Source organism: Amyelois transitella, chromosome 16, assembly GCF_032362555.1.
Source record: "Amyelois transitella isolate CPQ chromosome 16, ilAmyTran1.1, whole genome shotgun sequence".
Classification (NCBI taxonomy): Eukaryota; Metazoa; Arthropoda; class Insecta; order Lepidoptera; family Pyralidae; genus Amyelois; species Amyelois transitella.
Window position 1 is genome coordinate 9838684 of NC_083519.1, and position 144179 is coordinate 9982862.

The 144179-nt window shown below is 37.0% G+C and overlaps 8 protein-coding genes and 1 non-coding gene across 11 annotated transcripts in view; 5 read left to right on the forward strand and 4 right to left on the reverse strand.

The window, feature by feature from the left end:
* Nucleotides 1-921, reverse strand: part of LOC106129077 (ribose-phosphate pyrophosphokinase 2) — a 1399-nt gene extending 478 nt beyond the window's left edge. The window contains exon 1 of the mRNA XM_013327521.2: nucleotides 1-921. This exon is cut by the window's left edge and continues 478 nt beyond it. Coding sequence (XP_013182975.1) covers nucleotides 1-652 — 652 coding nt within the window. The 5' untranslated portion in view covers nucleotides 653-921.
* A 333-nt stretch (nucleotides 922-1254) lies between these two features.
* On the reverse strand, nucleotides 1255-12068 carry LOC106129100 (lysosomal alpha-glucosidase-like). Of its 2 annotated transcripts, none has more exons than XM_060948499.1 (7): nucleotides 11868-12068; nucleotides 11477-11615; nucleotides 9914-10847; nucleotides 9040-9247; nucleotides 6077-6427; nucleotides 2439-3206; nucleotides 1255-1733 (listed from the first exon to the last, which is right to left on the reverse strand). In XM_060948499.1, exons 2-7 carry the CDS (start codon nucleotides 11547-11549, stop codon nucleotides 1347-1349), a joined length of 2721 nt encoding a protein of 906 aa, XP_060804482.1. In that variant the 5' UTR covers nucleotides 11550-11615; nucleotides 11868-12068; the 3' UTR covers nucleotides 1255-1346. The 2 variants fall into 2 exon arrangements, with proteins under 2 accessions (XP_060804482.1, XP_013183020.1); XM_013327566.2 differs by having other exon boundaries at nucleotides 11837-12068.
* LOC132902690 (U1 spliceosomal RNA) lies at nucleotides 5199-5360 on the reverse strand. The gene has a single exon (XR_009657210.1). It is a non-coding gene; the product is annotated as a U1 spliceosomal RNA (small nuclear RNA).
* A 7496-nt stretch (nucleotides 12069-19564) lies between the features above and the next one.
* Nucleotides 19565-50421, forward strand: LOC106129065 (adipokinetic hormone/corazonin-related peptide receptor variant I-like). Its single transcript, XM_060948650.1, has 8 exons — nucleotides 19565-19825; nucleotides 27990-28111; nucleotides 29470-29575; nucleotides 32687-32891; nucleotides 35276-35429; nucleotides 39126-39313; nucleotides 47560-47624; nucleotides 50239-50421. The coding sequence occupies exons 1-8, from the start codon at nucleotides 19565-19567 to the stop codon at nucleotides 50419-50421; spliced, it is 1284 nt and encodes a 427-aa protein (XP_060804633.1).
* A 4789-nt stretch (nucleotides 50422-55210) lies between these two features.
* LOC106129072 (omega-amidase NIT2-A) lies at nucleotides 55211-60239 on the forward strand. 2 transcript variants are annotated; one of them, XM_013327513.2, is made up of 6 exons: nucleotides 55211-55366; nucleotides 56629-56775; nucleotides 57060-57244; nucleotides 57634-57802; nucleotides 58165-58398; nucleotides 59098-60239. In XM_013327513.2, exons 1-6 carry the CDS (start codon nucleotides 55261-55263, stop codon nucleotides 59184-59186), a joined length of 930 nt encoding a protein of 309 aa, XP_013182967.2. In that variant the 5' UTR covers nucleotides 55211-55260; the 3' UTR covers nucleotides 59187-60239. The 2 variants fall into 2 exon arrangements, with proteins under 2 accessions (XP_013182967.2, XP_013182966.1); XM_013327512.2 differs by having other exon boundaries at nucleotides 55360-55499.
* Nucleotides 60240-61038: 799 nt separating this feature from the next.
* LOC106129098 (tubulin-specific chaperone A) lies at nucleotides 61039-61988 on the forward strand. Its single transcript, XM_013327564.2, has 2 exons — nucleotides 61039-61299; nucleotides 61848-61988. The coding sequence occupies exons 1-2, from the start codon at nucleotides 61091-61093 to the stop codon at nucleotides 61978-61980; spliced, it is 342 nt and encodes a 113-aa protein (XP_013183018.1). The 5' UTR covers nucleotides 61039-61090; the 3' UTR covers nucleotides 61981-61988.
* Nucleotides 61989-62033: 45 nt separating this feature from the next.
* Nucleotides 62034-66551, forward strand: LOC106129097 (uncharacterized). The gene is made up of 4 exons (XM_013327563.2): nucleotides 62034-62591; nucleotides 62851-63037; nucleotides 63368-63593; nucleotides 64695-66551. Exons 1-4 carry the CDS (start codon nucleotides 62034-62036, stop codon nucleotides 64771-64773), a joined length of 1050 nt encoding a protein of 349 aa, XP_013183017.1. The 3' UTR covers nucleotides 64774-66551.
* Nucleotides 66552-67089: 538 nt separating this feature from the next.
* On the reverse strand, nucleotides 67090-83319 carry LOC106129096 (DDB1- and CUL4-associated factor 12 homolog). The gene is made up of 10 exons (XM_013327562.2): nucleotides 82924-83319; nucleotides 81302-81458; nucleotides 80598-80750; nucleotides 79643-79764; nucleotides 75974-76073; nucleotides 74391-74526; nucleotides 73272-73429; nucleotides 72531-72687; nucleotides 71541-71638; nucleotides 67090-69358 (listed from the first exon to the last, which is right to left on the reverse strand). Exons 1-10 carry the CDS (start codon nucleotides 83019-83021, stop codon nucleotides 69206-69208), a joined length of 1332 nt encoding a protein of 443 aa, XP_013183016.1. The 5' UTR covers nucleotides 83022-83319; the 3' UTR covers nucleotides 67090-69205.
* Nucleotides 83320-117730: 34411 nt separating this feature from the next.
* LOC106129064 (microtubule-associated protein futsch) overlaps nucleotides 117731-144179 on the forward strand; it is a 156344-nt gene continuing 129895 nt past the window's right edge. The window contains exon 1 of the mRNA XM_060948651.1: nucleotides 117731-117958. Within this exon, the coding sequence (XP_060804634.1) occupies nucleotides 117802-117958 (157 nt within the window). The 5' untranslated portion in view covers nucleotides 117731-117801. The remainder of the gene's footprint in view (nucleotides 117959-144179) is intronic.

Consider the following 144179-nt stretch of genomic DNA (forward strand, 5'->3'; position numbering starts at 1 on the left):
CTTTGTGGATAATTGCAAAATCAATGTCAAGTCTATCAGCGATTCCTGTCATTCTTTTCACACCGCCAGCGTCTGGTGAAACCATGACACTGCTCCTCCATTCAGGTATGTTTTCTTTGATCCATTTCGTGATGGCTGGTTCGGCGTATAAATTATCAACAGGAATGTTGAAGAAACCTTGAATTTGCGATGAGTGCAGATCTATAGTGATGACATGATCAGCACCTGCTACCGACGTTAAATTTGCGAGCAGTTTAGCCGTGATTGGAGCTCGGCTTTTATCTTTTTTGTCTTGCCTGGAGTAGGGGAAACATGGGATGACTGCTGTCACTCTTGACGCTGATGCAATTTTGCAAGCGTTGATCATAATGAATAACTCCATTAGATTGTCATTTATTTCTCCACAGCCGCTTTGGACGATGTAGACGTCTTCACCTCTGACAGATTCGCCTATTTCGACGTTAGTCTCTTTGTTGCTGAACTTCTTGGTGATGGCTTTGCCGAGGTGAAGGTTGAGTCTGGATGCGATTTTTTGTGCGATATCGGGATGGGAGCTCCCGGTGAAGACTTTGATGTTCGGCATTCTCGGGCTCGGGTGATTGAAGCTCTTCTTGCGGTTTTCTTGTCCCTCTCCGTTTTCCTCGGTCTTCATCAGGTTGTGGTGTGTTTTAGTCAGCTGTCGGCAGCTGAGTGGTTGTTGTTTGTTCTGATTTATCTCGGTTCAAGACGGGGTCAGGTTGGCCGCCGTAATCAGTGTCCCCCGCGACAATAACGCTCATTGTCCTATCATTCGAATAAATATTTGTTAGGAAATTTATATTTAGTGTTTGCTTATTTGAGTGAAATAAAATTATTCCTAACGCTATCAATTATCTATATTTTTCCTATTAAGGAATGATTGAGTTGCCATGTCGGACGATGTTCCTTACCTTTATATCAAAGATTCTAATCAATAGTTCAAGTACTGCTTACGCCATTTCACTCAAACTGTCAGCAGTTCCATAAGTTAACTATATAAATTCTTATAATTTATTGCACAAAGAGTAGGTGTAATAGGATACATACATGTAATCACGTCTTCAAACTTGCCTTACTAAGCCAATAATTTCGAAAAAACTGGAAGGCCACATCCTTGGCTGTATGGGTTAGTATTGAGTTTTTTTAGTATATTCGGCATTCAGATTAGTAGACACAAATGAAGAAGGAATGTTTTGTATTTGTTTAAAAATTTATTATGTAAATATATCAACATCAATTCTTATAAAAAAAAAAATCATTCTTGGTAAAACTAATTTGTATAAATTAAGAAATAAATTATCAGTTTTATTTCAAATATGTATATTATTTTAAGTATAAACAAACGTAATCTCCGGCTGCGTTTGTAAATTACACAAAATAATTACAGACGAAATCAGTCTGTAATTATCGTAATTATTCCTTTCGGAGGGTAGTCCGAAAATCTTTAGTTCCGTTACGAAACGGTTGGACACCGCTGTCAAACCACACAATGGATCGAAATCATCGCCAAGAGATGTCGCTAGTAGTCTTTCTTCGTTAGCTTCGAAGGATATAGTCAGGTTTTCTGTTATATACAATTTTCCTGATGCCTGATATGAGTCTATTGATGTAGTGATGTTTTCGTGATCTGTTTCATTGAGGATTTGGTGGTCGAGTGCAATCGTCAGTGATATGAAGGCTTGTTGCCGAGTCAATTCCGCTGTCACACTTGGATTCTGAAAATGATTATTTTTATTAATATTTGGTCAATCTTTAAAATTTTAGTTCCCAGCGTCTTACGAAAGACATCTTGGAAATGTTAATTAACCTATCATTCCCAAAAAAAAAAACATACTTAGATTACAACCACTACCTACACTCTCTTCTAGTAAATTAGCTTAGTTATTAGGAAATTAAGTTCAACTATTATAAGAATTCTAAATATAGAACCGTACTGAAAATAGATGGTCTAAAAATAATTAATTTTAGGTAAAGATAATAAAGCACTTAATTAAACAGTATGTTTGAAGAAACTTATAATGAATTCTTATAATATTTTTGTAGTATTTTCCGCTTCCGTCCTCCCTGGGTAAGTGCCCCGAGTCCGTCTATGGTCATCCAAAATCCTGGAATTACTTCCGTCTGACATCTGGGACCCTTTTAATAGGGAAACCTTACTTTGCTTATACTTAAATCATAGATATTGCACTAGATGAGTGTGCTCATTCCCTTATCACCTTTACGAATATCATCACCGCCGTAGCATTTACCCCGTTTGCGTCCTTCCTGTTGAGAATCCGTAGGCTTAGTCACCTTCTACGATACCGACAAGAAAGAGATGGAGTGGTCCTGTTTCAAAATTGTCTCCCAGGTGAACTAAACAAGTCACGGCACCAAATTTTAAGTAGGTACTTAATAATCATTACAAATTGCACACTTACTTTTTGCATTACAATTATCGAACCAGCTCTGATGAAAGTCAAAATATCCCGTGTCGTGTCGGTCATGGTGACCGCTTCACCTTCTTCTCCGACCAGCTGTGACCCGCCCCAGAGTTCGAACCAGGTCCCTGGTGGAACTCTTACGTGCACGTGACCTTGATTCGGCAGCAAATTTGGAACCATCAGTAAATCTTCACCCACACTGTACTGACTTGTAAGAATCGCTAGTCGCTCCGATTTGGGGAATTGGTAAAACATTGGCCTTAATAACGGACCTTCTTGGAGTACCGTGAAGAAATACGGCATCAAAGTCAGTCTGTTTCTCAAAGAATTTATAGCTACTGTCCTCTCGATCCCCTCGAAAGATAACGGGTGTCTTTCCACGCCTTTCGAGTGAATTTTGATCATAGGCATGAAAGTTGAGGCTAAATACCATTTTAAGCAGAGCTCCCTTTGCGTTGTACTATTATAGTTGAAAGTGTCTCCGCAAATTGGCGATGACCAAAGCCAATGGCCTGATATTCCTCCCAACGCGGCTTGAATCAGTTCTTTATTCAAATTCGACCAAGAGGTCTCGACGTTTTGTCTATGGATCATGACGTCGCCGTTCTGCCATTGGCTGGCGGTCCAAGTGGGGATGCCGTCTGAAGCTAACTTCACGGCGTCTACGAAGTGATTGGAGAATGCGTTGTGTTCGTGGAAGTACATGGTACCGTCGGGCAGAGAAGTGTTCCAGAGTAGCGTTTTGTCGAATGCTGTTTCGAAGTGCTGGAATAAGTAATTATAATTTTAAGTCATTATCATTTTCTACTCATCTTAGCTTGTTCCTGGAGGGGTAGGCAGAGACCACATGTTTGCACTTGCTACACCGGTTTCCCAGTTGCACCCTCTGTAAGTATTAGCTCTGAGAGCTTAGTGGAGGAGGATGCAACAGGGTGCAACTGGGAACACGCAAAGACAAAAGAGAGAAAGAGATTTATGTACCTACCTATGTATTCTGAGGTGTAGACAAAGCTTTATATAGTTAGACAGAGGAAAAATAAGTATAATTAAAAAAATATATGATTTTCTTAAATGACCTCTGTAGCGCAGTGGTTACATTCTCACACCAGAACCACAAGTAGCGAGTTCGATTCTTGTTCAAATCCAAATACAAAATATTTTTACTTTAGCATCCAGTCCGAACGCTTATAACGAAAAGTCCCTTGAAAATTGCTGAAGATTATATCTTACATGTCCTTCACTCCCAAAAGTAAACCCCGAATCGAATTGTATTTTTTACGGGTTTTTGATACGAATCCTTTACGGGAAGACAGAGCTAATAATTTTATAGATTCGAAGGCCACGTTCTTGATAATTTTATACATACATACATATGGTCACGTTTATAGCCCTTGCGGGGTTGACAGTGCCAACAGTCTTGAAAAAACTAAATGGCACGTTCTGCTATTTGGCTTAATGATAGAATTGAGATTCAAATAGTGCCCATCGCCTAAAAAGGAATCCCAAGTTTGTAAGCCTATCCCTTAGTCGCCTTTTACGACATCCACGGGAAAGAGATGGAGTGGTCCTATTCATTTTTTGTATTGGTGCCGGGAGCCACACGGCATTTATATAATTTTATAGTTTGCTAAGGATCCCAACCAAGTTAATATGAACAGATTATCGCAAGTAAATTTCCAATAAGTACCTAATTGACTTTAAAAATCTAGGAGGGAAGAGAAGAATATGTTCTTCGCTACTAGACTAGCATAAAATCAGATTGATTAATTTTAAAAATATGTAATATTATTTTAACTACAAAAAATAAAACAAGTTCAAAACTAAAACATGAAACTGAAATATTTTGAGTTCTATATTAAATCTAACCCTGAGTGTTAACTAAATGAAAGAAAAATATCCGGGTTATTTTCTACATACAATTTTTTTTTGTTCCCAGTACAAGGTTTTTGTAAAATACAATACAGTTAGATGAGCAACTTTTATTGTTCCAAATTATTTGTAACATTGACGATTTTTTATATAGGTATTTATTCTATTCAGTAAAGTGTATCTTGATTCTGGGAACCACTTATATTTTTCCTTATCCACTTATCTTTTTTTTTGCCTTAGTCGTCTAAGATACTGTTGATAAGCGGTTTGCAGAGCAGTCAATATTGTAAACATTCAGGTAGAGCACCGATTATTCCACTATTTCTTTGAATTTTATCTGTCTTAATTTTATTCGTGTTACATACATATAATCACTTCCAAATCCCTTGCGAGGTGGACAGAGCCAACAGCCTTGAAAAGACTGAAAGGGCACGTTCAGCTGTTTGGTAATGATAGAATAGAGATTCAAATTCATCGTTTAAAAATAAAAATTTCGAGTTTATAAGCCCATCCCATAGTCGCCTTTTACAGTATCAGTGGGAAAGAAATGGAGTAATCCTACCAATTCTGTTTTCGATTGGTGCCGAGAACCACACGGCGCATTATTCTTGTTAATGATAAAGAACTTTGAAGATTAACAATTAAGTTATAACATTAATTAAAAGGAAAAAATACGAATAAGTTGCTAAATAAAATGATTTTTGAGAACTGTTTTTGAGTTTAGGTTTTAGGTAGTTCGACAATGATATGAAATGAATAAATTCGACTGAGCGAGCGCTGAGGCGGTTAAATTTTATTAATTCATATAACTATATATGCTATTCGTTACCAAACGAGCATTTGTTAAGCACTCTATGCTTCATACTTCCTTTTTTATTTCAATTAAGGGGGGGACAGCGCGTACGCAGTCCCCACTACCAAAAATTACGCATCCGAGTTATCCACATTAGGGATAATCGCAGGGGTCAACCCATCCGCAGTGCAATGGATAGGCCTCGCCCTGGGGGAACCGCCTTCTTGATCACGGTATCCCCTATGCCAGGTAAGTATGATTTCTTGTTATTTGGTCGGGAGGGTCTTTAAAAGTGAATGAACAACCATAGCGCGTTTTAAGTTCCATTTGTTTACAAGTGGCGCCATCTGTTGGCGTGTTCAGAAAGTGCGTAAGTGTAGTGCGCATGTCAAGTCAATGTCAAACAAGTCAGTCGCCATTTCTTTTTTGGTGTGAATGATGATATACCTGAATCGAAAGAAAACTAATAATATATATCATAAGTATAAATAATAAAAATAAGATAATTTCACTACTATAGTATTTAGCTACGGATTTAACTGAAACTTATTGGCATTGTTGTTCCTTGCATGTTACAGTGCAAGCAGATAATAGGTAGATATAATTTGTATAAAAAAATTATTACTAACATGCAGAGGTAGTACTAATTTATAGCGTCTATATTAATTACGGGATAAATAGAGCCAACAGTCTCAAAAAGATTAAAATGCCGAGTTTAGTTGTCAATTTTTTTACCTAGGTACCTACTTGCATATATTTTTACAAGTATCTTTCATTCGATTCAGATTCCGACAATACAAGATTTTTTTTTTTTATTATTACATCCCACATTAAAAGGTTAACATTATTTTATAGAGTTACTTTATAATTTTTTCGATGTAAGTGTTTTTTTTTTCACCTTTTTTTTAAGAGAAAGGATCTGGGTTTTATAAAAATGTATATAGTTTTGATAAAAAAAATTAATAAATAATACCTGATTGTAATATGGCAGAGCCGAATAAGCATAACTATGATTTTTGACAGCTTCATCCAAAGGCCAAGTGTTTTCCAAAAATATTCCATCCAGGGTCTCATTATACTGCCACCAATTCTTTATAAACTCATGACTAACATTTCTGTAAGTCGGGTAAATAACGCTATGTTTCTCAACCATTCCTTTATAGATTTTCCCGGCATGATTTCGGATCATGTATTCTTCGAAATCTACGGCTAGATCTGCACATTCTTCATCTTCTTCACCAGGTAATGTGGTTTCTTCAATCCGTGATTCAGTCGTTTCTGTAGTGGTCTCTGAATTGGATGTATTTTCTTCAGTATAACGTATCTGTAATGAACAAAATATTAAATGAATTTTTTTTGATTACGTGCGTATATTGAACTGCACTAGCACCTAGGTCATAACTGAAAATCAGCGTATTGCTCTATAGCAATAAATTCGTTGAGTTGTGACCTTTTTGTATTGCTACACCCTACTTAATTTGTATTCCATATGAAATTGTAAATTGTGTGAAGCAAATCAAATTAATGAATTATCTATCTATCTAATATTATATGAACAGCTCTTACCAGGGTTTTTGCCTACTGTGAGAATTTTCGGAAAAAAAAATTTGATCTCGTTTAATTTTAACTCATACAAAAATTTATTAAAATAGGTCCAGTAGTTTGAAAGTGTAACAAACAGACTTTCGTAATTATAATATAAACATATTTACAACAATTCCTCACCACTCCGGAGAGGAGCTCGGGGTATGCCTTTGACCATGGATCCTGGATTAGGTGTGTCAGGATTTTACACCAAGCGACTCCTATCTGACATCCGCAACCTTTGCAGTTAAACCTAACCCGTATTGGATTACCTGTATCAAACAGCAGGTGCCCATCGGCGCGACTTTTGTCTACAATAAATTTTGAAAACCCAATCTTGAAAGAATATTGCCAACATAATGCTTAAGTATTTAAAAAAAACCCCCGTATTGGATAGCCTGCGGGTTTAATTTCTATCAAATGGAAAGCAACTCAGAAGGCTAGAGAAGATTTCCAAAAACCACATGCGGAAAAAACCTTTAATTAAACAAATAAAATAATAATACATACATACATACATACATATCATCACGTCTATATCCCTTACGGGGTAGACAGAGCCAACAGTCTTGAAAAGACTGAAAGGCCACGTTCAGCTATTTGGCTTAATGATAGAATTGAGATTCAAATAGTGACAGGTTGCTAGCCTGTCGCCTAGAAAAGAATCCCAAGTTTGTAAGCCTATCCCTTAGTCGCCTTTTACGACATCCATGGGAGAGAGATGGAGTAGTCCTATTCTTTTTGTATTGGTGCCGGGAACCACACGGCACTAAAAATAATAATAATAAAAACAAAAACAGATTGGACTGATCATGGTTACACATCCAGTTGTCTGAATGTGCAAGTTTCCTCACGATGTGTTCCCTCGCCGTAAAAGCATCGGTTAGTTATTAGTATTCTAACTGGTATAATAATAATTGTTGTCATTGTATTACTTAATTTGTTTTACTGGGCATCGCCCCGAGTCCTACGCAGTGTTTCCAACCCCAATATTAAAATCAGTGTCAGATAATTGGTAAAAAAAAACTGTAGAAATCTGTTAAAGTGTTCCTGAAAACTTTGAAAAGGTCAGGTTAAGATTACCCTAAACCGACGAGCATGCAAGAAGAGAGTAATTTAGCGCCACTTACAACATACATACATACGTCCATATTCCTTGCGGGGTAGATAAAGCCAACAGAGCCAACAGTCTTCTAAAGACTGATTGGCCACGTTCAGCTGTTTGGCTTAATGATAGAATTGAGAACCACTTACAACATACAAAATACAGAATTCAGGTTCTTCGCAAATCAGACTTTATTTACGCGAAATTTCAAGAATATTGGTTCAGTTAACTTACTTTCGTAATTATATAGATTATCATTTGTGATTAGGATTAAGTTAGGATTCTTTTATGTGCGTTTGGTTATTCATGAAATACATCATCGAATGATCTGATTTTAATATAATTTTACAAAAAAAAATGTACATTTAATTGTACATCTCAATTCTATCATAAAGCTAAAACTGTAGAAATCTACAATTGAAATTGAGGTGTTGGCAACACTGGTCTTTCGAAGTATCAAAGGAGAATATCTGAGAGTTATTATTAACACTACAATATACTATATCTAGTCTAATTAAAGGCAAACAGACTACAATGAACTTAGGCCATGAATATTTTGATTCTAGACATTGTTACATGATTCATCAAAATAAGTTTGGTTAATGGAACACTCCCAGAACGGTGTAGGTTAAATAAATATACGAGAGTATAAAACAATGACATAATTATTGTTTTCACTGCAAAGGAATATTCTCATCAGCATTAGTTTTGATGTCTGCTTCTATTATACAACTAGCTGTGCCCGCGACTTCGTCCGCGTGAAATAGTTATATTGGGCATAATTGAAGCCCTCAAAGATGAACTGTTTCCCCCGTTTTTTCCACATTTTCCATTATTTCTTCGCTCCTAATAGTTGCAGTGTGATGTTATATAGCTTAAAGCCTTCCTCGATAAATGGTCCATTCAACACAAAAATATTTTTTCAATTCGAACCAGTAGTACCTGAGATTAGCGCGTTCAAACAAACAAACTCTTCAGCTTTATAATATTAGTATAGATACTATACATACATATAATCACGTCTTTATCCCTTGCGGAGTATACAAAGCCAACGTAGAAAGGCCACGTTCAGCTGTTTGTCTTAATAATAGAGACATTTAAATAGTAACAGGTTGCTAGTCCATCGCTTAAAAGAAGAATCCCAAGTTTATAAGCCTATCGCCTTTTGTCCCCTTTTTAGAGACAGTTAGCTCTGTCTACCCCGCAAGGGATATAGACGTAACTATATGTATGTATGAGATACTTACGTAAGGTGACAAATGCGGTGTAAATCTTTTATTGGCGTTCTTCACTAATCTACCGCCTTCGTCTATGTATGTCTGTGCACCGCATTTGTTCTCCAAAACAATGGGGGAAGTCCCGCAGTGGCTGTCGTATGGAACTTGCGCCTGAGTGGCTGCGGCTGTGAAGTTCGTTAGGTGTTGGAAGGCTTCGGATGGTGATGATTCTATTTCACTGAAAATTTAATTGGAACTGTTGTTTTTAATGTTAAAAATGATCTATATTAGTCATTTTTTGTATACGCACGAAACGAAGGAATGCGGAGTCGAAACATTTGAAAATGATTTCAATGATCGAATTTTAATAAATAATTCATAATATTAAAAATAAAGAATAGAACTATATTTTTATTATTATGTTCACTCCATCTCGTTCCCATGGATGTCGTAAAAGGTTTTTAAACTTGGGTTTCTTCTTTCAATTATATCATTAAGCCAAACAGCTGAACGTGTCACTAGAGCGACGGGCTAGCAACCTGTCACTATTTGAATCTCAATTCTATTATTGAGCCAAATAGCTCAATGTGGCCTATCAGTCTTTTCAAGACTTTTGGCTCTGTCTACCCCGCAAGGGATATAGACGTGATGATATGTATGTATGAAATATTACTTAATATTTTCTTTAAATTTTGCAATATTTCGGTTATTCTACTTCTTAATCTACTAACCAAATTGAATAAATATTACATTTATTCGGCAACTAGAATATTATAGCTTCCTTAAATGAATATATGTATTTAAGGAAGCTATAGTATCAAGTTTGCCTCATATTCTATACCTACTGCACAGATCTATAATAACAAAAATATCATTAAATTTAATCAAAATGCCTACAACTCACTTGCAAACATGCGCTCCAAGCATCCAATATTCCAACTGCGAATTCGACCCTAATAATTTCCTCACATCCTTCATTACATCGGAAGGTTCAGGGCCCACAAACAAGTGAAATTTCAGGCCTCGGCTTGTTAAACTCCTTAAGAGCATCTGATTTTCCCCTCCAACGATCATTTCCGATGGCTCTTTTACATCGACCAGCAAACCGTGGTAGGAGCCGTTAGATTTCGCAAAGATCAATGGTACAGAACTCAATCCACCGTCATAATTATATATAACTTTAGATGTCCCTTCAAGTAATGGTATTTCCCCAAGACCGTACATCGTTTCGTTTGTCAATCTAAAAGCGATCTCCCAAATTCCGTCGGATGCTATTAATGGCCCTCTCGCTGTGCTAAATATTATCCCTTGATCGCTGTTCACGGTGACACTCAATTCTTGAGCTGACAGTGTATAATCGTAACTTTTGTTTTCTAATTTAGAACCTGTCAAATCCATTATAGTCTGATCGTAAAAAGTGAAAGAGAGATGGGTGGAAGATATTTCGTCTACAGCAATTTTAATTCCAGGTATACTAGGTAAGTTCTTGAATGGAACGGTAGGGATTCTGGGTACAAGTATGGTGTTCTCACTCCACTGATGATTGAGGATGTAAGAGAACCTTGACGGGAATCTATGGAAGCAGAAATTCGTGTTAAGGTCATAACAGCATTGGGAATGGCAGTTGCTTTGTTCCATGGACCCGTTTCCGCATGGAATTCTTGCGAATCTGTTCAGAAGACAAGTGCCAGTGGAATACCCATCCAGGGGAGGCCAGTCTCCGCTGCTGACGTACACGAACTGGTACAGAAGTATAGGAACTAAGATTCCTAACAAAATGACCGCCAGGATCACCTTTATCGGCCGGTTCAGCAATATGTAGTAATACCATTTTACTTCTGAAATGTGAAAAGAAATTTGTGATTAATAAATTATCTTATGGATTTGTTCTGCTTCTTTCTTCTTTAGGAGGAGCTCTGGATCTTGCTATTATAACAAGTGGGTCATTAAGAAGGGTGTGTATGAAGCGTTTCTCCTTATGACCTTATTGAATTGCTACAGTGCACACCTTAGTTTCTTTTTTATGTTATGTGTTTAAGAATCTTGTGTACGTTGAGTTGTTCAAATAAATCTTTGATTCATTCATTCATTATCCTTTGATCTTTGTTATCTATATCTTGAATCAAAGTTGCCGCGTTGGGTAAAAATGCTTATTCTTCGAGACATGGACAGTTTGGAGTGGCGCTTTTGTGCCTTTCGGGACCCATTGGGCATCTATTGATGTCACCCGCTAGAACACTGTCGGCCCGAACGACAGAATTGACATCATATGATGTCAATGATGTCAAAAGTTCATGCATGTTGAAGCCTTTTTTTATTATTCGGTCTATTTGGCTACTATTACTGAAAGAGGACTTTCTAAAATTCCTATTGGAACGAAAAAAAATTGACAAGTTTACTGGGAATTCCTTTGGGAACTAGATGATTGGGAATTTTAACTTTTAAATTATAAGGATGATTTTCTTACTTTTAGCTTGGTCATACGAGTAAGGCTCCTCTTCCACTAGTTCCTGTTTGTCGATGTTCGCGTGTGATAACATCTTTCCTTATCTTTTCCACGGAATTTTATCGAAAAATGTGCATCCGATAACAGTTCATTATGGGTCCTGCAATAGAAAATATACATTACATAAAGCGTCTTTATCATTTACGGAGTAATCAGAGCCAATAATTTTAAAACCCCGTCACTATTTGAAATTCATTTCCAAACACATATAGCTGAAGGTAGTCTTTCAGTCTTCACGAGTTTATTTCGAAAGAAATGGAGACGTGATTAAATATATGTATGTAAATGTGAGTCGGTTAAGCTAAAAAATAACAGACATACCCATTACACATCAACACACATCAAAATTTACTTGCGTTTTTCAACCGATACAAAATATTTATCGAAGTCACTTTTTATTCGTTACGCACTTTGTTTTAGTCACTTTTAAGGTCCAATTCTTTAAAAAAATAAGAAAGAAAGCTTTTATTCTATATAATTTTGTTTAAATAATACGATATTCTTGTTTTTTCACATGTAAAACATGCACATTACACACTAATAGATTTATTAACACAATAATTAATGATTATCAATCGAAAAGTAACGTCATAAGAATTACTAATCGGTATTCTTGATAATATTCAGATAAGATAGCGCTCCTTTTGTTACACGATTGTATTGTAATTAAGAACGGTGATTTTTTTACCCGATTGTGGTGGAAGATGAGTTATGATGTTCGATTGTATTTAAATTTCTGACCAAAAAACAATTTGTACCTCTTTCTCTATAGTTGTATGGAATTTTTAGAGCAAAAGAAGTCTTTGTTATTCCTAAAGGTTTTATCTGTCTCTGTGCCAAATATCATCAAAATTAGCTCAGTCTTGTGTGAAAACATTCACAAATATTAACATAGGTACTCTTTTTCAGTTTAACGGAATTACAGCAAAAAAAGTATGGGATCGATTTTGATGCAGGTTTTTAGAGCGGAAAGTTTTTTTTTGGAAATTTAATTCTCAAGATAGGTAAAGCCCAGGATTCTTGGCTGGCCTCTTAGACCCTAACCCTACGACGGTCGCTGAAAGTGGAAAATAGGTATTCTATCATGATAATGTATTATTTAATTTTGAACACCTACAAAAAAGATGGATCCTCCCAATTTACCCCGTATTATCCCGATAAGACCTTTCTATTGTAGATAAGTTCGGTCACATTTGAAAGGAATCACATTAAGTATGCGGGGTTTAAAAAATATGTTTTTTTTTACTGTGTGTGTCATTGTGCCGTGTGGTTCCCGGCAGAAATAGAAAAATAATAAAACCACTTCATCTCTTTCACATGGATCTCGTAAAAGGAGACTAAGGCTTGTAAACTTGGGATTCTTCTTCTTTTTTTTTGGTGCCGGGAACCACACGGCACTCATTCAAACACAGCTTTAGCATAATTGGTTTCTGAGATACAAACGGATTAACAAATAGATAGAATTTAAAGGTAAAAACATGGCGATTCTTTTCACCCTCTTTTCATCCCGTTTGGACCCTACGACCCGACTTGAATGAGATTGAATGGAATCGCACATGCGGGCTTGATTGCCTTCAGTGTGACCCGACCCTAATTCCGGGACAATTGTGTCTGTTAACCTTGACCGTCGGATCTCGGGAACAGCTGTGATAAGTACGTGTGTAGACTGCGTTAATAATTTAGTATGAGGTGGTAACGTTTTCGAATTTATTGAAAGTGATTCTGCGTTTGGTCTTCGTTAATGTATTTAGTTATGTACATACATAAATATATTTTTTTTTTTTTATTTATATAATTACTAGCTAACGTTGTTTTGCCATGTAAATAAATAATAAGTAATTTTTAGTTTTAAAAAAATGTTAAGGGTGGAAAACCCTTACCACTAAGTGATCAGTACCCTTCAATATCAGTATGAAAAATAGATGTTGGCCGATTCTCAGACCTACTCAACAACAAAATTTCATGAGATGAGAATCGGTCTAGCCGTTTCGGAGTTTTATCTGCTTAAAGAAATTTCTTCCAGTATCCCACAATAAGAAAATATAAAGACTTGTGTTATGATATACTAACTCGACGATGATATATTTTATAATAAATACTTATATAGATCCAATTAATTATATAGATCCAAGACCCAGGCCAATCAGAAAAAGATCTTTTCCCATCATGCCCTGGCCGGGATTCGAAGCCAGGACCTCCTATGTCACAGACAAGCGTACTACCGCTGCGCCACAGAGGCCGTCACAGAGAGATTCTTCTTATAAGCGATAGGCCAGCAACCTGTTCCTGTTACTATCTCAATTCTATCATATAGCTGAACTTGGCCTTTCACTATTTACGAGACTGATGGCTCTATATACTCCGTAAGCGGCAAAGACGTGATTATATGTAAAATGTAAAAGCTTGTGAGTATGTATGCTTTCTTGGATACAAAGTACCCAAGTTAAGGTGAAATTAACTTTTATGGGTACTACCTAATAGCAATAATTTTTCCAATTTTCCTCGTTACAACAAAGAAATCCGATTTGTTGTATACCTACAATCCAATTACAAATTCATTAGAAATTTATTACGAATTTGTCCGACATTCTCCAACTGGGATTCTTTGGGCGGAAATATTACAAATACCTTTTGTTTAATCCAACACGTGTAAATGACAATCACAACTAATATTATGAATGTGAAAGTAAGTTTATTTGTTTGTTTATTGTCTCTTATATACTGAAACATATGATATATCATCACATATATGACATCTTATATACAGAAAGAGATGGAGTGGTCCTATTCTTTTTTGAAATTAATTGTGCCGGGTGGGGCACAATTAATTTCTACTATTAAACTTTCGTTGTAGTTTAAAATTTAGTGCACGTGTTAATTCTGTAACTTGGAATAACATTATATGTATTTGTCTCGTTCTTTCCCCGGGAACATGGCCCTGGGGCGTAGCTAGTAATAAATAAATAAATTAATATTATTTATGTCTAGCTGTGCCCGCGAATTCGTCCGCGTGGAAAAGTTATTTTGGGCATCATTGAAACCTTCAAGGATGAATAATTTTCCCCGATTTTTTTCACATTTTCCATTATTGCTTCGCTCCTAATAGTTGCAGCGTGATGTTATACAGCCTAAAGCCTGTCTCGATAAATGGTCTATTCAACACAAAGATAATTTTCCAATTCGAACCGGTAGTTCCTGAGATTAGCGCGTTGAAACAAACAAACAAACAAACTCCTCAGCCTTATAATATTAGTATAGATATGTTTTTAATTTTGTAAACAAGATGACTTGCGTTGGAAAATGTAATTTAAGAGAAACTGCCATTGACAAGATTTCGCCATTAAGTAGATAACTTTGAGATAAGTAGATTATAGTCATGACGTTAAAATTCCCGAGAAATTTATTTTACAAAGCTTCGTGTTTTGAAGAAATTTAACCCACTTCAAAAAAGGAGGATATCGATTGGAGCCGGTTCTCCGTTTACAAAAGTTATTCTGTGAGAGCCGAATAACAATATATAAAAATTAAATCAGGACATAATTGAAAAGCAATAAACGCATAGCTTCTTAAACAAAATTTTAATAAAATCTATTTGAACAGGAAGGTAACCTCAATCTTGGTTTATTTTCAATTTCCCGCCAAAAAAATATGACAGGAGGCTAAGTAGGTCTATTAAATCACTGCTGCTTCTAAATGAATATTTTTTCAGAGATCGTTAACATAATTTACCAGATTTATGTTAATTCGATTATTTACATACCTACCTATTATTAAAGTCGTGTTAGTGGTCGAAAATGTTAAGATTTTTATTCTTTTTTTTATTCAAACGCTGTTTTAAATCTACACATATTTTTAAAAATTGTTTTTAATTACTTGAAATATATAAGAAGTATGCAAAGATTGTGGCAGGTGGAAAGATGTTGACTGCCTACCCCTCATCCCTTGCGGGGTAGACAGAGCCAACATTCTTGAAAAGACTGATAGACTTTCAGGTTGTTTCAGGGTTAATGATAGAATTGACATTCAAATAGTGACAGGTTGCTAGACCATCGCCTAAATCAAGAATTCCAAGTGATTTATAATTAGAGACAATATAATTGCTCGTATTTGCGAAATTACTGGGAAATCTGTTAAGTGGTATTCGGATTTACGTTGACAGACTATCGGCCGAATACTGAAACGTTACTCAAATCTTATACTCAGTTAAAGGGCTCTTAAATTTAAGCATATCTCAGATTAAAGTAGTATACTCAAAGGCTACTCACATGATTTCAAGGCATACTCAGCTAAGCAGCCATCAAATAATTTAAATCATGGTAACATTCACGATGTCTCGTTCTAAGCAACATTTTTGAATGAAGAATATTTACAATGCTACTTAAATGAGTTAAAACAATTAAAGTTTTATTCGGTACACAAATAAAATAAAATTTCGGTTCGGTTTAAAATCATTATTACTAAATGTTCTGGTATTATTATAAAAAATATCACGAAAGTAAACGTAAACAATTACGACCAAATTGTCGTAGAATGAAACGTTCTAGCCTAATGACATGATACGTGATGGTGATACTAGAGTGAGCGCGGTATTATTTTTGAAAAGTTTTTATTATTTACTCTTTACTTATATTATGGAAGAAAAAAGTGAGTATAAACAATAAAATATTAACTGTAAACAAACTACTGTTTCGTTCAATTACAAATAAGATTATTGGATGTTTAACTTTATTGTATGCTTTTAGATACCAGAATATCATTGAAAATAAGGAAACGAATGCCAGCATGATTTTAAAGAAGCGTGAAGCTTGGGATTCTGTTTGCCAGCAGTACAATGCTGTTGCTGCAAGCGGCTTCAGAAGTTGGCAACAACTCCTCTCGTTATGAGAACCTCAAACAGAGGTCTAAAAAGAATATTGCCAAAGTGAATGTAATGTCTCCAATAATGAATAATAAGTGAATGTAATGTGATGTAAGAGGTAGAAAATTATACTATTTAATGAAGGTTTTATAAAAAAACACCATGTTTAATTAGAAAAATATGTATTGATTATTGTTGTCCTTACAAGAAAATTTTGATTGCCACTTGGCCCTATAGGTTGCGCTATAAGCTCATCTTCAATATTTGGTAATATAGGTTCTTCTGTCTCTTTGGAAACACGGAACCGGGCACGAAACTCCACATCATCGTATTTTTCAAATGCATTTAGCTTTTCTACATTTCGGCAACTCACTGTAGGTCTTTCATGATCAGAAAGAGACGATAGCGATGATAAAGACATTTTTTAATGTTTAAGTTTCAATTTACAAATAAAAGTACAGATTTAGGAGACCTTTCGACCACTCTCAGATCTAGAGACGCTCAAATCAATTTGACAGTTCGTTTGACAGTTAACTACCCTTGAGTAGCGTTTCAGTATACCAATTTTACACTGAGTGGCGTTTGATCGCAACTTAATTATGGGGTCATTTAAATTTAACACATGCTTATAATTTACGTTTGAGAATACGAATTTTGTGTTTAAGAGCTACTCAAACATTTAAGTAGCCGTTAAATATTTGAGTAACGTTTCAGTATTCGGGCGTATGAGTCAGTCACCTTTTGAGAGATCACTCTTGACATGTCAAGACATGTCAAGTGTTATAGCGTCAAAGACCACATTCGTTAACATAAGTAGGTATAATACACTAGCTTTTGTCCTCGGCTACGGTCATGTTATACATGCATACATATAGTCACGTCTATATCCCTTACGGGATAGACAGAGCCAACAGTCCCGAAAAGACTGAATGGCGACGTTCAGCTGCTTGGCTTAATGATGGAATTGAGATCCAAATAGTGACAGGTTGCAAGCACATCGCCTAAAAAAAGGATCGCAATTTTATAAGCCTATCCCATTAGTCGCCTTTTACGACATCCATGGGAAAGAGATGGAGTGGTCCTATTCTTTTTTTGTATTGGTGCCGGGAACCCCACGGCACTTATTACTTACATAATAGGATATTCTTATTTTACCTGCTACAATAGCCCTGGTAATATCCTCATATCTTCTCTATGGGGAGAAGCCCTAAGGCGCCTTTGACTATGATACTGGATGGGATGAGTCAGGTTTGACACGAAGCGAGAAGTCGCTTCGTGTCTGCCTGACCTACGAAACCGTAAAAAAAATTGGATACAAGGTAACACTTATTGACGTCACATCACTTAAATCTAATTATAACTACTACCGCTTACAAAGCGCATGCGTACAAGAAGCGGCGGAACAAACTACACTGCATCATTTTCACCGGACGTCAATTTACAAATATAGATATCTCTTAAATCTGAAAAATATGGTTACACACCTGTCACTATTTGAATTTCAATTCCATCATAAAGCCAAACAGCTGAACGTGGCCTATCAGTCTTTTCGAGACTGTTGGCTCTGTCTACCCCGCAAGAGATATAGACGTGATTATATGTATGTATGTATCTACACATTGAATTTACTGTGTGGACAGTTTTCCTTACCATCACGGTAAGAACATCAGTTGTCAGACATATTTGTATGTGGCTACTCAGGATAATATAGCTAGATATTAAATTTCGACAAACAACATAGCGGAAGTAAAGCATAATTAAGAGTCAGGTTCAAGACAAAGTAGTAATTAGGTTATCATGATAATTAATACCACGTAAACTTCCGAGAAGTGGCCTATTCATCTGTCAAAAATATAGAAATCCGAATGCTATAAGAATGTACATATAAATGACATAATGTACTTGAAACTATAGGATTACGAGTAATGTGTCGTCATCTTGCATCACAGAGAAAGCTCAGATTCGAAATGCTTTTTTCAACAAGAAGTCACAACTATTAGTTGCGAAGTCACATCCTTTAGTACTAACCTAATCTACATACATACATATAGTCACGTCTATATCCCTTGCGGGGTAGACAGAGCCAACAGTCCTGAAGAGACTGACAGGCCACGTTCAGCTTTTTTTTGTGATAGATATTTATGATAGAATTGAGATTCAAATAGAGACAGGTTGCTAGCCCATCACCTAAAATTAGTATTCCAAGTTTATAAGCCTATCCCTTAGTCGCCTCTTACTACATCCACGGGAAATGAGATGGAGTGGCCCTATTCTTTTTTATATTTTCGGGAACCACACGGCACCTAATCTACATTTTATTATTATCCCTAATTGTATGATCGAAACATCTATAAACGCTGCTGAACGGATTTTGTATTCAAGAATTTGTGGAAATTCCCATTGAACGATACTCTCGACAAAAAACTAGTATAAAATATAGTTTTTATTACAATTATTTTATTTCAAATACACCTACCTACATATTTGATGTTTCTCTGAATTGCACTGACGCGCGTCAAATGGCTCTACGGCGCTACGGGGTTCAGCCGTCTCGTAGCCGCTACGAAGTTCCGCTACGATCCTCTACGAGAATTCGTAGAACGCGCGTATTGTGGTATAATATTGTTAGTTATTTTAAGAATTGATAAAATTTGATTTCTTATTTTTATATTATAAAAATTTTAATATATTTTTTTTAAGTGCAGTACTATGTTGAACATATGTTACCGGAAAAACTTATTGTGAAACTTTAAAAATTAGAAGTATTAAAGCCGTAAAAGTGAGATTATTTAAAGATAGTGATGTTTAAATAAGTTTAGTTGTTCATCGTGTCGTGTGTCGGAATAAAAAGGCATTAATATCAATTTTCGTGGTACTAAAATAAGTAAATGTAAAAATCAGTGTCGAAAGTTTTCTGAAAGTGTAAAATTTACTTATTTACTAAGTTAAATAAAATGAGGACGATAAAACATATTTTTAATTCACTTAAAATTAAAATACACGATGTGCACATTAGACTTTCATCATTAAATTGTTTCTTGTATTTCAAATTCCCAAACGTTTTTAGTGTACATGATTTCTTAAAAAATAACATAAACAAATTGTAAAAAAAATATGAACAAAAAGATATAGTCTGGCGGAAAAATGTCAGTTGAGTGTTGAACAATGAACTAACCAAAAAAAAAGAAGTCATGCTTCGAAATGCGAGTCAAAACGACGAATGGGACGTCAATTCTGTCAAAACCATGAACAGCACAGCCGACGTCATCCCCCCCACCGACGCGGTGGTGACGGCGGTGTACAGCGGACTGCTGGTGGTGGGGGCCGCGGGGAACATCGGCGTGTTCGCGTCGCTGATGCGCTCGCGCAGACGGAAGTCGCGGGTCAATCTGCTCATGACGCATCTCGTTGTCGCTGATATGATGGTCACTTTCATTGTTATTCCTATGGAGGTTGGTTTACTAAGATTTTATACATTTATACTAATATAGTAAAGCTGAAGAGTTTGTTTGTTTGTTTGAACACGATAATCTCAGGAACTACGGGTTCGAATTAAAAAAATCATTTTGAGTTGAACCATTTATCGAGGAAGGCTTTAGGCTATACGATAATGATACTATAAAATAATGGACAATGTGAATAAAACTGGGAAAATAATTCATCCTTGAGGGCTTCAATGATGCCCAAAATAACTATTCCACGCGGATGATGTCGCGGCCACAGCTAGTACATACATATAATCACGTCCACGTCCTTGCGGGGTAGACAGAGCCAACAGTCTTTAAAAGACTGATAGGCCACGTTTATCCGTTTAACTTAATCATAGAATTGAGATTCAAACAGTGACAGGTTGCTAGTCTGTCGCCTAAAAGAGGAACCCCAAGTTTCTAAGCCTATCCCTTAGTCGCCTTTTACGACATCCATGGGAAAGAAATGGAGTGGTCCTATTCTTTCTTTTCTAATGGTGGCGGAAACCACACACCTGATCTTGATATTTGAAAAAAGAACTGTATTATATTGTAGGTGGTACCTACTTAATACGCGCGGACGAAGCTGCGGTTATAAGCTAGTAATTTTATGAATTCTAAAATTCCTATCCCAAACAATGAAATTCCATTAACTGAAATTAACAATAGGGTTGCAACAAATATTTTCATTGAAATTGTCGACATTGTGCGTTTCATTCAACTGTTATAATATGACTGTTATTTATTGATCAATTTATTTGCAAAATTAAACTGTGCCGCAAAAGTGCCGTGTGGTTCCTGGCACGAATACAAAAAAGAATAGAACCACTCCATCTCTTTCCCATGGATGTCGTAAAAGGCGACTAAGGGATAGGCTTACAAACTTGGGATTCTTTTTTAGGCGATGGGCCAGCAACCTGTCACTATTTGAGTCTTTATTCTATCATTAAGCTAAATAGCTGAACGTGGCCATTCAGTCTTTTCAAGACTGTTGGCTCTGTCTACCCCGCAAGAGATATAGACGTGACCATATGTATGTATGTATGTTCAATTTACAAAATCGGGGAGCGGTGAGGTATATGAATCACTAATAAGGGTATTAGAGACCGTACTATACATAAGCAATGTTATTAATTACGTGATTAACATTAACATTCGTTAATTTATCATACACAAACCAAATAAATGACCCTATTTATTATTAAAATTAATAAATAAACGTCCTCCATAATTCGTGTGACGAATGGGTTGAGAAATTAGTTGACATTCGTTTCGGGGTATATTTTGTAACCGCGCGTCTTTCTCACATCTCACTCGAGTGTTGAGACATCAATGTGCATATTGCGTTGGACATTCGAAGCTTATATCAATTGTAGCTACTACAATAGTCTTTTAGACTAAGAGGTAGGCTTATAAACTTGAGATTCTTCATTTAGGCGATGGGCTAGCAACCTGTCACTATTTGAATCTCAATTCTATCATTAAGCCTAACAGCTGAACGTGGCCTGTCAGTCTGTCAAGACTGCTGGCTCTGTATACCACGCAAGGTATATGGACGTGCTTATATGAATGAATGAATGAACAATAATTTCTGTCTTATCAACGAATGTGGATACAGTAGAACTCTGTCATTGCAAAATACTTAGGATAACAGTATGACAATTTTTTTTCGATATTTTAACCTATTTAACACTTTATTGATAAAACACACAAATGATTTCTCTATTTTCATGAACATAATAAAAATATGTTTGTTTCTTTTAAGTCAAAGATATATTATTATACCTATTTAACTTGTTTTGCCGATTCGCAATATGTTATTTATCACGAAGGCATCTAGAAAAATCAGATTTTTAGAAATTCCCGTTAAAGCTAAGCCCCTGGGAATAGTTTCATTATTTATTTATTAGGTTTTTTCTGCACCTCGGCTTGTGGTACACTAAAATTCTCATTCCACTGTTCTCTTGAGAGTTATGAGAAAAAAGTGGCTTATTGTCGGACTTCGGATTAATAAATCGGACACGCGATTAATCCGGGAGAGCGTAACTTTTCCGTATTTTAATAAATAAATATACCGGACAAATAACACAAATTGAGTTAGCCTCGAAGTAATTTCGAAACTTGTGTTATGAGATACTATCTCAACGATACTATATTTATAATAAATACTTATATAGATAAACATCCAAGACCCAGACCAATCAGTGAAAGTTCTTTTCTTATCATGCCCTGGCCAGAATTCGAACCCGGGACCTCCGGTGTCACAGACAAGCGTACTACCGCTGCGCCACAGAGGCCGTTAATAAATATGTGTTTTACATTCATTATCACAGGTTTAAATTGAAACGCCAGTTTAAAAATAGCCCCCGATCGAATTTCTAATTAACGTATCCGTCATGTGACTCAATGTGTTCCTGTTGGAGACTATTGGAATTTACACTAATGTAAATTACACTTAAATCTGTTACACCCGTGTCACAGATTTCAGTGAACTTGAGCTGAATGAGCACTCTGTGTATTGTATTATATATGGGTAACTTTACACCGCAGACATAGATGCAGTTAGATACGCCTAGTATCCAATTTATATGAAAACAAAACACATTTCGCTTTGTCAAGTTTTTATCAAATTTAAGACTTGAATCCAAATTAAAAAAAAGTGATTTTTATATATCATCATATATCAGGGTTACCATGATATTAAATACAATCATGTTTCTAAAGGGGGATATTTGCAATATTAGTTACCTCTATATCCCTTGCGGGGTAGACAGAGCCAACAACTTTGAAAAGACTGATAGGCCACGTTCAGCTTTTTGGCTTGATGATAGAATTGAGTTGAAAGATTTTATTTTTCTCCTTACTGTAAAGTCAGCGACTAGTTTACAGTAAGCTGAAACCAGCTCAATTCTTGCTTCTTTTCAAAACAAGGGAAAGGCTTCTACCTCGGTCTTCCTTTGCTAGCTCATCGCCTAAAATGGGCGACGAGCTATCACTATCTCTGAACTAGACTGACAGGTCACGTGTCTGCTGTTATGCTTGATGATAGAATTGAAATTCAAATAGAGACAGGTTGCTAGCTCATCGCCTAAAAGGAGAATTCCAAGTTTATAAGCCTTTCCCTGAGCTGCCTTTCACGACATCCATGAAAAAAGAGGTGGAGTGGTCCTATTCTTTTTTATCTCTGAAGGCTATCAAAAATAAATTTATTTAGCTTAACATTAGCTGTCGAGTCGTATCTTTTCTGCCCTTACATGATTAAAATGAAACTAAACATGTGATTTTTGGGTGTACTTATATGATTCGTAGTTCAACTAATGGTAACATGGATTTTTCTGCTTCAGCTAAATTTGGCACTACGATACATTCTTATTCCAATCAAAGACACCCAACTGATATAAAACGAAACGCATTCAAAAAGAGTTCCGTTGGACTCTTTATTTTCCCACGCGATTTTATCACACGCTAGGGCTAGTCTACCTTAATACATGTCTATGTTCAACACATTTTCCTTACTCTATTGTCTACAGTCCAGTCACACATATAACGTTACAGTTGGAGTATATTATTTCACATGACATTTTACATTATTATAGGCAATTTTCCTGCGACATCGTGCTCAACAAATCTTATTGTTCCCGTTTCAGTGTTTTCCAGAAATATACATACGAGTACATGTCAACAACTGTAGCATACAAGCGACCTGTCACTATTTGGATCTCAATTCCATCATTAAGCCGAGCAGCTGAACGTGGCCATTCAGCCTTTTCGAGACTATTGGCTCTGTCTACCCCGTAAGGGATATAGACGTGACTATATGTATGTATGTACTTCTTTACGGCGTAGGGCTAGCAACGTAGCACTATTCGAATCTCAATTCCACCATCTAGCCAGACAGCTGTACGTGGCTTATCAGTCTTTAAAGATAGTTGGCTCTGTCTACCCCGCAAGGGATATAGACGTGACTTTATGTATATAAGCATGAAATATCACCATGACAATATGGCAAAAGAGAGTCTATTGATTACGAAATGTCACATTTTAAGACAAAAGATTAGTATCAAACAAAGGATTTATAATCAGAAAAGTCACTTCGTTAGGTAAATTTAAGATACCTAAGGGTTATCAAAATTCACGGTTCGTAAAACAACTATTGTGAACACCGCAAAATGCGATGTCTGGAGATTAACATGCAAATAAGAGTTTATAAAATTGATAGCTCTAAGCTGGCTTTAAAGTTCCAATCAAATTTGAATACAATAATGTATTAGTGACAAATAAATAGTCAATTCACTATTTCTTCATAGATAGATGGAAATTGTACCCTTGTGCCGTTGAAAGGACGTCCTGGTAAAGGGTCAGGTCAAGAGTACCCGAAACCGCCGAGCTTTCATGAAGACAGTTATGAATGTGGATGAAGCGAAGGAAGTATGCAGAGATCGTGGCAAGTGGAAAGAGGTAGTCTTTGCCTACCCCTCCGGGAAAGAGGCGTGATTTTATGTATGTATGTATGTGTCGTTTAAAATACCAAATAGTCGAATTAAACGTATCGATAGTTCCTTTTTGATTCGACTGACTATGGTGTGGAATGAACTTCCTGCGTCTATATTCCCAGACAAGAACTGTCAGCGAACATTCAAAATTAGAATACATTGGTTTCTCTTGGATATTCATGTAATATCTCCGTCTTCATCGTCACTTACCGTCAGGTGAGACGGAAGATAAATGCCTAATCCAATATTTAATACATACATACATATGGTTACGTCTATATCCCTTGTGGGGTAGACAGAGCCAACAGTCTTGTAAGTCTTGTAAGCCAAAAGACTGATAGGCCACGCTCAGCTATTTAATTTAATGATAGAATTGAGATTCAAATAGTGACAGGTTGCTAGCCCGTCGCCTAAAAGAAGAATCCCAAGTTTATAAACCTATCCCTTAGTCGCCTTTTACGACATCCATGGGAAAGAGATGGAGTGGTCCTATTCTTTTTTGTATTGGTGCCGGGAACCACACGGCACTATTAAATTATATATATATAATGGATTGCCAATTTTAAAAACGATTTATGTACAGAGTGTACTGAGAGAATAGAATTTGATTAAAAAAAAGAGATTTGAAGAAGTTTGGAAAACGAGTAGTGTTTGTGAAATACATACATATAGACAAACATACAGGTCGAACTGAGAACAAACCTGTTTTTATGAAGGCGGTTCAAAATTTATTTTCTATCTAGCGTGATTGTCCCGGCAAGTAGACATGACTTGTTCTATCAGCAGTTACTAATAGAACGAGAGATGTCTCTTTAAATTTCCATAAGTATTTGCATATTTTTTCAACGACAAGTAAATGTAAACAAAAGGCTATTGAACTGTATTGATTAATTAAAACCTACAAAGTGTATGTAAACTTGGAATAAATCTTTTTAGGCGATGGGCTAGCAACCTGCCACTATTTGAATCTCAATTCTAACATTAAACTTAATAGCTGAGCGTGGCCTATCAGTCTTTTCAAGACTGTCGGCTCTGTCTACCCCGCAAGGGATATAGACGTGACCATATGTATGTATGTATGTAACTAATAAATAAATAAGACTTACATGGAACTAGTTATAACTAGATATACATACATATCCTGCAGGTTTGATGAACCGAAAGGGAATCGCAAGCCATCGCCCTCGTTAGTTCGTTCAGGCATAAACAACATTATGTCATCTTAACAGCAGTTTCCTGGAAACCTTTGATGTTACATCTCCGTAACATCATACATACACACACACACATACATACATACAATAACATTGCGATGTAGACAAAGCCTACAGTCTTGAAAACACTGATAGGCCACGTTCAGCTGTTTGGTTTGATAATAGAATTGAGATTCAAATAGTGAAAGGTTGCTAGCCCATCGCCTAAAGAGGAATCCCAAATTTATAAGCACTTAATCCCCTTTTACGACATCCATGGGAACGAGATGGAGTGATCTTATTCTTTTTTTTATTGGTGCCGGGAACCACACTACTAAATGTTTCTAATAGTATTTACTAGCTGTGCCCGCGACTTCGTCCGCGTGGAATAGTCATTTTGGGCATCATTGAAGCCCTGAAGGATGAATAATTTTCCCCGTTTTTTTTTTCACATTTTACATTATTTATTTGCTCCTTATAGTTGCAGCGTGATGTTGTATAGTCTAAAGCTTTACTCGATAATTCAACACAAAAAGATTTTTGAATAACAACCAATAGTGCCTGAGATAAGCGCGTTCAAACAAACAAACTCTTTACGCTTTATAATATTAGTATAGATTTAACTTTTAACGCGAAAGAGCCAGTAGATAAAGCCTTATTTGGAATAACCTTCACCACTCACATACACACCATTATTCAACAACATTCCCAAATTAGATTTCCCGTGATAATTACGTTTCGTGTTTTGGTAAATATTTCTATATTACGTTTATTTCTACTTGGTCCTCACAAGGCCTGCAAATAAGAACATTTAACATACAAATATCACGTCTTGGTTAATTACGGGAGAGATAGAGGCAAGTGTCGAAAAGACTTGAATGCCACTTTCAGGTGGATGATTAAATTATGATACAGAGGTTAATATAGTGACAGTATAGTTTTGAAAACACGATCCTTTGCCTAAAACGGAATCATTTCATATTATTTTAAAATTGCGGTGCCTAACAGGGTTCATATTGTTTGACGGCCTCTGTGGCGCAGCGGTAGTACGCTTGTCTGTCACACCAGAGGTCTTGGGTTTGAATCCTGGCCAGGGCATGATGAGAAAAGAACTTTTTCCTGATTGGCCTGGTTCTTGGATGTTTATCTATATAAGTATTTATTATAAAATATAGTATCGTTGAGTTAGTATCGCGTAACACAAGTCTCGAACATACTTTGAACCTAACTCAATTTCTGTAATTTGTCCCGTATATATTTATTTATTTTATACTTCTCTTACTAGTAACTACTACGTGAACATTCATACATATTTACATACATACCTATAATTACTTCTTATAGTCTTTTTCCCTTAAAGACATTCATTATAAATGTTTTTATGCAAACTCGTGAAAATTCTGATGAATCATCAGAATTTTCAAATCACGGTGAATAACATAATAATTAGACATAATTTTTTAAATACATTTACAAAATTAGCTCCATCGCTTTGCCATATGAGTAAATTAAAAAAAAATAATTAAAAATACCTAAATACAGCAAAATTTTAACTCCGCTCTCTGACATTTTAAAAATAGAATGTAATCCTTCCTCAGCAAAATGGTAACCAAATAAACATGGACATATTTTTTACATTTGTTGAATTCTCATAATTGTTACGTACAACATTCCGGGGGTACAGACTTACAGAGCAGTGAATTAATGCCCTGAATGAGTTATGTTCTTTGTTCTGTGTTAGGTATCCTTTGAAACTCTTTACCATTATTGACTTATGTAAACTCTGGCTTAGACCTTTATAGGCGTAGCATTTGACTTCATTTGGAAGAGTCCGGGGTCAGCCTGTGACCACGCTTTCACGACCACCCAGAGGAGTGGGTTATACAAGTTATACAAAGCAACTCCAATAAATACATATGTACGTACACATATAGCTGAACGTGGCCAACGTTTATCAGTCATTTCAAGACTGCTGGCTCTGTCTACCCCGCAAGGGATATAGACGTGACTATATGTATGTATGTATGTACACATATAATCACGTAAAGTCTCGCCTCTTTCCCGGCGGGATAGGCAGAGACATCTTACACATATAATCACGTAAAGTCACGCCTCTTTCCCGGCGGGATAGGCAGAGACATCTTAAACATATAATCACGTAAAGTCACGCCTCTTTCCCGTAGGGTTAGGCAGAGACATCTTTCCACTTGCCACGTTCTTTGCATACTACTCGAGCATTCAACCATACCTTTTTTTTGTGTTATCGAAGGGGAAATCCTTTTTACGGACAACCCCCCGGGATTTCACCCGGGAGAGTGTGGGACTCCTGGTACCTAGTATACCAGTCTACCCACTAAAACCCCTCCGTGCGCCCTTCTTGCCATTTTGAGGGCATCATGGGATCGCAGGCATTTCACCACGAAGGGTTTCAAGCCATGAAATGTTACAATTTTTTTATTTCAGATCGGTTGGCGAACAACTAACGCGTGGTTGGCTGGGAACCTAGCTTGCAAGTTCTTCTTGGTGCTTAGAGCTTTTGGACTTTATTTATCATCGAATGTTCTAGTCTGCATATCACTTGATAGGTGAGTTGTATTTATTGTTCTTTTTGCATTACAATTGTTATTGTTATAATTTTTAATCTAAGACGTAAAAAAAATAATAATAGGACCACTTCATCTCGTTCCCATGGATGTCGTAAAAGGCGACTAAGGCTTATGAACTTGGGATTCGTCTTTTAGGCGATGGGCTAGCAACCTGTTACTATTTGAATCTCATTTCTATCATTAAGCCAAACAGCTCAACGTGGCTTTTCAGTCTTTTCAAGACTGTCAGCTCAGTCTACCCCGCAAGGGTTATAGATGTGATTATATTTATGTATTATATGTACCTACGTAAATTAAAAATGACACTATTACGCGACGGCTGATGAAAGACCTACTAACAAACCCATTAAAATAAACCCAGTATTTGAGATGTGCTATCTTAAATCAGTCAATCATTCAGTACCCTTTTTTAAATTGTCTTTTTGTCTGTATATATGTATGACATGTCCATAATCAGGCCGATAAACCATTTTTGTTGAAACACAGTCAGAAATTAGAACTTGGAAAGGGACTAGAAGATATCTTTTATCCTAAAAACGTTTCATACGGATTGAAATTGAGGACGAAAGTTTGTTACAACTACTTACTTATAGTGGATACGAAGTAATAAATATGTATATATGACATAAAACGTACGAGTTACTGTTACTAAGTTAGCCTTTTACTTAGGGGCCGAGGCTTATTTTACATACATACATATAGTCACGTCTATATCCCTGTTGGAGTAAACAGAGTTAACAGTCTTAAAACACTGTAACACGTTCAGCTGTATGGCTAAATGATAGAAGATATAGGATATAGAGCTAGATTCAAATAGTGACAGGTTTCTAGGCCATCGCCTATAAGAATCCCAAGTTTATTAGTCGTTTCCCTTAGTCGCCCATTAACACATCCACGGGAAAGATATGGAGTTTTCCTTCCTAGTAAGTTCCCGGAACCACACGGCTTTCTAGAGACTTACATACATACATAAAATCACGCCTCTTTCCCATAGGGGTAGGCAGAGACTACCTCTTTCCACTTGCCACGATCTCTGCGTACTTCCTTCGCTTCATCCACATTCATCACTCTCTTCATGCAAGCTCGGCGGTTTCGGTTTTTATTGACCTGACCCTTTATCTTTCCTTTGTTCCTTATCCGGTCACTCAATTTCAAACCCATTACTCCTTAACGCTCTCATTTCCACTGCATTTATTCTGCTTTCGTGCTTCTTTTGCCATACCCAACTTACACTCCCATACATTAATGTCGGGACCAACACACACTTACATAGCAGGCTCTTAACTCCTTTAGATAAGAACTAAGAGGTTTTTTTTTAATTCTTCTTCTTGTTACAGATTCTTTGCCATACTTTACCCTCTACGCTTGGCCATAGCAAGAAAACGAAGCAAAATGATGCTCTACTTGGCGTGGCTGATCGCCTTGCTGTGCAGTTTACCACAGGTAATATATGTACATACACATACATATATATGGTCACGTCTATATACCTTGCGGGGTAGACAGAGCCAAGAGTCTTTAAAAGACTGAATGGCTATGTGCAGCTATTTGGCTTAATGATAAAATTGAGATTCAAATAGTGACAGGTTGCTAACCCATCGCCTAAAAAAGAATCCCAAGTTTGTAAGCCTATCCCTTGGTCACCTTTTACCTTTTTGGATGTCTCCGTGGAAAAGGGATGTAGTGGTCCTATACAAACTTTCGCATTTATAATATTAGTAGGATTCTCTTTATTAAATTTACAATCTGCACGAAAGATAAACAGCTGGTGAGTACCAGCTGTTTGTCTGTCGATATGGGTTTATATTTGTCGAATTTCATTCGTATTCGGAGAACTGTAAAAACTCGATAAAATTTTTGGAATACATTATTTTCTCTCATTAATGTAAGCAAACCCGCAGGAAGCAGGTATTCAAGGTGTCATCGAATTTTATTCGATATTTCAATTTCAATTTCAAATTTCAAATTCTTTATTGCATATCATAAAGTACATCAGTTAAATTACAATTCTGCTTATAAATAGGTACAATATGAACCCTGTTGGGCATCGCAATTACAAAATAATATGGAACGGCGGGCAGGCTTATGTCGACTAATGTGTTGAATATATCTAACAATAAAAAAGTGTCGTATTATATTTGGAGAGAACATTAATAAGTAATTCAAAATGAATATAATTTATAACATATATTTAATTGATAAAAGTATATGTATGTATATAATAATGAAAAATAATTTAAATGTCAATATTTCTATCGTTTAAACACTCGTCCAGTGTATAGTAGCATTTATCGGTCAAAAGTAATTTTAAGTTTTTAATAAATAAGTTCATATTTTCTTCTTTTCTTATCTTATGCAGGTAGAGCATTATAGATTTTTGTAGTCATCGCTAATGGGCCAGAATTTGAGATTACCAGTTTATAGCTAGGTGTAACTAATTTATTTTTCTGTCTTGTGGGATAACGCCGCGGTAAATTATCTTTTTTATTGTAGAATTCTGGGTGTTTTCTCACGAATTTACATGCCTCCAAAATGTATATTGAGGGTAAAGTCAAAATTTTTAGGTTTTGAAAGTGAGGTTTGCAGGTATCCGTCCCTTGAACATTATTTATTATCCGAATACATTTTTTTTGTAGGATAAAAAGTTTATCTGCGTCGGTGCTATTTCCCCAGAGAACAATTCCGTATATTAGCCACGAGAATGCATATGCATAATAGGCTGTTAAGGCAGTGTTTTTGTTTGTCGTTTTGTTAAGTTCTCGGAGTGTGTAAATGAATTTAGATAATTTTGTTGCTATTTTGTTAATATGGGCTTTCCAATTTATATTTGTGTCCAACACCAGCCCGAGTAGTTGGAAACTACTAACGCATTCTAGTTTTATGCCATTATAGGTGAAGTCTATATTTATAGGGGGTTTTTGATAGGGTCGAAATTCCATTATTTTTGTTTTAATAAAATCAAGATTGTGGTCGGATAGCCATGATATTACGCAGTCAATAATTTGTGTAAGTATTTGATTTACATCGTCCGTTTTTAAGTATGGCGTTAAAATAGATACGTCGTCCGCGAATAATATGCAAGTCTGAGTCAACATTTTTGGTAAGTCATTTATATATATAAGAAATAATAAGCATCCGACAACACTACCTTGGGGAATAGAACACTGTATGTGAGCGGTTTCTGACCTGACTGGTACAATCGTTCCCGAATCATAGTCAAAATACTCTATTTCAACATATTGCTCCCTATTTTGCAAATACGATCTAAACCAGTTAAGAGCAACTCCCCTTATGCCTACTCCCTGTAATTTATCAAATAATATATTGTACTGGACCCTGTCATATGCCTGTGTCATATCCAGCAGTATTCCGATACCATATTTTTTATCGTTTAATAAGTTTAGTATTTCTTGTTTATATTTAAAAGTCGCAAGTGTAGTGGATTTATTTTTTCGGAAACCATTTTGGCAATCGTCAAGAATGTCAAAAAAAATTTCAAATTTAATTTGATTTGAAATTTCAATACACACAATACAAAATTCTGGAAATCCAAACAATATGTGCAGATTCTCAAATTTCATTCAAATTTTAACAATGAAAGTTTATTATTGTATTCAGTAGATATTAAAAAGTTTACTCATTGCAATTCAATACTTACGTTTTGAAGCAAATTTTTTTTAGCTATTTGGCTTTAAGATAGAATTGAGATTCAAATAGTGACAGGTTGCTAGCCCATCGCCTAAAATAAGAATCTCAAGTTTATAAGCCTACCCCTTAGTCGCCTTTTACGACATCCATGGGAAAGAGATGGAGTGGTCCTATTCTTTTTTCTATTAGTGCCGGGAACCACACGGCAATACTTACTTTAAATTTTACTTAACTTTAAATTAAACTCCGAATATACTAAAGTCATTACAAAATTGAAATTAACGTTATTTGTTTAACCAATATAATACAACTGCCTTTACAATACAACCACAGCAGTACCTACATTTTATATCAAAAAACATCGGGAATTATCCACGAAATGGCGAGGTCAGTACAATAATGGATACACGTCATAACGTCGGCGTTTCGTTTGAGAAACAAAAGGCACAGACAGTTATTGGTTTGCGGTTTTTTTTCCTATCCAATTTTTTACAGGTTATTTTTTTGGGTGAAAATTGAACGTACAAAGAGATTAATTGACATTCGTGTTGATTCGCTGAACGAAAGAAAGTTACTCTTATTACATACATATAAACACGTCTATATAATTTGCGGGGTAGACAGAGCCAACGGTCTTGTAAAGACGGATAGGCCACGTTCAGCTATTTGCCTTTAAGATAGAATTGAGATTCAAATAGTGACAGGTTGCTAGCCCATCGCCTAAAATAATAATCCCAAGTTAGTTTTACAGACATTACTTTTGCTCACAAAATAAAACCTAATCTTTTCGAGTTCAACCTGCCTGAGAAAAGTGTCTTGATACCAGTAGGAGAAGAAGAATATCTCACTTCCGAGGTCCCTTAAAACAAAAGTTTATACTCCAAAAATGTATTCTGTTTCCCCCAGAGCCTGGTCTTCCGCGTGATGCAGCACCCAAGAGTCGCAGACTTCGAACAGTGCGTGTCCTTCGAAGCGTTTCCAAGCCCACACCAGGAGCTGGCCTACAACGTCTTCTGCCTCTGTGCTATGTACTTCTTGCCTCTGATGATTATCACCGTGTGTTACGCTTGTATCTTCTACGAGATCTCCAAGAATTCTAAGGAGAATTCAGGTTTGTATATTTATATTTATACACTTGTAGGTATATAACATGCCGTGTGGTTCCCGGCACCAATACAAAAAGAATAGGACCACTCCATCTCTTTCCCATGGATGTCTTAAAAGGCGACTAGGGTATAGGCTTACAAACTTGGGCTTCTTTTTTAGGTGATGGGCTAGCAATCTGTCACTATTTGAATCTTAATTCTATTATTAAGCCAAATAGCGGACCGTGGCCATTCAGTCTTTTCAAGGCTGTTGGCTCTGTCTACCCCTCAAGGGTAATAGACGTGACGTATATGTAATATGTATGTATGTTATATACATAGACAGATAGACAGACAGATATATATAGATAGATAGACAGAGCCAACAGTCTAGAAAAGACTGATAGGCCACTCTAAACAGAACAGCAAAAAATTTTTTTTTTTTTGCTTCAATGTTTCATAATGATACAGGGATTTATTCCAATTTTCTCGTAACAAGAACGTCATTGAACGATCACAATGCGAATATTGTTTCTGATTGCATCGATATGTAAATATGATGTAAATTTTATGTAAATCGTGTAAATCAGTGGAACAATGCAGAGATAGGTTTATTTAGTTTCAATCAAATATAACAGTGGGTTGACAAATATAAATAATTTACATATTAAATTATGTAACCTAAAATTATATGTTGGTCTCTATGTCATTGTGATTTGTTTGCGCACATACACATTTAATCACATTTATTTTTGGGGTAGACAAATACAACAGTCTTTTCAAGACTGTTGGAAAATGCTGTAGTTTGTTCCGTCGCTTCTTCTACACATGCGCTTTGGAAGCGGTAGTAGTTTTAATTATAGTGATGTGACGTCAATAAGTAATACCTTGTATCCAATTTTGAAAATAAATCTATTCTATTTTAACACAGACAGATACTTCTACATAATATATTTAACATCAAATATGTCCGTAGTGCGACAGGTTTTAAAACCTTTTGATCATCAAAAACGCGCCATTTAGGCGACGAAGCTAAGTTGGCTGTAATTTTACAAACACCGGGTGAATTTTTCAAACACACAGCAAAATTATCTGAACAAGTTTTACTTCAGAAATTTGTATCAAAGAAATTTATAGCGATGAATGAAATATATTTTTCAAACAATTATACAATATGATTGATTAGTCAAGATTTTGTGAAATCAGAATTTTAAATTTCAGCCCTCGTAGAATGGAACGGGCGACGCCATTTTATCGTGTCACAACCAATAAAAAAAAGAATAGGACCACTCCATCTCGTTCCCATGGATGCCGTAAAAGGCGACTAAGGGATAGGCTTATAAACTTGGGATTCTTCTTTTAGGCGATGGGCTAGCAACCTGTCACTATTTGAATCTCAATTCCATCATAAAGCCGAACGTGGCCTTTCAGTTTTTTCAAGTCTGTTGGCTCTGTCTACCCCGCAAGGGATATAGACGTGATTATATGTATGTATAAAAAGCGAAACAGCGATAGTTTTTCGCGCAATAAAGGAAGGCGTCGCGCGTGCCATCCTATTTATAATGACGTAGGAACCCACTAAAGATACACGGATATTCTTGCAAAGAGATCTAGTTTGACAATGATTGTATTGACTAATACTCGGAAAGGTGTATTTAATGTGAATTCAGCTTTTAACTTCGCAGACCAGTGCAAATAGCACTCTCCTAAACAAACATGTCTACTTTTGTTAGAAAACCCAAGTTAGGTACCTGTCTCTTGAAAGTAACATGAGAAATAAGCAATTACTTATGTCACATGCTCTGACTTCAAGTAAAATTTTATTAAAGTATTTTTTTAATTTTTTCTTGATTTCTATTTAAAACTTTATAAAACATTAGAAACCACCTTTGTTTTAATTTTAGGGGTCCGTGACCAAATTAAAAATAAATTGTTGTATTTTTCTTCAAGTCGTTCTGGAGTTGATTTTTTAGAAAACAGTAAGTAAATTTTTACGCTAAGAACTAACCGTTTTTATTGGTGCCGTGTGGTTCCCGGTGAGAGATTACATATACGCACCATTTCAAGAATATTGGTTCACTAGGTAACGCTTGAAGAGACAACAAACAAACAAACTTATTTTCGCATTTATAATTGTACCCGGTTGACCGAGCTTTGCTCGGTCTACCAGAGATGGCGCTGATATAGTTTCTTAAAACGCGGTTTTTAAAATGTTTATAAATTGATAAATCGATTCCTTGAGCCGAAAAGCCCCTAATCTGTAACTTTCATGAAAATCGTTGGAGCCGTTTCCGAGATCCTGATTATATACATATATACAAGAATTGCTCGTTAAAATATATTACATAGATGGATAAATAAGTTTGGATTGGAATGATGAAATTCATTTTAACGTTACTTTTTATCACAGAAAAGCACCATCACACTGACCACAGCCGCGTGATGCTGAGACGCTCAGACCAGCGCCCCCTGGCGCGTGCCAGAAGAAGAACCCTCCGGATGACTGTCACCATCGTGTCAGTCTTCGCTTGCTGTTGGCTGCCTTATGCTACCATGACTCTGTGGTAAGTCACAGTTGCGGAGTTACGGAGATTTCTCCGTCTGTCTGTATGTATGTCGGAGAAATCTCCGAATGACTGTTATTGCATACATACATACATATAATCACGTCTATTTTTCCCTTGCGGGGTAGACAGAGCCAACGGTCTTGAAAAGACTGATAGGCCACGTTCAGCTGTTTGGCTTAATGATAGAATTGAGATTCAAATAGTGACAGGTGGCTAGCCCATCGCCTCGAGGGATCCCAAGTATATAAAAGCCTATCTCTCAGTCGCCTTGTACGAAATCCATGGGAAAGATTTGGAGTGGTCCTATTCTTTTTTCTATTGGTGCCGGGAACCACACGGCACTGCCGTTGTTGGTTTATTAAAGCAAGATAAATCTACCTCCGACTGTACTTACATTAATTAAAAGCTTACAAATGCCGTCAGTTTTGTCTGCCACTGACTGTACAATTAAAGCCTATTACATCAAAGTTCAATACCCGCAACAAGATGTCTGAAATCCAATCCTGTTTCTATCCCTATTCACGCGGGTAACGTCTCCCCTTTTCCGGGGTAATTCGTTACTTAATGGAATTTGATACTGAGTTTGTTTTCTTACCGATATAATGTTAAGAGCTCTTTGACATAAGCTCCTTAGGTTATGGCAGAAGTCTTTAATTATTTCTCTTTTGATGTACTTATTTTTTTTCGGGTTTTCGGCTGAGTGAGAAAAGGGTTAATTCATGATTATTAACAAGATATCACGCACGACACGCGCGAGAAACTATCGCTGTTCCGTTTCATTACATACATATGGTCACGTCTATATCCCTTGCGGGTTAGACAGAGCCAGAGACAGTCTTGAAAAGACTGAATGGCCACGTTTAGCTATTTGGCTTAATAATAGAATTGAGATTCAAATAGTGACAAGTTGCTAGCCCATCGCCTAAAAAAAGAATCCCAAGTTTGTAAGCCTATTCCTTAGTCGCCTTTCACGACATCCATGGGAAAGATATGAAGTGATCATTGTTTACAGTGCCGAAAACCACACGGCGCTGTTTGTATATACATACAATACACACACATGTCCCGAAATCTTAAAGCCTGTTTCACAGAGCATAGTTTACTGCGCCCTCTTTTCCTTTGCAGTTGAGTGATACGGCCTCTATGGCATCCTTAATCAATATTTCTTCAGTAGCCCAAAACTTTGCCTAATTAAGGACGCGTTGATTTGATTTATTGACCAAAGTTGTGGGCACATTGTCTTCCTGGGCACATAGAAAGGAAAGGCACTTAAGAATGGTGTAGTTGGACTACTACGTATATACTCTAAGCTTAACAAAGCTAAATAAACAACAACATTCACTTATCCTGGTTCTGGTCTTGTCTTTGGGTTGCGGAGGTCAGACGAATCGCTTTGCTTGAAAGTCATTCTTCTTCCTCCTGGCTTTAGTCCCGGTTGCATCCTCACCAATCTGGAGAGGAGCCCGGGGTATGCCTTTGACCATGGATCCTGGATTGGGTGAGTCAGGTTTTTAAACAAAGCGACTCCTATCTGACCTCCGCAACTTATGAAGGTAAACATAACCCGTATTGGATCGATCATGGTTACACGTCCAGTTGCCTGAATGTGTAGGTTTCCTCAAGATGTTTTCCTTCACCGTAAAAGAATCGGTTAGTATTCAAACTAATGTACATAAATTTGGAATAACTTGAAAATCAACATCTCAAACGGGTATTTATAATTTTATTTTTTGAGTTAAAGTTAAGTATAAAAATAAACATAAAATGAATCATTTTACCTAACTAAGATTAAGAATTGAATTTGGCAATTTTAGTTATAATACAAAATAAAGTTGAAAGCGTCTCAAAATGTTTACTTGACAGCTAGACTTGACGAGAGTAAAAAAAAATATATATATTTTATTTTTGATAATGCATTTCTTACTTTGAAACTAAACAATAGAATTTATTTTAGAACCAACTCAATCGAACAGCTGCTTGAGATCATCAAAAGACGTGATTGTGAATTAACAATATTACAGTCAAGATAATTCAGAGGCTGGAACTTATTTTAATAAACTTTGTATTGGATTTAGAAATTGGATTATATAACTTTACATCTAGATTTTTATTTGTATTATCAAACCATGAAAACATATCTGAGATCTAATCGCATTACTTTCAACGCAATAGTTCTTGTGTAATGCGAGTGAAAACATACAGACAGACATATAGAAATACTTAAAAATCACATTTTTAGCTACTCTTGGTCGATCGCCCATAATGTCCATATCGATTTTTTGATTATGTCTTTAATGGACAGACATCAGTCAGTTTCAATTGTATTATCCGTATAGACGGATGTATGAGTTAAAAAACAAAACCCCTCTTCTACCTCCAGGGTTAATTCATTATCATGAACAAGATCATTGACCTGACAGGAGTTTGATCTAAGTGCCCTTGCGTGATGTTGAACGCAATTCGGTAGGTATACTTGATTCGTGTAGCCAACACTTCCGCTTTGACAGTGAATTTAAATAATTAAAAAGTTAATTTGGCAATGTGGATATGAGAAATAAAAAAAAAAACAAAAAGAAACAGTAATAATAAAACCATTTAAAATATTCTTAAACTTACAATTTGGTTTACAGTTTTTTCGATGCAAAATCAGATATTAGTTTTTCTAATTGTACAGGTTAAGAGTACTATTTGTAATCTTGCTAAAAAAGTCTAAGTTAATGAAGAATTTTGACCAAAAAAAATAATACTCATTCCGTGAAGGAAATCACTAAAATGATCACTTAGCTCTCAAAAATCGTTGGGACAGTCTTCAGAGGAGAGGAATGGAGCATTTAAAGGGGGAAGGAAAAGGGCTAGACGAACATAAATACATATAGTCACATCTATATCTCTTGGGGGGGAAATAGAGCCGAAAATCTTGAAAAGCTTGAAAGGCCTCTTTGTTTTAATTATTTCTTTGCAATGTTATAAATCTTCTCTGATAATATATGTTAAATGATAACTTGTAACATATAATCCCGTCTGTATCCCTTGCGGTGTAGACAGAGCCAACAAACAAAAAAAAACCGAAAGGCCACGTTCAGCTGTATGGCTAAATGATAGAATCGAAATTCAAATAGTGACAGGTTTCTGTGAAAGATGAAGTCTCTGAGAATGTGGCGTGATTTTTTTAATGTATATTTATGTGATACAGTTATAGTCTATAACCAGCCGAAGTCAATAGTTGGCAACACTGGTAATTACAGCGATGGCGTCTGATTTATTCAGCGACACCAAGGCCCGCCATCACGGGACACCCCCTAATTTCATCCCTAAGACTGTTGACCTCGAAATCAGGGATTTTTTGGGTCACAAACATAGACATAGATGTTGTTAGATACCGCGTCAGATAGATATGTGCGGAAATCAAGAGGGTAGAGATTTATTCGCTTTTCCCTTTATATTCGCGGATTTTTATTTGTAAAGTGAAAAGAAGTGTAGAATTAAGAAGAAGAAGAATACATACATACTCGTATACATGAAGAGAGTTATGAATGTGGATGAAGCGAAGGAAGTATGCATAGATCGTGGCAAGTGGAAAGATGTAGTCTCTGCCTACCACTCCGGGAAAAAGGCGTGATTTTATGTATGTAGTTATAAATTTTTTTGTTGGATTTATGCAATATTTACTTAACATATAATGAAATCGTCCAGGTATATGTTGGACTGGCAGTCGGCTGCCCACGTCTCGGCGAGGGTCCAAGATCTGTTTTTCATCATGGCCGTCTCCAACTCCTGCATGGACCCGCTGGTCTACGGCTCCTACACCTTGGATCCACGGACCTTCACGAGGACAGCTAGGAAGATCTTCTGCATACACGCCAGCCCTTCGGAAATTCCAGGTGAGCAGAATAAAAAAAAATAAAAAATTAATAAAATGTTTTTATTTCAGATTTGCATCCAGAGTGTTAGTAACCATTGAAGAAATACATATAATCACGTCTATATTCCTTGCAAAGGACTGTCGTTTCCATCAGAAGTAGTTAAATTAATACGTTATAGGGTTGATTTATATGTAAAAAATATGTGAATCATGCAAATAAATTATTCTATTCTATACCGAAAATCTATTCTTCTCATATGCCGTGTGGTTCCCGGCACCAGAATAGAAAATAGAATAAGATCACTCTATCTTTTTCCCATGCATGTCGTAAAAGGCGACTAAGGGGTATGCTTATAAACTTAAGATTCTTCTTTAAGGCGACCGCCTAGCAACCTGTCACTTATATGAATCTCAATTCTATCAGTAAACCAAACAGCTGAACGTGGCCTATCAGTATTTTCAAGATTGTTGGCTCTGTCTGCTCCGCAAGGGATATAGACGTCACTATATGTATGTACGTATGCACAGGTACAAAATTCAGTGTGCAATTCAGAATAGGACAACTCCATCTTTTTTGTATTGATGCCGTAAAAAGCGACTAAGGGAATAGGCATTATGTAACCAAGATCCAATAATAGTAGGTAAGGTTTCCCCTGCAAAGGTTGCGGAGGTCAGGCGGGAGTCGCTTCGTGTAAAACCCTGACTAACCTGAATATACATATATGAACTAATATTCAATATATCGCAACGCATAATTCATTTCCGATACAAGAACTTGTTATGATAACGTAGGCATCCACTAACGATGTATTTATGGAAATTCTCACAAACTTTCGCGCAAGAATTATATCCTTACACTAGCTGTGCCCGCGACTTCGTCCGCGTGGATTTGTTATTTCGGGCATCATTGAACCGGATGAATAATTTTCCCCGTTTTTTTTCATATTTTCCATTATTTCTTCTTTCCTTACAGTTTCAGCGTGGTGTTATATAGCCAAAAGAATTCCTTGATAAATGATTTATTCAACACAAAAATAATTTTTCAATTCGAACCAGTATTTCCTGAGATTAGCGCGTTCAAACAAACAAACTCTTCAGCTTTATAATATTAGTATAGATACACACATAACATAAAATCACGCCTCTTTCCCAGAGTGGTAGGCAGAGACTACATCTTTCTACTTGCCACGATCCCTGCACGCTTCTTTCTCTAATAATAATAAATAAAAAAATAAAAATAAATTTATTGATAGTTTCTTAAACTACTTACGCTAAAGTACATGGTTAATGTAAACAGCGCCAAATCCGCATGCTCCACAAATCAGCAACCCGCGATTGAGCTAGGAACTAACCTGTGATTACAATTCACGTGAGGCGTCATGAGGGGCCTACGGAAGTGGCTTATTAAAGAAACAATTGAAAAGAATACAGATATGTTTGATTCAGTAATTCCCAAACTAGAAATTTTCTGTATTTTGGGAATTTGTAGAAATTAGTCTGTTGACACCATATTTTGTATTTTAGAAAATAAGAATAAAAATCTTATTTCTACATAAATATATGCTCTCTACCGTCATTAAAAGGAAAATAAAAGAAAAAGAAAATGTCACAAGTGCCCATTTACAACTCAATATATTCGCATGCATGTATTGTATATGTATATTTATTTATATTTATTTTTGAAGTTTATTTTTGAAATAGCTCATAAGTTAGATAAGGTCTTCTGTTTTGGTATAATCTAGTGTTAATAACCATTGTTTAATTTTCTCTTTAATTATTCTTTTAGAATTGGGATATATATTTAATATCTTATTAACTTTATTATATATGCAGCATCCAAACACTTTAAAGTGCCGAGATGCAAAAACTGTTCTGTGGATGGGGGTAGCGCACACGAGATCCGATCTGCGTCTCCGCTCATATATAGTCGGGTCATATGGCAATTGTGTGTGTTTCCTTTGAAGGGTCATCATAATATAGATCTGTCTTACTGTTAGCACTGATGTATCGGCATAAAGTTTTGTAGAGGGATACCGATAAGGTTTTCTTGTCATAACCTTAAGAACGGCTCTTTGAGCTCTTTCCAACGGCATAATCGTGGTCTTGGCTGCACCACCCCATGCAGTAATACAGTATGCTAATAAGGACTTACAAAGTGCATTATAAACTAGCTTTAGTGTATCCAGGTCTGCGCATTTATTTAGGTTTTTAAAAATGTATATGAGTTTTCTTATTTTTGGGACTAAAGCTTTAATATGCTGTTTCCATGTTAAGAAATTATCGATTTGAACCCCCAAATACCTAACAGTACACGATCTAGTTAAAGGCAGACAGGTACAGTTTGAGAAATTATCCCCACAAGTATGCGCTTTGATACTGTATTCGTTTTCTGGAGGCAAAGTGGACGAGTTTATCGCAAAGGTTATATAATTTGTTTTGGTTGAATTTAGGGTTAGTAAGTTTGAGTCTAGCCAAGATATGATCTGGGATAATGATTTTTCAGCACGCTCAAAAGCTGTCGGCCAATTTGGAGCTTTAACGATCATAGCAGTGTCGTCTGCGTAAACGAAAATCTGGCAATGAGGGATGTGAAGCTTACATAGATCATTTATGTATATGAGAAACAAGGTTGGGCCAAGAATAGATCCCTGCGGGACACCAAATACAAGTCTTCGCTCATCACTTACCACCCCATCTATCTTTACACATTGAGTGCGATTTTGTAGGTAGTCCTCGAAAATTGAGAGGGGAAGACCGCGAATACCAATGCTTTCTAATTTTGTTACAAGCAAGGGAATCGAAACGGTGTCAAAGGCTTTGGATAGATCCAAGAACATACCAATACATCGGTGTTTACCATCCAATGCCTCAACAATCGTTTCGAGTAATGAATTGACTGCATCTTCTGTACTAATACCCCTCCTAAAACCAAACTGATTTTTTGCTAGAATATTTTTTGACTCCAAATAGTTTATCAGCCTATTGTTTAAAATCCTTTCTAAAATTTTAGAGAGAGCAGTTAGAACCGATATGGGTCTATAATTGGACACATCATCTTTATTTCCAGACTTATAGATTGGATGCACTAAAGCTTTCTTAAAAGCATCAGGAAATTTGCCAGTAGATATCGCTAATTGACAAATGTGGGTAAGCAAGGGAACAAAAACTAGTTTCGATGTCTGCAAAATACGTGCAGATATACCATCCCAGCCAATAGCGCAGTCACTGCGGAGACTTGTTATTATCGCATCTATTTCGTGTTCATCGACATCATAGAAAACCATTGAGCTTGGCTCAGGATGAGACTTCACCGTTGGGCTGTTGGGGGGCTGTCGGTTTTGTATAGCACACGCCAAGGATTTACCAACGTCCACAAAAAACTCATTGACCAGATTTACCGATGTTTTTTGATTAGGATGCAGATTTAAAAGGGATTTTGCATCGGATATCGAAGGTTTTACATTAGCTATTGTCTTTATAACACTCCAGGTAGATTTTGAATTATTTTTAGCATTATTTAATAATTGTTTATGATATGTGCGTTTAATATTTTGAAGAAGCTTGTTTATAAAATTCCTATATCGTGTGTATGTTGTTTTGAGTATAAGATTATCGGGATCTCGCTGTAACTTCCGGTGCATTTTATCGCGGTTTCGGATACAACGAAGGAGGCCAGGGGTTATCCAAGGCTTTATATTTATTTTGCTGCGTGGAACTTTCACTGTACATGTATTATTTTTTATTATATCTGATGTAGTAGAAATTAAATTATTTACCGCCAAATTTACATCCTGTGTCGAGTAAATATGAGAAAAATCCGTGTTTATTATAGTACGATGGATATTTTCGTAATCTATTTTAGTTTTTGTATTTAATGAGCCTACAGGTTTTTTCTTGAGATTCGCTATTAGGAACGTAGGTTTGTGATCCGTTATATGCGTGTCAAGAACCAAAGTCGTAGAGAGCAACTTGGATTTCAGCATCACATGATCGTAACATTTATCACCTCTTGTCACAAACGTGTGAGTTGGTAGGAGACCATGAGTTGCATTTAAATCCAGATATTCATTTGCATACGAATCCTCGTTATCCAATTTTATATCTATATTTAAGTCTCCCACCATACTTAAAACTTGAAAATTTGGTAAGGACATGAACAAGTAATTAAGACTATTCAAGAAGGTGTCGATATTTTGATAAGATGGTGAACGGTACACAGCTACCAATGCAAAGGACTTTCCAATCTCACATACCAAACAATCAGCTTCTTTTATGCAATTTGGCTCATATACTTTGCAATTAATATTATTTTTAACAAATATTACTACGCCACTGTTTTGATTGGCATTTTTAAGAGTGTTATGGCTGTTATATCCAGGAATCTGTGGCAAGAAAGGAGCCTTAGATAACCAACATTCACTGAGAACGAGAATGTCATCTCTTCATCCACATTCATAATTATATCCGTGCTAACTTTCACCCATAACTTCACCTGTGGGAATTTAAACACCATTCACAAAAAGCGACAAATTAAGCGCCAGCTATAAAATAATACAGTTTTTGCAAATCCCAATGGCAAGTATAGTTTTTACCTGAATGAAAGGTACTCTTTGTTCTTATTCAGACTCATAATTATATAGACGTTATATTTACATACATATGTATATACATACATAAATCACGCCTCTGTCCCGGAAGGCAGAGACAACATCTTTCCACTTGCTACGATCTCTGCAAACTTCTTTCGTTTCATCCACATTCATAACTCTCTTCATGCAAGCTCGTCGGTTTCGGTGATATTTCAAGAAAATTACTTCAGTAGACAGCTCGAGAAGTGGTAACAAACAAACAAATAAACTCACTTTCGCATTTATTATATTAGTTTGGAATACGCAACTATTGTAACTAGCTTTGGCCTGCAGCTTCTCCGCCGTTATTTAAGTTGACGCCGTGTTAAACTAACTAACAAGATCACTAACTAACTAGGTACTTACAATGATGCCGTTTCGTATGCGCCAATAATTTTGGTGGTCCAATTTAAAAATTTAATTCAAACAATTATCTAATTAACAAATTATTTATAATGCCGTCTGGTTCCCGGCACCAATAAAAAAAAAGAATAAGACGACTCCATCCCGTTCCCATGGATGTCGTAAAAGTCGACTAAGGGATAGGCTCTTGGGATTCTTCTTTTAGGCGATGGGCTAGCAACCTGTCATTATTTGAATCACAATTCTATCATCAAGCCAAAAAGCTGAAGGTGGCCTATCAGTATTTTGAAGACCGTGGGCTCTGTCTACCCCACAAGGGATATAGACGTGAATATATGTATGTATGTATTTATAGTATGAATTACTATTGTCATTATTAATTCTTTAGTACTTGCTTTATTTAAGAAATGTATTTTTCAACAAAAGGACTTGTCAGGATTGGTAACTTTTATTTTAGTTACTTCAGTAATCGGACTATACTTTCATATTCTATTTATACTTATTTAATTAAGAAAACGTGTAAATAACACATAATTTTAAGAACAACGAAAGATTATTATTTTTTTTAAAGTTTAGTATTATTTGTCTGTTTGTGATTGTCTTCTCGGAATGTATATAGGTAATGAATTCATCTCCTAAAAATATCACGTATAACGTAAACTTAGCACGTACTCTGTAGAAGGACATAGTATCTTTCATCCCGGTAAAAGCAATAGTTCTCGTGGGATTTGCGCAACACCTGTATTCTTTTGGGGGTGGCGTTTGATTCTTTGCTTTTTGTACCTTAATATCATAACGTAAATATCCCTTGTGGGGTAGACAGAGCCAACAGTCTTGAAAAGACAGATAGGCCACGTTCAACTGTATGGCTCAATCATCATGGCCAGCCCATCGCCTAAAAAAGAATCCCAAGTTTGTAAGCCGATCCCTTAGTCGCTTTTTACGACATCCATGGGAAAGAGATGGAGTGGTCCTATTCTTTTTTGTTTTGGTGCCGGGAACCACACGGCACCTTTTTGCTTTTTGTTGGTTTTTGTAGATGGCGTTAAATCCGAAGCTGCAAATAAAAGCTAGTACTTCATACAAAATAATAGAGTACCGAGCATTCGGGTATCTAAATAACTTCAAACAAAGTTCTTAAAGACTTAGCCGAAACAAAATGCCAACTTTATTGTATGTGACATCTTCCAAATAAGTTGGAAGTTATCACTCAGCTATTTTTGTTTGTGATATTTTTACCACCGTCAGAAAAAATGGTTCTCAAATCGATTTTTGTTTAACCTAAACTGAAATAGAAAAGGTTCATTGGACAGAATACGAAACAAGATTTTGTAATGGCGCCGTGTAGGTTCCGTCACTTTTGAGTAAAGACAATCCATCTCGTTGCTGTGGGAGATGACTAAGGGGACGAACTTTTTTAATTTACGCAATAATTACATCGCGAGGAGACCGTTACTGAACTAACTCCATGCATCACCGTTATTCAGTTAGGTTTTAGACGGACGTCGTTTCGTTCGAAACCTGACTTACCCTATCCAGGATCCATGGTTAAAGGCTCCCGGGCTCCTGTCTAAAGTGGTGAGGATGCAACCGCGGGACTAAAGCCAGGAGGAAGAAAAGGATATATAATATCACGCCTCTCACCCGGACGGGTAGGCAGAGACTACGTCTTTCCACTAGTCACGATCCCTGCATACTTCAATTTTGATCGTAAATCCAGATATTTCTATTGAGCAAAAAAAAATACGAATAGTGCGCCCTAACCAAAGACAATTTCTTTCTTGTTTTACTCTATGGTTTTTATAGACCCATCCATCACTGTAAGAATAAGGATATATTGAAAATACTTTATCTCTATTTAGAATACATCAATTTCCAATATGGACGCCATTTGTTTCTCTTCTTTTGTGTTTCGTTTAAGTGAAATGACCTTTTTGATTTATACTATCGAAAAATGGCAAAAAATATGGCGGGTCGGTAACATACAAATTACAGGGGTTGGCTGAATAATTGTCTGCTGGTTCGATTCAAATAAAAAATAAATAATTCTATTTTTAAACTTGAATTGGGTTTTAGTGTATTTTTTACTGTACTTTTTTTTAAATGACTTTATATTCTAACAACTTTTTTAAAAAGACAAAACTATAATCGTGGTACCTATTTCATTGTTAAAGAAAAATGTTACAAACTCTAATGACCAGACAAGTTTTAAATAAATGACGAACTGAATAAATTCAAATAAATACCTATGTATGTTTTTTATAAAGTTGATCATTCATAGTTTAATTTCTATAAAATACAATTCGCGAGCAAACAAATCTGCAACCATTACATTATTTTTATTGCACATTACTAGCACGTTATGCAGTGAATGTGTTGGGCATTATCCCAAATCATGGCTTACACATCCATTTGAAAAGAAGTGGGTTTATTTTCACAACCGTTCGAGAGCAGAATTTTAATGGCATAAAGCGTTCGCCACGAATGGAATGGAATAATTTATTTTCAAAACTGGATACAAGGTTTCACTTATTGACGTCACATCATTTAAATCTAATTATAACTACTAGGTACCGCATCCAAAGCGCATGTGCAGAAGAAGCGGCGGAACAAACTACACTGCAGCATTTTCATCGAACGTCAATTTACAAATATGTATAGATCTCTTAAATCGTGGACGGATGCACATTGTCTACATAAAAAAAAAGAATGAATGTAGAACTAATTACATCAAAACGATGCAGTTATTCACATTTTTTTTGTGTGTGAGAATAGTAATTTCGTAATAAGAATCCGACTTGTTACAAATTAACTTCCCTGAATGTGTAATGTTGTAACTTGGACAAAGACGCGCGTAGAAATAAGTAATTAAACACGAGTATTGTACGGTGGATTCGGAAGATAGATGAGCTACGTCGCTTTGATTGGTGCGTGAAGTCGCACAGGTATCTTCTGAGCCGTGTGTACTATCTATACTAATACTAATCTATACTAATATTATAAAGCTGAAGAGTTTGTTTGTTTGAACGCGCTAATCTCAGGAAGTACTGGTTGGAATTGAAAAATTCTTTTTGCGTTGAATAGACCATTTATCGAGGAATGCTTTAGGCTATATAACATCACGCTGCAACTATAAGGAGCAAAGAAATAATGGAATATGTGAAAAAACGGGGAAAATTATTCATCTTTGAGAGCTTCAATGACGCCCAAAATAACTATTCCACGCGGATGAATTCGCGGGCACAGCTAGTTTAAAATAAACTTTATTCCACAGGTATATCAGGTCCGCACATGTCAAAAACTAGACCTCCAGTCTCGGACACTATCCTTCGGGATCAGGTGAGTTTATAAATAAATGTGTTTTTTTAAAGGTGTAAATATTTAGTAGGTTCTTTTTATAACTCATCTATACTAATATTATAAAGCTGAAGAGTTTGTTCGTTTGTTTGAACGGGCTAATCTCAGGAACGACTGGTTCGAATTGAAAAATTCTTTTTGTTTATCGAGGAAGGCTATGTAACATCACGCTGCAACTTTTAGGAGCGAAGAAATAATTGAATATGTGAAAAAAACAACGGGGTACATTATTCATCCGTGAGGGCTTCAATGATTCCCAAAATAACCATTCCACGCGGACGAAGTCGCGGGCACAGCTAATTTTGTATAGGTACATTAACTCCCGTTAGAATTTGTATCTACATTATCCCTTTTTGTAAAGAAAATTCCCGTTACAATTTATATATCTAAAACAACGGCTCATTTTGTACAGACAAACTCTTGTTGCAATTTATTATACGTATATTGTTCATGCATGGTAGGTTTTGACCTTTTGCATATTTTATTACATTTCATCCCGATTTATATCTATTCGTTTCGGGAATAAAAAACGGGTATCTTTGTACATTGACGATACAGGAGGAAGGATTCTTTCTGTTTAAGTGAGCTTTGATTTTTTTTTTAATAAAATTACGTCTTTATCCACAACAGGGTAAACAGGGCCAACAGTCTCGCAAAGACTGGAATATTGAAAAATTCTTTACAAGCAAAATAGCAATAGATTTTGCGTTTTCACTGTACAAATAGAAGAACAGATTATTTAATTACTACATTCTGACCGTAACTTTCGTCTCTCGTTAATTATAACATAAAAAAACCATACGGTGTAGCTGTCTACACCGTAATGCCAACTGGCCTACAATACTGGCCAACAGTAGATCAAACTCAAGACCTTCTAAAATCAGAGGCAAACATTTTAAGCACTAAGTCACAGGGGTCTCCACTTGAAAATACAGGGGGGCGTCAATAAACACGTGGAATTATTGTTGTCCAAATTTGTATTGAAATATTTACACAATTGTGAAAAGTTTGGATGGAATTATTTCTATTTCGGCATCTTATTGCTTTAGGAGTTTTCGCAAAAATATTATTTTACTCGATTGCCTCATAAAAGGAGGGTTCAGACGTGATGTATTTCAAAATTAAGTAAATAAATAAAAATACATACATACCCTTATATCCCGATATCCCTTGTGGGGTAGACAGAACCAACAGTCTTGAAAAGACTGATAGGCCACGCTCAGCTATTTAGCTTAATGATATTTACGGTTTAATCCTGTTCCTGAGATTGACTTACATACATACATATACGTATAATCACATCTTTATCCCTTGCGGGTTAGACAAAGCTAACAGTCTTGAAAAGACTGAAAAGCCACGTTCAGTTGTATGGCTTGATGATGGAATTGAAGTTCAAATAGAGACAGGTTGATAGTCCATCGCCAACAAGCAGAATCCCAATTTTATTAGCCATTCCCTTAGTCGCCTTTTACGTCATCCATGCGAAAGTTACGGAGTGGTCCTATTCTTAAATGCCGGATACCACACGGCACTTGATTGAGCAAGATCTTGAGTGAGTTTGAGACTTGTAGTATGGAATATTAGCTCAACGATACTTACTATATTTAGATTGCTAGAATCAGCGTGGTTTATGGAATTTTCGTAGCAATGTCGTAGCATTCATTGTAGCACTGTCGTAGCATCGTCTATACTAATATTATAAAGCTGAAGAGTTTGTTTGTTTGTTTGAACGCGCTTATCTCAGGAACTACTAGTTCGAATAGAAAAATTATTTTGGCGTTGAATAGACCATTTATAGAGGAAGGCTTTAGGCTATATAACATCACGCTGCAACTATAAGGAGTAAATAAATAATGGAAAATGTGAAAATAAAAACGGGGAAATTATTCATCCTTGAGGGCTTTACTGATGCCCAAAATTACTATTCTACGCTAACGAAGTTGCGGGCACAGCTAGTTAATAAAATTTTCAAAGCAATGAGTACGAAACGGGAATTCTATGAATAATTGAATGAATTGTATGTAATTGTACCTCTGGTGTTGACAGACCACAGGCAAGCGTGCTACCGCTGTGCCACAGAGGCCGACTAAGGGAACCTTCTAAAACTAAGGAGACCTTTTCAAAGGGAAGGAATATATGGGCATCTATTGGGAAATCTCTAATAGTATGTCATAATAAAAAACTAACGTATTCTTATAAGCATGGGTAGTTATATTAGTTGTTGAGTTAATATCCCTTACCACAATTATCGAGTTTTTAGAGTTTTTGTTTAGAAATAGTTGGAAAAGACAATGAGCATCATTGTCTTTTCCAATTATTTCTAAATTCCAAATTTTTTTTTTTAGATAGAAAGAAAAAGGGCTTTTTTTGTAAAATTTTACCCCGACAAAATTATTTACAGTGGTATTTTAAACTAGGGTTTACTATTACAGGCGATAGGTTAGCAACCTATCACTATTTGAATCTCAATTCTATCATCAAGCCAAGTCAAACGTGGCCTATCAGTCTTCAAGACTGTTGGCTCAGTCTACCGCGCAAGAGATACAGACATGACTTTATGAATGTATGTATGTATATTTATTAATTTCTTTCACAGGTACGTCGCAGTTCGAGACGGTACCCTGTACGTTTTGAAGAGACGACCACAACTGTCGCTCGGCCGAGCGCGAATTCTGAACCGGTGTGTTACATCAGCGAACATTCGTCTGACGAACGGCTCGTCAAGACGCACAGCTGTGAAGTGTTTGTCGTTCATGATCCGAGGATGACATTTTATTAAGTAAAAATAGACAATGTATTTAATGTTTTCTCTGTTGACTGTAAAAATATTTTTAGTGTTGTAGCGGGAGCGATGATTCGGCTCGACCGCCACCAACCGCTAGTTGTTATGGCTGGGGAACCGCACGACAGACGAATTTGTGCCGGATCTTGTATATATGCTCCAATTCGTGAAATTTTTGCTTGTTGTACATTTATAATCGTGAAGCCGTATTGACTGAAAACAAACATTGACACATTTAACAAGGATCATCCTATTTAATTAACTTGCCCCTGTGAAAGCTTTGCCAGCGTGTGTTATATTTTTTTCGTTTTCATGTCAAGGCTTGTGTCTTTTATAGACGAACATTATTCTGACAAGCAAAGTAAACAGGGCATTATTATATTATTCTGACAAAAAAACGTACTGGCGGTCTTTTTACTTAAAATTTCATAAGTATATACGAGTACATACCTACCATAGCATACCTAGTAACATTCTCACTGTCTAAACTTCTTTATCACTATATTCATATCCAACTAGAGGCGGCCCGCGACTTCGTCCGCGTAGAACCTTTATCATAACATAACAATCAATCCCGCGAGAACTCCGGGATGAAAAGTAGCCTATACGTTACTTACGTCTTCGCATTTATAATATTAGTAGGATCTCTATATCCCATGTCTCAGACATATAGACATACTAGCATTAACTCGTAGCTTCGTCCGCACGAATTTAGCTCCACCTACACGCGCTAATTTAACGCCACTTGCAAAAAATAACAGATTTTTCCCAAATCCCACGAGAATCAGTTATTACCGGTACAGAAATATATAAATAATAATATTATAATAAAAATATTATACCTACGCAGAATTTCAAGAAGATTAGTTCAGTTAATAAATTTACTTAGACGTACTAAATAATACTATAATGCGAAAGAAAGTTTTCTGTTTGTATGTTTTTTTGTTTGTTACCTCTTCGCGGATTATCTTCTGAGTTAATCTTCTTGAAATATCACATATGGTTTCATATTTTTAAACTGGTCACATATCTTTTACCTCTACCCTTTCCGGGTCGAACAGGGTTTTGTTACATAGTTCTTGTATTTTATGAAATGAACTCCGATTTAAGCTAAATAGAAATAAATCCTTTTTCGTGGAACACACGCAAAGGTTTGCTATAAATGTTCTACAGATAAATGAGAGCGTTAAGGAGTATGATGGGTGTGAAATTGAGTGACAGGATAAGGAACAGCGTGATAAGGGAATGTTGTGATGTGAAAGAAGATGTACTTAGTTACAGGAATAGAAAAGGGTATGATAAGATGGTTCGGTCATGTGGAGAGGATGAATGAAAGCAGGTTGACTAAGCAGATATACAAAGAGTGTGGATAGAAAGGTCGGAGTGGGAAGACCTAGACGAACGTATCTTGATCAAATTAAGGACGTCCTGGTAAAGGGTCAGGTCAAGAGTACCCGAAACCGCCGAGCTTGTATGAAGAGAGTTATGAATGTGGATGAAGTGAAGGAAGTATGCAGAGATCGTGATAAGTGGAAAGAGGTAGTCTCTGCCTACCCCTCCGGGAAAGAGGCGTGATTTTATGTATGTATGTATGTTCTATAGATAGTACCCGGACGAGCAGTGAAAACGTTTATCGACGTAGTATAAAGGCATTAGGTAATGTTTCAAGTTCTGAAACATATTATTAGATGCTAGCTATTGTCCCCAACTCTGCCCACGTTAAAATAAAATTCCTATTTTCCTGAAAATTTCCAGGAAAAATACCTTTGATAATTTACACGTTGACTATTTATCATAAGCCCTAGGTATATCTGAACGTGGCAGAACAGCTGAATGTATGTTAACATTTTCCATATTCATAGATACAAAATTTCATCAGAACATTAATATGAAAGAGATTATAATTGTGTGAGAAAGAAGACTATTATTACTCCTTACTGTACAGTCTAAGAGATGTAAATCTGATCTATGAGTGTATATGGACAGATAGCCAGGTTAATCTGCCTCCGACTGTACCAAAACACCAAAGAGAACATTCCATTAAGTGTTTTCTAAAAGTTAAAGGGCTTTCAAAGTTGAAAGCTGGTACGAAGTGTCTCTTCAAAGTTAAATAGTCTTTGTACTTATTCAATATTTCACAGCAAATATTGCCTAATTTTTGCCCGAATTATATATATCGGGTTTTATTAAGTATACTTACTACCTTTTTTGTCATGACGTCTGTTTATGACATCATACTCCGAATACTCGTACTGAAAACATTATTTATGGAAATTCTATACTTATGTACCTATTGAAAGATTCAATAATAATAAGAAAATGTCATTGAAATCTAGGACCCTATTGAAATTCTGTTTTATTTATTTGAAAACTTTTTGAACCTAAAAGCTAACAAATGATCTTATTTACACATAGACGTCAACTTATTTTCCTTGTTTTGTTAATACTAAGATACCTCATTAAAATAAATCTAATTAATATTGTAAATTAATAACTGTATGACTACGACTAGGTATTGTGTAAAAGATGTACTCTGTCTGTCTTACTAAGTGTAAGTGTGATTTTAACATTAACGTTTAAATGTACTTACAAAATGACATACATTACGTTTGTGGTGTAAGACCATTTTTTTTTAATTGCCGTCAACAAAATGTTTGATAAATAAATATCATGATTAAGGACTTTAAATTAAGGATGATAAAGATATCTTAAAGTCAAAGTGAAGGAAATTGTCGGTATAAGGAAATAATGTGAGATTGTATGTAAGTTATGTATCTATCTATTTTTATCTTAATGAAAACATTAATTAGATCTGTAAATATATTTTCTTATGGTTGTATGTATGAAAATTATAATGTGAATAAACTTTGTAATATAGTAACTACTTAAAGTAATCATGATTATTTTTTTTAACCCCAAAAAGATTTTTTGACAAATCACAGATAGTAAGTACTATCCTCAAAGTAAGTTCAAGACTTAGTATAAATCCATCGCCGTATTTTTTTGATTCACTTAGGTACTTTGTAAACATTATAACCCTTCATAAAAAAATTTGCCAACAACACACAATAGAGCGGGAAATAAAAACTAACAAGTAATTAACTGTGAGCCTGGGCAATAAACGTTGCTTGTCAGTAAATATAAAAGATAACATATCTAATTTAGTCACGTACCTTTTTCCCACTAGGAAGCCTTATGTGTTCCATACAGAAAAACCTCACTATTATCTGCGTAATAGGAAGAGTAAAATAGTTTATCGGGCATGTCAGGGCCGAGCGAAGTACTTCGTGGAAGGGCTTTTGTGCCTATATTGAATTATTGTGGCCTATTTTTTATTACCCACCTATTTTTGACCAACTTCACGAAAGGTGGTATAATTATTTATGATTGCATGATCTCGCCTTCGTAAAAAGTACTTACTTAAAATTGGGTTGTTTTTGATTGCTCATTAGATATCTTCAGAATGTTCTTTTTTGCGTTTATGCACCTAATATTTAATAATATCTTTATCCCTTACGGGGTAAATAGAGCCAAAAGTTTTTAAAAGGACTGTAAGGCTGCGGCTCCACTGAGGCGGAGACGAGCGGAGCGGAGTGGAGACGTGTGGGGATCGATCAATCATATTACCTACATGAAATCCAAATCTCGTCTCCGCTCCGCTTCAATGGAAATAGTCAAGCGGAGACGAGCGGCGAAGTGACGTGGTAGAAATCGACAGCTCTGCTGCTCCTGCCGTCTCCGCCTCAGTGGAATCACGTACCTCTTTTCACAGCTCAGCTCCGCTCGCCTCCACCTCAGTGGAGCCGCAACCTAAGGCCACGTTTAGCTGTATGGCTTAATCATGGAATTGAGAATTAAATAGTTACTCAACGTCTTCCAGAGTTCACTAGCTACTTCATTCTACAATTTGCACGCGAAGATAAGTAGATTGCACCCACTATGTTTTCTTTTCAATACCAGACTAGTATGGAAGTTAACACTAGATGAATGTATGTTGCTATTCCCATATTTGGTTAAGTTAACCCCGATGTTTCCCGTTAAATTCCTCACCCCTGAAAGGGTCAGGTTTTTACACAAAGCGACTCCCATCTGTCTTCTTTAAACTTTGCAGGGGAGCCTAACCTATATTGAATAAGTAAGATAAAAACTGCACCAGAGGAATATGCCTATTCCCTAGTTCTACCATGAACTTACGAGTATAAGGGTTAGATTTCCCTGCAAAGGTTGCGGAGGTCAGTGTGGGAGTCGCTTTGTGTAACAAACCTAACTAACCTAATCTAGGTATATGATTCTTAAAAGATGCATACCTACCAATTTAAATCTAAAGAGAGGTAAATATGTTTTGGGGATTATTTAAAGTTAGGAAAGAAAGGTTATATTTCTGAACTGAGAGCGATATTTACGGCTTGTCGCCACCAAAGGGAAGACCTTCCGCCAGGCTAGGTGTAATACCCGGGGAACGTTGGCTCCGACAATGTTGAGTCGAAATTTGTATTTATGCTCCAATCCATGAAATCTTTGTAATCGCGATTTAGACTCTTCGCTGCTATTGTTTGAGCGCATTATTTTCTTCGCTATGATTGACAGTTGGCGTGTCACCTAGGTATCTAAGTGATGTCACCACACTACCATAGTTAAATAAAATAAAAAGTGAGTGATAACATCATGAGGAAATCGGCACACCCAATCCAGGATTATGGTCGTAAAGGCGCACTCCGGGCTCCTTTCCTCATGTTCGGGACTTACGCCAGGAGGAAAAAGTTAAATAAAAAAAATGTAACTGTCAAGATAGTTAAGTCAATGTCAATGAGCTGGAAGAGGGACAGCGACAGATAAATGTTGTTATTTTTTAATTTATGTCAGACAAGGTTATCACGTCAAGATTGTTTTGAAGATAATTCAACTATTTTACCAATAGGAAGTGAAAAAATGCTAAAAAGAGGTAAATAATACAAGATAGAATATTAATAGCCTCAATTATATTCATATCATTCGGGTTTTAAACATGTCTGAGAGTTCTATTGATGCGGTTCATCCTCGATTTGGCAAAATCAGAAAGCCCTGTTTGACCGGTGGTACAGTATTCATTATTTACTTTTAAACATGATAAATTCGCATTTTCTACATATAGGTACAAAGCTGATGATAAGTTTGCATCATCCTCTCTTTCCCATGTGACTTGCTGATGAAAAACGATTTATTTGAAATGAAAGTAAGTTAGTGAACTAAGTTTCATTTCAAATAACTTTGTTTTAACCAAAGGGCAATGAGAAAACGATATGGGAAAAAATAAAGGGAAAATATCGACAAAAATGTAGCCTGTCTTCACACAAGCATAATTTTTAAAAATAATTTCATGCAAGTAATATTATTATTTGTTTAAACAGTGATTGTGGGGAACATGTGATATACAAAAGAGATAAGCAAATAATATCTCAAGTATGTATTTGTTCATTGACTGATAACAATATTACAGTGAATGAATAGTCATTGAACAACTGACTACTGAAACTATGTATAAAACAGTTAATCATATTATGTAACTCTGTATGTTTGTTACACTTTATAGCAAAAAATCTGAACTTATTGAGATTACATTTTGAATGAATTTAGGCACTTAATAATCTGGGTTACTAAATTTTTTCCTGGAACAAGAGTGCCTTATTTGATTGTTTAATTTGTGTGTAGCATACATACATAAAATCACTCCTCTTTCCTGGAGGGGTAGGCAGAGACTACCTCTTTCCACTTGCCACGATCTCTGCACACTTCCTTCGCTTCATCCACATTTATAACCCTCTTCATGTGTGTAGCATAGCAGAAAAAAAATATTTTACACTTCTGATTTCTTAAAAAAGTTGATCTATAATGACCTTACCCATTGGCTGGTTGTAAAGCCAGCCAATATAACTTTAATACCTCCTGCACCATTAAAAATATCAGACAACTTGTGGACAGGGATTTCTATCAGTACTTAGTCAATATCCCCATCCTTCACATCTTGGGATTGCCTCTCTTCCCCAATACATACAACTTGGGGATTTTGAAGGCAAGAGTAAATAGGCATTATTTGAGCTTGCGTTCACCACCTTAGGCCTCATCTTGCTTATCACCAGGCAAATTCAAATCAAATGCACTAGAATAATTATTTAAACAAAACCTATAAGACTGCATATCTTAGAAATCAAGAAAACATTTTTCCAGGCCTGAAAATAGCTCTTGTCCAGTTATCAGTGGGCCCGGACAAAGCCAACAACGTGTCCCAAGCAGTCAGCGAAATACACAAAGCTAAGGAGAAAGGTGCGCAGGTGGTCGCTCTGCCAGAATGTTTCAACTCTCCTTATGGGACCAGTAAGTTTATATTTATATGACAAAACTGAAAAATAAATGCTGTTAACATACATATATACAAAGACATTCTGTAATATATTTTGGTATCAGCTTTGCACCCATGCATAATCTGTGGTCATGAACCATGGTAAAGAAATTGAAATAAGCATGTAGATTGTGGTATATTCTGTTTGCTACAAGAGATCGAGGGTAGTCTTTTAGTATTTAGGAGATTTAATAAGCAGTTTATTCGATGCTTGAAGAGACAAATATAACCTAACTTTTTAATTTACTTTCCTGCATAGAATTCTTTGAAGAATATGCGGAGGAAGTGCCAGCGGGTGAGACCTGCCGGGCGTTGTCCCGGGCAGCTGCGGAGGCCGGAGTGTGTGTGGTGGGGGGGACAGTGCCTGAACGGTGTGGGGACAAACTGTACAACTCTTGTACCGTCTGGGATGCCCGTGGGAAGCTCCTAGCACATCATAGGAAGGTAAGAATAAAATTTTTATAAATCAGATCTTGCTCCGCACAACCTATTTATATTAACACTAGAAGCCGCCCGCGATTTCGTCCGCATGGAAACTCTATCTATCCCATGGGAACTCCAGGATGAAAAGTAGCCTATATGTTATTCTGGGTCTTCAGCTACCTACATACCAAATTTCATCGTAATCGGTTCAGTAGTTTTTGCGTGAAAGAGCTACCTACATACCAAATTTCATCGTAATCGGTTCAGTAGTTTTTGCGTGAAAGAGTAACAAACATCCATACTGAATAAGTACTCACAAACTTTCGCATTTATAATATTAGTAGGATTAAAAAAGCGTTATGTGCCAGACGTGTGCGTTAGTTACCATCACAAAATCTTCTCAATTCCAGATGCATCTATTCGATATTGACGTCCCAAACAAGATCACATTCAAAGAATCTGATGTACTCTCGGCGGGAGATCAGATTACGACGTTTGACTACGAAGGAGTTAGGATTGGAATTGGGATCTGTTATGATGTGAGGTTTGGGGAGATGGCTCATCTCATGGCTAATAAGGGTGAGTCCATTTTCTACATATCTTCACTTCCCCACTCTGTTTCTTTCTTAGAGCAGCATGAGCCATTTTCCTGATATCAAGGTCAGGCAGATAAGACGAAATTTTTTTTTTCTGTATTTAGCTAATGGCCAACGCCCAGGTTTAAAAAAAAGTTATTGTTTGTCAATGTCATTGTCAACGATCGGGATCACGACGGAATCATGCCGCGGAATTTTTTGGCGAATGAAAAAATACAAAACGATTAGAAATGAGATTTAAATAGATTAAGATTAATCAAAGTAGGTACTTACTTTGTTTGTTCGTTATTATTGTTACCATATTCAAGGAATAAATGATTATTATTGCCTAATATTTGTATCCAGGCTGTTCTCTTCTTATCTACCCTGGCGCTTTCAACATGACGACTGGTCCCCGTCACTGGGAGCTCCTGGGGCGGGCGCGGGCCAATGATCAGCAGCTGTGGGTGGCGCTGGTGAGCCCGGCGCGCGACCCCGCCGCCGGCTACGTGGCCTGGGGCCACTCCATGGTGGTGGACCCCTGGGCGGAGGTCGTGGGGAAGCTGGATGAGAAGCCGGGGACGCTGGTTGTGGATATTGGTAAGGGAATATTCTTTGAGCATAACAATCGTTTTTGAGACTTATCGTTAAATAGAGCAACAGAATACTGTAGATAACATTCTATAATAATGTCCCCTACAAAGTTGCGAAGGACAGACAGTTGTTGCTTTGTGTAAAAACCTGACTTTCATAGACAGAACCTGGACTCCTCTCTAAAGAGGTGAGGACACAATCAGTTTAACGCCTAGAAGATGATATAAAAGAGCTATATTCAGCCTGAGGGAATTAAATACATACATATAATTACGTATATCCCTTTGTAGTAGACAGAGCAACCCCCTTGTGGAGTAGAAAGAGTCAACACAATCTTGAAAAGACTGAAAAGCCACATTCAGCTGCGTGGCTCAGTGATAATGATGGAGTTGAGATTCAAATAGTGACATGTTGCTAGCCCATGGCCTACAAAAAGAATCCCAAGTTTATTACCCTAACCCTTAGTCGCCTTTTACGACATTCCTGGGAAAAAGATGGAGGGGGTCTTATTTTCAAATGCCAGTAACTCATGAGAGTATTCCCAGAAAAAATATAGCCTTTTTACTCCTGAAAGTTGGACTGTTAAACCAACAACCAACCAATTTATTTTGTAAATTGGTTCAAGAATTGTGTGTAAATATTATTGTATGTGTATGTATTTGGCTCAATTGAAATATTCAATATTTTTTAATGTTTTTATTCTAGACTTCACCAAAGTGGAAGAAGTCCGCAGCCAGATACCAATCAGGTCCCAAAGAAGAACTGATGTTTATGACACAATAGAAAAAAAGTAGCATTTATTAAATGTACTACTATATTTTCTAATAGTTGTATATTTTGTTATTACGAATGGTGAATATAAAAATAGGTATACTACTTAGTTTAAAAAGAGGAAGAATTTATAATATATGCTAAGTAGGTACATACATTTATTTACATAATTCAATCATTTGTAGAAAAAAATGCCAAAGAAAAATATCTTTCAAACATTGGTTTTATAGGTGTATGTTATGTACCTATGTACGTTGGTTGGCATATTTTTGAGAAAGTAAACAAATAACACGTGATTTTATAGTTGTTTAGTTTTGTTGGATAGTATTTATCATTTTCTGTATAACTGTGTGTATATCAGAAGATAGCCGCTCTTTGGTATTTACTTATCTAAACATATATATCAAATTTCTATCCTTGACGTGGTAGACGGAGCCAATAGTTCCAAAGGCTATACATATAGTCACATCTATAATCCATGCGGGGGAGACAGAACCAACATTGGTGATTCTAAAGTGCCGAAAACCACACGGCGAAGGCTTTTATCAGCTGAAATGTTTAATTGGCTAATCGATATTAATATTAGAAAGCTGAAGAGTTTGTTTTTTTTAACGCGTTAATCTCAGGAACCACTGGATTGCGTTGAATAGACCATTTATTGAGAAATGCTTTAGGCTATATACATCATGCTGCAACTATAAGGAGCAAAGAAATAATGGAAAATGTGAAAAAAAAAACGGGGAAATTTATTTATCTTTGAGTTCTTCAGTGATGCCAAAAATAACTTCCACGCGGATGAAGTCGCGGGCACAGCTAGTTACTTATAATTTGTATGTGAGCGTTTAGAGCCACAGTGGTATCACCCTAATAGCGATAATTACCATAAGTGCAGCTATTACCTTCATAATTATGCAATCATGAAACATATTTGGGGCAGACCGCATAAACAAGCAATATTCGATGATTATTATCATGTGATTTAAGTATATTATTGAGATGTTAGACTGTATTTTGTCATTGTTACTTATTTTTGTAAGTATATTGCATACATAATAAAGATTTGAATTATTAAATCATTATTTTGTTTAACTTATATATCAAGCCATATCATATACTTGATCCTAACTAATATTATAAATGCAATTGTTAGTTTCGTTAGTTTATAGAACCACTCTTCTCGAAATGTTTCGTAATTATAAGTATATAATTAAAAGTCTGGTGAAGGTAAAAACTATAGCTCCCATGGGATTTACGAAAAACCTGTACCTATTCCTTTGTAGCTGGCGTTAAATTCACGCGGGCGAAGTTGCGGGTAAAGCTAGTAACAAATAATAATCTAACTTTTCTACTGCCCCAAAAAAATAAAATGTACCCTATGTTCTCGATAAACTCGAAAGGTTCAGTGTTATGACGTGAAAGACAGACAAACACATACTTTTACATACATAAATATAGTCACGTCTATATGCCTTGCGGGGCAGACAGAGCTAAAAATCCCGGTAAGACTAATACGTCACAATCAGTTCAGATAGAATTGAGATGTCAGGTTCGCTTCGCCTAAAAGAAGAATCCTAAGGTTATAAGCCTATCCCTTTGTCGCCTTCTACGACACCAATAGGAAAGAGATGGTGATTCTATTTTTTTCTTTCTTTCAGTGCCGGTAACACTTTCACATTTATAAAATGACTCACTTTTGGATTCCCTTTTGGAAAGAAGTCTTGTAAAACGTAGTAACTAACACTTTGAGACGAATTTACATTAATTACATACTTAAATAAGTGTACAGTGTAAACAAGTAAAGTCCAGTTACTTGCATCGTGTACAAGTACCATCATAACTTTTAAATTATGACAGCTCCTGTCATTATGACTCATTCGTTGACGCTTTGTTTGCTTTGCGTTTGCGAAAACAAAAACGAGCTATCGACATGGCAGATCCCAGGATTCGGCAAATTAAAATAAAAACCGGCGTTGTGAAGCGCATTGCTAAAGAGAAGGTTGTTTATGAGAAGGAAGCTGAGCAGCAGAAGAATAGGATACAAAAGTTGAAAGACGAGGGCCAAGACGAACACAATATACGCAAGCAGGAGGAGGTCTTGCAAGAATCCCTGATGATGGTTCCTGACTGCCAGAGGCGGTAAGAACGATTTTATTTTCTCTTTTCATATAAAGAATTTGTTTGGATAAAGTTATTCCTTTTTTTAATATGTAGCCTGTTGTATTTACTTGTTAATAGAAACAGATGTTTTGAGGTTATACAATACCTATTACAAAATATTTCATAAGCCATAATTTTTTTCGTTTTCGGGATTGGCAGAATTGATATTGGTACGTAGGTACCATGAATTCCTGTGACCTCAGTAATTATTTTTTTATGAAAAACAAGTGCAAAGTCACATCACAATGACTCACAAACTCAGAACCATGACGATGACTAAGGCAACAATTATCTGTTTTAGTGACAAATGATGTTGTACTTTTTCCAACTTTTATCCTGCCAATGGCTGCAAACTGAAAACTAGAAGATGCAAAACCAAGTCCACTAACACCAACACGTTATTGTGTTTATTTTTGTACAAGTTAACTAGGCCATAGCAAATCTTCTATTATCTGAAGGCTACTACAACATAATTGCCCTTTTTAGACAACCCCCACGTAATTGGCATAATAATTTTTTATTTGCAGGTTAGTGAAAGCATTCACGGACTTGAAAAATACATTAGAAACTGAACAAGACCTAAAAGAACACGAAGATTACCTGGCAGCGGAGCAAGTGCTGAAAGACGCAGAGTGCCAGTTGCCAGTCATCACCGCATAATCATCACCGCTTAGATTTATATTATTTTTGCTACTTTTATATTCTTAACAATCATGTCTTACAATCAAAACTATTCTTATTTTCGACCTAATTTTACATTCCACCCTAATGTTCCACCACCAACTTTTGTTCGTCCACCATATTACATACCTTCAGCTCCTGCCCCACAACAAAATGATCAAGATTTTGTTAAAAGTTTTGAAAAAAAAGCACCTGGAAAGGCAGTGAAACAGAAACCAGACATATCAATATTTCATATGCGTGAAAAATTGCGAAATATCTTGATGATGCTTGAAGAAATTAAAGCTAAAGAGAATTATTTGTCTGAAAATATGGCTACAATGTCAGATCAAGACTGGAAGAAGGCTATTGAGTACACCGAAACTAAAAAGAATGAAATAAAAAAGTCTTTACCTAGCATTAACAATTCGCACTTAGATATATTAAGGAAGCTTATAGCGAAAAGGTCAGCTAAGAGATTGCGTTTGAAAAGAGTTCGCTTGGAGCAGAAGAGGGAAAAAGAAGATTTGATAAAGAAATCAGAGGAAAAATCTAGGAAGATTGATGAGAATCTGCAAAAGATAAAAGATGACATCAATAAGATAAAACAGGTAACATTATTTTTTAAGTTTTTGATGAAATTTCATAATTTTATATAGGTATACAAAATTTTGCTACAAATCCCAGTAAGTATGTAGATTTCTTAGAAAACCTGGTATCTTGTTTCTGGAGAGAGGAGTAAGTCTAGATCCATCTGTGACCTCAAGGTCCTAGAGCAGGTGAGTAAGGTATTACATGAAGCAACTTCAAACTTCCGCAACACTGTACACAATTTTAAATAGGTATTAATATAAAACCTAATATTTTCAGGAAGAAGAAGCTAAGCTTCAAGCAGACATGGTGCTGAAAGAGGTTCTACGCAAGAAGACTGATGCCAAGAAGTGTGTAGTGAAGTTAGACGCCCTGCTCAAACTACGGAAAGCGCGGGAAAATACCGCTAGAGGGCGCGGCGAAGCTGTGTCGGGGCGGGAGGCTACTGTGTTTAGCAATAATATTGGTAAGACAAAGTTTTTAAATATTTGAAACTAGCTGTCACCCATGTCTAGCCTGCGTTTGATCAGGATTCTTGAACTACCTTCATACTAAATTTTACAAAAATCGAGTCTGTGGGTATAGCTGTGAAAGCATAAAAGATACATTTATGAATTCATTAAAATATTAGTATGAATTTATATATTTTGCGAATGAAGTCTGATGTAAAAAATGTTTCAGTTAAAGAAAGAATAAGAAGCAGTAGAAGAATGAGTAAAATAAAGCATCTTCTATATTCAATAAAATATTATTTCATTAAATATATCTGACAATCCTTTTGTCCATTTACTTACAGAAAAACTAAAAGCAGTCTGGTCCCAAAGACTATCCGCATACGAGGCAGAGGAAGCTGAACTACGGGACAAGTTGAAACAAGATTTGAGCGAGCCACCCACCCTGGCTGGCCAACAAGAGGAACAACTGTTGGAGAACTTGGGGAAATGGCGGGAGATCCTGTTTGGGAATGACATCTTGCCGCAAGTGGATTTCAAAGGGAACATTGCTGATTTCGTGGCGGTTAGGTTAGTGTCAGACATGTATTTTTTTAGGATTGTAGATTGTAGATTCCAAAAAATACTTTATAGGCTTGAAGAGTTATTTCGGTCTGATTTACCGTAGAGGTCCACTCATAAATTATTACTTCTGTCCACTCTTAAATTTATAAGTCCCGTTGGATCGCTTATCTTATCATTTTAAGTACAGTCAATAGAAAAACATTTGTTGATGGAAAAATAATCAATCAAAATAATAGCAGTATGTAGTAGAATAATATTTCTATTAATATTCACAGGTTAAAAAATGTCCTGTAGTTTTGGTTGATAAGATATCGATTTTCTTTTGTGTATCACTCACCACTATCAGAGATTTTTATTTGCCCGCCTTGGTAATGTCAGACAATTTATGATACTAAAAAAATATTCTGAACCAACATTTTATTACTAACTGTTCTAAAAATATGATCAGAGATGACTGGAATAAAATATTTGTTTCTGGTCTATTTTCGAAGTTATGTACATTAGTTTTAATACTAACCGATGCTCATACGGTGAACATTGTGAGGATACCTGAACATTGTGTAACCATGATCGATCCAATACGGGTTAGGTTTACCTGCAAAGGTTGCGGAGGTCAGACGGGAGTCGCTTCATGTAAATACCTGACTCACTCAATCCCGGCTCCATGGTCAAGAGCTTACCCCGGGCTCCTCTCCAGAGTGGTCAGGATACGACCGGGACTAAAGCCAGGGAGAAGAAGATACGTAAAATTGTGCCTTGCTCCCGGAAAGGTAGGCAGAGCCAACATGTTTTCACTTGTCACTATCCCTGCATACTTCTTGGTCTTTTATATTTTCTCCTCAACCTTTGGCAGATAAAGTAGGAAGTATAGTCGCAAAGTTAGTTATTCACCGCAGAAGACAAAAGGAGAAAAGAGGAGAGAAATAATCAGTTTAAAAGTATTATATTGTTGGACATAAAATATAAATATTTAACAATAAAATACAATCTCTGACATTTTTTCCTTACTAAACCTAACAATGGCGTACATATAGAAGGTTGCCTACAGATTTTATATTAAAAAAATATCATGTAGGTAATTATAAATTATTTAATTTTTAATTTCAGATCAAAATGGGACCGGTTTGTGAGCGCAGATGGATCGCCTCTGCCCGTTGGCTGGGTCCTCCCGTCCAAGAAAACTTAGTTATTTTCTCTCAAAAGTAAATTTTTTTTATTGTACTAATTAAAGTTCACATTTTTAAAAACATGTGTGAGTAGGTGCAGTATGACTACACTCTGACTTTGTATAATGTTATAAAAAATCAAAATTTATTTGATATTATAAAAATAGTTTTTTCAAGTATGTAAAATTTTGGATGTTTTGTATTGAAATTATATGTTGGTTTGCTTTGTACACGATTGAATGCATTTACAGTGCTTGCAAATATAAGTTTCTTTTGTATAAAAATTCTTTTAATTTATATTCTTCATCCTAGATAGATAGAAGTAGTTTCAGACCTAATTGGATTTTTGTAAGATATGTACGTAATGGGTATAGAAATCCAAACTAATAATATAAATCTATAAATAATCATTCTTTAATGTTTTACAAATTTTAATATACCTAGTATCATTAAAAACAAATTAAAATAAACTAAATACATTGACCTCAAAAAACCTTTTTTGAATTTGATTACTCTTCACAAGTTATTTATTTTGAACCAATCTTCTTGAAATGTTGCGTATATGTATACATACATTAGCTCCATCAATTGATGTAGGCTAGGCAGGTACAAGTACCAACCCACTAATCACCTAGGAACGTTGCATTAGTGCAATTTTTATTTATTTTCAGCCTTTTAATGTTATATTTTAAGTCGGTTTAAAAAATTTTTATAATTAAATCTGTAACTTGTAGAAATAAAATAAAAAAGGAGGGTAGTTAATGAAAACAACTTTAGTCGGCATTCAAGTCTTTTATTTGTCACAATGTCCAATCGTCTGGATATCAGTAGAAATTACATGTAAAAACACATCGACACGCCTCGCTTAGCTTTAAGTAGACTTTGAACGCCACGAGTAATGCTAAAACTGTATACCTACGAATATATTCGATAAAAATTATCATTTCTTTTAAAAACAATTTCTCGGTTGAATTATGTACTGTCTGGTTCCCGGTCCACTTCATCTGTGTCGTAATAAGCGACTAAGGGAATAAGCACATTCATCCAGTGCGAGCTTCCAGCTGGTGTGCTTGCGAAAAAAAAATTGTATTCCGCCATACTACATAGGCTCTGTCCATCCTGTAAGAGATATAGACGTGATCTGATGTATGTTACTCGTGGCGTTCAAAACGTATAATCGATTACAATTAGACTAATTTAATGGATCCCAGCTATAGATAAGATTCGTATCACTAAACGTAAGGCTCGTGGTAACATGGCCCAAGTTTATTTAGTTAATTGCAACGTTCCCAAATTAATTTCGTTATAAACATAAATATGAATTCTTCGGAATAACAAAGCAAAATAATACACAATTAAAAAGAAAACACTGCTCAACATACAAAAAATTATATCGTGAAATAAAACGATCGATGGGCATAAGACAATAAATGAATAACCACAAAATTATGAAAACATAAAAAAATAAAAAATATAAATCTACCCGCGCTAGGAATCAAACCCGCCAAAATTACAATTGACACAAAAGGAAATATTCGCATCCATATTAAAAAACACAAAATTGTGAACAACCAAAGGTCATGTTACCAAGATTCACTAAGTTGAAGCGAGAGAGCCTATTACGTCGGCTATCTCGCTCACGCCAAACGATATGAGGTAATACGGCATTGTTACACAAACGAAGTCGCGGGTCTTTAGGAGTGTACTGCAGACAAGACCCTAAACTATAAAAATAGCGTGAGAAATATAATATTTATTGTTGACACATTTTGGTGGGCGGAATGTGTTCCAGTCTCACGTCCCACCAAAAACTTTATTTTGTATTTTTTGTGAAAATAGAAATTATATGATACTCACATTCCATAAATTTATGGGCAACTTGTCTGCAATAAAATCACATGTATTTTTATGTATGTATACGTACATATAATGTGCCAATTTACAACATTACTGTTATTAACATATCAATGTTAAAAAAGAGTGATGTTTACGCCCGAATAATCAAAATCATGCTGTCTCTGTTTCAATTCGACAGCGAGAAAAGGAAAGTACTATTTTGACTATTCGAGTTATCACTTTGACTTAAATAGTGTTGTAAATTGTAACCTTACCTAGTGTTGCCAGAATAAATTCTAAAATATATACTATATCGCCTCAAACTGCACTCAACGCGTGAAGCTAATGTAACGAAATCAAATTGCTAGCAAACTAGCTATTTTTTATATGATTAAAATATTTTTACATACCTACCGCGAATGTTACGGTCATGCAGTATTCAAAACTTTCAATTTGACTTTTAATTTAGTTTATTAACAAATAAATTTATATCGAATTCCCGCAACATAACATCCTTGGTAGTTATAAATGTTTTTTTTAAATCTATATTTACAAATAGATCTACAATTTCTAATCAGTTTTTTTTTATCATAAATAAAAATTTTACTGAAAAAGCCTAATGGCAACCTAATTATTATATTTGTGGCGAAAATAAATCCAATCGTAAGGCACCATAATATCTTTATTACGTGAGATAATTTTTGAGGGGAGAGCGGTCGATATTTCACACTCATTTTATAAAGAGGAAATTATTGTAAGTTTGTATGAAAGGGATAACATTTGAAAATTCAAAACCAATTTCTGCAATATCAGGCAATAATTAAATGCAATATCAGGCCGGCAAAGCCGTAGGCAAATGCTAGTGTGTTATATAGTAAAAACAGACATAAATTTTTCGCACATACAAAGTTGCTCCCAAATTGTCAAAAATCGCCTTACGTAATATATTAATGGCGCGTTCCTCTCATTTATTTTTGTAAGGTACCTACTCGTACAATAGTAAGTCCTAAGGAAATGCAATAAACAAAATTTTGTCGATTAAAACCAAAACTTCTGCACAAGTAAAATCGGGTTATCCTGACCAATTAAAAAGATAATTATCTTAATAGTAATGGTGTTTAATTTATCATCAATCACATGTTTCCGGCTTACTTAACATATGTATGTATATCCAATATTGTATATTATCAATATTACACGAGTTTACGCTTTATAATATATTATATCACGGATTTACAAAACTTCAAACAAGGACACGACAAAATACATCAAACAATTACAAATTTATTTACAAATTATTGCATCGTTATAAATGTGTATTATATTTGTGTTGTTGTATTATACATATATACATATGATCGCGTCTCTATCAGTTTTCCCAAGACTGTTGACTCTGTCTACCCCGCAGGGGATATAGACGTGATTATATGTATATATATATATATATATATATTTAATATAGCCAACGAGAAGAAGTAACAGAAATGTCATTGACTTAAGTTATGAATAACTTATTATAATTAAAATGACATTTCAAAATTGTTTTTTTTTTTATTTAACTAAGTAGGTATCTAAAGAAATGGACTGAGTAGTTTAACATTATGCCTCGGTATTAAAAAATGATCATGGAATTATAGCGTAATTTTTAAAATGGAAAAAATTTCGTCTCCGATTGGGTTATTTTGAAAGAAAAGAAGAATTTTTTTTCGTGGGCCTGCTGAAAGAAATTTCTCTAGAAATAAGTAGTGCCCTTGTACTGAATTTCACTTTATTTTCAGTTTTATTCTTATTTTCCTTGATGTACATAAATATATAAATAAATAAAAGAAAGGTAATTCTAAGTCATTTTATCATTGTGATTTATTTTGAGTTGGTTATGTTGGTGTACCAGGTTGAGTGTATTAAGTCAAGGTCAATTTTAAGGTCACATCTTGCCAAAATGGGATTGGTAACTGGCAAAAGCTTAACAAAATTTAAGTCAGCGCAACTTTTGAAGTCATTTTGGATCAAGGTTATTTCAAGAACATGCTGTATTGAGGGTTTTACATTATCTGAGGTCGCCTTTTAAGTCGTTTAAGGTCTTATTTAGAAATCTTTCAAGGTCATTGTGATTTCGAGAGGTCACTTTTAAGGTCATTTTTCTACTGTCAGTGTAGCGGCGCGAGAAACGGTCCCGAGTCGAGAAAAATATTATTTTTGAGAGATTTTCATTGTCGTCGGTCATTTTTCAATTGGTTTAATTCCCCGATCCAAATTGAGGTCATTGTAAAAGGTGTTATTTTCTTGAAGGTGCCGTGTGGTTTCCGGCACCAAGAGAAAAAAGAATAGGCCCACTCTTTTCCACGTGATTTTATATATATATAATATATATGCATATGCATTTATCTACTAAAACAGCACTGCTTAGTGAACTCAAGATATTACTTTGGGGAAACATTTTATTTTGGGTCAACGTTATTTAATTTAGCGTCTTCAAGGTCAATGCGATTGCGAGAGGTCAACTCTAAGGTCAATCGCCTACTGCCACTTATTTTGGGTCAACGTTATTTCATTAAGAGTGTTCAAGGTCAATGCGATTGCGAGAGGTCACCTCAAAGGTCACCCAAGGTCACTGACCTACTGCCACAGCGCGGCGTAGTTCCCCTGCAGCGGCGCCGGCAGCGGCCCGCCCGCGGTGAACACGCGCGTGCCGGAGTCGTCGTAACAGTGAGTATAGATAGCGGGCACGTATTTCACCTGGTTCAGACCATCCGCTTCCTCGTCCGGGAACTGAAAGGCGGAGATACACACACATATATATATATACTACTCTGTCAAGAAAGTAGCAGGAAAAGATCAATAATACACAAACTGTTTGTTATTCATCCAAATTTATTTTATCACCTTCAAAATATGCTCCTTTAGAAACGATACACTTACGCCAACGAATAATCCAATCATCAAAACATTTTTTAAACGCTGTTTCCGGAATTGAGGTCAGTTCTCGCCGCGAATTCTCTTTTATGTCTTCTACCGATTGAAAATGGGTGCCACGAAGTGGTAATTTGAGTTTAGGAAAAAGAAAAAAGTCGGCTGGAGCCATATCTGGTGAATATGGTGGTTGCTCGATGGTATTTGTTGAGTGTTTGGTTAAAAATTCGTTCACAATGATGGCCTTGTGCGAAGGTGCATTATCATGGTGCAAAATCCAAGAATTTTCTTTCCACAAATCTGGCCTTTTTCGTCGGATTTGCTCTCTTAAACGCCGCATAACACTCAAATAATATTCCTTATTCACCGTTTGACCTTCCGGCAAGAATTCCGAGTGCACAACACCGCGATAGTCAAAGAAAACAGTCAACATGACTTTGACTTTTGAACGACTTTGGCGTGGTTTTTTCGGTTTCGGTTCAGTTGGAAGGCGCCACTCCGAAGCTTGTTGACTAGTTTGCATGTCAAACTCGTAAACCCACGTCTCGTCACCAGTAACAATGCGTTTCATGAATGTTGGGTCGGAATTGACTCGTTCTAGCATGTCCTCAGCGACTCTCATGCGATTGAGTTTTTGAAAAAAATTCAGGTCTTTTGGGACTAGCCGAGCGGCAACATGTTTCATACCCAAATTATTAGTTAAAATGGTACGGATCGACTCGTGAGATACAGAAAGTTCGGTGGCTATCTCTCTCAAATTTGAATGAGGATTTTCAGTCACTATTTCCTTCACTTTTGCGATGTTAACTTCAGTTGCAGACGTTGATGGCCTACCAGAGCGAGGCAAATCTTCCATCACATCTCGACCGCTTTTGAACGCTTTGTACCACTCATAAGCACGAGTTTTTGATAAAGTCGATTCACCGTAAGCCTTCTGTAACATTTTCAGTGACTCCGAACACGATCTTCCATTGGCAATGCAAAATTTAAGACAAACTCTTTGTTCGATGTTTTTATCCATTATGAAATTAGCAATACACACTAGATATGATATAACTAAAAATAGCACTGTATTTAATGTAAACAACAGATGCAACTCAAACTCCGCGCCAAAATGGAAAACAGTTGTGCCAATCTAACAACAACAAAAAAAACAAAAATTTGAATTTGGAACCATAAATAAATAATCCATTCCCGATACTTTTCTGACTGAATGTATATATATATATACGTGTCGTGTGGTTCCCGGCACCAATACAAAAAATAATAGGACTACCCCAAGACCTGTTTCCGTGGCGTGATTGTATGTATGTATGTAAGCAATGTTAGGTTTCAAGTATTTCAGTTAAATAGGTGTAGAAATGATACAGGTATTGAACTAAAGTATAAGTATAGGATTTTATACAAACCTTACGGGATTAGATTTATGCAGAAGCTGCAGGCATAGCTGACCATAGACAATGGAAAAAACAAACTAATACAAAAAAGAATAGGACCACTCCATCTCTTTCTCATGGATGTCGTAAAAGGCGACTAAGGGATAGGCTTACAAACTTGGGATTCTTTTTTTAGGCGATGGGCTAGCAACCTGTCACTGTTTGAATCTCAATTCTATCATTAAGCTAAACAGCTGAACGTAGCCTATAAGTCTTTTTAAGACTTGGCTCTGTCTACCCCGCAAGGAATATGGACGTGTTTATATGTATGTTTACATATGTATATAAAAGTGTCGTAAAAGCGACTAAGGGTTATTGGATTCCTATTAAAGACGATCGGCTAAACAGCAACCTGTCACTTTTTGAATCTCAACAAGACTGTTGGCTCCGTCTACTCCGCAAGGGATATAGACGTATTATCCTGTTTTGAAAATAAACCTATTTCTCTTATAGAGTAAAGTATAAAGTTTATAACTTACATTGTTTCTAAATTATAAGAAGAATAATCAACGGACTAATACTGTACCAAACATGGAAATTCCTTCATTAAAAAATAATTTTATCTGCAATGTACACGGGAACAAAAATGATAGGTAGATACTCACCACATAGCCTTTAGAAGCTCTCAGAGTGACGGTTTTGGTAGAATGGACGCTGCTCTCGAGATATTTGCCAGCTCGCAAATCGTAAAACATTAGTAAGCCTGAAAACAAATTACAAACATATTAATATGTTATTTTTATTTCAATTATTCTACAAATAATCTTTTGGGATTTAATGAAATAACATCATATTGACATTGGAGCCTGAGATAACTCCATCTATTTCCCATGGATATCGTAAAAGGTGTAGCGGGAGCGATGATTCGATGAGGTTGTATATATATATAGCTCCAATCCTTGAAATCTTTGAAATCGCGTCTTAGATTCTTCGCTGCTATTGGTTGAGCGCGTCAATTTCTTCGCGATGATTGACAGTAGTTGTGAGATTGGATGTTGTGACGAGTGGCGTAGAGATGGCGCCACAAAGGCGACTAAGGGATACGCTTACAAACTTGATATTCCTCTTTTAGGCAATGTGCTAGCAACCTGTTACCTATTCGAATCTCAATTCCATCATAAAGCCAATCAGCTGAACGTGGCCATTCAGTCTTTTCAACACTCTATCCACCCCGCAAGGCATACAGACACGACCGTATGTATGTATGAGTCAGTGACCCGTCCACCCCGCAAGGCACACAGACGTGACCGTATCACCCACCGAACCCACATGATCGTATGTATGTATGTATGACTCAGTGACCCGAGGCCCCGTCCACCCCGCAAGGGATATAGACGTGATTATATGTATGTATGTACATATGTATGTATGTATGTATGCATGTACATATGTATGTATGTATGTATGTATGTACATATGTATGTATGTATGTATGTATGTACATATGTATGTATGTATGTATGTATGTATGTACGTACGAACGTATGTATGTATGTATGTACGTATGTTTGTATGTATGTACATATGTACGTATGTACATATGTATGTATGTAATGACAAATGGTGTTGAATATCTGATGACAACATCCACTCACCGAGCCCCGTGCCGATGGTGAGCATGTGCCCGCGGAAGCTGGCGGAGCGGATGCCGCAGCCGTTGTAGCGCGACGTCACCTTCTTCAGCGGCTGCAGCGTGCGGCAGTCCAGCAGCAGCGTGTACGATTTGCAGCCGATTGCGTACACGCCGGACTCCTGAAAACAGATTTAAAAATTAAAAAAAAAAGAAAATTAAAAAAGATTAATTCAGTAGTTAATGTGCCATGAAGAGGCAAAACAAACATACAAACAAACAAACTTAATGTGCCGTGTGGTTCCCGGCACGGTTACAAAAAAAAAGAAAGTAGAACCACTCCATCTCTTTCCCACGGGTGTTGTAAAAGGCGACTAAGGGGTTGGCTTATAAACTTGGCATTCCTCTTTTAGGCGATGGCAACATGTATTAATTCAGTAGTTAATGCCATAAAGTGGCAACAAACAAACTAACTTAATGTGCCGTGTGGTTCCCGGCACCGTTACAAAAAAAAAATAAAGTAGGACCACTCCATCTCTTTCCCACGGATGTCGTAAAAGGCGACTAAGGGGTAGGCTTATAAACTTGGGATTCTTCTTTTAGACGACGGGCTAGCAACCTGTCACTATTTGAATCTCAATTCTATCTTAAAGCCAAATAGCTGAACGTGGCCTATCAGTCTTCACAAGACTGTAGGCTCTGTCTACCTCGCAACGGATATACACGCGATTATATGTATGTATATATGTGTTTATGTATATATTACCTGCGTGGCCAAGCACACGAGATCCTGACACGACGGCAGTTTCCTAGACAGAGTCTGTCTGAATGTCTCCGCGTCGAACACGTGTATGTACCCGTTGAGCGACAGCGCTGCTATTTCCCGCCATCTCTTGTTGAATGTTAACGCGCGCACTTTTTGACCTGCGTCAACAATAATATTTGATACTAGAGGCCGCCCGCGACTTCGTTCGCATGGAATATCTATCAACACCGGGATAAAAAGTAGCCTATATGTTATTCTGGGTCTTCAGCTACATCTACATACCAAATTTCATCGTAATCGGTTCAGTAGTTTTTGCGTGAAAGAGTAACAAACATCTATATTGACATCCTGACATACAAACTTTCGCATTTATAATATTAAGTAGGAATTAAAAAGTTCTAAGTCACGACACAGGGTCCACATTATTATGGAGATTCATATATGGAAAAAAAACATGGGTAATTAAGATGATTTCGTTCAATACGTATACATAAAATAGCCCCACTTTCCCAAACACAACAACAATAAATAAAGCCCATGGCAAGTAGATAAGATGCAGTCTCTGTCTGCCTCATCCGGTGTAGAGACGTGATTATATGTTATATTATGTCATTAATATTTGTGTTTTTTTGCAAATACATACCTAAATATTATCACGTTTATATCCCTTGCGGGGCAGACAGAGCCAACAGTGTCGAAAAGACCAATAATGCCTTCCGCTGTTTGGCTTAATGATAGAATTGAGATTCAAATAGGCTTGTATAGGTACCAGAGATCGGAAAAGGTAGATTGACTTTATGTACTTGCATCATGAATTACCATAGAAAGCATAACATGGATAAGCCTCTTTTCCGGGATTCCATTTCAGTACTTACACTTACAGTAAACTACATTGTCCGCGGGTAACATAGGACTACAATTTACGTGAACGAAGTCGGGGGAAAACAACTACCACTAATAAATTCTTCATCCCACTTGTAAAAATTCCGGAAAAAAATCTACAAATAATTTACAAATCCCGCAATCCCGGACGGAGGCATGTCCATATTAATATATACGTTACAGTTCATTGACCCCAATTCAATCTACCTATTCCATTGATCTCTGATAGGTACACACCGCATTTACACTCCCTGAGGGCCACGGGGGAGATGTAGGCCGCCTTGTTAGCGGTGGGCGCCTTCCACAGCGCCAGCTTCGAATCCCGGGAGCCCGTCACCAGAAACTCGTCGTCCAACCAGCACAAGTCCAGTATCTGTAAGGAAATGTGATTTAGTCATTAACATTGTTCGATGTTCAAATGCATTGTCCAATTGATAGGAGTTGTCATTATGTGAATCAGTTACAAATAAACAATCATCCCGTCTACACGTTGGTTTTCCTTTAAAGAGTAGTACAAACCATAGTAACCCTTATTCAATCGTACAAACATAATTACATATTTATATATTTTTTAAATTTTGTATATTTATATCAAACTAGAGGACGCCCCGATCAAAACAAAGAATCACCAAAATTCCCGTTCTCGCGGGATTTTCGGGAAATCATACTGCTAGTAGACTACATATACAACCTACACACTTTCTAGACCCAGCGGTTTGGGCTGTGCGTAGGTATTATACAGGGTGACTTTTAATTCAACTGTTAAGTGTACTCATCTAAAGGATATTTAAAAACGTTAAAAGAAAAATATCTGTTCATATTTCAGAAAGTACGAAAAAAAATAAAAGTATCAAAATCCACGATCCTAAATACGTCATATCACCCCGGCCGGCGGAAAAGTGACGCGTAAGATTCAGAGGTCAACGACACAATTCTTTCAGCTGAGCGATCTCGACAACTCTGTACTTTACTTGATCTTGATACTAGAAAAATAATTTATTTTTCAGACATTTATTTACATGTTTAGTTTTAATTTCTTTTTGTAGTATTGGTATGTATTAAAGCGTGTGACGTAGTTTTTGTGTACATATATATAGGTACAGTCTATGTTTAAAAGGATGCAGTTGTTTTAAATGTCACCCTGTATATTTATAATAAAGGAACCTGTAGGTTCTTTATGTGGTCTAGGCGTGCACTAAGAGAGGTATTACCGAAATTCCCGCGGGAACGGGGATTACTATATAGTATGGTTGAGGAAGCATCTCGCAACGAGATTCTCGAACTAAGTTAACTCAATCTGTGTAATTTGTCCTGTATACACACATACATACAAACATAAAGTCACGCCTCTTTCCCGGAGGCGAAGGCAGAGACTACCTCTTTCCACTTGCCACGATCTCTGCATACTTCCTTCGCTTCATCCACATTCATAACTCTCTTCATGCAAACTCGGCGGTTTCGGATACTCTTGACCTGACCCTTTGCCAGGACGTCCTTAATTTGATCAAGATACGTTCGTCCTGAATATATAATTATATATTATATATCTAATATATTTAAACGAGCAATTCTTGTATATATATATAATCAGGATCTCGGAAACGGCTCCAACAATTTTCATGAAAGTTACAGATTAGGGGCTTTTCGGCTCAAGGAATCGATTTATCGAGGTCCTAGGTTCGAGAAAAGCTCGGTTCCCAAGATAAATAAACATTTTAAAAACCGCGTTTTAAGAAACTATATCAGCGCCATCTCTGGTAGACTGAGCAAAGCTCGGTCAACCAGGTACTAACTATATTTATGTCTGTTGACCTACTCACCCAATCCTTGTGCGCCTCGCCCACACAAACCGGGTCTAAAGTGGGCAGGCTGTATATAGCTAGCTCGCAGGAATTCCTGGCACCCGTTGCTAACATCGTCCTGTAAAAAAAATTAGAAAAACTTGTAACAGGAGGGTACTCGTGTTCCTGTCTGTGTATATATATAAAAATATATATAAAGCCAACAGTCTCGCAAAGACTGAAATGCCACGTTCAGCTGTATGAATTACAGATAGAATTGAGATTCAAATATTGACAGGTTGCAAGCCCATTGGTTGTTGTTTGTTGTTGGTGCCGTGTGGTTCCCGGCACCAACAGAAAAAAGAATAGGACCACTCCATCTCTCTCCCATGGATGTCGTAAAAGGCGACTAAGGGGCAGGCTTATAAACTTGGGATTCTTCTTTTAGGCGATGGGCTAGCAACCTGTCACTATTTTAACCTAAATTCTATCATTAACCCAAATAGCTGAACGTGGCCTATCAGTTTTTCCCAGACTGTTGGCTCTGTCTACCCCGCAAGGGATATAGACCTGATTATATGATATATGTGCTAGCCCATTGCTTACAAAAAGATGACAAGTTTATCAGCCTTTCCCTTAATCGCCTTTTACGAGATTTATGAGAAAGACACAGAATGGTCCTATTCTTTAGAGTCGAGAATCTTTATTAATAAGTCTATTCATTAGTCGCTTTTTACGATATCCATGGGAGGGAGAAGAGTTTAAGTGGTCGTTTCTTTTTTTTTTGGTATCACTTGAAAAAATCGATATTCAAAGATTTAAGGCAATTTTGAAAAGATTTGTTAGAATGAGTCGTCAGGTTTTGGAGAGTTAGTGGTCGAATTGGTACGGTGCCCGGTAAAAATGTATGTGGCGAAAAACGGCGCAGGTTCGAATCCCACCTCGGCCATGTACCAATGACTACTTCCAAAGTTATATTTTATTAGTTTGAATACTAACTGACGCTCTTGCGATGACGGAAAACATCGCGAGGAAACCTGCAAAATCAGGTAATACCATTGATCCAATAAGGGTTCTCCTGCAAAAGGTTGCGGAGGTCAGACGGGAGTCGCTCCGTGTAAAAGCCTGACTTACCCAATCCAGGGTCCCTGGTCATAGGCACCCCGGGCTCCTGTCCAGAGTGGTGAGGATGCAACCGGAGCTACAGCTAGAAGGAAGGATAAGAGCGTAGTCCTGGAGGGGTTGATCTGCAGCGCGTGGATGCCGGTCTGGTGGTCGGCGCCGGCCCACAGCTGGAGGAGCCAGCAGGAGCATGAGAGCTGTGACACAGACCTGGAGGGGTTGATCTGCAGCGCGTGGATGCCGGTCTGGTGGTCGGCGCCGGCCCACAGCTGGAGGAGCCAGCAGGAGCATGAGAGCTGTGACACAGACCTGGAAGGGTTGATCTGCAGCGCGTGGATGCCGGTCTGGTGGTCGGCGCCGGCCCACAGCTGGAGGAGCCAGCAGGAGCATGAGAGCTGTGACACAGACCTGGAAGGGTTGATCTGCAGCGCGTGGATGCCGGTCTGGTGGTCGGCGCCGGCCCACAGCTGGAGGAGCCAGCAGGAGCATGAGAGCTGTGACACAGACCTGGAGGGGTTGATCTGCAGCGCGTGGATGCCGGTCTGGTGGTCGGCGCCGGCCCACAGCTGGAGGAGCCAGCAGGAGCATGAGAGCTGTGACACAGACCTGGAGGGGTTGATCTGCAGCGCGTGGATGCCGGTCTGGTGGTCGGCGCCGGCCCACAGCTGGAGGAGCCAGCAGGAGCATGAGAGCTGTGACACAGACCTGGAGGGGTTGATCTGCAGCGCGTGGATGCCGGTCTGGTGGTCGGCGCCGGCCCACAGCTGGAGGAGCCAGCAGGAGCATGAGAGCTGTGACACAGACCTGGAGGGGTTGATCTGCAGCGCGTGGATGCCGGTCTGGTGGTCGGCGCCGGCCCACAGCTGGAGGAGCCAGCAGGAGCATGAGAGCTGTGACACAGACCTGGAGGGGTTGATCTGCAGCGCGTGGATGCCGGTCTGGTGGTCGGCGCCGGCCCACAGCTGGAGGAGCCAGCAGGAGCATGAGAGCTGTGACACAGACCTGGAGGGGTTGATCTGCAGCGCGTGGATGCCGGTCTGGTGGTCGGCGCCGGCCCACAGCTGGAGGAGCCAGCAGGAGCATGAGAGCTGTGACACAGACCTGGAGGGGTTGATCTGCAGCGCGTGGATGCCGGTCTGGTGGTCGGCGCCGGCCCACAGCTGGAGGAGCCAGCAGGAGCATGAGAGCTGTGACACAGACCTGGAGGGGTTGATCTGCAGCGCGTGGATGCCGGTCTGGTGGTCGGCGCCGGCCCACAGCTGGAGGAGCCAGCAGGAGCATGAGAGCTGTGACACAGACCTGGAAGGGTTGATCTGCAGCGCGTGGATGCCGGTCTGGTGGTCGGCGCCGGCCCACAGCTGGAGGAGCCAGCAGGAGCATGAGAGCTGTGACACAGACCTGGAGGGGTTGATCTGCAGCGCGTGGATGCCGGTCTGGTGGTCGGCGCCGGCCCACAGCTGGAGGAGCCAGCAGGAGCATGAGAGCTGTGACACAGACCTGGAGGGGTTGATCTGCAGCGCGTGGATGCCGGTCTGGTGGTCGGCGCCGGCCCACAGCTGGAGGAGCCAGCAGGAGCATGAGAGCTGTGACACAGACCTGGAGGGGTTGATCTGCAGCGCGTGGATGCCGGTCTGGTGGTCGGCGCCGGCCCACAGCTGGAGGAGCCAGCAGGAGCATGAGAGCTGTGACACAGACCTGGAGGGGTTGATCTGCAGCGCGTGGATGCCGGTCTGGTGGTCGGCGCCGGCCCACAGCTGGAGGAGCCAGCAGGAGCATGAGAGCTGTGACACAGACCTGGAGGGGTTGATCTGCAGCGCGTGGATGCCGGTCTGGTGGTCGGCGCCGGCCCACAGCTGGAGGAGCCAGCAGGAGCATGAGAGCTGTGACACAGACCTGGAGGGGTTGATCTGCAGCGCGTGGATGCCGGTCTGGTGGTCGGCGCCGGCCCACAGCTGGAGGAGCCAGCAGGAGCATGAGAGCTGTGACACAGACCTGGAGGGGTTGATCTGCAGCGCGTGGATGCCGGTCTGGTGGTCGGCGCCGGCCCACAGCTGGAGGAGCCAGCAGGAGCATGAGAGCTGTGACACAGACCTGGAGGGGTTGATCTGCAGCGCGTGGATGCCGGTCTGGTGGTCGGCGCCGGCCCACAGCTGGAGGAGCCAGCAGGAGCATGAGAGCTGTGACACAGACCTGGAGGGGTTGATCTGCAGCGCGTGGATGCCGGTCTGGTGGTCGGCGCCGGCCCACAGCTGGAGGAGCCAGCAGGAGCATGAGAGCTGTGACACAGACCTGGAGGGGTTGATCTGCAGCGCGTGGATGCCGGTCTGGTGGTCGGCGCCGGCCCACAGCTGGAGGAGCCAGCAGGAGCATGAGAGCTGTGACACAGACCTGGAGGGGTTGATCTGCAGCGCGTGGATGCCGGTCTGGTGGTCGGCGCCGGCCCACAGCTGGAGGAGCCAGCAGGAGCATGAGAGCTGTGACACAGACCTGGAGGGGTTGATCTGCAGCGCGTGGATGCCGGTCTGGTGGTCGGCGCCGGCCCACAGCTGGAGGAGCCAGCAGGAGCATGAGAGCTGTGACACAGACCTGGAGGGGTTGATCTGCAGCGCGTGGATGCCGGTCTGGTGGTCGGCGCCGGCCCAGGCGCCGCGCGGCCGCAGCGTGGGGATGCGGTCCAGCGCGCGCGACCGCACGTCGTACACCAACAGCTGCGGGGGGGGGGGAGATAATACACAGTGGAATAAAATGCTTTCAAAGAAACGAAAAAATATTATTATTTTACTGACATTTTTTGAAACAGATGGAAAAGTAAATAAAAATAAAAGAAGGAAAAACAGGCTTGCCACTTCAAAGAGATAAGAAAATCAATTATACACGCAGCAAAACGGGTGGACGGAGTGTCGCTTCGAAAATAGTGAAGCATCGTAATGTGGCGGCGTTGTACGCGTGTGTGAGTGGCGGAAAACTTGCCACTTCGTGATCTATGACGTAATGGCGGCCGACTGTTACACTATTGGTAAAAATGTGTGCCAGAGGCGTGTATATAGTGGACCGTATATACTATTGGTGCTTCATTTTTCTGCATAGTAAAACTCCGTCCACCTTTTTTCTACGTACGGCCATGTTCAGCTGTTTCCTATCCCCACTAATATTTACAAATGCAAAAGTACCTAAGTTTATTTACTTGTTACCTCTATCATATTATCTTCTGAATTAACATTTGTGTAATACTAGCTGTGCCCGCGACTTCGTCCGCGTCAAATAATTATTTTGGGGATCATTGAAGCCCTCAAGGATAAATAATTTTCACCCTTTTTTTTCAAATTTTCCGTTATTTCTTTGCTCCTTATAGTTGCAGCGTGACGTTATATAGCCTAAAGCCTTCCTCGATAAATGGTCTTTTCAACACAAAAAGAATTTTTCAATTCGAACCACTAGTTCCTGAGATTAGCTCGTTCAAACAAACTCTTCAGCTTTATAATATTAGTATAGATCATGTACTCGTATATGAATGAATGAGCGAGTTGAGATGTGCGCTCACCTTATTGCACTTAGTACCAAACACGACCTGCCTATCGGACAGCCATTGCGAACAGAAAACCTTGTTCATGTTGCCGAGGTTGACCGGCGTCTCGCGAAACATGTCGTGGGTGAGCATGTGGCGAGTGGCGTACGACGGGTCCACCGATCTGGCCTGAAAGTGTAGAGAATTATGTTAATACATACTTATACATTTTTAAAAAATAGTAATTTATTGTCATGTGTTGGCAACACTGATTTTGGCTTTTTGACGTTTGAGTTAGCCGCGTTTTTAGTAAGTTAACAATACATACATACGTACAAGTCTTGATACCTTGTGGGTTAGACTGAGCCAACAGTCTGATACGCTCAGCTATTTGGCTTAATGATAAGAATTGAGATTCAAATAGTGACAGGTTGCCAGCCCATCGCCTAAAAAAAGGATCCTGAGTTGTAAGCCTCTCCCTTAGTCGCATTTTACGACATCCATGGGTAAGAGATGGAGTGGTGCTATTCTTTTTTGTTCTGGTGCTGGGAACCACACTGCAACGCCGGAAACCACTCGCCATTTATATCACGCGAAAATTATGACAGAGCAGAGTCTCTTGGTACAGGCTTGCATGCTTAAAAGGAGACTCAAATCACATCCTTTTTGTATACTTTACTTGGAGAAATAAACAATTAAGATTTTTTTTCTATTCGATTACATAATCCAAAAAAAATTACCTCTCTGGCAAGTATTTCCCGAGAGCGCACATAGTCCACAAAGTTGTATGACGTGCTGAGTATCTGATGTTGTTGTGTGGGAGTTTCTTCTTCGCTGTCGCTGTCCGAATAACAGACAAAGTCTTCGGGCTTATCGGGCTTTCGTTGTTGTTCTAATCTGAAATTATTTTATAAATAAGACATCATAGAAAAACAGAAACAAATTTATCAACAATACAAACAAAGGAACTTTTTTGTTATTGGTGCCGTGTGGTTCCTGACACCAATAAAAAAAAGAATAGGACCACTTCATCTCTTTCCCATGGATGTCGTAAATGGCGACTAAGGGATAGGCTTACAAACTTGGGATTCTGCTTTAGGCGATGGGATAGCAACCTATCACTATTTGAATCTCAATTATATCATTAAGCCAAATAGCTGAACGTTGCCACTCAGTCTTTTCAAGACTGTTGGCTCTGTCTACCCCGCAAGTGATATAGACGTGACCATATGTATCTACAAACAAAAGAAACATCTAGCAACAGAAACATCAATATAGCAACATACAATACTCTGATGTTAAGAACAAATGAAAAAGTGTTAGAACACTTCTGATGTGACTATATGTAAGTATGTGACTCCCATCTGTCTTCTAGTACTTTTACAGAGGAACTTTACCCATATTGAATCATGGTTACACATTCAGTTGGCTAAATGTACAGGGTTCCTCACAATGTTTTCCCTTACCATTTATTCACTAAGTCAAAGTTTATTAATCTTAATTAATTAAACAGCCTCTGTGGCGCAGAGGTAGTGCGCATGTCTGTGGCACCAGAGGTTTCCACCTCGGTTATGATGACAAACAAACTTTCTCTGATGGGCCTGGGTCTTGGATGTTTATCTATTTAAGTATTTTCTTTAAAATATAGCATCGTTGGATTAGTATCTCATAACACAAGTTTCGAACTTACTTCGAGGCTGATTGAATCTGTGTAATTTGTCCCATATATTTATTTATTTAATTGATTTTTACAATTTATTCAGGAATAGAAGCCAGTTGCCAGTTGTGGGTTACCACAACTGGCAAGCACTATGTCCTTTTCCTCTTTACCCTAGATCAGCATGGACATTTGCACTACATGAATGTGCTCCAATAACCTAAGTCTCCTTTTACAACATCATGGGAAAAAGACAGAGTGGAATAAGTAAATAGGAACCAGACAACACATTTTTTAAATTAAATATTTGTTTCCTATTAAAATTTACAATCTGTTTAATGATAATGCAACAAATTACGAAAGTTGATAAAGCTTGTGTGTTCTTATCAACTAAACAATGACCCAAAAAGGTTTTGATGGTAATTATTGGCAATTCTTAATACTTAATTGATTTTAATTTATATTTTGATTATGTTCTACACATATTGTGTTTATAATGCATTGACCTCAATAGTTTTCTTGCTATGAAAAATACAAAGAGTTCTGATAATAGTTGAAAGAAATCCTTTTGTATACATGCTAGATAACAATGCAATAATTAGCATGGCCTACTTGCAAGACCATCAAGTTTATCCCAAAGACCTTCAGAGAACATGCAACCGTGTTAAAAAGACAATAAAGCTATTTCGCCACACGTAAACTTACCTCAATGCCCTGGCTTTTGCCCGTCTCTCTTTAATTCTACTTGGTAAATAACATGAGGGATATCTACCCTCAACAGCGCGCCTGACGGTCTGCGCCATTTTTGAGGCAGAAAAATGTAGGAACTAAAAAATACGTCGAACCACGCTCGGTCAACTAGTCACTTTCGTTTTGTCCTGTTGTATGTTGATCCATAACGCGAAGACATCTTTCATCAAGTTTGAGTCCCCGTGCACATTACTGTTTGAGCACGTCATTAATTAAACACTCATTTCACACGTCCATTAACACTAATTATTTTTAGTAAAACGAATAAATTATGAAATAAAGCTAAATTCTTAAATAATTTACAAAAATATTGCAATGACGGGAAGCTGGCTGTGCGTCTTTGTGACAAGAACACAGATATTAAAAACAAGACAAAGACAATATGACAGATTTGTGTATTGCCCTATTGAAAAATTATTGTTTGTAGTGAAGTTGCAACACACCGCGTTCTTTGCAATGGGAAGCAAACTGAAAACCGATTATTAAAGTTTAATATTATTATAATTATGTTAACAACTACTTAATATTTTGATAAGATTCGAACAAAATTGTAAGACTTAGAGGATGGAAATTGTATTACCTATATGAAGTGAAAGCGAAATTAGATTTGACCAAAGACCAAACGCACTCATGAATAACCCTTATAGCGTAAAAAACTTTATAGGTTTAAGCTGTTGTGTAGGTCAAGTATTTTTGCGTGTAAAATAAAGAACAGTAAAAAAATAAGTAGGTACCCACTTTACTTAGCGCTTTGACGACACTCTTTCAATAATATATTTATATTAGAATATTATATCTGATAGGTACAATAATCAGAGAAGTGCAGTCTGTGTATTAGCATGTGACATTAAGATGGATGTTTCTTTTTCCATAACTGGAAACGGCATTTAGCATCATATTTCCAGAGTTGCCAGAAATAGCTCGGGTCATTTAAAATAACTTATCTCGGAGCTATAAAAATGGAAAAGAGCTCCATCATCCTTTAACAACATCAGGATTTAAAGAGCCGTGAATTAATGTTAAATACCTATGTAGTATGTACAAATGTAGGTAGCTACAAAACCTAGTTTGTTGCGACGTAGTAGGTAATAATAGGTACGTTTATTAAGTAGGTACATAACTTGTATTAATAACTGGGTAGACAAAGCAAAAAATTTATCAGGGATTAAATGGACTAGTGGGATAGACGCTAATAAACTTGAGATTGTTCTTTTTGGCGACGAGCTAGCGACATGTCAAATATGCTTTTCAACTGAACGTGGTCTGTTACCTACTCTTATCTATCTCTCACATCTTTGTGCTCGTTATTTTGGTTTACCTTACTTTATTGACGGAGCAAATATAATCACATCTTTATCCCTTATCATTATAAATTCTAACAAAAAGTTGCTAATGAATTCGGAAGTAAGGAATGTAGAAATAAAACGTTTACTTTAACCACGCTACTTTGTATTAAGTTAGGCCCGTAAATGTTCAAGCCAAAGTAATAAAGCTGATTGCACATTGCAGTCTCCGCCCACCAGGTCAGTGACTTGCTGCTATGCGGTACCTAAGGGTGCTTACAAAAAATGCTTTTATTTCTTTTTAACCGATTTCGAAAAAGGAGAAGGTTGTCAATTAGAACGTATTATTTTATTTTATGTTACCGCATATTTCCGCCATTTTTATATCTATATAATCCAATTTGAAATGTCAAATAAGTGGAGTGTCTGATTGGTCTTATAGAAAATTAATTAAGGTCTGGGCATAAAATAAATGTGGAAGATACCCAAAAATCAACAGAATTAGCTCTACAGTGATGTTTGATAGTGACATTCAAAATAGTAAATATTTCATAAATGCCTTTTTAAAAATAAAACCTAAATCTGAACCAACATAAAGCTCTCGTTACTATGACCCAACATAAATATGTTAATCCCAATACAGTAACTATTTCGTGGAATGTCCCCAATCCTACTCCTAGTACAGTCCATTCGCTAATATAAAGCAACTACATAACCTATATTCTTTTTTCTACTGGTGCCGTGTGGTTCCCGGCACCAGTACAAAAAAGAATAGGACCACTCCATCTCGTTCCCATGGATGTCGTAATAGGCGACTAAGGGATAGGCTTACAAACTGGGGTTTCTTTTTTAGGCGATGGGCTAGCAACCTGTCACTATTTGAATCTCAATTCTATCATTGAGCCATGCAGCTGAACGTGGCCTATCAGTCTTTTCAAGACTGTTGGCTCTGTCTACCCCGTAAGGGATAAAGACGTGATCATATGTATGTATGTATGTATGTACATAACCTAATTTGCAAAACAAAGAGAAGTCGTTCAACATTTTATTGTTACAGTTCAGTTTTCCAGGTTTTTCTAAAGCGTCAATAAGTAAAATAAGACCATTTTAACTGTTTCTTTTTTTATTAACTAGCTATAATTTAAAAATTAAGTTAAAAAACGAATTTATCGAAAAAAGGCCCACAGTGAAGTTTTATTTTTATTTTTTTAATATAACGAATAAACAATGGTATTATATGTCGTTGGTCGAATCTGTAAGGTGCCCGGTTAAAATATTAAATGCGCATAATTATACAGGTTCGAATCCCTACTCGGCCATGTGCCAATGACTATTTTCGAAGTTATGTACATTAGTTTCAGTACTAACCGTGAGGGAAAACGTGAGGAAACCTGCACATTCAGGCAACTGGATGTGTTCCCCTACTAAGGTTGGGGTGGTCAGATGGGAGTCTCTTCGTGTAAAACCCGACTCACCCAATCAAGGATCCATGGTCAAAGCCTTACCCCGGGCTCCTCTCCAGAGTGGTGAGGATGCAACCGGGACTAAAGCCAGGAGGAAGAGGAAGTAATATGAGAAACAAAAGCCAATAAACTTTTTTAATTAGATGTTACAACTATGTTTTAGCGAATGCATTTTACTACTGAATAGAAAAACTAACTTTATTGAATGGCAGAACTGCGCAGGTCAGGCAGACCTGACGCCCGTTTGCCATTGGCTGCCTGAAGTCAATCAAGTCTGGATTCTGGTACAGTCATCGCTAAAATTAGAGTTAGCCAAACAAGGGGAAAGGCTGCTGGGTTGGAACGGAGAACTATGTAAAATGTATTAGATATTACATAAGTAGAATAATTAATATAGATATTGCGTTGCGTTGCATTGCGTTCGCCTGAGTATATAAGTACTTATTTTAATGAATGAATGAATTTAAAATACTTATATACTCAGGCGAACGCAAGTGGATAAAACTATTTTTAAAATATACATTAAATAAATTTTAAAATTAAAATTATTTTCTTTTTTAACAATTATTTACTTTGTACCTTCTTACGCAGTGCATTTCAACTTCTAGTCTTATGCCTTGAACCGTTGTAATTTTAATTAATAATCCAGTCCACAGATGGAGCCACTAGTATTGTGTGCTGAACAAAGACAAGATAAATGGAGAAAATTCCGGGAACACTAGACAAGGTTTAATATAACGTCTATTGAGGCTTGTCATGAGCCTTTCGAGTTATTATTTCAAGATGAAATGAGCTATAAGACTTCTTAGTAAATATTTATATTCTTGTTGTGTAAGGTAGCTCTCTCGCCGTGAATGTAGTAGGAGGTGATTAATAATTATTTTTACATAAAAATATTGGCGAAAGCTGAACATGGCCTATCAGTCTTTTCAAGACCGTTGGCTCTGTCTACCCCGCAAAGGATATAGACGTGATTATATGTATGTATATATATATGTAAATATTAAATATTCATGTAAATATGTGTAATTTCCAATGTTCGTAATTGCCATATTTTCAATGGAACCCTTCGGATGGAACCCTAAATAGGCACCAAAAAGAGCAGTCAGAAGGGCGAAGAGTATCACGCGACGAGCAAGTGGCACTCAACCTGGTTCGTGATAGCTCTTGTTGAAGATAACGTTTTTAAAAGTTTACCATATTTTGCGAAAAATTTTTTTTTTTAATATGGAGCGTTAATGGCCAGTTTTATATGACTTTTTCAGTGTTTAGGCAACTAATTGATGATAAAAATCAAAATTTTATTTAGAAAATAATACTTATTTAATATTTACTCTCTGGGGAAGAACCCTGGTTAAATATAACGATCACCACTTTCATTACTTTTATAAGGTTTTAAAAAAACTTAAAAAAACCCAGCTTTTTTCATTTCCCACGCAGTTTTTTTTAAACTTTATCAAAGTTATGAAAGTGGTGATCGTTATATATTTAACCAGGGTTCTTCCCCAGAGAGTATGAAATGGGGACAAACGCCAGGTGGATCAAGGTGAGTAATAAACGAACACATATCTGTACTTATTCATTCATTCATCACGTTTATTACTCTTATAGGGTAGACAGAGCCAGCAGTCTTGAAAGGCTGATAGTCTACGTTTAGCTGATAAACTTAATTATAGAATTGAGATTCAAATACTGAAAGGTTGCTAGCCCATCGCCTAAAAAGAAAATCCAGACTTTATAAGCCTATTACTTGGTCGGTCGAGTGATCCTATTCTTATTTATAATGGTGCGGGGAACCACACGGCACGCATTTGCATCTGAACGAAAAACTAAATTAATCCACAAGAGACTATATGTATACTAGCTGTGACTGTGGAATAGTTTTTCAGGCATCATTAAAGCCCTCAAGGATGAATAATTTTCCCCGTTTTTTTTCAAATTTTCCATCATTTCTTTGCTCCTTATAGTTGCAGCGTGATGTTATATAGCCTAAAGCCTTCCTCGATAAATGGTCTATTCAACGCTGTTCCTAAAGTTCCTGAGATTAGCGCGTCCAAACAAACAAACAAACTCTACAGCTTTATAATATTATACGTAGATACGTAACCCGACTCCTAAGTAAATGGGAACAATCTCTATGAAAGTGATGAAAATGACAGGCATTACTCTTATATATACTTACTTACATGAATATTGTTCCGTTAGCAAACATTTTTCCGTGACAATAATTGCTTAATGCTGGGTTGTACGTGCCATATCTAAGAATCGGGACACTGCGGCGTCAGAACTTGGCGTCTCGCCAAAAAGGATACAGGACACATACATACATACATATCATCACGTCTATATCCCTTGCGGGGTAGACAGAGCCAACAGCCTCAAAAAGACTGATAGGCCACGTTCAGCTGTTTGGCTTAATTATAGAATTGAGATTCAAATAGTGACAGGTTGCTAGCCTGTCGCCTAAAAGAAGAATCCCAAGTTTATAAGCCTATCCCTTAGTCGCCTTTTACGACATCCATGGGAAAGAGATGGAGTGGTCCTATTCTTTTTCTAATGGTGCCGGGAAGTGCCAATATAAATAAGGATAGGACCACTGCAACTCTCGCCCATGGTTGTCGTAAGAGGCGACTACGGGATAGGCTTATGAACTTGGGATTCTTCTTTTAGGCGATGGGCTAGCAAACACAACACAACCTTAGGCGGTTTTTCAGCGAAACTACAAATCCCCAGCAGCGGTAAAAATATATTGTCTCTGCCCACCTTTCCAGGAAAGAGACGTGTTTTACGTCATTAATACAAAATGTACATACATACATATAGTCACGTCTATAGCCCTTACGGGGTAGACAGAGCCAATAGTCCCGAAAAGACTGAATGGCCACGTTCAGCTGCTCGGCTTAATGATGGAATTGAGATCCAAATAGTGACAAGTTGCTAGCCCATCGCCTAAAAAAAAGAATCACAAGTATGTAAGCCTATCTCTTAGTCGCCTTTTACGACATCCATGGGAAAGAGATGGAGTGGTCCTATTCTTTTTTGTATTGGTGACGGGAACCACACGGCACGGCACAAAATGTATAAACAAAAAAATGTACGGTTATGAACATAATAAAAAACAGGCATTATAAAAATCATCTCACGAGCAACATCAACCCTTACATTAAGGGTAGTTTGTATTCAGAAACGCTACATAACTTCTATATTAGTACGCATGAGAAAATATATGTATGTACTCAATGTGGGGATGTCCTAAAATTTTATGTTTCCGGAAGTGTGGGTAATTTGTTTGTGTAACCACAAAAGGATTCTTCTATTCAGCTAGTGATGTGATAAGATTTTTTTTTTATTGAAGAATATATTGATGTTTGTACTTATAATTCATTTGACGTGGACCAACGTTGTAAAACCAAAATAAATGACAATTATTAACACTAGAAGGGCCATGGCCGTCAATTTGACGGCAAAATAATTTTGATGGCTAATAACTTTTTGTCTGTATTTCAGTTTGTATTCATATTTAATGACTTTTCATAACTTATGATTGTATAAGTTTTAACTTAATAAAAATAAATAAATAATGATTGATATGCGGGGTATGCTTACTCATACCTAATAAGACCGGACGCCGTCAATTTGACGGCACTTGAATACTTTGAAGTGTTATAAACAAAAGTTTTGTTTCTACCTTCTTATCTTACCTATATATTTATATGTTGTGTTTATTGACATGACTTACAGTTTCAACTGATTATTTGAAGAGAATTGTCGTGTGTTTATTTTATAATGAGTTCCAATCGGCGTTCCAAACAGCTCTCGAGTTTAGAAATAGAACGAGAGTTATCGCAACTTTGTAATATTGAAGAAGATGACTCAGGTGATGAAAGTGGCAATGAATTATCAGTAACGCATTGTGATAACGAAGATGAAGACTTTCAGCTAGACCAAGAAAGTTCTACATCTGAGGATTCAGAAGCCGACATTCCAACTGAAAGTCATTTCGACAGTGAAACGCAGGACAGTAATTTACACAGCGAACGTGGTATACGTAGAAGTCGTGGCAGAAGACCTGGATCCAGCGGAAGAGCAGTGCATTCGGGAAGTATAACACGTGGTGGGAGGCAAGTCAGAACGTCATCATTACCCGAAATAGGTATGAGACAAGTGGCTAGTGATGGCACTGAATGGACGTGTATTCCTAGTTTTAGTGGTGGAACGACGGGCCGTCGAAGTCGGCAAAATGTACTGAGAGAAAACCCAGGTCCCACTCCATATGCAAAGCGGTATGTAGAATCCAAAAAAGTTATTACTTCTTGGCGTCTTTTTATTCAAGAATTTATATTACGACGCATAAAGTTGTGCACTGAAACTGAAGCACGTATCAAATGTCAAGATGAATCGTGGGAAATTTCTTTAGATGAATTAGATGCTTTCATTGGACTGATTTATGCACGTGGAGCTTACAACATGAGCCATTTAGACCTAGACATTTTATGGTCCTTAGAATGGGGTCCGCCAGTTTTCAAAAATACTATGAGTAAAAATAGATTCAAAGAAATAATAAAATATTTACGATTTGATTTGAGAAGCACGCGTAATACACGTTTATCTACTGACAAATTTGCAATGATTTCTGATATATGGAATAATTTTATAGAAAATTGCCAAATGTGTTACATTCCTGGTGAAAATATGACTGTTGATGAGCAGTTATTTCCATCGAAAACACGTTGCCCTTTTTTGCAATATATTGCGAACAAGCCTGATAAATTTGGAATAAAGTTTTGGTTATTAGTGGATGTTGAGAGCAAATATCTGTGTGGGGGTTTTCCTTATTTAGGAAAAGATAGTGAGCGCCTAAGTAATATGTCGTTACCAGAACATGTTGTTATGAAATTGTTACAACCTTACCTCAAAAAAGGTCGGAACGTTACAACGGATAATTTTTTCACATCTCTAAAATTGGCAGAAAAGCTTAGATCTGAAAGTACAAGTATTGTTGGAACAATGAGACGGGCAAGACGAGAAGTACCAGCGAATTGTAGAAACATTCGTACAAAGAGATATGAAACCTTTATACTGAAATCGGCAACAAACACAACCCTAACAATTTATCAAGGTAAACCTGGGAAAAATGTCATTGTATTGAGTACATTACACGAAAATATTCATATTGATGCTGAGTCAAAAAAAAAACTACCGGAGACTATACAATTTTATAACGAAACTAAGGTAGGCGTGGATATAATTGACCAAATGGCACGAAAATATACTGTAAGAGCTGGAACACGAAGATGGCCAGTCCACGTCTTCTATAATATTCTAGATTTGGCCGCCATAAATTCATGGATTATTTATCGCCAAGTTACAGGTGAAAACATTTCTCGTCATAATTATATTCTACAACTTGTAAGTGAACTTCGCGCAGAGTACGTGAATAAAAAACAAAGTGCATCAGCTTTTCAACGTTTGGATAACATAACTATTGAAGAAGAACAGCCTTCTACATCACAAAAAAGACGACAATGTCAAATTAATTCAAAATGTAAAAAGAACCGCACTTGTGACGTATGTACTATTTGCCAGAAAGCTGTTTGTGGTCAATGTGTAAAAAAAGTATTTAAAAAAATTATTTGTAATAAATGTTTTATGTAACTAATCAAAGTATTTAATTAAAAGCATTAATTAAAATTCGTAATTTTGTTTTTATGACACACATAGGTACATATTTCAATCATATTTTCTCCGTAATTATCATATACCGTCAATTTGACGGTCGCGGTCTTTGAAGGTATGCAATTTCCCCGACCCTTCTAGTGTTAAGAGATATTGAATAAAAGCTGTTGTTCCTTCGCTCCTAATAGTAGCAGCGTAATGTTATATAGCCTAAAGCCTTCCTTGATAAATGGTCTATTCAACACAAAACAATTTTTCAATTCGAACCAGAAGTTCCTGAGATTAGCGCGTTCAAACAAACCAACAAACAAACTCTTCAGCTTTATAATATTGGTATAGATATAGATTTATGTATTTGTTTATGTATGTCTATAAATAATTGCGTGAAGTATACGCCTGTCACCCTTTCCATCATGTCTCCTATCTCGGGTCTGGTCAGATTTCATTTGTTTCAAAATTGTGTTTATTATTGTCGATGATTGCTGTGTACATAAATTAATAATTAAATTAAATCTCTATCACATGGGACACGAAAAAAAATAGGGGACATTACGTACATACTACATATACAAATCTATACTAATCTATACTAATATTACAAAGCTGAAGAGTTTGTTTGTTTGAACGCGCTAATGTCAGGAACTACTGGTTCGAATTGAAAAATTCTATTTGTGCTGATAAGACTATTTATCGAGGAAGGCTGCAACTGTTAGGAGCGAAGAATTAATGGAAAATATGAAAAAATGGGGAAAATTATTCATCCTTAATGGCTTCAATGATGCCCAAAATAACTATTCCACGCGGACGAAGTCGCAGGCACAGCTTGTCTTAAATAAAGACTAAATTTTTCCAGTCACTTTCCTTTACCGGAAAATATACAAAAAAAAATATTACGATCATTCTCATATTACGAAACAAGCCTCTTTTCTACCAACCCCATAACATCGATCAGCTGACGACCTTGCGGGTCAATGACCCTGGAAGTAGGCCGAAGGGCCGGGGTTAAGGGCTGTGCGAAGGGCGGCTTCTTGTGTGCCTCCGTGCTTATAAGGCAATGTAGCTCATCCCTTCTCCCTGACATACTTTCCTTAGAAATTGACGTTTGAAGAAAATGTTTTGATGTTTTGGTCTAACTTTGGCTTTGATAACTTAGTTTTAAGTACAGTTAGATGTTACATACATATGTAACATCTAATTGTACTTAAAACTATGTATGTATGTACATATAATCACGTCTTTATCCCTTGCGGGGTAGACAGAGCTAACAGTCTTGAAAACACTGAAGGCCACGTTCAGCTATTTTGCTTTAAGATAGAATTGAGATTCAAATAGTGACAGGTTGCTAGCCCATCGCCTAAAAGAAGAATCCCAAGTATATAAGCCTACCCCTTAGTCGCCTTTTTCGACATCCATGGGAGAGAGATGGAGTGGTCCTATTCTTTTTTCTATTAGTGCCGGGAACCACACGGCACTAAACTTAGATGTGATAAAACCTTTTAAGCATTCCCTTTTCTATTCCTGTCACTATATCTATACTAATATTATAAAGCTGAAGAGTTTGTTTGTTTGAACGCGCTAATCTCAGGAACTTATGGTTCAAATTGAATTTTTTTTTTGCGTTTAATAGACCATTTATCTAAGAAGGCTTTAGGCTATATAACATCACGCTTCAACAATAAGGAGCAAAGAAATAATTGAAAATGTGAAAAAAGCCCGGGGAAAATTATTCATCATTGATTCAATGATGCCCAAAATAACTATTCCACGCAGACAAAGTTGCGGGTACAGCTAGTGAGATATATGATATATTTCCTATTCAAAGAGTTTAAAAGAAGATACTGTGATAACTGCAAGGCATTTGGACCGACACGCATTTTTGTTGTAAAACTAAAGAAAAATATAAAGTATCTAAAAAAATAATTGGTTAGCAATTATTTTTTTAGATACTTTATATTTTTCTTAGTCCTCGCCGAGGCTAAAATCCAGTAAATCTTATTCTAAAGTAAACGTTATAGAAACATATAGGTATGTAGGTTTACGAAATATTTAGGTACGACTGATGTAATCTTACTACTATTATAAATGCGAAAGTTTGTATGTCAAGATGTCAGTATGGATGTTTGTTACTCTTTCACGCAAAAACTACATAACCGATTACGACGAAATTTGGTAAGTACGTAGTTGAAGACCCAGAATAACACATAGGCTACTTTTTATCCCGGAGTTCCCGCGGGATTGATTGTTACGTAATGATAGGGTTTCCACGCGGACGAAGTCGCGGGCGGCCTCTGGTCAAATATATAATTAAGGTAAGTGATAGGTAACCGCCCACAATATTATTACTGAAGCGGTGGCGCATACTAGGCACTGTTTTAATATCCATTTTATTAGGGTTCCGTGGTCAATAATACATACATACATACATACATAAAATCACGCCTCTTTCCCGGAGGGGTAGGCAGAGACTACCTCTTTCCACTTGCCACGATCTCTGCATACTTCCTTCGCTTCATCCACATTCATAACTCTCTTCATGCAAGCTCGGTGGTTTCGGGTACTTTTGACCTGACCCTTAACCAGGACGTCCTTAATTTTATCAAGATATGTTCGTCTAGGTCTTCCCACTCCGACCTTTCCCTCCACACTCTCCTTGTATATCTGCTTAGTCAACCTGTTTTCATTCATCCTCTCCACATGACCGAACCATCTCAACATACCCTTTTCTATTCCTGTAACTACATCTTCTTTCACATCACAACATTCCCTTATCACGCTGTTCCTTATCCGGTCACTCAATTTCACACCCATCATACTCCTTAACGCTCTCATTTCCACTGCATTTATTCTGCTTTCGGGCTTCTTTTGCCATACCCAACTTTCACTCCCATACATTAATGTCGGGACCAACACGCCCCTATTCCGTATAGCCAGTCGAGCAATAAAGAAGAATTATACCTACTTACATAGATACTCGTATTATTAAATGAGCGTCGATGGTCAAATCGGTAAGGTGCCCGGCTAAATGTGCCGGTTTCTCATCATGCCCTGACCGGGATTCGAACCCGGGGTTCGCTAGTAACAATATCGTTACAATGTCTAATGTAATGGACACATCTTTATTGCGATTTGCCCGGCACGCTCTTGGCCGGTTTTCACGTAATACCTCACCATATCCAGCCCGAGGGTGGCTGAGGTGTGAATCGATGGCTCCTTTGTTCGTAGCCTCTCCCCCCTCGACCTTTACGAACCTCGCTTACTGGCTATTTTTGGTTTGTCTTTGTAAGGAAAGCAGTTTAAGTGTATTGTCTTAGCGTTTTATTAATATTTAAAAAGTTTAAGTTCTTAAAGAATCGTTCGATTGAATTTTCAAAAAAAAAAAGGAGCTTTAGTTATTCTTGAAGGTTCCTCTATCTTTGTGTCTAATAACAACATCAAAATCGGTAAAGTGGTTTTTGTTAAAATCATACATGAATATGTAACAGTTTTCCGGCAATTTAGAATAGGACTACCCCAGCTCTTTCTCATGGAGGTATTTAAAGGCGACTAAGGGATAGATTATAAACTTGGGGTTCTCCTTTTAGGCGATGGACTATCAATCTGTCACTATTTCAATCTCAATTCCATCAGCTGAACGTGGCCTATCAGTCTTTACAAGATAGTTGGCCCTATCTACCCCGCAAGGGATGTAGACGTGATTATAAGTATGTATGCTATTACAATAAATGTAATAGGTACAAAGAAACTTTACTATTTTCAACTGCAGTCAGTTATAAACTAAGAAGATTACTGGTTTTCTTTCCACAATGCTATCAAGAAAGAATAAAATATTCAATTTGATTGGATTGGTAGTGTACATGCACTTTGAACTGTACTTATAGGTCATGACCCGGGTAATGCACTAGATATTTTTAGGGTTCCTTAAGCAAGCATAAACGGAAAACTTAAGTATTCGAATACAGCCATTTTATTCAGAGACTATCCGTCAAGCCTCCGTAATATCACACGCGCGACGCCGTTTCAATCGCGTCCCGTTTTGTGTCATAACTAGCTGTGCCCGCGACTTCGTCCGCGTGGAATAGATATTTTGGGCATCATTGAACCCCCTTAAGGATGAATAATTTTCCCCGTTTTTTTTTCACATTATTGCAGCGTGATGTTATATAGCCTAAAGCCTTCCTAGATAAATGGTCTATTCAATGCAAAAATAAGTTTTCAATTCGAACCAGTAGTTCCTGTGATTAGCGCGTTCAAACAAACAAACTCTTCATCTTTATAATATTAGTAAAGATAATGGTTGAAATGGTTAAAATTTGGAAGGTGTATTCCTTAAACCGCTTATATTATTTTATTTCTCAAAATTAATGTTTCCTTCTTAAAGTTTAAGGTATGGAAAATTGTGAAATTATCAGAGAATTCAACGAAAACTTTCAAATGAAAATTGGTTTGAATAAAATCGATCAAATAGGTAGTTATTAAGGTATAGGATATAATAATATCGATTAAAATATACCTCATGGTAAAGAACTCTTTATATCCGAGTCGACACGCACTTGACAATTTTTTAGTTTTTCACCGAAACGTTGACCATTCATTTGTATTATGACTGCAGTGGTCGAATTTTTACTTTACTTATGCTATATGATTTAACTTATGCTGGTTAAGTATTAGCATGTTCAAAAATAGTATTTTTTTTAGATTTGTTTTATAATGAGCTTTAGAATTGCTCTAATTGGCAAAACTAAGTACTTGTTTTTTTGGATTATCAAGCAAATGATCACATACCGTATGTGATGGACCAAATTGGATGAACGTGTTAGAATAGAATAGATATTTTCAAAATTGGCTACAAGGTATCACTTATTGACGTCACATCGCTTAAATTTAATTATGACTATTATTAGTTAGTAACCTATCGCTATTTGAATCTCGATTCATAAAGCTGAACGCGGTATTTCAGTCTTTTCAAGATTTCTGGCTCTGTCTACCTCGTAAGGAATAGAGATGTGATTACATGTACATATGTATTTGTAGTAAAACGGTGCAACCCACATTAAGAGTACAATCAACAGAAATTAATTAAAGTTTACGAGACGCCTTTATTTTTTGGTGGAATTTATCAAAAATGATAATGTACTTAAATGCAAGCGGAACCGGAGGCATAATATAGTTTAAAATAAACGAAGCTTACTAAGTTTAAATGTTTTAATAGTTAAACTACTTAAATTCGGGATTAAACTGACTATAAAATCCGATAAGAGTTATACTGTAGAAAATATACCAGAACAAATTATAGAAGAGAGAGATTGGTATGTCTCTATTTTATTGCCAATTGATAATCCGCTATCCATAGCTCAATTACCGACCATACGTATTATAGATACATACTCGTGGTCTATGGTCACGTTTATAACCTTTGTGGGGTAGACAGAGCTAACAGTCTTGAAAAGACTAATAGGCCACGTTCAGCTATTTGGCTTAATTATAGAATTGAGATTTGAACAGGGACAGGTTGCTAGCCCATCGCCTAAAAAAGAACTACTTACATACATAAAATCACGCCTCTTTCCCAAAGGGTTAGGCAGAGACTACCTCTTCCCACTTGCCACGATATCTGCATACTTCCTTCGCTTCATCCACATTCATAACTCTCTTCATGCAAGTTTCATACAACTCGGTGGTTTCGGGTACTCTTGACCTGACCCTTTATCTTTACTTTTTTTAAAAGAACTACTCTTCTAGGTTTGGAGAGATGTACTAATTAAGCAGAGTAGTGGTTTTTGAAATAACGGAGCACTTGGTAGAATAAAAGATATTTTATTTTAAGATATTTATATAGGATGAGAGGCAGAGACATGACATGTACTTATAATAAAACAAAATCTATCAAAAAATAGAATTAAATCAAAGATGAAATTAGAAGAAGAAAAAAACATCTAACACTCTAAAGAGGTTTGTCTCTTCAATACTACTTTTTCTATGTATTTTTTATTTTATGCGATGAACAGATAATTTGGGGTTGACGCCGTCACTAAAATGGTCGTTCATGCGCACACCACTCGCTGACCCATTTGTTTATTGGACAAAACATTCAATTATTCATTCATCCGGTTCCTGATCAATACTCCTGAAAACGTATTGCAGTGCCGTGTGGTTCCCGGCAACAATAAAAAAAAGAATGAGCCCACTCCTTCTCTTTCCCATGGATGTCGTAGAAGGTGACTAAGGGATAAGTGTATACATTTGGGATTATTTATTTAGGCGATAGATATACCTGTCACTTTTTGAATCTGAATTCTATCATCAATCCAAATAGCTGAACGTGACCTATCAGTGTTTTGATGACTGTTGGCTCTGTCTACCCCGCAAGGGATATAGACGTGAGTATATGTATGTATGTACGTATTAATGGTCTTTTTGTAGAGAAGAGGTGGTCAAACGGGTAAGATTATCGAAGTTCGCATTCTTGTAAAGATGCTGTTGAAGATAATGCTGCAGTGCAGTTGGTAACTGCATTGGCGCTTTGGAAGTGATGTCCGAAATGTCACTCAATAATGAAAAAAAAAACATTTTTTTTGATTTTGGCCTACCAGGCTTGGCACAGCCGCTAAGCTAGCTAAAGTATATTAGTCATCTAGAATTATAATGTCATCTAGAATTATAATATATAATTAATTTTATATATTTGTCTTCCCTTTCCCTTTAATCGACCTCTCGCCAAAAAACCGCGTACAAAGACCAATATTAATATAGTTATTCTTCATTAACAACCTATCGTTTAAAATTGCTTAAATTCTAGACTTCATTTAAATTACTGAACCCAGTGCCCGGCCGTAATGAACCCAGAAACAGTCCTAATAGTTATCATGCCAAACTCTTTACTCTGAAAGTGTTCACATTTGGCGATGAAGCGGGTGAAATGAACAGTGAGCGATGTTTTTTGGCGTGTATTTCATATTTTTGTATGTAATAATCCCCTTTCTACCTCTTTTCATACATACATATGGTCACGTCTATATCCCCTGCGGGGTAGACAGAGCCAACAGTCTAGATAATACTGATAGGCCACGTTCAGCTATTTGGCTTAATGATAGAATTGAGATTCAAATAGTGACAGGTTGCTAGGCCATCGCATAAAAAAGAATCCCAAGTTTGTAAGCCTATCCCTTAGTCGCCTTTTACGACATCCATGGGAAAGAGATGGAGTGGTCCTATTCTTTTTTGTATTGGTGCCGGGAACCACACGGCAATACCCCTTAAAGGTTTTTTAGGCGATGGGCTAGCAACCTGTCACAATTTGAATCTCAATTCTATCATTAAGTCAAATAGCTGAGCGTGACCATTCAGTCTTTTCTAGACTATTGGCTCTGTCTACCCCGCAAGGGATATAGACGTGACCATATGTATGTATGTATTTCACTAAATACTTACTCACTTCATGATGAAATTATTTACTTCTGTCCAGTTCGCTAGCACATTGTGAACGAATATGCAGTATAAAGCGAATGTCTAGCATTTTATGACATGCAAAACGAGTTTTTGCATATTAGCCAGTAATTTGGCGTATGATTCAGTGACGTCAGATATTGCCTGTCACTTTTATTGACGGCCTCTGTGGCGCAGCGGTAGTACGCTTGTCTGTGACATCGGAGGACCCGGGTTCGAATCCCGGCCAGGTCACGATGAGAAAAGAACTTTTTCTGATTGGCCTGGGTCTTGGATGTTTATCTATGTAAGTATTTATTATAAAATATAGTATCGTTGAGTTAGTATCTCGTGACACAAGTCTCGAACTTACTTCGAGGCAAACTCAATAAGTGTAATTTGTCCCGTATATATTAATATTAATATTTATGGCGCATTTTTTCTGAGGTATTTTTCCCAATTTACACTTTTTGAATTAAGATGAGTGCTATGTGGCGCTAAAAAATTATGTCGCAATTTTAGATTATATCTGTGGGATCTTTGTGGTACAGGGCAATTTAGAATAGCTACATTTCATCTCTTTTTGATAAGCAGGATTTTCGTAAAAAAAGCCTTATAGATTTTTTTACTACATTAGCTTGAAAATATTTGCTACCGAATCAAATCTTCACCTGTCGAGTTACGCAGTACAAGTAAAGTACTTTTATTTAAACGAAACTTCGTCTATGAAACTTATTTCTTGTTCTCAAAACTGCCTGCTCCGAACTTTTTATGCTAAATTATCAAAAAGCGCTAGATTTAGCGCTGACTGTGACGCTATGCAGGCTACACTGGTTTTTTGTAATGTTTGTATGGCATTATTTATGTGTATTTACATACAATCATGTCTATATCCCTTGCGAGGTAGAGAGAGCTAACAGTCTAGAAAATACTGATAGGCCACGTTCAGCTGTTTGGCTTATAGATTTTGAATTTAGTTAGTTTGAATTGAGATTCATATAAAGTGACCGGTTGCTAGCCCGTCGTCTAAAAGAATGAAATGAATTTATGAGTACTTACTTGGTCAGAAATAGACCTACCTATGTAGGAGAAGTAATTTTTTATTACTATGAAGAATTCGTGATAGCAATTCGAAGTGAATTCCGGAAGGCATAACGAAAACCGCTAATGGTGTTAGGAAGATATTTCAGAATGAAATGGCTTTCTGATGGTCTTGAATTAACGTTTTTATTGAAATCAAATGATAAATTGACCTTGGCTTTTATCAGCGTCCAACTAAAAAAATCTCTCTCTCAGTGATGGTCTTCTGACCTCTGAACCGGTCCAGGGTTCAATAACCGGTCAGTCAAGATGAAAAATGAACGTGTGGTTCCCGGCGCCAAAAGAAAAAAGAATAGGACTACTCCATTTCCATTTCCCACGGATGTCGTAAAAGGCGACCAAGGGATAAGCTTATAAACTTGGGATTCTTATTTTAGGCGATGGGCTATTAACCTGTCACTATTTGAATCTCAATTCTATCATTAAGCCAAATATTTGAACGTAGCCATTCAGTCTTTTCAAGACTGACGGCTCTGTTTAGGATATAGACGTGATGATATGTATGTATGTATCAAACAACAAATTAATTTAAAAAATACCTATATACACATCAGGTATTTTAAACTTGAAAAGTAAACTCAGCTCTCTAAAAATAATATATTAGTTCTCGTGTTTGCAGCGGACAAATAAAGCAGGGTTTGGATTTGCGGAGAGATGGCGGGTTGCTCGGGGCATGTAACGTGTTTGAAATACTTAGAAACCTTTAAGATAATATTTAATCTTTTCTCTTTAAAGTTGTTCCCGCCGTGTTGTTCCCGGCACCAATACAAAAAAGAATAGGACCACACCATCTCTTTCCCATGGATGTCGTGAAAGGCGAGTAAGGGATAGGCTTATAAACTTGGGATTCTTATTTTAGGCAATGGGCTATTAACCTGTCACTATTTGAATCTCAACTCTATCATTTGTCATTTGGCCAAGCAGCTGAACGTGGCTTTTCAGTCTTTTCAAGACTGATGGCTCTGTCTGCCCCGCAAGGGATATAGACGTGCACGTTGCACGTAGTACATACACAGCGAGGTTACCACACTTCTCAGAATTTACCGTTGGTGAATTATTATTGAAATGTGAATTGTGTATTATTTATGAAAATGTGAATTATTTATTGGTGCCGGGAACCACACGGCACTATACACAAACCTTTTAAAAACAAGTCTTTTCTTTAGTTTTGTTAGTCCAATACGTATTTCCAATACCCCATCTTTTGAAACAAGGTTAAAATAACAATTTCACGCAATCAATCGACTAAGTAATTCGAGTCCAAGTTAATTGTTGAATTCAAAAACATCGATTCGGGAGCGATGCCAACTTTACAAAATGGCTAATGAATGGCTTTTACGAATTGACAACTCATTTATTTTTTGGTCACCAGCTTTAAATAGTAGTTAGTAAGAATTTTGTGGAAAGAAAACTAACGCATGCATGCGGTTTCTCAGGGGAATAATTCCCGCGGGAATTCCGGGATAATTGTCTTAATGTACTTTAAGATCACATAAGGGACTTACGTGCTAAATGTTAAGTTTTTAAACCCATCGGCTTGGGACTGTGCGTGTCTGTCAGTCAGGCATTCAGTTTTATCATTTACTAGCTGTGCCCGCGATTCGTCCGCGTGGAATAGTTATTTTGGGCATCATTAAAGCCCTCAAGGATGAATAATTTTCCCCATTAATTTCATATTTTTCATTATTTCTTCGCTCCTAATAGTTGCAGCGTGATGTTATATAGCCTAAAGCCTTCCTCGATTAATGGTATATTCAACACAAAAAGAATTTTTCAATTCGAATCAGTAGTTCCTGATTAGCGCGTTCAAACAAACTAACAAACAAACTCTTCAGCTTTATAATATTAGTATAGATTCATTCATATTATCACGTCTATATCCCTTGCGGGGTACACAGAGCCAGCAGTCTTGAAAGATTAAAAGGCCATGTTCAGCTGTATGACTTGATGATAGAACTGAGATTCTAATAGTGACAGGTTGCTATTCCATCATCTAAAAGAGAAATCCCAAGTATAAAAGCCTATATATTAGTCGCCTTTTACGACATCCTGTGGAAAAGTTGAAGTGGTCCTAGAGTTCTAATGGTCCTAGGTAATAGCGTTGCTAGCCTAGAGTCTAGATAGGGTTGTTACCTGTCACTATTTTCATCTAAATTCCATGTTTAAGCCATACTTTTCGTCTTTGCAAGACTGTGGGCTCTGCCTACCTTGTAAGGGACAAAGGTACAAAAGGGACATGATTTAAATCTTAGATTTTTTTTTAATTTCGAAAGAAAGATTCCGGTAAAAAAAAAACATACATAAATTGAATAATTAAGAAGCTTGTTAACATTCTCCTTGTGAATACAAAATCAAATCTTGTACGTGACCGTAGTTCTGAGAGCAGAAATTAATATTCTAAATGAGACAAGTGGAGGTTGAATTACATACATATATATGGTCACGTCTATATCCCTTGCGGAGTAGACAGAGCCAACAGTCATGAAAAGACTGAATGGCCACGTTCAGCTATTTATCTTAATGATAGAATTGAGATTCAAATAGTGACAGCTTGCTAGCCCATCGCTTAAAAAAGAATCCCAAGTTTGTAAGCCTATCCCTCAGTCGCCTTTTACGACATCCTAGGGAAAGATATGGATTGAGACGGATAATCCTTTTAAGACATCCTAGGGAAAGAGATGGACTATTTATGTGCCGAGAACTACACGGCACTTTTATGTCGACCAGTGTCCACAAATAAATCGATTATCTTGGTATGTTTACGTTCCATTTTGAGGTTAGGCCGCTCCCATCGCGTACGTGACGCGCGTGGAATGGAACGCATTACTTGTGTCTGGTGGTTTACATTCTACTGTAATGTATTGTATTGTATTCAATATATACAATACATTACAGTAGAATGTAAACTAAACACTGAGTACAATCTGCGTACGTTTATATGTACATATACTAGCGACCAGCCCCGGCTTCGCACGGGTGCAAAATTATAAATGTTATTATACATAAAAACCTTCCTCTTGAATCACTCTACCTGTTACAAAGAACCGCATCAAAATCTGTTGCGTAATTTTAAAGATTTAAGCATACAGACAAACAGACTAAAATAGCGACTTTGTTTTATACTATGTAGTGATGATACATTACAGTACAATGTAAACTAACCACTAAGTAAAATCTGCGTACGTTTATACATATATAGGCAAAAGACAAAACTGATAGAATGCACTCCACATTTCCCGTGGATGTCGAAAAAGGCGAGTAAGGGATTGGCTCTTGTAGGCGATGGGATTGGGATTCCTCTTGTAGGCGATGAGATAGCAACCTGTAACTATTTTGATCTCAATTCTTTCATGAAGCCATACAGCTAAACATGACCTTTCAGTTTTTTCAAAACTGGTGGCTCTGTCTACCTTGCAAGGGATATAGATAGTCTTAGTGAGTGTATATGTGTGTGTGGTGTATGTGTGATTGACTGACTAGCATATTAACTCACAGACGAAACCGTCGATGAAAGATATTAAATTATCAAAACAGGATTTCCCAAAATTCTGGAGGGAGTGGATAAAAGCCGTGTGGTTTGGAGTTTTGGAATTTTGGAATAGGTCTACTCCACGTCTTTATTTATTTACTAACCTTTATTACCGATTTCGACCGTGTGGTACCTTATTTTGCAATAAAAGTAGCCTATGTTCTTCCTCAGAATCAACTCGTTCTATGTACCAAATATCATCAAAATAAATTCTACAGTTTAGGCGTGAAAGCGTAACAGACAGACAGAGTTACTTTCTCATTAATAATATTGGTAGACATGTACAGAGTTTATTTTCAAGCAATTTTCAAAGCTCCCTGAGACAGTCATAAATCGTAGCGCTACGCCGTAGCATGCTAGATCGTAGCCGCTACGCCGCTGCCTCGTAGCCCGCTACGAAACCCTACCGAGTCATAAAGTATTATGTGTTGAATTAGGTATATTAGTTTTTTTGTGTTCAGTTCATTTTGTGTAACAACTTCTTGCGCGAAGAGAGCTATGAATGTGGATGATGCTAAAGAGGTATGCAAGAATCGAGCCAAGTGGAAGGAAGTATGAACTGTCTGTGACACTGGAGGTCCCGGGTTCGAATCCCGGCCAGGGCATGATGAGAAAAGAACTTTTTCTGACTGGCCCGGGTCTTGGATGTTTATCTTTATAAGTATTTATTATAAAATAGTGCATGAAGAGAGTTGTGAGTTGTGAAAGTAGCAAAGGAAATACGCAGAGATCGTGGCAAGTGGAAAGAGGTAGTCTCTGCCTACCCATTCCGGGAAAGAGGCGTGATTTAATGTACATATGTATAAAATAGTATCGTTGAGTTAGTATCTCGTAACACAAGTTTCGAACTTACTTCGAGGTAACTCAATCTGTGTAATTTGTCCCGTATATATTTATATTTATTTATTTAGCTGCCGTGTAGTTCCCGGCAGTGCCGTGTGGTTCCCGGCAAAGCCGTGTGGTTCCCGGCAGTGCCGTGTGGTTCCCGGCACCAGTACAAAAAAGAATAGGACCACTCCATCTCTTTCCTATGGATGTCGTAAAAGGCGACTAAGGGATAGGCTTACATACCTACTTGGGATTCTTTTTTTAGGCGATGGGCTAGCAACATGTCACTATTTGAATCTCAATTCTATCATTAAGCCAAATAGCTGAGCGTGGCCTATCAGTCTTTTCAAGACTGTTGGCTCTGTCTACCCCACAAGGGATATAGACGTGACCATATGTATGTATTTATTTAGCTGCATCAAGAAATATGTGAGAAGTCAGGGCGAGTCACTAGTGTAGGTTACACAAGATTGTCGAAGCCATTTCCCCGTGGTCTTGGCTCGTCGCCGCGCCTAGCAGACGCCAGCTGTTTAGTTTTACCCGACTCACGTCAAAAAGTAATGTCATGGGTACAAGTAATGTGTGCCGTGTGGTTCCCGGCACTTTTAAATACCAATTCCCTATGATTATTGTAAAAAACGGCTAAGGAATAGGCTTGTAAATTTGGTATTCTTCTTGCAGGCGACGGGCTAGCAACCTGTCACTATTTGAATCTCAATAGGGATGTGGACTATTTTTGGGAAAGTGTTTAAAACCATGCATAAGTACCAAATATAACCCAAACTATTTATTATTATTGTTTTATTTGAAGTAATACCTTTATGTGACGTCACGCGTTATAAAATATTGTCGAAGTTGTATGTAATGAATAGTTATTTCATAGTTGTGTGATAATAATATGAATTCAAAATTTTATAAATATTGTGCGGTGCCGCAGTGTAAAATTACAACTATTAAAACACCTGAAAAAGTGTTTGTTCACGTTCCACGTACAAAAACGATGCTGAAAAATTGGCTTCAATTAGCCCGTCGGGATCCGGCACTTGTATCTACACAAAGTAAAATGTATTTCTGTGAGGATCATTTTGATGTAAGTTTGATAATATTTGTTACATTTACTTGTATTAAAATAATTTAACTCTTGAAGTTTACAAAGACGAAAACTCGAATTTTTAGGTTAGAAACATTGTTTACTTTATGTAAACAATGTTTCGTACTTTCATTATAGTTGCCAATGATATGGAGAATTATCCAGAATATCATTTGATGGGCACAGTATCCTAGATCAGACTGAGAGCAGGTTGTGTGCCAAGCAAGTTTGCATGTTAACCCGATAGAAAAGACGAACCGAAAACATAACAACTCGACTATTAGCAGTTAAGAGGCAAAGATTGGAATCAATAGCGGAATGTGAAAGAGAAAAAGAACAGACTCATTCTACATAAATTATTTCCGTGGCTAAGATAATCGGACGGTAATCACGGTAATAATATGATCCAAATATCAACAAACACCATAGTATTTGACAGCGAAAATTGTTGTATTGCAACGCGTGACATCACGCATTTTGATTGGTGTTCATTGTCACGTGACTTGAGGGTGAAATATTTAATTACATTTTATTAAATAAAAAAATAATCCCTTGTTTATTGAGGAAAATATTGTGTTTTTTATTATTTTTACTATAGAAACTACCTTTTCGTGGTCAAATTTTATACTTATTTGAGTACAGTCCACATCCCTATTCTATCATTTAACCATACATCTGAAAGCGGCCTTTCAGTGTTCTCGAGACTGTTGTCTCTGTCCAACCCGCAAGGGATATAGACGTGACTATTTGTATGTATGTAACAAATAAACTTACTTTCGCTTTTAAATAGTAGTTGGGATTTGAATTCGATGAAGGAAACGTCCGATGAAAATGCAGTGTAGTTTGTTCCGCCGCTTCTTCACATGCGCTTTGGAAGAGGTACCTAGTTGTTGTAATTAGATTACACAATAAGTGATACCTTGTATCCAATTTTGAAAATAAATCTATTCTATTCTGTTGTCTCTTTCCAGCCCGCATGGGATATAGACGTGACTATTTGTATGTATGTAACAAAAAAAACTTACTTTCGCTTTTAAATTACTATTTAAAAGCGAAAGTAAGTTGGGATTTGAACTGAGATAAAAATCTAACAAACTTTTGCAAAACACCCATAATGCCCACAAGTTACGCTCACCGCTTACCATCAGGTCGTGTTGGCAACATTGCTAAAAATACGATGGACTCCTTACAGCGTAAAGGATAAAGACGTGATTATTGCGTAAATAACGGACGTTAAAAATCAGGGCTTGAAAATTGTTATTTATAGTCTTTCAAGACTGCTGTCTCTGTCTACCCAGCATGGTAGACGTGATTATATGAATGAATGAGCGAATGAATGAATGAGTGAATAAGTGAATGAACGAGTGAATGGATGGGTGAATGAATGAGTGATTGAATGAGTGAATGAATGAGTGAACGAATGAGTGAACAAATGAGTGAATGAATGAGTAAACGGATACACGAATGAGTGAATGAATGAGTGAATAAATGAATGAGTGAATGAAAACTGTTATAAAGTTAACTTTGATACGAGTAAAGGCCATTTCATGCTGAAATCCGCGACCCGTATAACATTTTCAATATCTCCGCTTATTGAGGTTTCAAAGCTATCCGTTATGAAAGTCCTGAGGCATAGGGTTGGCACATTGCTATATAAATGAAGCCTGCGAGCTTATCCCAACATTATATTTTAGTTTATTTGGAAAACATACACTCATAAAATCTCATTTAGTTACGTTAGTTCGCATAAGTGTAGCAAAATGCTTTAAAATGATTATTATCTTATATATAAAATTCTCGTGTCACAGTGTTCGTTCCCGTACTCCTCCGAAACGGTTTGACCGAAATTTTGTCAGCATATTGAGTAGGTCTGAGAATCGGCCAACTTATATTTGTCATACCCCTTAGTGATAATAGTTGTCCACCCTTAATATGTCTTTAACTAGAAATCATATAAAAATTATTTACATGGCAAATCAATGTTTGCCAGGACAGCTAGCTTGTTGAAAATAAATCTAAACTACTATTTTAAAGGATATTTTCCAAAGGGAACCGACCACAAAGCCGTGTTTACACTGGTGTCCGATCAATAAATCGCTTTAGTGTTGCTCGTTTATATTTCACGAGATCCCACCATTTGGGTCGGTAACGTAATAATTCTGACATTGTTGGCGGCGATGTAATCGAAGTTTTATTTCTAAATATGACCGTTTTATACGATTTATCAAGGGAATGTGCCGTGTGGTCCCGGTACTTAAGAATAGGACCTCTTCATCTTTTTCTCTTAATGGGAAAGGGATTAAGAGGTCCTATTGTTAAATTCTTAAAAGTCCTATCGTAAAATGTGACTAAGGGATAGGCTAATAAACTTAGAATTCTTCTTTTAGGCGATGGGCTGTCCACCTCATAGGCTCTGTCTACTCCGTACAGATCAAGATGTGATGATAAGTACAATTTTATACAAGCCCGTGACTTCTAAATACAGGATTAGGATTAGGCGTCTAGGGTTAATTCTGTCTAATCAAAGCCTAACAAGTGTAGAGTTATCAGTGTCAAGTGATCATTATACCCCTACTAAGGTGAAAGAAAAGATACATATAATCCCGTCTATATAGTGCCGTGTGGTTCCCGGCACCAATACAAAAAAAGAATAGGATCACTCCATCTCTTTCCCATGGATGTCGTAAAAGGCGACTAAGGGTGTAAACCTATCCCTTGGGACTAACTTGGGATTCTTTTTTTAGGCGATGGGCTAGCAACCTGTCAATATTTGGATCTCAATACTACCAATAAGCCAAATAGCTGAGCGTGGCCGATCAGTATTTCAAGACTGTTGGCTCTGTCTACCCCACAAGGAATATAGACGTGACCATATGTATGTATTCCTTGCGGGGTAGACAGATCCAACAATTTCGACAAGACTGATATGCGAAGTTCAACCGTTTGGCTTAATGATGTGACAGGTTGCTAACCTGTCGCCTACAAGAAGAATAGCAAGTTTATAAGCCTATCCCTTAGTCGCCTTTTAAGACATACATGGGAAAGAAATGGAGTGGTCCTATCGCTTTCCTATTAGTGCCGGGAACCACACGGCATAAGGGAAAAGATCACAAATTTATTTCTAGATTCCAACATACATATATCATAAATGCGAAAGTGAGTTTATCTGTTTGTTTGTTACCTCTTTTACTGAATAAATCTTCTTGAAATATCACGTAGGTATATATAATGAAGTAACAGCCTTTCCAAATAACTGTTGGCTCTGTCTTAGGTGGCTAGTCGCCACGGGTTAAAGACGTGATTAGTATATATCTATACTAATATTATAAAGCTGACGAGTTTGTTAGTTTGTTTGTTTGAACGCGCTAATCTCAGGAACTACTAGTTCGAATTGAAAAAATATTTTTGCCTTGAATAGACCATTTATCGAAGAAGGCTTTAGGCTATATTACATTACGCTGCTCATGCTAACATATATAGACTCGATTAATATGGAGACCCGATCCGATGTTTGTGAAATTAGGGTCATTTGAAACTAAATATCCAAATATTATTTACATTTATGTGGTTTCTCCTTAGATATACGAGACCCCGGGCTCTTCTTCTAGGATACGATGTACCTCTGTATTTTAATTATTTTGTCGTTATAGGTCATGAGAACCACCACGTGTATGATATTTGAGCCAAAAAGCCTTGACTATAGACAACTTGTGTATAAATAATTACATCGTTGTAATACGACATATTTTTGTAAAGATCGCAAATTAAGAATGAAAGAAAATATGTTTATTTGGTACATTAAAATAAACAGAAACATTAACCTGAAACTACTTTTGTACCATCAGGATTTGTCGTGGTAGGTATATACCATAACGCTGACCTTCCGTGGGCACCAACCTTAAAAAAATATTATATCTAATAAAATAAAAAATTAAAGTGAAGTATGGCTACTCTCTCGGTACATTTACTATTGCTAGTTCATTTTACAATAAAAAATATCACGTAAAAACTAAGAACTTGAAGCTTTTGAGTATCCAAAATATGACAATTTAATATAATAACTGACATAATCATGAAAGCATAACCCAAACTCAAATTTAGCTATGAAGTGGCCTTGAAGTTTGCTCTAGGGGTGCTAAAAGAGGATTTCAAGAAATTCTTACAGGAACGACAATTATCAAGATTTTTAGATTAGCGTGTCTGCGTAGGTACTCGTAAAAGAAAAAAAAAGAAATACCATCGGAAAAACGCTTGGGTTGTCCCTTAATGGATGCGAATAATTGAGACGATTTCGTCTCATTAGAATAAGGTTTTTTTAACGATTAAATCATCGATTATTAGGTACATCACTAATCATATGCAACATTACAAAACTAATGCATTCGTAAATGGAACGTGTTCAAAAATCAGCTGTTAAGGAAATCGCGTGCCGCCGCATTGCGACGGCGATCGATACTCGACCGCGGCGGCTCGCACGCACAGTGTATCCAACTCAGTACTCATTAGTAGGCAACTAAAATCTGCCGGGTTATAGCAACGTGGAAGCGTATTCGGAATTTGAATAACTTTTGAGTTTTGAATGTGGCACCACTGTCTTTGCTAATTTTGTATGCTGAGCTGAGCACAGGGATTTTAGTTTTGGAGTTTTGTCCTATGGATTAGTTTTTGGAGATTAAATCCTGTCAGATAAGATAGTTTTTGTATATCATTTCCATTTCTGGAAAATGCTTTTTTGTTTTCCATTATCTTTATGTACCGCGGCATGTAACAAAGATTGATATTATTATCCTATACTACATATTACTTGACTATTATTGTACTACTAGCTGCGCCCGCGACTTCGTCCGTGTGGAGTAGGGCCTCATTGAAGCACTCAAGGGTATAGACTTGATTATACGTACATATCTATAAAACTCCTTAGCAACTTAAATAATGGAAACATCATACAAAACGCAATCTTTTGTTCTTAGCACAGTTTTTGCGCCAAGGAAACTTACTACATCAACAACAACAATAAGATGTTGTTACATCTTGAACTTATAACTTCAGTTCTTGGCGGTGGTACAGTTTGTTCTGTTCAGGAAACATTATAAATTGTAGAAATAACATTATTAAGTGTAGAAATACGAGTGCTTATAACATAGCTACATATACGAGTGTTTATACATATATAATATGTCACGAATGTAATGTAATGTATGGTCACGTCTATATCCCTTGCGAGGTAGACAGATACAACAGTCTTGAAAAGACTGAATGGCCACGTTCAGCTATTTGGCTTAATTATAGAATTGAGATTCAAATAGTGACAGGTTGCCTAAAAAGAGTCCTAAGTTCGTAAGCCTATGCCTTAGTCGCCTCTTACGACATCCATGAGAAAGAGATGGAGTGGTCCTAATCTTTTTTTGTATTGGTGCTGTTCAAAAGGAATATGCCGGGATAAAATAAAATAACTACTTAAATTATAAACATATCGTGAGTACCTCTAATTCAAGACAATCATTGTGAGAAATAACAAAAGAAGATCACTAGTTTTCTTCAATTAAATATTTGCTTTTTTCTAAGCGGCCAGTGCGCTATACAATTTTAAACATTCTGCCGGTGCCAGGAACCACACGGTACTGCCGGTAACCACACGGCACACACGAGTGTTTTTTATGTATATATAGCATGTATGTTTAGTAAAATATGTTAAACGATATCTATGCACACGCCATACCGCTCCAATATTCATCTCTCCTCTCACGGGTCTACTGGTAGAGAATTCTATTGAAATAAGTATTACCTTTGTATAACAATTACTGTATTAAATTGTGCCCCTGTATATATATTTTTGTGTACATAAATAAATAAATAAATAGCAATGCGTGGTGTCTTTTATTTTGACTAAAGAAAAAATAATTATATAATTTTACATATTAATGAAGTAGTGCTGTTCCCCCGGCACCAGTAGAAAAAAGAATAGGTTATTCCATCTCTTTCCCACGGATGTCGTGAAAGACAACTTAGGGATAGACTTATAAACTTGGGATCCTTCTTGTAAGCGACGGGCTAGCAACCTGTCACTATTCGAATCTCAATTCTACTATCTACAGCTGAACGTGGCCTTTCGGTCTTTTCGAAACTGTTGGCTCTATATACCCCGCGAGGGATATAGACGTGGTAATATGTTGTATGTATGTATGATCTAAAGCACATCTACGAGTAATAATAAGTCTATCAAACGACTTGGGTTGTTTGTTAATGTAATATGAAAATAAGAATCAATTCGTTCGAAAAAAAAATGGTTTAGTATTTCTTGGGATATTCAGAATTATGTAAAAAAAAAAAGAAATAAGTAGATACGTCGGCGGAAAATCTAGTTCGTATATTGAGAATTCGATTTCCAGACTTTATCCACCCATTGGTCAAGTCATAGCGTGATCGTTAGCCATGAGCCTTGAACTATAGTGCAATACCTAGACTAGACCACTGCAATGCTAGAATATAACCACCTTATATGTTAACTTCATTAATTAGTACTAGCTGTGCGACTTCGTCCGCATGGAAAAGGTAGTTATTTTGGGTATCATTGAAGCCCTCAAGGATGAATAATTTTCTTTTTCATTATTTCTTTGCTCCTTATAGTTGCAGCGTGATGTTTTATAGCCTAAAGCCTTCTACAAACCGTTCTACAAACTCCTGCAGTGAACATTTCAGTTAATAGAATTACGTTATTGTACGTAGTAGTTTATTTTCTAGTCTTTTTTCAGTCTCGATCAAATTAAGAACGTCCTGGCAAGGGGTCAGGTCAAGAGTACCCGAAACCGACGAGCTGGCATGAAGAGCGTTATGAATGTGAATAATGCGAAGGAATGAGTATGCTGAGATAGTAGCAAGTGAAAGGATATAGTCTCTTCCTACCCATTCGGGAAAAAGGCGTGATTTAATCTATGTATAAATGTTTCTAGACCTAATGAATGAGAATCTTTCTGTCTACCCCTTAGTGATATAGACGTGATTATATGTATGTTTAGCTAAAGGAGAGCTGAAGATAACGTTTAACAATTCAAATAAACACAAACGCCACTTACCCTTAAAAAGTTTCCACGTTTTGCCATTAAGGTCAAACAAACATGCTATTTTTAGTTACAGTTACAGACACGCCATTATTTCAATATCGTAGGGCTTAGTTTTCGAACTTGTGTGAATTGAAGGAGATATTACATCACCTAATTTAAGTGGAACGATGTTAGGTCACTTAATTTTTTGTGGTATTTAGTGGTAAGTAGTGAAAGCGCCAAGTTAAATAAAAAAGCGCCAAGTTAAATAAAAAATATAGAATGCAGAGATCATGGCAAGTAGAAAGATGCAGTCTCTGCCTACCCCTTCGGGAAAAAGGCGTGATTTTATGTATGTATTATTTAATTTAAAAAATTACTTATTTTTATCATGATCCTGTCTCCGCAGCTTAAAAAAAATTATCGCTGTTCCGTGATCATCATCATCGTCTTTAAGAAGAAAACCAAGTGAATAAGCTCATGCCTTAGTTGCCTTTTACGAAATCCATGAAAAATTGATGTAGTGGTCGTATTATTTTTCCTTTTGGTGCCGTGAACCACACGGCACATTATTACTAGCTACTAGTCCCGGCATTCTTTTGCCATATTAATAATTTTTAGGTAATTTCTCGTTACAAAAAAAATGTTAAGGGTATGAAAAGTAGATGTTGGCCGATTTTCAGACCTACTCAATATGCTCACAAAATTTCATGAGAATCCATCAAGCCGTTTCGGAGGAGTAAGGGAACGAACATTGTGACACGAGAATTTAAATAATATAAGATAAAGGGTATTCTTTTTATATAATTAGGTACTCTAGGACTAAGAAATTTAACACCTGAAGCCTCCAGGGTTTAAAACGAGGAGGTGATGGATGATTTCCGCCATTCTTTTTAGGTCAAACCCACCTTGGAGTCAGTCCAACAGGCTTGGCTTAACGTTAGCAAAATTTATTCAACTCTTTTGTCCGAGACTTCATTCAGGTGCGAATTTCCAAAAAAACTTGTGCAATGGAACATGAACTTTGCCAACGTAGACAAGTAACTCTCAATTCGTCATGTAAATTATTACTTTAATACATACATACAATCACGTCTATATCCCTTGCGGAGTAGACAGCCAACAGTCTTGAAAATACTGATAGGCCACGTTCAGATTTTTGGCTTGATGATAATATTGAGATTCAAATAGTGACAGGTTGCTGCGCTATCGCCTGAAAGAAGAATCCCAAATTAATATGCCTATCCCTTAGTCGCATTTTACGATATCCATGGGAAAGAGATGAAGTGGCCCTGTTCTTTTTCTATTAGTACCGGGAACCACACAGATCACTTTAATACATCTATATATTCTGTATCACTACATAGTATAAAATAAAGTCACTATTTTAGTCTGTTTGTCTGTATGCTTAAATCTTTAAAATTACGCAACGGATTTTGATGCGATTTTATGTAACAGGTAGAGTGATTCAAGAGGAAGGTTTTTATGTATAATTTTTTCCGAATTTTGCACCCGTGCGAAGCCGGGGCGGGTCGCTAGTATAAACATAAAGAAGTGATGAGGTGACCTTGTTAATACGAGGCTCCATTTTATGAAGTTTAAAAATGTACCATGCAAACCCACAAGACCACAGGCGACTGTCCTCGCTTGATTACAGGTAACCTATACTATAGCCAACATTGCAAAAAATACGATGGACTCCTTACGGCATTTTTGAGTTTCATTTCTGATCATTTTGGATTGTGTGCCGTGTGGTTCCCGGCACCAATACGAAAAAGAATAGGACCACTCCATCTCTTTCCCATGGATGTCGTAAAAGGCGACTAAGGGATAGGCTTATAAAATTGCGATCCTTTTTTTAGGCGATGGGCTTGCAACCTGTCACTATTTGGATCTCAATTCCATCATTAAGCAGAGCAGCTGAATGTGGCCATTCAGTCTTTTCGGGACTATTGGCTCTGTCTACCCCGCAAGGGATATATACGTGACTATATGTATGTATGTATGTCATTTTGGATCTGTGCCAAGAAGGCTGGCGTTCTTTTATATATGTGAACAAAACTAGTTGGCTTTCGAAAAGGTTTTGTTGTACAAGTCTTTTTGTTAGGGACTTTTTTTTACTCGAAATCTCAAAAAGATTAAACTGAGTTGTGAGGCTGACTGAAAGCTAAGTATTGCATTAGCGATAAGAACTCATACATACATATAGTCATGTCTATATCCATTGCCGGGTAGACAGAGAAACAGACAGTCTTGAAAAGACTGACAGGCTTCGTTCAGATTTTTGGCTTAATGATAGAATTGAGATTCAAATAGTGACAGTTGCTAGCCCACCGCCTAAAAGAAAAATCCCAAGTTTATAGGCATATCCCTTAGTCGGCTTTTACGACATCCATGGGAAAGAGAAGGGAGTGGTCCTATTCTTTTTTTACTGGCGGGAACCAAACGGCTTAAGAACTCCTATGTAGTTATACCTATAATTGTACGAGCATAGGTACTCATATATTGGGTCTGCTGGAAGAGATTTCTTTTGAAATAAGCAGAACCTTTGTAATTTTGTTTCATTAATCAGTCTCGACGTTGTCTGTGTACATCAATTAGTAAATAAACAAATAATTTTTTACACCTTATCAAATTTCCTATTTAAAGACGGTTAATTCCTACCATTTTTATAACGTACCTAATAAAAATGGTTGACTGAACAAACCCTCTTTATCAAAGGTTTGTTCGCAGCCAAGCCTTCTTGGAACTGTTCCAAGTTGGATTGATCTGAACCAATCCATCACTTCACGTTTTTTAAACTATGTTTGAGTTTGTAGTAAGTCACGTTTTATACTTGATATTAAGCTATCTTTTACTAGCTTACCTTTTTAAGAACTAGTAGGCTCTTCATCTTAAAATAAATAGTACGACAGCGTTGAAGTTTATAAAAAAAGCCTAAACGCGAGCCAAAAGATCTATTCCATCTACATACATACATATAATCACGTCTATATCCCCTGCGGGATAGACAGAACCAATAGTCTTGAAAAGACTGATAGGCCACGTTCCGCTATTAAGCTTTAAGATAGAATTGAGATTCAAATAGTGACAGGTTGCTAGCCCATCGCCTAAAAAAGAATCCCAAGTTTGTAAGCCTATCCCTTAGTCGCCTTTTACGACATCCATGGGAAAGAGATGGAGCGGTCCTATTCTTTTTTTTATTGGTGCCGGGAACCACACGGCACAATTCTATCTATTTTAATAATAAGGAATTTCCCTTAATTTATACTTCACCGGCGACTATGAGATAAGATTATAAACTTGGGATTCTTCTCATAGGCGATGGGCTAGCAACCTGTCACTATTTGAATCTCAATTCTATTATTGAGCCATATAGCTGAACGTAGCCATTCAGTCTTTTCAAGACTGCCGGCTCTGTCTACCCCGCAAGAGATATAGACGTAATTATATGAATGAATATGATTCGAGGACGCCCGCGGCTCAGCCTGCGTTAAGCGAAATATTCCCGTTCCCGCGGGAATTTCGGGAAATCCTCTCTCTGTGCACCCTTAGACTACATAAAAAACCTACACGACAAATATCAAGTCTCTAGTCCTAGAGGTTTGGGCTGTGGGTTGATATGTCAGTCAGTCATTCACTTTCTTCTTTTATATATTTAGAAGACTATTCTCTTACAACTCAAACAATTTATTCAGTAATTTTATAAAAAAGATATATGTATACTTAGGCTATATTTTCCATTTGAAATTTGTTAAAAATATCCTAACTCTACACTTTCATGTCAGACCCGTGTCAGATTCATCCAAACATACATTGATCCATCCATCTTCCTTTCAAACTTTCAGGAAAATAATATAACGAAAAACATTTGTAAAAATTTTACTTGAAAAGTAACCTTGAAACTAGAAGAAGTACATTAAGAAAGAAAATGAAGTAAACCGTGTGGTTACCGGCTATTTTTAATAGATAACCATTCCATAACTTTTCCAAGGATGTCGTAAAAGGCGACTAAAGCAAATCTTGTAGGCGATACATACATACATATGGTCACGTCTATATCCCTTGTGGGGTAGACAGAGCGAACAGTCTTGAAAAGACTTGTAGGCCACGCTCAGCTATTTGGCTTAATGATAAAATTGAGATTCAAATAGTGACAGGTAGCTAGCCGATCGCCTAAAAAAAGAATCCCGAGTTTGTAAGCCTATCCCTTAGTAGCCTTTTACGACATCCATGGGAACGAGACGGACGGACTTTGTTTGACAAATAAATTGATTGAATGATAGAATTGAGATAGGCGAGATAGGTAGGCAATACAATCTCAATTCATTACCCCAGCCGAAGGTGGCCTTTCAGTCTGTTTAATTGTTGGCTCTGTTAACCCCGTGAGGGATGAAAACGTGAATATATATTTGTAGGACGTAGAAGAAAATGAGCATAGGTTGAAGTACTTCTAGTAATTTAAATAACACTATAATATGTCAGTTTTCATAAGGTTAATGATTGTGTAAACACTATTCTTCCATTATCTAGTTGTTATCAAAATTATCCTTTTGTAATATATTACAATGCTGAATTTGTTTAATCTATTCGTGTAAATCCCGGCATTTTAAGCTTAAGATATCACTCTATTTCTTTCCCACGGGTGTCGTAAAAGGTGACTAAGGGAAAGGCGTCTAAACTTTAGATTCTTCTTTAAGCCGATGCAATCTAATGGATTGAAGCATCGGAAATCACTCTCCTTTTCCAATGGGTGTCGTAAAAGGCAACTAAGGGAAATGCTTGTAAACTTTGGATTCTTCTTTTAGCCGATGCTACCTGTCACTATCTGAATCTCAATATACAGCAGAACTTGGATTTTCAGTCTTTTCAGGATTGTGAGCTCTCTCTACCCCGTAAGAGATTAAGAAGTGACTCTATGTTTGTATGTATTCTATTAACGAGAGAATCCATCACTTAACCAATATTAAAAAAAGAAAATTATGTATGTATGTATTAACGGGACGTCATGCCATTCCGGACAATAACGTTATCGATTGTGACAGCCGTGGCATTCTGCGAACAGCTGAGGTGCGAGGTTATCCAGCCGGGTTGTTTAGGCGCAATGCAGATCACGTGTGCTTTAGACAACCTACACCACCTTAAGTTCACGCCCTACGAATCCACTATCTCTTTTTGTCAATAACAATCTTAATGAGAAGGAAAGAGAAGGAGTTCTAGGGTTGGGAAAAGACGCCGGCGCGTCTGCGTGGCGCGCATCCCCGGTCGATCGTGGAGTGCGCGCGCTGCCCCGCTCTGCCGGCTTTGGGGAATCATTCCGCACCGAGCGCTCGCCGCGGACGGTCGCAACGTACGCTGAGCTAGGCGAACCGTCGGCAGTGCGCCGGCGCCGCCGATCGCGATGGACCACGACGAGGAGAGATCCTTGTCTTTGGGCACGGAAGTTTCGGCCTCCGTGCCGCCCCCGAGCCCGTTGACGGGTTGCTATTTGCTCGTTGTGATTGGTGAGCCGCACACTCATGCGCACAAGGAGATTATACTTCAGCGCCTCGTCAAAGGTGAGTGCAGCTTTCTATTGAAATTTTCGCGGACGGGCCACGCAAGTTCGTTCTTGTTATATTGTTGTAAGTTGAGAAAACAGAATCTTGCAAATAATGTCTAAAAATGTGTACAATGGCATATTTATCCCATAAAGAGATCATGTCTCAATCGGATTCGGAAACATGTAAAAGTATTAATTTTTTATTATTGTAATCACCTCTATATCCCTTGTGGGGTAGACAGAGCCGATAGTCTCGAAAAGACTGAAAAAAGAAAGAAAGGCCACGTTCAGCTGTTTAGCTTAATGATAGAATTGAGATTCAAATAATGACAGATCGCTAGCCAATCGCCTAAAAGAAGAATCCCAAGTTTATAACCCTATCCCTTAGTCGCCTTGTACGACATCCATGGTGGTCCAATTCTTTTTATTATTATTATTACGATTGTAACTTGTATTTATTGTAACGATTGGTTTTTCGCCGGCCGGCATCTGTTTTCCTATTACGTCATCCGTGACAGACGGGTAGAATAAGTTTTTTTGCCGTCGGCAACCGATTGTACCCAGTCAAGTGTTCACTGCACCTGTAAATGACATTGGATGAATGCTAATTCGCTAAATAATCAGCTGTTTCGTAATAATACGTTGAAGTCACATGAATGTTTCCCATTTTTGTTTAATCTCCGTAAGTTAAAAAGACTAAAAGAAAATAATAAAGCGGTCGTTTTAAGCAAATCTTTTTTTTTTTAGTTTTTTTTTTTAAATTAATGTTGAAACTTAGTATTTCGGGACTTATCTTCGATGAGCTTGCATAAATTGAGTTATGAATGTGGACGAAGCAAAAGAAGTATGCTGGGATCATGGCAAGTGAAAAGATGTAGTCTCTACCTATTATGAAAAAGATTTTGTAAAAAAAAAAAAGATAAAAATAAAAATGTTGTTCGCGTGTATCGCCTCCGCCAACGCCGGCTACTCTTCGTAAATTATAAGGATTATTACAATGACAATATTATCAATCACCTTATTACTACAATATTGTTTAAATATTTTTTTAATTTCATATTGTGTAACGCCATGCGCACGGGCAACTAAAAACTGCATTGATTGATCATGCGCAGTGCGCAGTAGGCATCATATAGCTACTTAAAGACAATCATGCCTAAAAATTATTCTCAAGTTATTCCTGTAATTATACTAAAAATCGCTGTAATTAATGATATTATGAAAACAATATAACCATAAAAATACTATTTAGTAACATTACAACAAGAAAATACGTCGTTATAATTTCTTTACAACTTAGTTGGCAATGTTAGTAAAAAATTGAACCAAATGTCAATGACTTTGACTTTGACAAAAAACTACGTTTCGAGGTCTTCAGTGTTTATGTTGAGCTTAAAAAAACAAATAATTGAATGATTGAATAGAAAATACGTACTGTTTCAACTTGCTTATAATATAAATAAGATTTTAATAAAATTATAGGCTCTCATGTTATTATATGCTTATGCATCTTTTAAGCATAGGTACATATGTTGCTGAACTCGAGTCATTTTGCAGAGGAAATGTGAAATAAACGAAAGAGTTAAATTAATTTCATGGTTAATTTGAAGTGATTAAATAAAATTATACTAACATTAAACACGAGGCTAGTCCGTCGCAAGAATTTTAAAAAATACATCTAAATAAAAGAAGAATCTCAACTTTATAATCCTATCCCTTAATTGCCTTTTACGACATCCATGGGAAACAGATGGAGTATTCCTATTCTTTCACACGGCTGTAACTGTTTATCAAAACATCCAATGACAGCCGTTCATACGGTCACAATGTCTTTTAAATATATTTCAGAAGATCAGCGCTCTTAAGTTATATCAATCAAAGATCTAAATGAGAATCACTACATAGTATAAAACAAAGTCGCTATTTTAGTCTGTTTGTCTGTATGCTTAAATCTTGACATATAGCAACGGATTTTGATGCGATTTTTTTGTAACAGGTAGAGTGATTCAAGAGGAAGGTTTTTATGTATAATAACATTTATAATTTTGCACCCGTGCGAAGCCGGGGCGGGTCGCTAGTTTTAAATAAAATCCTCTCAGAAGAGTCAACTGTGCCTCTAAAGACACATCAGTCACATTTGAGCCTCTTACATACAAGAAGATTAGCATTGAAATGGGTCTACAGTTTATTGAACCATCCATCTTATCCAAGACATTTATCCTATAATCTTGAGTAAGAGACTGGTCCATAGCACATGAGGATTACAATGAGAAGATCTAGCTTGAATTCATGTTTTTGTCTGCAAGTTATACATACATATAATCACGTCTTTATCCCATTGCGGGGTAGACAGAGCGAACAGTCTTGGAAATACTGACAGACCGCGTTCGGCTGTTTGGCATAATGATAGAAATGAGTTGGTAGCCCATCGCCTATAAAAAGTTTCCCAAGTTCATAAGGTTATCCTTTAGTCGCCTTTTGGAGTGGAGTGGTCCTATTCTCATTTATATTGGTGCCGGGAACCACAAGGCACAGGACTGGAAGTAATACCGGAAACAATACTTCATTCTAGCCATTTGTCTAAAAATAATAATCACGTGTGTCAAGACTTTCCATTTCAATTTCGATCCAATTTATCGTTTAAAGTGAAAGTAATATTTCAGATGGCGCGAAAACAAAGATTGTATTGTACACTAGCTGTGTCCGCGACTTCGTCCGCGTGGAATAGTGTAGTTCCTGAGATTAGCGCGTTCAGACAAACAAACAAACTCTTCAGCTTTATAATATTAGTATAGAAGGTGCGAAAACAAAGATTGTATTGTACATAGAATTGTATGGAGAAAAACTTCTCACAAGATTGCATCATTCAGGCCAGCTCGAAGAGCCTAGGTCTAGACTCAGAATAAACAGTCATTGTTTGAGCCAGGTTTTTATCTTGTTAACAACGAGGTCAATTTTTTTGTTTAGTTCGATTAAGCGCTTTTTATTGAAATAAAGCAGAATACACATAAGGTCGTGTATGCATTGTTATATAAAATAATATTAAAATTATGAGAACGAAAAGAGTGTTTTATCATGCGTATGAAAAGGTGCCGTGTGGTTCCCGGCACTTCAGAAGTCCATGTCTTTTCCATGACTGTCGTAAATGGCGACTAAGGGAAAGGCAAATAAATTTGGGAATTATTTGAGTCTCAGTTCCATCAGATCAAGATCGTGGCCTTACGGTCTTTTCAAGACTGTTGACTCTGTCTACCCCGCAAGGGGTGACTTTATGTTCGTATGTATGGAAGGAAAAAATGACAGATATCTTTATCTGCCATCGCACAACGGAAAGGACATCAAATTTATTATTTATTGGTTTAAATTTAAAAAAAAAATTAATTTACTTATGTCAATTGCTTTCTTTATGTCAATTATTTTTTTTTATCTATTAGTCAACTTGGAGCGAAAACACAATTTTTGTATGTATGCATGTTGGTAACGCGATAACTTTCAAACAGTTGGTCTGATTGTGATGAAAAAATAATATGTAGCATCTGTCAATAGAATTATCAAGTTCACCATGAGGCATCACAATCAGTTAAGTAATACATACATACATACATATAATCACGTCTATATCCCTTGCGGGGTAGACAGAGCCAACAATCTTGTAAAGACTGATAGGCCACGTTCAGCTATTTGGCTTTAAGATATAATTGAGATTCAAATAGTGACAGGTTGCTAGCCCATCGCCTAAAAAAGAATCCCAAGTATGTAAGCCTATCCCTTAGTCGCCTTTTACGACATCCATGGGAAAATGATGGAGTGGTCCCATTCTTTTTGTATTGGTGCCGGGAACCACACGGCACTTCAATCAATCATTCAATCAGTTAAGTAATTTTCGAGACATTCACAATTTTGTAAAAAAAAAAATTTCGCGAGGTCTAAGTTCGCGGCGAACAACAAGTCAGTCTTAAAAGAAGTCAAACTTCAGTTGCAAGTTCCTGCTAAATTACCATCCAAACAAAGACACAACACAACTGGTCATAATCACCGATGATTCATAGCCGTGTCTACTGACTGAGAGATCGCAAAAAGAAAGTACCTACATGCTATAATTAAGAGCGTTACATACCGACAGACACACGCCGGCGTGTTTTCATTGTTACATACATACATATAGTCACGTCTATATCCCTTACGGGGTAGACAGAGCCATAAGTCCCGAAAAGACTGAATGGCCACGTTCACCTGCTCGACTTAATGATGGAATTGAGATCCAAATAGTGCCAGGTTGCTAAGCCCATCGCCTAATAAAAAGGATCGCAATTTAATAAGCCTATCCCTTAGTCGCATTTTACGACATCCATGGGAAAGAGATGGAGTGGTCCTATTCTTTTTTGTATTGGTGCCGGGAACCACACGGCACATTTTCATTGTTATACGGAAATTTTATTATTCACTCCGTCTTCCCGGTCCCGATCACATCCTCACCTCTTTAGAGAGGAGCCCAGGGTGCGAATTTTTACCCATATATATAATCACGTCTATATCCCTTACGGAGCAGACAGAGCCAACAGTCTTGTAAAGACTAATAGGCCACGTTCAGCTGTTTGGCTTTAAGATAGAATTGAGATGCCATTTTTTACCCATAATCCAGGATAACCATTGCTGATTACCTGTCTACCCCACAAGGTATATAGACGTGGCCATTATGTATGTATGTATGTATGTATGTATGTATGTAATCCAGGAATTAGTGTCGGCTATAAAGCCGACACTAATTCCTGCATAAGCGTGGAACTCCTCCCGTTTGACGTCTGTGGATTATGGTTACACATTCAGTTGCCTGAATGTGCAGGTTTCCTTACGTTGTTATCCTATATGAAAAAAGCGTCGATGGTTGAATCGGTAAAGTGCCCGGTTAAAATGAGTGATGCTCAGAAAGGCACAGGTTCAAATTCCACCTCGGCCATGTACTTAATTGACTATTTTCAAAGTTATGTACATTAGTTTGAATACTTACCGATGCTCTTACGGCGAGGGAGAAACATCGTGAGGAAACCTGCACATTCAGGCAACTGGATGTTGTAACCATGGATTCAATACGGGTTAGGTTTACCTGCAAAGGTTGCGGAGGTCAGATGGGAGTCGCTTAGTGTAAAAACCTGACTCGCCCAATCCAGGGTCAAAGGCATTCCCGGGCTCCTCTCCAAAAAGGTAAGGATGCAACTGGGACTAAAGCCAGGAGGAAGATTGTTTAATAATTAATGAATCACTTCCACTTCTAATGGATTACGACAGCTACAGAACAAAAATGATTTATTCAGTAATCACTCAAACGAAAATAAAATTAACCGTGAGCCAAAAAGGATATTCGTACCAGAATTACCGTTTTATCCGGCCAAGCCCGGGCATTAAGGTGAAGGTGAAGGTCAGAGGTCAAGGTCAGTTGGAGTCGCGGTCAAGGTTATTCTTGCGGATGCGAAGTGGTGCAATGGATTTATAGTATTTGACATAAGGTTTCAAAAACTTTAAGACATGCCATTTCGCTTTGGGTACCAAGAGGTGATTAATATTATTTATAGTGTTCTGCGATTCCTGGCACTAATAGAAAAAAGAGTAGGACCAATCCATCTCTTTCCCATGGATGTCGTAAATGGTGACTAAGGGATAGGCTGATACAGTTGTGATTCCTCTTTTAGGCGAAAGGCTAGCAACCTGTCACTATTTAAATCTCAATTCTATCATTAAGCCAAGCAGCTGAACGTGGTCTTTCAGTCTTTTGATAACTGTTGGCTCTGTCTACCCTGTAGGGGATGTAGACATGATTTTATGTTGTATGTTTAAGGTGATTATTATTTATTATCACGCAGCGTTCTAGGACGAATAGGTAGAGCCACAATCGAATACATACATACACAAAATGATACTCCTTCCTGGTGTGGTAGGCAGAGATTACGTTATTCCAAACGCGAAGCTCCCTGCATACTTCTTCATAACCTTCACGGTAGCCCGCCGGTGTAGGCTACAAAATTTAATACATATATACAAAAATCCCGCCTCTTTCCCGGAGGGGTAGGCAGAGACTACCTCTTTCCACTTGCCACGATCTCTGCACACTTCCTTCGCTTCATCCACATTCATAACTCTCTCCATGCAAGCTCGGCCAAAATTTGATAAATAATTTTTTTCACACACAGTGAAAATAAAATACCTACAATATTTACCCGTAATGAAAAACTCATTGTATATTCTGCAGGCATTCATTTCCCCTGTTCCATGATTGGCCGGGTCCCGACGGAGTAAAACATGTTATAAATAATTTACATGACATTACAGAGAAAACCATAATTTGTTTTCCAAAATATTTATTTATTTGACTACTAGCTGTGCCCGCGACTTGGTCCGCGTGGAATAGTTATTTTGGGCATCATTGAATCCCTCAAGGATGAATAGTAATAGAGGGATAGGCAGATAGCTACAACCTGCCACAACAAAGTTTACGCTTTACAAAGATGATAATATACTGTAGCTTGTAAAACAATACACAGTATGCGCATGCGCAGTGAGTCACAGGAATTGCCGGAAGTGAGCTATGCGCGTTTCCTTGTGGGGCCGACGCTAGTTTTGGATATAAGTAAGTATAGCTCGACAGTTAGGTGGACTATTTATTATTTATTTACTTATTTAAACTTCATTGCACAAAATACAAATGTATAGCACAATTGGCGGACTTAATGCTAGAAGCATTATGTACCAGTCAACCATTGGGTCTGACAGAGACCTTTATGTGGGGTCAAACTAAATAAATATATTTAGTTGTAGCTTCTTATTTTAGACAAATACTGCCAGTAACGCACCATCAACTTATTCTGTTTGGTCAGCTGGTAGACTGGTAGAGAATGCCAACAGGCATCAATTCCGCAATACATTATATTTGTGCAATAAAGTTTTAAATATATAAGAAAATACAAATTGTAGTCAAAGTCCAAGCCAGGAACTTTGAATCAGATATATAGATAGATAGATAAAACTCTTTATTGCACCATAAGATAAAACATACAAAACAACACAAAGCAGATATAGATGGTACAAAGGCGGACTTATCGCTAAAGCAATCTCTTCCAGTCAACCTTTGGGTGGAAGGAAACCAAACAGTTAGGTTTTTAGGTCATCTAGTCATACTAGATCATTCTATTAAAGTGCCGTGTGGTTCCCGGACTTTAATAGAACAGGATCAGTCCATATCTTATCCGTTTTCGTAAAAGGCGACTAAAGGAATGGCGAATAAACTATAAATACAGAACAATTTGTGGCATGTCATTTAGGTGCGGGCAATGCACAGGCCGCCCGCTGACGTCGGATCAAATCCAATTAAACGGCTTCCCAGTAGGGCTTCTGAAATTTGGGGCTTAACCCCCGCCTCATTGTGAATTTCGATGTTAAATTTTACAACGAAATTGAAGGCAAAACAATTCGTTGTTTCACAAAGGGAAATTGAAAGTAAATCGCGTATTTTTCGCAATTTTCCGCGCAAAATCCTTGTGGATGATGGGAAAGAACTGCTACCGCTATATGTCTGCCTACCCCCCTATACAGTCACGTCTATATCCCTTTCGGGATAGACAGAGCCGACAGTCTTGAAAAACTGCAAGGCCACGTTAATTTTTTCCTTGCTAGTCCATCGCCTACAAGAATAATCACTATTCTATTTGTCACACCCTTTGTCGCTTTTTACCACATCCATGTAGAGGTATTGCTGTCATTACCATTTAAAATAAACCTACGAGTATATCAGAATGATAGACGAATCGATTAACACGTCCTTTACTCACTTACGGAATTTTCATATTACAACGGCCATTTTTATTTTTAGTTTAACATATCAATCTAACGGATTTGAGCCAATTCTTAACATAGGCGTCTCACCGTCTGCTCCACAATAGCACACAGTATGTAGACCTTAGCGATACTCTCTCAGATAAATGCAAAAAGCGGCAATTACCACATCTTCGCTGATGTGCGACGGCCCGCCTCGCCACGTGCTAATAGATCGTATTCTGATTGTAACAATGTATGACATATGTGTTTTATAGTAGAGGCCGCCCGCGACTTCGTCCGCATGGAAACCCTTTCAATTCCGCGGGAACTCTGGGATAAAAAGTTGCCTTTATGTTATTCCGGGTTTATTATTGCATGCCATGACTGGTTACATACATACATAAAAATCACGCCTCTTTCAAAATTCGGTAAAATTCCCGAACATTCTCCAAGTAATTAAAATGTACAAATTGTTATTTATTTACCTTAGTTTAGTCTGGACGTGTCTGTAAATAAATACCGACAATAAGGGACAATCCACTTAAGAGTTACAGGCCTGAAACATAATTCACGAGGGATTTAGGGCTCCGGAAAATAAATTAAACGCCGTTATAATATCTTTTAAGGGCTTATAATTTGCACCTGCGTATAAGATTTAGGCACCAAGTACCTAACTAAGACTTAACGGAATTAGGTCAAATTAATTGTAAGTCTTACTTAAATATCTATTTCAGAGAAATAATTCTCAGAGCTTCAGCGTTATTTTTTTACTAAGTAATTATTTTGTAAAACAGGTATAAAAACGAAACTTATAATATCTAGTTCTAAATTTTTCATAAAGGTACTCCTAAATTTCTTTTAGTAGACTCGTGACACGAATGTGGACTTAACAGGTTTTCACCTGACTTGAGAAATTAAAGATTAAAAACTATATTTCTTAAATTCGAAATCTAAAACGAAAACAACAGCAAAAAAGAATAGGACCACTCCATCTCTTCCCATGGATGTCGTTAGAGGCGACTAAATGATACGCTTATAAACTTACGGTTCTTCTTTTAGGCAATGGGCTAGCAAACTGTCATTATTTGAATCTCAAAACTATCATTAAGCCAAGGCAAACAGCTGAATATGGCCTATTGGTTTTTTCGAGACTGTTGGCTCTGTCTACCCCGCAAGGGATATAGACATGATTATATGTATGTATATAAAATGAAAAATAATATGTATGTTCTTCTATACGCATAAATTGACGAAAACACGAGATAATTCGCGTTTGTATTAAATACACATCTCAAGATATTTGTCATGTAAGCACTCATTAATTACGAATTTGCATATCTTTACAACTGGCCTTGGAGAGATAAAGCGCAGAATTATTTTGAGTCTAGATTCTGGACCTACATTGACAAAAGAGGTTCTCAAATCCGATGGTTTTAGACGACCGACTGATAAACAAATTGCGTGGGTATTCTTTATCAAGGATAAGGAGAGGGGGCCTATAAGGCTTATCCTAAATGGAATGGAATAACGCTAAATTAATTATCTGATTGTAGATCGGAATGAGAGAAATTTGTTGGAGAATTTTGCTCAACTCCTCAAACGCAACTCAAACAAACGCAAAGAACTTTTACAATTGTTATAAGAATATATGTAGATTGTTACTTCCATGTTGGTTTTGATAGCGAAAAAAAACTATAGTGCGTACCATCTGCAACTCTTCCATTGCAAATCGTGAAAGTCAATTAAGGGCCGTGTGGTCCCCGGCAATAATAGAAAATAGAATAGGATCAATCCCTCCCTTTCCCATTGATGTCGTAAAAGGCGACTAAGGGACAGGCTTATATACTTGGGATTCTTCTTTTAGGCGATGGGCTAGTTGTCACTATTTGAATCTCAATTCTATCATTAAGCCAAACAGCTGAATGTGGCCTATCAGTCTTTGCAAGACTGTTAACTCTCTACACCGCAAGATATTTAGCTGTGACTATATGCAGTAGTTTTGTGATAAACCTAACATCACAGATATCTGTCGGCTAATTTTTAAAATATATGATAATTGATGCAATTTCATTGTTATCATCTTAGTCCAATGAACAATTTATTACATACGAGGAAGTTATAAAATGACGTGCATATCCAAAATTATCAGGACAATAAATATTTGAGTGGCATCACTACAGTGCAAGTGGCCTTCTGGCCAGATAAACAGGTGACATCATTCGCTATATGCAGGTGACAACGTTACCGCAAAATATTTTTGCAACGGTTAGTATACATCCTACTAATATTATAAATGCGAAAGTCGCCTAAAAGAAGAAGCCCAAATTTATAAAACTGTCCTTGAAGCATGACACATCCTTGAGGAAGGTGGTTCTATTGGTATAGATACTATGGTTAGTGCCGGTACACTTTTTCAATACGTACTCGTAATAATAAATCATTTTGTAAATATGCGAATTGTATTTCTAGGAAGAAAAAAATTAAAGCAAATTGTTCTTTCGCATAAAAAAGAACTTTACCTGTTTTGAATTTTATTTATTTTCTTTCCACATAAATCTAAAGCGAAGCCTCAAAAACATTAGAAAATCTGACTAGATTTTTTTTTTCTGTCACTCTATCATTTAGTATCCTCTCAAAAAGGGCGTTAAACATACATACATACATATGGTCATGTCCATATCCCTTGCGGGGTAGACAGAGCCACCGAATGAGAGGCGGAGCCAACAGTCTTGAAAAGACTGAATGGTCACGTTCAGCTATTTGGCTTAATGATAGAATTGAGATTCAAATAGTGACAGTTTGCTAGCCCATCGCCTAAAAAGGAATCCCAAGTTTGTAAGCCTATCCATGGGAAAGATTCTTAGTCTTTTTTGTATTGGTGCCGGGAACCACACCGTTAATAAAATCTGAGTAAATTTATAAAATCATTCATTCGTTTTCCACGGACGATAAACCTTTTGAACCACAGCCGTAATGCCAAAATGGCTACCAAATTAAGCAGAAAGCTATATGCTGAGCCGGCACTGAACCCGGAACCCATTGGCAGGTCGCCAGCGCGCGTCAGCAGTCAGTCAGTTGTTTTATGAGTGAGGTAAATAGGCTGAGTCTGCACACTGTCTTATAAGTACTGTTTTAGATTTTCTAAATGAAATTCAAAGTTTATGAACGTTGCAATGACCGTAAGGTGTACTGTCAACTTCTAACTACGTAACATACATATACTCACGTCTATATCATTTGCGGAATAGACAAGGGCAACAGTCTTGAACAGAGTGAACAGGCTACGTTCAGGCTCAATAAATAAATTATTATTACACTCATTGAGTTAGCCTCGAAATAAGTTCGAGACTCGTGTTACGAGAACTCAACGATACTATATTTTAAGATAAAACATCAAAGACCCAGGCCAATCAGAAAAAAATCTTTTCTCATCATGCCCCGGCCGGGATTCGAGCCCGGGACCTCCGGTGTCACAGACAAGCGTACTACCGCTGCGCCACAGAGGCCGTTAAACAAACGAAGTTTTCGTCCACAAAGGAAGATCTTCCGCACGGCTACGTAGGTAATGACAGAGGAGCGCGGCTCCGACAGAATTAACTTGGACGTAGTATGCTCCAAAAATACATACATAAATAAAATCACGCCTCTTTTGTGGAGAGCTAAGCAATGACTACCTTACTCCTTCTTGTTATCTCTGCATGTTTCTCTTGCTTCATTCATTCATTTATGTAAGCTTAACGGTTTAGGGTACTCTTGACCTGTCTTTTTCGCCAGGACGTCATCCGCGTCAGTACAGTTAAACGCATATCGAGTTACCCTGCATCGGACTTTATGACGCGGCAATAGAGTTGAATTTACAATTAATTTGGGTAGGTTGATATTCCGTTGACTGTACATTCGTCTTGGCCTTCCACTTTCAAAAGTCTTTTTCATCTCCTAATTGTCTTTCCGTCTCCTAATTGTCTTTGAAGTAGTGATAATGCAACTTAAATTGGTCTCTATCTTTAAGCATAAAAAATTAAGCCATAATGTAATGTAGTATACCGTATTTTAGCATAATGTTTTAAAGCATAACTTTCTTTCGCATAATGATTTACGTATATCTATTTGAAACATAAATCTAACCTAACCTAGCCTATAAGTAAATTATGTCATATTTAGCCGTATGCAAAAATTAATTTTGCACGAAATACATTATGCCAAAATATTTTATGCCAAAACCGTTATGTCAAAAAAGATTAGGTTAAAAAGAAATATGCGAAAAAAAATACGCAAATCAAAAGAGACATTAATCATGTAAATAAATAAGTGCAGACTTATTAATATTACCGTAAGTAAGTATTAATTCAATGCATCATTTACCAAGATAACAACTCCATCCCCTTATGCATAATAATTAAGATTGATTAAAGCTGATTAATTTATAGTTTTTTCAGATACAACTGTTGGTAACAGATGTTTTTATTTAACTTAGCTCATGGAAAATGGTTACCGATGCAAATTATTTAAACACGGTCAGTCAAAAACTCGCCAGGAAAAAAAATATAGATTTCGTTGTATTTTTAAAAAGTGAAAAGATTAAAGTGCCGTGTGGTTCCCGGCACCAACAGAAAAAGAATAGGACTACTCCATCTCTTTTCTATGAATGTCGTAAAAGGCGACAAAGGGGTCGGCTTACAAACTTGGCATTCTTCTTTTAGGCGGTGGGCTAGGAACCTGTCAGTATTTGAATCTCATTTCTAACATTAAGCCAAACAGCTGAACGTGGCCTATCAGTCTTTTCAAGACTGTTGGCTCCGTCTACCCCGCAAGGGATATAGACGTGATGATATGTATGTGTGAAAAGCTTACTTCATGTATATCTCTTATCAAACTAGTGACTCGCCTCGGCTTCGTATGGGTGGAATGCTGCTAATCTCTACATACATAGATACCTATTATAATAATTAAATCGTCCGTCTTGTCTGTACTTATGGTATGTACACGATAAACTCAGACTGGGTGGTTATAGGTTCATTCTAATATTATCAAGAGAAAATATTAGTTGTTTGTTTGTTTGTAACGAATAAACTCAAAAACTACTGTACCAATTTTGATGATATGTGGTAGAAAGATAGACAAAACCGTTTAGACTAACAAGCTACATGTTTTGCAAATTAACATGAATAGAATAGATTTATTTTCAAAATTGGATACAAGGTATCACTTATTGACGTCACATCATTTAAATCTAATTAGAACTACTACCGCTTCCAAAGCGCATGTGTAAGAGAAGCGGCGGAACAAATTACACTGCAGCATTTTCACCGGACGTCAATTTACACGGGAGGCGAGCCCTGTTATAAAAGCTAGTATACAATCAAAATATTACATGTCGTTTTATCAGATTAACTTCTCTTTTATCGCAGTTACTTTCGTAAATTCATTTTATCTAACTAGAGAGTTAATTCCGTATCTGGTCGTTACAGCCGGCACTTGACCATAAAAATAACCTTGACGGCGGCGCGGAGTGTCTTAATTCGTGATTCATGTCTTGAGGGAAATGGTACAAGTTGTAGGCGAAGTACCTACTGTATTACCGTCTTTCAAGGTCATCACTACATAGTATAAAACAAAGTCGCTATTTTAGTCTGTTTGTCTGTATGCTTAAATCTTTAAAAATACGCAACGGATTTTGATGCGGTTTTTTGTAACAGGTAGAGTGATTCAAGAGGAAGGTTTTTATGTATAATAACATTTATAATTTTGCACCCGTGCGAAGCCGGGGCGGGTCGCTAGTAATTAATAAGATGAAAAATATTAAAATACCTAACTAGTTCTTAATTTAAAAGTTTGAAAAATCCCCATTATTAAGAGATGAAACATTTCTGTCATCCTGAAATTTGAGCTAAAATCTTGCAGTTGGTGATATCAAAATTTATGCTCGTGGTCTTAAAACTACTAAATAATTGCAAAAAAAGTGTAAAATTAACGAAACTATTTCCCGACAGAACAGAAAATATTATGTTGCACACACACAGTTGTAATATTTATAAACAAATTTATCAGCTAATATTTATCATACTCGTAAACAATCCCCTGATCCCAGGTTTCAAAAAAAAAACGCTAATCGCTCATGACTTGTCATCTTCACTGCACTGCTATAGATCTAAGTGACGCAAGCGCAGATTTTTGCACACTTTACGAGCTCAGGCGAATTGAGACACTGGACGATGAATTTAAATCTATTTTCAGAAGGAGATGATGCATCGAGTTTTTGGTCTCACTCACTCATTATTCACACTTTACAGTATAGTAAGTTACAATAAAAAATAACCATAGTGTAAGCTGGGTTTAGTTTTTATGGTCACGGAGCATAGTACGGAGTTGACACATCATTACTTACCTGAATTGATCGATCTTAAATTACAATTGTAGCGGCCGTTCAGCCTCTATGGACAGACATACACTTCGACTTGACTTTTAGATAAACAAAACTGACTGACATATTAATGAAAAAAAAAAGGACAATCAAAATTTTGACTAAGACGATAACAAGACACGACGCCTTGAACATCCGTAAATCTGGTTCACGTAACGTTAGGTTGTTAATCAGAGATAATGACATTATGCTAGCCTATTGCCTAAAAGAAGAATTACATAATTACAAGCTTTATCTTTGATGGAACTTATTACAATATGTATTTCGGCCGCCAAACGCAAACCTCCTTTCATGTCACTGGCCAGTTAGAAAAATTGAATATGTTTTATTTTCATAATAGAACTTAAAGAAGGTAATTCAAAATTATATTACGACGCAATAGTTCAAGAGTGCATGTTTTTATATTTAATAATAAATAAGTACAAATATTGTTAAATGCAGTGCAATAAAACAAATTTCTTGATTTCAAATATCACAAATTTATTAATCCCGACTTATTTCCCTTTTTTTCAAGTGAAAAACTTATTCATTAGTTCATCAATAAACACACTAGGCTTTCTTCGTAGTGCATTTGCCATAATTTCAACATAATTCGTTTCATAAAGTGTTACTCAAAATCTGACACATATATGAGAGTTCGAAACTTCTTATTTACCCTAGCACTAAAACAACTTGCTAACAATTATAAAGAACTCACAAGTTTATAGTAAATTGTATGTTTGTTTGCATTACATTTGCATGCTTGTGAAATTTCTTGTTCGCGAAATTTATTGCAGTTTTGCAACTGTGATGTCGGTTTATTTATGAATAGGCGTGTGAAACGTTGAATTATTCGTTTTATTTTGTCTCTCTTATCAAATAATTTATCCATATTTGTTTATTTATTTACACTTTATTATTCAAAATTCAGATTCTGACAGAACTTTGTGGGGTCAAACTAAAAAAATATATTTATAATATATATTGGGTCTCATAATTAAAAAGCATAATATTTTTTGGCATAATTTTGTTTGCCTCAGTTGCACCTTCTCCCTGCAAAAAATCCCAAGGTCCATTTAACCCGACGCAGGAGTTTTGTTTAGTACAGTCAACTGCATATCAAGTTGCCCTGCATGGGACTTGATCACATAGTATTAAACGCAGTGTATACTGTACTGACTAAACTGATATTAGGCATCCTAAAACAGTTACTACTAATTTGAAAGCTGTTTTTCCCTACATTACATTTACGAACCGATAAATGGCACTGCGATATTGGCCCTTAGCTCTATAGTCATAAGGGTCATCGCTGGCCATAAACATCCACTGATAGCCAATTGGGTAATGTCTTCCCATAAAGTAGCGATTAAACAGTCTATTAATGAGTTTCATTGGCCCATGAGGAGGTCTGTTTTCTGGATAAAATACCTACATACACCACGCCCTTTTCTGGGAAGAGACTATGGATAAAATTCGTGAGTTTTTATTCAGACATTTTTTCAAATTTGCGTATACGTTTACCTAATGATACTTTGCGATATACATTTGACGTTATTTTGAAACCAAAATGTAGACATTTATTAAGTGATGTTCGAAATGTCCCATAATTAAGAATTTTTAAAAATTATTTACTTTTTTACCTACATTGGGCTTTGATGAAATTATGTCAATGTAGAGTGATCTAATAATTATCTTTTTAATTTTATTTCTATATAATACGTTAATTGCTATAAACGAGCAATGATAATCGGAATGAATATAATAAAAAAATTAAAATTTAAAACTTTCTCAATTTTGAAATCGCGTTCAAAAGTGAGAAATTTTTTAATTTATTTTTTTTAAATTACACATAACATGTGTTTTAGGGTTATCAAGTTATATCTAGGAATTAAAACATTATGATATAGAATCTAATATTAAAATTTCCATATGAAATTACTAATAAAAATTTAAAATCTGAAATTTTATACGTGAACATTCCATCAGATATCTTTTTCCGTGAAATAGGCAGAAATTACATCTTTCTATTTGCCACGATACCTACTTAGTTCATATGCTTCATCTACAGTCTGAAGAGGATCAAAATGATAATTATCCTAAAAATACACCAGATGCCGGTATGAAATTGATATTTACAGTAAAAATAGTGGTAGTGTACACACGTTTTAAATATCGTATGTTTTATTTGCAGTATCGAAATATTGACGCACCGTGTGATACCGGTTTGTTTAACGAAATCTATTGAAAATATATTTTTGTAAAATTAAATATATCGAGAGATAATATATATTTGTGTAATCTACCAAGCAAGGGTTTCATATTTAAAACTCATTAATATATTTCCAGAAACGACGATTTATCGCCAATTTTCACAAATCAAACACTATCAATAATATCATAAATAAATAAACTCTTTAATTAAGTGACTGATTTATTTAAAATCTGTACTAATATTATAAAGCTGAAGAGTTTGTTTGTTTGAACGCGCTTATCTCAGGAACTACTGGTTCGAATTGAAAAATTATTTTTGCGTCGAATAGACCATTTATTGAGGAAGGCTTTAGGCTATATAACATTACGCTGCAACTATAACGAGCAAAGAAATAATGAAAAATGTGTAAAAACGAGGAAAATTATTCATTCTTGAGGGCTTCAATGATGCCCAAAATAACTATTCCACGCGGATGAACTCGCGGGCACAGCTAGTTTAAAATAAAACGTAGCTCTGCTCCTTGCTAAAAAGGATAAAAATACTTGCGAAACTTTAAATGCTCTTAAAACTTATTACTCAGATGACAATGTTGCCAGTTGCGACTTTTTGTTTTCGTGCATTTTGTAGACATGAGTCGACGATCGATTCAGTCTCGAGACGGCGCCATTGGGACGCCTGGATCTGAATTATTTCCTAGACTTTCCGCCATAAAGACTTGCAGTTTGAATAGGGTGTGGAAATGTGTATAATTTTTTGGGAATTGGTAGCTTTTGTTGGCAATTTCAGATGACATTTAATGTAGATAGATTGACCGCTATAAAATTTTAGTGAGTATAGTTTTAGAATTTTGGATTTACTTGTAATATACACGTTAGGTCCTACAGAAGAACGAAATAATACTTAATGATTATTACAGATGAATTATTTTTGGAAAAATCTGGTTAAAAGTTTTATGACTTGCATTTTATTCTGCGAAATTGTAATTTAAGAATAAGACCACTTCATATCTTTCCCATGGACATCGTAAATGGCGACTAAGGGAAAAGCTTATAATCTTGGGATTGTTCTCGTAGACTGGCAACCTGTCTGAATCTTATTTCCATCAATTAACGTGGTCTTTTCAAGATTGATGGCTCTTTCTACCCCGCAAGGACGTGATTATATGCATGTATGTAAATTGTGAAAATATAAGGAAAATACAATAACATCTTACTATAAACAAAATAATGTTACTTTTTTTTTTACAAATTTCACAGAATGAGTTAGCACCGAAGTAAGCTCGAGACTTGTGTTACAATATACTAACTGAACCATACTATATTTTGTAATGAATACTTATATAGATAAACATCCAAGACCCAGACCAATCAGAGGAAGTTCTTTTCTCATCATGCCCTGGCCGGGATTCGAACTCGGGACCTCTGGTGTCACAGGCAAGCGTACTACCGCTGCGCCACAGAGGCCGTCTACTGCCAAAATATAATACTTAGCACATGAAAGTGTATTCAGGTTTTTGGGTCAAGTATTGCGTGTTAGAATTGCTCCTAAAATTACGGTAGGGGCTGTAATTTTCTACCACAACCTGATATTACATTTTTCTATACACTTATTGTCCTTACAATATGTAATAAAACCTCTATATAATCCGTCTCAATTCTATCTTAAAGCCAAATAGCTGAACCTATCAGACTTTACAAGACTGTTGGCTCTGTCTACCCCGCAAGGGATATAGACGTGATTATATGTATGTATGTATGTATGATCTGAAAACAACGTAATAAAATATATGAGTACGTCGCAAAAACGTTAACCCCCTTATCCTACTAATATTATAAACGCGAAAGTTTGTATGTCAAGATGTCAGTATGGATGTTTGTTACTCTTTCACGCAAAACCTACGGAACCGATTACGATGAAATTTCGTATGTGGGTAGCTGAAGATCCAGAATAACACATAGGTTACTTTTTATCACTGAGTTCCCGCGGGATTGATATATTTATATACATACATACATATAATCACGTCTATATCCCTTGCGGGGTAGACAGAGCCAACAGTCCTGAGCGGACTGATAGGCCACGTTCAGCTATTTGGCTTTAAGATAGAATTGAGATTCTAATAGTGACAAGTAAGCCTAAAAAAAGAATCTCAAGTTTGTAAGCCTATCCCTTATTCGCCTTTTCCGACATCCATGGGAAAGATGGAAGAGATGGAGTGGTCCTATTCTTTTTTGTATTGGTGCCGGGAACCTCACCATATATTTATATTTAGATGTGTTTGTTGGTTTATTTTTTATATTATTATAATAATTTTTTTTTATTAGGCTTTTTTTGTTTTATTTATAGTTATTTTTTGGTGTGAAACCAATCGTGCACATGATTTCTAACATGTTTCTCGCCGATCACGAGCGCTGATAAGATCGCCCTTAGCGAAAACATTCATAATATTTCTCATGTTTTAATATCTTCTTATAGAATATGTTCCACCTTGTGCCGTGTGGTTCCCGGCACCAATACAAAAAAGAATAGATTCACTCCATCTCTTTCCCATGGATGTCGTAAAATGCGACTAAGGGGTAGGCTTATAAACTTGGGATTCTTCTTTTAGGCGATGGGCTAGCAACCTGTCACTATTTGAATCTCAATTCTATCTTAAAGCCAAATAGCTGAACGTGGCCTATCAGTCTTTACAAGACTGTTGGCTCTGTCTACCCCGCAAGGGATATAAACGTGGTTATATGTATGTATGTTCACCTTGTCAGCTCATACGTTTATTTTTTCACTCGCACATCAGTTCCTGTGTTTTTTTTTGCGGTAAAATAACACAGTTATCGTAAATTTTGCCAAATAATTTTTTAATTACGGATGTGAATATTAAAACCGTTACATCATGGAGGCCCCAAATTTTTCAGAGTCAATTCAGGAATCGGGGAATGTGTGCCTTGAATGTGCAACTTATGAACCTAGTGAATAAAAGAGGAAACGCAAGTAGGTACATGTATCACGCCTTTATCCCCTACGGGTTAGATAAAGTCAGCAATGTTAAAAACACTCGACGAAGGACAGAATATTATATCAGACTTGCAAATTGAAACTATGATAACTAATACATACCTATAACGAAATTTAAAATCATTCAATACAAATTAATTTATCACCCAAGCTGGATTAACCGAAGTTTTTCCATCACTTAGTCACCGGAATCGCGGTTATAGGACCCTTGATACATGTGAGGACACCGATTATACAAAGGCCATTAAAATCTGGGGGCACGGCAGTGCCCCGCCAAGTCGAGTAAAAAAAAACGGCACGGCCGTACCATCCTTTCCTCGAAGCAAGCCAGACTAATTTAGATTAACCGACTTGGTATTACATGGATCTCACAATTTTTTACCGGTAGAAAGACTGAGCTGCGAGACTTGGGGTTTTTTACAGGATGTTTTTGATGGCATTATGATTGAGCAATTAAAAACTGCCACCCGGTCAAGCATGAAATTGGAATATTGTATCATCATTAGATGTAGGTTATATTTTGACTTACTTATATGCAAAAATCGTTTTACATATTTCCTTTTTTTGTTTCAGGTACTTGTCATTTTCTCACAGAGTAGTAAAAAGAGTCTTATTGTTATTACCGGTAATTTACTGGTAAGGTTCTAAGCCTCGTAGTTTACATATACAGGGCTTGGCTCAGCTTTTGGGCCATGGAATACATACAGACAGACTTGACAGACTTCTACAATCTACACGATAGTAGAAGCAGCCGTAAAAAATTTAAAGAGTTTATTTTCATACAAATAAATTTATTTATATGAGAACCATCCATCTATCCATATCATCACGTCGATATACCTTGCGTGGTAGACAGAGCCAACAGTCTTGAAAGACTAACAGGCCACGGTCAGCTGTCTGGCTTAATGATAGAATTCAGATTCAAATAGTGACAGTTTCCTAGCCCATCGCCTATAAGATGACTCCCAAGTTTATAAGCCTATCCCGTAGTCGCCTTTTACTAAATCCATGGGAAAGTGATTGAGTGGTAGCACCGGAAACCACACGGCATTAAACGAGAACAATGTTCGAAAAATTACATTTTAAACATAATATTTCAACCATAAATATTTTCATTTCGCGAAAATGGTTTATCTTCCATCAATATTCGGCAAACCAAGTGGCGGGCGACGCCGCGGTATTAAACATACATACACACATACAGTTTAATTAAGTTTCAAATTGGTTTGTGGAAAATTGCGACCAAATGCTGAGTTGTGGTGTGATGAGTTTTGTTTAAATCAGTTTTACTTAATTTTGTATTTGGAAAATATTATAATCGCTATTTTTTAACACAATGACATTCTATACAAACATAAATATGGTCACGTCTATATCCCTTGTGGGATAGGCAAAGCCAACATTCTTGTAAAGACTGAAAGGCCACGTTCAGCTGTTTGGCTTAATAATAGAATTGAGATTCAAATAGTGACAGGTTGCTAGCCGATCGCCTTAAAGACGTATCCTAAATTTATAAGCCTGTCCCTTAGTCGCGTTTTACGATTGAAAACACACTTAGTGCTCTATTTTACCTTACACTAACAAAATTCGAAACATATGTCATTAAATAAAAATATTCATAAAAATTACGAATATCAGTCAGTAACTATAAAGCTAACAACATTTTATAATATAAAAGTTACATAAAAAACGAGATTAAAGATGCATATCTCGTTATCGCATCATTAAAAACGTTGCGAGTCGTTGCCAAGCGAATAACGTCAATTTATACAAATTGGCTTCATAGCGGTGCAACGGGGTATGGTAAGTCACGCTGTTAAACTTGGTATTGAGGGATTTTGCATTTGATGAACGAGGCACGTATTTCTTATTAAGTATTTATTATTCCTTTATGAATTATCATTTTTTTTCATTTGGAAAGTACATATTAGAATGTATGATAATATAACACCACTTCCTAAAGTCGCTCTGTGTAATTACCTGACTTAACATACATACATACACGTCTATATCCCTTGCGGGGTAGACAGAGCCAACAATCTTGAAAATACTGAATGGCTACGTTCAGCTATTTCGCTTAATGATAGAATTGAGATTCAACTCTATCATTAAGCGAAATAGCTGAACGGTTGTTGTTTTAGTGACAGGTTGCTAACCCAACGCCTAAAAAAGAATCCCAAGTTTGAATCCCTTAGTCGCCTTTAACGACATCCATGGGAAAGAGATGGAGTGGTCCTATTCTTTTTTGGATTGGTGCCGGGAACCACACGGCACTGACTGACTTAACCTTTTATGAATACAGTTTTTCAGAACGCAATCAGAACTAAATCCTCACTTCGCTTCTTGTTTATAATGAACAACATAATTATAATTACAACATACATTTACCCATGTAATAACAAAACACTTCACAATATTCCTGGATCGAGTTATAATATTGTAAATACATAGATTTGGCTTATAAACTTGGGATTCTTGTTTTAGGCGATGGACTAGCAACTTGTATGAATAATTACATCATTAAGCCAAACAGCTGAACGTTGCAGTATCAGTCTTTTCAAGACTGTTGGCTCTGTCTATCCCTCAAGGGATATATACGTGAGCATATGTATGTATGTATGTTGTATTTAATCTTCAATTTCTCAAATCAGGTTTTCAGTTAGACTGTTTAGTCCACATTCGCGACACGAGTTTTTATACCTGTTTTATAAAATAATTACTTGGTAAAAAAATAACGCTGAAGCTCTGAGAATTTTTTCCCTACATAGATTTGATTCTGGGAAGGTGTCTCTTATGAGTTCCATCATTAAGCCGTTCAGCTAAACGTGGTCTTTCAGTCTTTTTTGGATGGCGGCTCAATGTCCCTCGAAATGTATCTTATCATTCGTGGACCATCAAAATTTTGCGTGTACTATATCAGTACCCAAAATTGAATTACTTATTAACCGCAAATTTGCAAATTAAAACAGGAATGCCCGTCGCCGACACCAAAGTGACTCACTTGGGTGACTCATACTTATAAACGCGACCAGTTTCACCTGACCCTCCCTTCCCTCCTTGTTTGTGAAGGCAGAACCTTGAAGAGGGCGGCGTGAATGGATTGCCAGAGGTCAGGACAAAATGGTAAAGTCTCACGCACGTCTCGACGAACGACCTTAGGAAAATAATGATATTTGGCGTGTTGTTGACACGATTCAGGCTGATTTAGGTGTGGAAAGGGGTAATGACGAATTTGTCAATGATTAATTAATAAATGAATCAATATTATACGGGACATATTACACAGATCGAGTTAGCCTCGAAGTAAGTTCGAGACTTGTGTTACGAGATACTAACCCAACGATACTATATTTTATAATATATACTTATACAGATAACAACCAATACCCAGGACAATCAGAGAAAGTTCGTTTCTCATCATGCCCTGGCCGGGATTCGAACCCCGGTGTCATAGACAAGCGCACTACCGTTGCGCCACAGGGGTTGTCATGTTATTAATTGGGAATGATGTAGAAGAGGTAATTCCATTAATGCCATACAGCTGAACGTGGCCATTCAGTCTTTTCAAGATTGTTGGATCTGTCTACCCCGCAAGGAGTATAGACATGATTATACATATGTATGTTTGTCAATTATGAAATTCCCACAGGAACGAATTGTCATCACACAGTGCCGTTGCATCATAAAATAACCCTCCTTTTGTCGCCATCGGGTAAAAAGGCTACATACGAGTACATTTACAACACTTAACTTTCAGGCTATTCGCAAGCGGAAGCCGTTCTAATTCAGGGCTTTGTCAGGCTGAAACATTAGTTAGTTAGTTAACTAATTTGCACAACTTCCGGCCAAGTGTGAGTTCAATACCGACTAACAATTTATAAATGAGAAACAACTAACTTTGCGTCGGAAGCCTGAATTTGCCATGACCAAAGACTTAAATTATTCAGATGTGCTAGAATGAATATACATGTACACACGTTTCGTGTGTTTCTCGTCATAGTAGAACAATACCACTTTTTTCCGTGAATAACGTCCAGAAGAAGAAGCCCAAGTTTATAAGCCTATCCCTTAGATGCCTTTTACGAAATCCATGAGAAAGAGATGGAGTTGTTCTTTTATTTTTTATATTGTTGCCGGGAACTACACGACAGTGCCGGGAACCGCACGGCACGCAAGGGATATACACGTTATTAGGTATTTATAAATACATGGAAATTTAAAACATAAAATATTTCCAAATCGGTCCAGCACACATAATAATATAATAAGGTCAGTATTACCACAGTACAGGGTCAAAGCTAGAAGTGAAACTTTTCCAATTGGTTAGTTGGCAACATCGTGTATAGAGTATTCCGGGAAACTTCCAGGATGGGTTTTCCGGGAAACCGGGAATAGGAAACTTCCCTTTTTGCCGCCGAAGATGGAGAGTTGAAATATCGATGTTAGAGTTGAGTTTTGCAACTTTGAATTTTATTGTAAAGTTCATAACATACATTTTAAGTTTGTTGCTTAGTTTTGTTGAATTTTTTTAATTTTTGAAGTCTGCGATGTTGTGACAAGATTTTATTTTATATTTTGTGTAGGTATAAATATATTTATTTAGTTTGACCCCACATAAAGTTCTCTGTCAGACCCAATGGTTGACTGATAGATGATGCTTCTAGCATTAAGTCCGCTAATTATGCTATACATTTGTATTTCGTGCAATGAATTTTAAATAAAAAAATAAAAGAGTTATGTATTTGAAACGTTTTGTTTAAAAAAGTTACACGGTACCGGTACACGGCATAAACTGATGTTTTGATAAAAAATTAACGAAAATTATTTAAAAAGATTAAAAACGAACAAAAGTAATATCTAGATGCTTGCTGAAATCTTCAAAGATTTGTCTATGTGGTCAGTGAGGCTGTAATAATCTTCTCGTGACCAAAATGCTATTTAATTTCTAAATTTCTAAAAAACAAATATGTAGATTTCTTTTGACAAAGTCCAGAACAATCTGATGACGAACATACTTCAGCTTAAAGTGACAATCTCGTTACTAAACATTATCCCATTGACCTCTACAATTATGGATATAACCATTTATGAACAAGTGTTACAATGGTCGAGTCATTTGTATAAAGAGTAAGTTGTCAGAGCAATTTGTGTAGACAGCGTGTGGTAAAAAAAAATCAAACTTTCATATCAATGTTATAAATGTGGAATTGTGTGTGTTTATCGCCTTTTCTACAACTAAATAAACTTAATAATATATTACTCATTCATTCATTCATTCATATAATCACGTCTATATCCCTTGCGAAGTATACAGAGCCAGCAGCCTTGAAAGACTGACAAGCCACGTTCAGCTGTTAGGCATAATTGTATTACGCAAACACCATTTCAAATAACCGAGAAATATACATTGTAGTACGAGTACCTACATACATACATAAAATCACGCCTCTTTCCCGGAGGGGTAGGCAGAGACTACCTCTTTCCACTTGCCACGATCTCTGCATACTTCCTTCGCTTCTTCCACATTCATAACTCTCTTCATGCAAGCTCGGCGGTTTCGGGTACTTTTGACCTGACCCTTTACCAGGACGTCCTTAATTTGATCAAGATACGTTCGTCTAGGTCTTCCCACTGCGACCTTTCCCTCCACACTCTCCTTGTATATCTGCTAAGTCAACCTGCTTTCATTCATTCTCTCCACATGAGTACAAAATTCGTTTAAATTATAAAAATATAAGAAAATTATATGAATAATTTCGGGCGAGCATTATTACAAATAACTCGGCCGTGTCCTCGACCGATCTGAACAATGCATTACTCGTGACAGCCCAATACAGAATACAGGACAATACGACCAAATTGGGGCGGTTTGGCGTCAAATATTATATGAGGGATTCCTGTGTGAGTCACGATTCTGTCAGGGGATAATGTCTGGAATTTGCTTTCTCATTTTATTGCGTTAAACGCTATATTGGACTTGTTTCTTAAATAAATAAATAAATATACATATTGTGCCGTGTGGTTTCCGGCACCAATACAGAAAAGAATAGGACCACTCCATCTCTTTCCCATGGATGTCGTAAAAGGCGACTAAGGGATATGCTTACAAACTTGGGATTCTTTTTTCAGGCGATGGGCTAGCAACCTGCCACTATTTGAATCTCAATTCTATCATTAAGCCAAATAGCTGAACGTGGTCATTCAGTCTTTTTAAGACTATTGGCTCTGTCTACCCCGCAAGGGATATAGACGTGACTATATGTATGTATGTACATATTATGGGACAAATTACACAGATTGAGTTAGACTCGTAGTAAGCTCGAAACTTGTGTTACGAGATACTAACTCAACGATACTATATTTTATAATAAATACTTATATAGATAAACATCCAAGACTCAGAACAATCAGAGAAAGTTCGTTTCTCATCATGCCCTGGCCGGAATTCGAACCCGGGACCTCCGGTGTCGCAGACAAGCGCACTACCGCTGCGCCGCAGAGACCGTCAAATGCTTTTAGATTAGGATTTTTTATTGCTAGGGGATAATCAGTTTTATTAATTACTAGCTGTGCCCGCGACTTCGTCCGCGTGGAATAGTTATTTTGGGCATCATATTTATTTTTGCAAACATAAGCTAATTGTTATGCGACTTGGCGACGACTTGGCCCACATCATTACCCGCGACGGAACGGAGACCGTATATAATGAGATGAGACGCCTTTGCCCAGTAGTGGGATCTTACAGGCTGATACTTTACTTTACTTTAAAATAGTAATATCTTCTAAGATGTTCATTGAAATTAAGTG

Bases quoted from the DNA above. Each gene is read 5' to 3' on its own strand.
- LOC106129065 (XM_060948650.1), top strand. From the start codon at position 19,565: ATGCTTCGAAATGCGAGTCAAAACGACGAATGGGACGTCAATTCTGTC. The intron at 19,826-27,989 runs GTTGGTTTACTA...TTTTTATTTCAG, and splicing joins TCATTGTTATTCCTATGGAG to ATCGGTTGGCGAACAACTAA. The intron at 32,892-35,275 runs GTTTGTATATTT...TTTTTATCACAG, and splicing joins GAATTCTAAGGAGAATTCAG to AAAAGCACCATCACACTGAC.
- LOC106129098 (XM_013327564.2), top strand. From the start codon at position 61,091: ATGGCAGATCCCAGGATTCGGCAAATTAAAATAAAAACCGGCGTTGTG. The intron at 61,300-61,847 runs GTAAGAACGATT...TTTTATTTGCAG, and splicing joins GTTCCTGACTGCCAGAGGCG to GTTAGTGAAAGCATTCACGG.
- LOC106129072 (XM_013327513.2), top strand. From the start codon at position 55,261: ATGTTGTTATTTTTTAATTTATGTCAGACAAGGTTATCACGTCAAGAT. The intron at 57,803-58,164 runs GTGAGTCCATTT...ATTTGTATCCAG, and splicing joins TCATCTCATGGCTAATAAGG to GCTGTTCTCTTCTTATCTAC. The intron at 58,399-59,097 runs GTAAGGGAATAT...TTTTTATTCTAG, and splicing joins GACGCTGGTTGTGGATATTG to ACTTCACCAAAGTGGAAGAA.
- LOC106129097 (XM_013327563.2), top strand. From the start codon at position 62,034: ATGTCTTACAATCAAAACTATTCTTATTTTCGACCTAATTTTACATTC. The intron at 63,038-63,367 runs GTAAGACAAAGT...ATTTACTTACAG, and splicing joins TGTGTTTAGCAATAATATTG to AAAAACTAAAAGCAGTCTGG. The intron at 63,594-64,694 runs GTTAGTGTCAGA...TTTTAATTTCAG, and splicing joins GCTGATTTCGTGGCGGTTAG to ATCAAAATGGGACCGGTTTG.
- LOC106129100 (XM_060948499.1), bottom strand. From the start codon at position 11,549: ATGTTATCACACGCGAACATCGACAAACAGGAACTAGTGGAAGAGGAG. The intron at 10,848-11,476 runs GTAAGAAAATCA...TTCACATTTCAG, and splicing joins CTCGTATGACCAAGCTAAAA to AAGTAAAATGGTATTACTAC. The intron at 3,207-6,076 runs GTATTATTTATT...TACTTATTCCAG, and splicing joins CTCTGCCATATTACAATCAG to CACTTCGAAACAGCATTCGA.
- LOC106129096 (XM_013327562.2), bottom strand. From the start codon at position 83,021: ATGGCGCAGACCGTCAGGCGCGCTGTTGAGGGTAGATATCCCTCATGT. The intron at 80,751-81,301 runs GTAATTTTTTTT...CTACACTTTCAG, and splicing joins GGGAAATACTTGCCAGAGAG to GCCAGATCGGTGGACCCGTC. The intron at 73,430-74,390 runs GTGTGTACCTAT...TTGTTGACGCAG, and splicing joins CCTCAGGGAGTGTAAATGCG to GTCAAAAAGTGCGCGCGTTA.